Source organism: Heterodontus francisci, chromosome 35, assembly GCF_036365525.1.
Source record: "Heterodontus francisci isolate sHetFra1 chromosome 35, sHetFra1.hap1, whole genome shotgun sequence".
Taxonomy (NCBI): Eukaryota; Metazoa; Chordata; class Chondrichthyes; order Heterodontiformes; family Heterodontidae; genus Heterodontus; species Heterodontus francisci.
In genome coordinates, this window is record NC_090405.1 from 51,870,181 (window position 1) to 51,992,076 (window position 121,896).

Genomic DNA, 121,896 nt, shown 5'->3' on the forward strand with positions numbered 1-121,896 from the left:
CCTGGGAGCGATAGATAGGAGGAGAGGGGGAGTTTAGTCCGTACCTAACTGTGTTACACAGGAATTGGAAATGCTTGATGCTGACATGGGCTGCCTGAAGTGAAAAGAATTTCAATCGGTAGCACTAGCACTCACCTGGATGAGCACAATAATTTTTTGTTTTAAATCAGGTTAATGTATTGAGACCCAAGTTAAGCAAAAATAGTAAAAGTGCAGTAATGCAGCAGTAGAGGTTTAAAACATTAATTTACTGATTGTCCCACTCTTGGGTGTCCCTGATGGTTTGTATTAATGTGTCAAGCCCCACTTGTGTGGCTTAATACAATACAAGGGTGAAATTCAGTCTGTCCTTTTGAATGAAAGTTAATGCTGTTCCCTTTGCCTCAATAATGCTGCACTCCTTCAACCAGGCATTGGCAGCAGGAGTTCTGAATCAAAAAATCTGCAGTCTCTGTCTTGTGTTGTGTTGCAGCTTCGCTCTGAAGAGCTGGCAAATTATACAGGAAAATAAATTTTAAAAACTGCAAACATCTGGAGATTGAAAAAAGGATGGTCAGAGTGCTACTTATAAAAGGATACAGATTTTAAAATATATTCAGTACTGATCAAATGACACTCTTCCCTTGCTGAATGTGTTACTTTATTTTAGTACTCGCTGTGTTGAGGATTGTTGCTGCTCAGGAATTGAACACTTTTCCACTTCAAGTACCCTGTGCCTGCAACAAGTACTCGCAGGTTAACTTTCACCAAATTCATATTATACAGGCTATCTAATTTCATACCTTCACCAGTGACAAGTGCCTCTGAACCACAGTGGTTCCTGCACCTCCAAATGGGAAGCCTGATGCTTATAAATTTGGGACGGAGACCTTCAATGTCAACAACAAAACCCTATTTGCATGACCTTAAATGATTAAAGTCAACCCTAACCTACAATATACAGCAGGTAACCTCTGATACCATTATATCGGGGGTAACATCACTGATGCATAGCCCATATCATTACACCCCATGAGCTATACTCACAGATCAAGGCGAAATAACTGTCAAAACCTATCACTTTCGTTATGACCCGGTCAGAAAGGTATCCAGGGATCCCTCTCCACCTTCACCTGGTCCAACCATAACAGGGTTTAATTTTAAACACACTATGTTTTTAGCTCCCCCTTGCTGAATCCTTGTTAACCGCTTTCCAATTATAAGGCAAAGAAACCAGCACTAACAGGTTTTCTTAGGTTTAAAGAAAAGTTGAAATTTATTAAACTTAAACTCTAATTCAGTTAACGCCTACGGATGCACAACGCACCCACCCGCGTATCAGCATACGTGATACATGCACATAGAAACAGAAAGTGAATAAAAATAAAGTGGAAAAGTTTGAGGCACTATCCAAAGAGTTTTTTTTTTAATGGTTCTTTGAGCTCACTGTAGCGTCCTTAATCTTGCTTTTCGTAGGGGCCTATTCTTCTTCTTAAACCTTGTTCACTTGAGGAGACTTTCCTCTCTTGGGGTTCATGTGTGTTCAGTGGATTCAGAGGCTTGTGAGAAGGAGATGGGAGCAGACAGGAGAAATCTTGTCAGTCTGGGAGCAAACAGTCTTTCTGAGTTCAAACTCTCTCTGGCTAGTTCAAAAAACCCTGGTACAGCCAGTTAGTCATGTGACCAGCTGGTCCAACCAGTCCTGGCCCCTGTGGCTTGCATCACCCCAGCAGGCCCTGGAATGCACTTCCCCACCCCACAATTGTCCAGTGATCAACATCCATTGTGGGTTGAATGTGTCAGGGAATGGTTCTTTGTCTACACAAGCACCAACTGTTAGCATGCAAATGTTTTTTCCAGCCACGGCTGATCTGTTCTACCATTGACCAGAAACTGAACTAGAATAGCCATATAAATACCGTGGCTACAAGAGCAGATCAGAGGCTAGGAATCCTGATGCAAGTAACTCACCTCCTGACTCCCCAAAGCCTGACCACCATCTACAAGGCACAAGTCAGGAGTGTGATGGAATACTCTCCACTTGCCTGGATGGGTGCAGCTCCAACAACACTCAAGAAGCTCGACACCATCCAGTTCAAAGCAGCCCGCTTGATTGGCACCCCATCCACAAACATTCACTCCCTCCACCACCAACACACAGTGGCAGCAGTGTGTACCATCTACAAGATGCACTGCAGCAATGCCCCAAGGCTCTGTAGACAGCACCTTCCAAACCCACGACCTCTGCCAACTAGAAGGACAAGGGCAGCAAATACATGGGAACACCACCACCTGCAAGTTCCCCTCCAAGTCACACACCATCCTGACTTGGAACTATATTGCCGTTCCTTCACTGTCGCTGGGTCAAAATCCTGGAACTCCCTTCCTAACAGCACCGTGGGTGTACCTACCCCACATGGACTGCAGCGGTTCAAGAAAGCAGCTCACCACCACCTTCTCAAGGGCAATTAGGGATGGGCAATAAATGCTGGCATAGCCAGAGCCACCCACATCCCAGGAATGAATTTTTAAAAAGATAGCAACAGTTCAAAATCACTGTGATTATGACAAAACCAATGTGCCTCATCCTAGGCTGGTGTGGACCTGCATGACACTTTTAAGAGGTTGTAATGAATAAAATAGAATTCTAGTTAAGCAATCATTTCTTGAGTCCAGTCACTGAGAATATTTCTTTCAAAATTAGCCCCTCGCAAAGAAAAATCAATCCACAGCAATTTTGAATCTTAGGTACTCACTGCATGAACTAGAAGACTCATTTCCCAATGAAGTTTCCATCAATCTGTTTCACCTCCTTATTTTTGGCATCCATTTAGGCCCCGGTTAGAAACGCCCCTAACAACCTCCCGGCCAACCTAACCTGATACCGGAAGTAGCCTCTGATTGACATCTTAACCTGATAGCGACCGGTTCGCGCGGTCCGGGGGGCGGGGCCGTGACGTCAAATGCCAATCAGAGACGGTGACCACCTGCAGGGACATGGATAAACAGCGCCAGCTGAACGCATGGTGGCATGGAGCCGTAACTACACAGACAAACCTGGCAACACCCAGACTCCCAACTGCACCCATAAACCTGGCAACACCCAGAGTTTCAATTGCACCCACAAACCTGGCAACACTCAGGGATCCAACGGCACCCACAAATCTGTCAACACCCAGACTGCCAACTGCACCCACAAACCTGGCCACACCCAGACTGCCAACTGCACCCACAAACCTGGCCACACCCAGACTCCCAACTGCACCCACAAACCTGGCACCCCCAGACTCCCAACTGCACCCACAAGCCTGGCAACACCCAGAGATCCAACTGCACCCATAAACCTGGCAACATCCAGAGTTTCAACTGCACCAATAAACCTGGCAACACCCAGAGTCCCAACTGCACCCACAAACCTGGCAACACCCAGACTCCCAACTGCACCCATAAACCTGGCAACACCCAGACTCCCAACTGCACCCATAAACCTGCCAACATCCAGAGATCCAACTGCACCCATAAACCTGGCAACACCCAGAGTCCCAACTGCACCCACAAACCTGGCAACACCCAGACTCCCAACTGCCCCCACAAAGCTGGCACCACCCAGAGTTTCAACTGCACCAATAAACCTGGCAACACCCAGAGTTTCAACTGCACCAATAAACCTGGCAACACCCAGAGTCCCAACTGCACCCACAAACCTGGCAACACCCAGACTCCCAACTGCACCCATAAACCTGGCAACACCCAGACTCCCAACTGCACCCATAAACCTGCCAACACCCAGAGATCCAACTGCACCCATAAACCTGGCAACACCCAGAGTCCCAACTGCACCCACAAACCTGGCAACACCCAGAGTCCCAACTGCCGCCACAAACCTGGCAACACCCAGACTCCCAACTGCACCCATAAACCTGGCAACACCCAGACTCCCAACTGCCCCCACAAAGCTGGCACCACCCAGAGTTTCAACTGCACCAATAAACCTGGCAACACCCAGAGTTTCAACTGCACCAATAAACCTGGCAACACCCAGAGTCCCAACTGCACCCACAAACCTGGCAACACCCAGACTTCCAACTGCACCCATAAACCTGGCAACACCCAGACTCCCAACTGCACCCATAAACCTGCCAACACCCAGAGATCCAACTGCACCCATAACCCTGGCAACACCCAGACTCCCAACTGCACCCACAAACCTGGCAACACCCAGACTCCCAACTACCCCCACAAAGCTGGCACCACCCAGAGTTTCAACTGTACCAATAAACCTGGCAACACCCAGAGTTTCAACTGCACCCACAAACCTGGCAACACCCAGACTCCCAACTGCACCCATAAACCTGGCAACACCCAGACTCCCAACTGCACCCATAAACCTGCCAACACCCAGAGATCCAACTGCACCCACAAACCTGGCAACACCCAGACTCCCAACTGCATCCACAAACCTGGCAACACCCACAGTTTCAATTGCAACCTCAAACCTAACAACACTCAAAGTCCCAAATGCACCTACAAACTTGGCAATGTCCATAAGTACTTGCCTTTCTATAGCACCCTTCATATCTCAAACTGCTTCACAACCAATGAATTACTTTTGAAATGTATTGAATATTATTTTATAGGCAAACACGGCAGCCAACTTGTGTGTAACAAGGTTCGATAAATAACAAATGAGTTACTGATCAGATAATCTGTTTCTGATGGTGATGGTGAAGGGTGGAATGTTAAATGGAACGCCTGAACTTCTTCCAATATTGCCACATGATCTTCAACATCTGCCTGAACTTGCACAAAGGACCTCAGTTTGATATCTCACATGATAGAGGGTGCCTCTGACAATGGAACACTCCTTCAGAACTGCACTGAAATGTCAGCCTAGATTATCTACTCAATTCAAAAATGGGGCTTGAACTCACTATCTCCGAGTGTGGTGTGAGAAGGCTGCCATTGTACCAAATTGGCAGAATGACGGAAAAGCAGTTTTAGCTGTGGAAACTCTAAAATCAAAGGAGACAGTGTGGATTTTCCAATTCGCTACCTCAGTGGCATTATGTGGATTGGGAATTCAGGTGAGAAGTTTTAAGCCCATTTCATGCCTGACACAGTCAAAGAGCAATCTTCTATCGGCAGGAATTTCTGCACAACAAAGTTTTCACACGCAATGTGCAAGATCCTCACGAAAGGCCCCAAAATATGCCAATGAATTCAAATGACCTGAAGGCAGTATTTCCTGAGCTTCTTGCTAGGAATGCACTGTGTAATAATGAAGCCCATATTAAACTAGTACAGGTGACAAGGTCCTCTGCAATCTTTAGAGGCTTGTGATCGTGAGGAATGTTGGTGTATTTTTTTGAGTTGCCATTTTGTTTTTTGTATTTGTGCTTTCTGAGGTTTTTTTTTACATTGGACTTTTGCCTCAGTGTTTGAAATGTTCTGTTGCTTTTGTTTTTCCCCATAGTGATACTTCTGCTGGTGCTATGAAGGTAAACAGTCTTGAGAATTTCTATCACTGGAACATGCCATGCCACCTGATGAAGGTAAATACCAAATCAGTCAATCTGCAGAACCCAGTGCATACTGGGATCATTACAGGCAGAGACAGCAGAATTTATAATGGAGAACAGGAAAATGGCGAAGAAACTAAACAATATCTTTGTGTCTGTCTTCACGGAGGAAGATACAGAAAATCTCCTAGAAATACTACGGAACCAAGGGACTTGTGAAAATGAGGAACTGAAATAAATTAGTATTAATAAAAAGGTAGTACTCGGAAAATTAACTGGATCGTTGGTTGATAAATCCCCCAGACCAGATGAGCTACATCCCAGAGTGTTGAAGGAAGTGGCTATAGAGATAATGGATGCATTGGTGGTTATCTTTCAAAATTCTATAGATTCTGGAAAGGTTCCTGCAGACTGGAAAGTAGCAAATGTAACCCCGCTATTTAAGAAAGGAGGGAGAGAGAAAACGGAGAACTACAGACCTGTTAGTTTGGTGTCAGTCATAGGGAAAATGTTAGAATCTATCATAAAGGATGTGATAACTAGATACTTAGAAAATAATGATATGATTGGGCAGAGTCAACATGGATTAACGAAAGAGAAATCATGCTTGACAAACCTGTTGGAGTTTTTTTGAGATGTTATTTGTAGCATAGGTAAAGGAGAACCAGTAGATGTGATGTATCTGGATTTTCAGAAGGCTTTTGATAAGGTCCCATACAGGAGGTTAGTAAACAAGATGAGAGCACATGGGATTGGGAGTAATATACTACAATGGATTGAGAATTGGTTAACAGCAGAAAACAGAGAGCAGGAATAAATGAGTCATTCTCAGGATTGCAGGCTGTTACTAGTGGGGTACCGCAAGGATCAGTGCTTGGGCCACAGCTGTTCACAATCAATATAAATGATTTGGATATGGGGACCCAATATAATATTTCCAAATTTGCCGATGACACAATACTAGGTGGGAATGTAAGTTGTGAGGAGGATGCAAGGAGGTTTCAAGAGGACTTGGACAAGTTAAGTGAATGGGCAAGAATATGGCAGATGGAATATAATGTGAATAAATGTGAAGTAATCCACTTTGGTAGGAAAAAAATAGAAAGACAGAGTATTTCTTAAATGGTAAAAGGTTGGTAAGTGTTGATGTCCAAAGGAACCTGGGTGTCCTTGTTCATGAATCACTAAAAGCTAGCATGCAGGTGTAGCAAGCAATTGGGAAGGCAAATGCTTTGTTTACCTTCATCACAAGGGGTTTTGAATACAGGAGTAAAGAAGTCTTGCTGCAATTGTATACAGCCTTGGTGAGACCACACTTGGAGAATTGTGCAGAGTTTTGGTCATCTCATCTAAGGAAGGATATGCTTGCCATAGAGGGAGTGCAATGGAGGTTCACCAGACTAATCCTTGGGATGGTGGGATTGTCTTATGGGAGACATTGAGGAAACTTGGTCTGTATTCTCTAGAGTTTCGAAGAATGAGAGGTGATCTCATTGAAACTTACAAAATTCTTACAGGGTGTGACAGGGTGGATGTAGATGAGAAGTTTCCTCTGGCTGGTGAGTCTAGAACCAGGGGACAGAGTCTCAGAATAAGGGGCAGGCCATTTAAGACTGAGATGAAGAATTTCTTTACTCAGAGGGTGGTGAATCTGTGGAATTCTCTGTCCCAGAAGGCTGTGGAAGCTCAATCATTGAGCATGTTCAAGACAGAAATCGATAAATATCTGGATATTAATGACATCAGAGGATATGAGGATAGCAGGGGAAAGTGGCTTGGAGCCGTAACTACACCTAACAGATCCTGTTATAATTATTGAACAGGCAAGGTTACAGTACAGCACAATGATATATTAGTCAGTGGTGTGGAGCAGGTGATTGTTAATAGTTATTGCAGCAGTTTGTAAAAAGACATTACAATGATTCTGTGAAATAGCAAGCCAATGAATCTGTGGGTAAAAGTATTGTCAGTTTTGTACTGAACCAACAGGCCAGAAAAATCTCAAGTTTAGAACCGCAGCGTTTTATAGCATAGAACAAGGCCATTCGGCCCACTGCACCTGTGCCAACTCTAGAAAAGATCTGCCCTCTTGGTCCCATTTCCCTTTCCTCTTCTCATTCTTATTTCTTTCCGTACGTTTATCAAATTCTCTTTTAAAACTTGTTATGGATTCCCTTTCAGCTCGTGCATTCCTTGTCCAAAGAACCCACTGCATAAAGAAACTTTTCTTAACCCCTTCCTTCCTTTGGTGATCATCTTAAATTTATGCTGTCCAGTTACCGAGACCATCCCCACTCCTCTCCCTCAAAGTTCACGGAAGTGAAGTGGTCACATCAGGGAGAGAGCTTTACTCATTGGAATTTTGGATGGAAAGGGCACCTGATCTTCCGACATTGAATTTACCGAGTTGCTGATGCTCACTGTCTAGACTCTCACATAAGATATCGCTCCTTGGGCAAAGTAACGTGGGCTGTTTCATCGTGACTCCACCTCCCTCTATTTTTCAGCTGGTAAGAGAGGAGGATCAATTTCCATCTTCCAGCCCACTGCAGGCTGATAATAAATTGTGCAGTCTATGCTGGACTTAAACTGCCTTTGGGCAAGATGGAAGGGTTTCACATGAACCATGAAATATCTCACCTTGGAAAGTCAAATGTGTGTTAAGTGATCTTTGGCACAGTGGTAACATGATTCTCCTTATTGTCAGCTTTTTTCTTATTCATTTGTGGGATGTGGCTAGGCCAGCAGTTATTGCCGATCCCTAATTGAATGAGTTGCTTACTCAGCCATTTCAGAGGGCATTTAAGAGTCAACCAGATTGCTGTGGGTCTGGAGTCATGTGTCGGTCAGACTAGGCAAGGAAGGCAGATTTCCTTCCCTAAAGGACAGATGTTCGAATAAAGGGTCAAAGACCTGAAACGTTAACACTGTTTCTCTCTCCACAGATGCTGCCTGACCTGCTGAGTATTTCCAGCACTTTCTTTAATTAAGCTTTTGGTCATCTTTCCTGATTTCTACTTCTATGGCTCGGTGTCAAAAAATCTTTTTATTGCAATTGCTTTTGTTAAGCATCTTGAGATGTTTTACTATGTTAAATGTGCTATATAAATGTAAGTTATTGTTGATGATTGTGCACTCACAATACTCATCTATCAGTAACATAAGAATAAAGAACAAGACCAAGGTCACTCAGTTCAGAAAGGTTCATTCCTCTAACCCTTAGCTCACCAGCCTAACATCCAACTTCATTTTGAAAGTGCCTAATATCTTAATCTCTACTCCCTTCTCTGATAGATCAATTCAACCTTTACTCACTCTGAGTGAAGAAGTTGTTCATAACATCTGTTTTGATTTAGTTTTCACCAATTAAAGTTCATGTCCTCTGTTTCTGCTGACTGACTGACAAAATTAGAATCTGTATTTGCCTTATTCAATATCTTTCTTTGTCCTCCTTGTCTCGAGACTGGCTGTTAAACCAGAATTGAGGATTAGATCAGTATTACTGACCTATTTGAATATTTTAATTACTTATCTGCAGCTGCACAGGGGTTCCTGCTTGCTTTTGATCCTGCCCCAAGAAAACCCAGAAGAGGGCAGGATAGTTGGGATCTTAATCCAACCTCACTTTTAGGGGATATAACACCCACCAAAATCACCATCCCTTTGCTGGGAAAATTCCCCCCAGTGTTTCTGTCACCATGCTTCCAACTATGATTTAAGTGCAGCACCCAGAGTTGCGGAGACATACGGAACTGACAATTGTGGATTTGTTCTCAAACTTACCAGGTGCGTTAAGTTAGCTGGGAATTGAGATATAGCCTCAATCTTCCTGAGCTAGAAATGTTTAAAGAAAAGTTCCTAAATTGTGATCTTTGTGTCTGTGACACCTGGTGAATGAAGCATTTATGGGTTTCACTGTGTAGCACGTAGTCAGTTACAAAGGTCAGTATATTAGGGCTGTATTTCCATGGTACGGTCCAAACAAACAGCAGTCATACCTTCCACAGATAACAAGATAACAAGGAAACTGTTTAGACTTTGATAAAGGCTGATTAAACTGGACAAGCAGCTTCACATTTAAAGGTATCATTCAGCTGCCTGATATCGCCACTGGAGAAATGGCTGACTGATCTCACCAAGGGGGTGGTTTAAGTGTGTAATTGTGCTCAGTGGGCCTACTGAGAGAGAAAATAGTTGGGCTTGGGTTCCCGCACCTGATATCTGCCTAGGGCGGTGCCCAACTGGGAATGCTGTGTGAGGAAAGTATTGAACTTGCCTTTGAAGCCCTCGCCTTGAATTCCCCACTGACATTCAGGGCCTATTTCAAACTCAGCTGCCCATCAGGAAACTGATGGCATCAGGTGCAATGCTGGTTTGACACTTCACTCAATATTACTCCCCATTGAAATCAACAAAGACCAATACTGAGCGGGGTGTAAAACCAACATTTCAACCGATCCCATGGGATTCCCGCCCGTTGAGTGATACATTAATATTACCCCCTCAATCTCGAGTCTCACATTTGATGAGTGCCCACTAGCACAAGATATTGAAGCAGCAGCCAGTATGTGTGGAACTGTACTCCAGCAAGAATCAGTACCTTCAGGAGAAAGAGGGAGGAAGCTGTATGGGAAAAGGCCAAATTTTTGTCAAGAGTAGAAATTGTGAACATCGCCAAAGGATTAAACATTATTGAAACAACATTTTGTTGTTAATCCTGGCCTTTTCAGGAGATCACAAAATAATATTGGATGAGGAAGGCCATTCGGCCCATCTTAGTTTATCTATCCAGAAAGATCCCAGTTTTCGGTGGGGGCTGAGTAGTGTCAGGACGGGGTAATGGAGTATTCTCCCACTTGTTATATCCACTATCACCATGCAAATACTCCTGAGCCAGGTACTTGAAGTGAAAGACAATCGAGGAGCTCGGATTTGCTTCATTTTAGCTCGGAGTTCACTACTTATCTCCTGAGCTAACACTGGGATCGATGGCTATATGTCACCATTGTTTTCAGCTTACTAACAAAGTGGCACACCATCATAGTTTGGAAATCTGATAAAACTTAAAGGCTTCATTGTCAGGTCACTCTCAGTCAAATACCACACTTCATTCACAGCCCCTCTCCTGAGCGTGATCCTACTCAAGCACTGTTCCTCCATCACATTGAAGGTCTCGACTCTATTGCAGATGAACTATTTCCTGCTGTAGTGCCCTCAGTATGTCCCGTGCTTCCTATGCCCTCGATATTTCTGGCCTGCATTCTCCTCCTCCTGATGATGCACTGAGAGCTATGTGTTGACAGTCGCCTGCCCCGTCTGTGGGACAGAAAACTTCACTCCATTCTTCACTTCTGTCACTGCTCCAGTGATACCTTGAAATCAGAGTCTTCCTTCAGATCCTTAGCTCTTGACCTGGAGTTAATCTCCTTCTCAGTTATCATCCAGGCTGCATATTTCTGCACAAGTCTTTTTCATGATGCACAGTTAATAAGGCATTAACTAGTGGAATTGTATTTCTGGTCATTTGTATATATAAATGATTTGGAGGAAAATGTAGCTGGTCTGATTAGTAAGTTTGCGGACGACACAAAGGTTGATGGAGTTGTGGATAGTGATGAGGATTGTCAGAGGATACACCAGGATATAGATCGGTTGGAGACTTGGGTGGAGAAATGGCAGATGGAGTTTTATCCGGACAAATGTGAGGTAATGCATTTTGGAAGGTCTAATGCAGGTGGGAGGTATACAGTAAATGGCAGAACCCTTAGGAATATTGACAGGCAGAGAGATCTGGGCGTACAGGCCCACAGATCACTGAAAGTGGCAACGCAGGTGGATAAGGTAGTCAAGAAGGCATACGGCATGCTTGCCTTCATCGGTCGGGGCATAGAGTATAAAAATTGGCAAGTCATGCTGCAGCTGTACAGAACTTTAGTTAGGACACACTTGGAATATTGCGTGCAATTCTGGTCGTCACACTACTGGAAGGATGTGGAGGCTTTGGAGAGGGTACAGAGGAGGTTTACCAGGATGTTGCCTGGTTTGGAGGGTATTAGCTATGAGGAGAGGTTGGAAAATCTTGGATTGTTTTCACTGGAACGACGGAGGTGGAGGGGCGACATGATAGAGGTTTACAAAGTTATGAGTGGCATGGACAGAGTGGATAGTCAGAAGCTTTTTCCCAGGGTGGAAGAGTCAGTTACTAGGGGACATAGGTTTAAGGTGCGAGGGGCAAAGTTTAGAGGGGATGTGCGAGGCAAGTTCTTTACACAGAGGGTGGTGAGTGCCTGGAACTTGCTGCCGGGGGAGGTGGTGGAAGCAGGTACGATAGCGACATTTAAGAGGCATCTTGACAAATACATGAATAGGATGGGAATAGAGGGATACGGACCCCGGAGGTGCAGAAGGTTTTAGTTTAGGCAGGCATCAAGATCGGCGCAGGCTTGGAGGGTCAAATGGCCTGTTCCTGTGTTGTACTGTTCTTTGTTTGTCGTTTTTTTTCAGTTTCGTAAAGTCAATTGTGGATTGGAGGAATCCTTGGAAAAGTGCAAGTCCTGGTTGACTAGTCCTTTCACTGGCAATGTTACACCGTTGATGCTATTCCACTTTGTTGCTAAAATTAGCAAACAAATGACAATGAGGTCCTTTGGCTATATCATAAAAAAAGTAATCTGAGGTACTTTAGAGTGTCAGTAATAGCAAGGGCATTCAGAAAATCAAACTTTCAATTCAGTACAACAAACTAACATGGGATGGCTGACGTGATTGTAAGCAGCTTCAGATGTACAATGGTCACGACTTGTGTTACAAAGTTTGTAACACATGAGACAATTTGATAGGAAAATTGTAACAATCTTTGAAGTGAAAATATTCATTTCTAGTCCTCAAGACAAATAGGTTAATTATGGCTGCACAGTGTGTCATTCCATATTGTTGTTGAAATAAAAGAACTTTTCTCTGATCTCCCACACTTTCCAAACAAAGCAAATTGCTGGAGATGATTTGGGATTTGATGCAGTCGGAATCAATGAGAGAGTGAGATTTAAGAATATGGATAACTAACAAACACTTAAGCCAGACCTACAAAAGTAGACACGGTCATAATGAAATGGATTATTACGATTTCTGAATGGATGAAAAACTTGTCAGTGTCAAAGCACAGATAATATTTAAAGAGTGTAACTACTTATATACAGCTTCACCTGCCTTGCAAACAAACTCTGAAGCCACACCTGACCTGAATAGAAGGAAACTTTTCAACTTTGAAGAAAACTGTTCTAAACCTAGTGAGGAATTTCACCTTTTAAAGGCGCAAAGCAATGCCCTGGTGTTTTCTATGGATGCATGCAATGCTAGGTGTGGTGCTGAGGCATACAGATCAAAGGGGCTCTGGGTTCAATTTCTGACCTTTTTTGAGTTAGCCAATCCTACCTGTAAAGGTGATTCAGGGATTACAATTGAGCTCTGTATTCCTGAACACATGAGAAAGAAAGACAGCATCTTACAGCATAAAAGGAGGCTTTTCAGTCCATCGTGAAGCAATGTGATTTAAAATACAATTTAAAAATATTTTTTTAGCATATTAGCAAAACTTTAGATAGTCTAAAAACAGAGTTAACTAAATGGAATCCAAAAGGGGACACCTGTTAAATTGATTTTGAAGTTTATGCTACGCAGATTTATTTGGCTCTTTCCCTATAGCCCTGCAATTCTTTTCCTTTCCAAATATTTATCCAATTCCCTTTTGAAAGTTACTACTGAATCTGCTTCCACTGCCCTTTCAGGCAGCGCATTCCAGATCACAACAACTCAGTGTGTAAGGGAAGAGCAGAAGAGAACATTAGGTGAAAAAGGGTGCGAATCTTTGTCAAAGGTAAAAATTATGACCATTAGCAATGAAATAAACTTATGCAATTTCAAACAAATTTAAAGCTTTTTTTTAATGCAACACTTTTGCTATGTCCTATTTTTGGGAAGAAGGGAAGTGCAGGATGTTACTGCTAAAAAATGAAACATTTTGCCATTTCTTATTCCCAGTATCTCCATGAAGAACTCCCAGGTCAACCTTTTGAACTGGCAAAAATCCATTCTCTCTGAGGTTCACATAAAGCCTTCATTGTATCAGCTTGGTGAACTGGTCTGTTCCAAGAGAATATGTGCAAATACCTGGACTGAGGGGAGCTTATGGCAAACACAAACTGAAAGTTCAGGTGAGCAATATAATTTAAAATTCAATTTAAAAGTTTTTTAAACAATCTAGCAAAACTAGTCTAAGCACAGTGTTAACTAAACAGAATGCAAAAAGGGACATCTGTTAAATTGATTTTGAAGTCTATGCTATGCTGACTCATCTATAATTGAAAACAGTTTTAAAATATTTAGCTGCCAAGCAGAATAGTGAATGAGACAAAGGATTCAAGCTGGGGAGTTTGGCATCTGGACTTTCCATGAGTAGGTTTGGAAGGGCTATTGTTACAATTTCCTCATTGGAAAAAAAATTCAAACTTCCCTACAGCCACAAAGAACAGACCAGTGAGAAATGGCTGGTTCCTTCAACTGGTAGGAGACATTGATGAAAAATAAGTAAAGTCATAACTGGAGTGATCCACTGTTATAAAAACAGATCTGGTTACCTTTCCAAACATGGCAATGTAGGTCATCCCATCTCCAATCAGATTGCAGCAAAGTATTAGGAACACCTCTGCCTGCTTCCCTTTCTCTCCGTTCTCTCCACACTCCAGCTCAGCAGTTGAGACTCAACACCTCTGACGGTGAGAGATATCTTAGTTTAATAGATCACTCCTTTTAACTTACAATACCCTCTTTATGAGGATCCTTAGTTTATTGTGTGTTGTGTTCTTACTGAAGCAGCTTCAGTTTAATATTTATTTAATAGTCATTATATCGCTTTTATCTGTCTTGTAATTAAGCTTCCTGGTTTGCTATATTACTTTTACATTGCTAATTAAACACAATTGCACGTGATCTCCAAGCCTCAAGGAAAAGAGAAAAGTATATTATATCCATGTTTGATTCTTACTTCATATAAGTTGGTTGTAAAATATTTTAAAACTTTTCTTAATTACAGATGCATCTGTGAAGCATAAACTTCAAAATCAATTTAAAAGATATTCACTTTTGGATTCATTTAGTTAACCCTATGCTTCGACTATCTAAATTTTTGTTAATTTGTTTTAAAAAATACTGTTTTAATTACATTTTAAACCACATTCTCCTTGGCTTAAAGGATTGAAAAACTGAAAATATTTTTCCTGTGACTGTAGTTGGCCTAAATCCAGAAGGACTTTGCGCAATTGCCACTCCCTTTGATTGTACTTTTCAAATTGTGTTATACCCTGGTGACTCAGAGCGTGCAATTCTGTCATTGACTTTTATTTTTTTACGATAACTTTTTATGTAGTTATTCTCTATACAAAGCCCCTGAAGGTGCCCTCAACTGGAGTAGATCACAGTATTTTGGACTCAGCATTGTTAAGTCTTGTGTTACAACCGAGGAGGGAGGAGTGCACTGTTTATTCCAGTTGCCCTTCTCCACAGGTCACAACATATCTTTAAATTTTCCCACTTACTGATACAATCATATTCTCTATTTTTCCCAGAATAAAACATACCAACCAGGTTTCTTTAATGAACAACAAAATTGTCAGTTAATTATAAAACAAGTCTTAACCCGTAATGAAGTAAAGCATAAACACACAGATTGAAATATCAAAGTTCCCTTTTTACCTTAGCCCCTCACACACACACACACATGCACACACATACACCAGTTAATTGGAAAAATAAAAGGGATGTTTGTTTAGAGCTCTGTTACAGACCAAAACAAACTTGAGCTGAAAACTTGTTCATTCTTGAAGAAAACAGCAGATGAGATATATTGGGTTCTAAAACTGGCATATAGTCTGGCCTCCAAGTACATGTAGATGGGTCACTGGGATCTTTTAGAACAGTTCTTTTCAGGTGGCATTGAGAATTGTTTAGCAGGCTTTTCTTCAAAGACAAGAGACAAGTTGATTTAACACAGTGGACTTCTGAGGGACTTTTAGAGAAGTGCTGGAAAGCTGAGCTGGGTTGTGGTCTTCTTTCTTTCCTTTGGAATTCTCTTCTCTCCTTGGAAGTTCTCTTCATTTTTCTGCAGGCTTATTAAAGAGATGGAACAGACTGGGCTGAGCTGGGGTTCTGTCCTTCAATTTAAAAACAAAACTCCAACCCCTGTTCAACAGTTCATTCCCAACTTCAAACAATTCAAAAGTGAAGCCAGAACCAGAAAGTCCACCTTCATACCTGTTATTTCTCTGAACGTATCTTCTCTAATTACAGGGGTGTAGTTCCACCTTTAATGAGTCATGTGACAACCAGTAAAGTGTGTTGTCAAACAAGTCCTTTCAGCATTCTCCTGATGAGCTTCTTGAAAAAAGTGTGACCTAACATGTCTTCAGTTTGACTATGAATTCTCAAAGAAATATTTTTAACAAAATCAGAAGTACTCTCGTAACACTTGTCGACTAAACATAAAACAGCAAAGGTTTATGATACTGATCAAGTGACTGTTGCTGGAATGTGGACATATAGAGCCCTACGGCTGGATTTTCAGCCCCAGCTGGACTGAAAAATAGCCTCGTTAGCTGGTGTGCTGGTTCCCCAGCTCCATCCTGCCTCCGGACCAGCAGGGCTACAAGGTCACACACAGCAGATAGTCGATCAGACTCATTAACAGCCTAATTAAGGGAAATTAAAGGAGACTGACTAGAATTTTGTAATCGGCCTCCAGGTTCCTGCATCTACAGGGGCAGTTAAGCTGCCCGGAAGCGGGCACCCGGCAGAAGGCTGGAGGAGCTGGGGGCCAGCGCTCCAGGCAGGCCTAGAGGCCCACCCTGTCTGCCTGGGTGTAAGAGCAGCTACAGGCCGTCCCAGTAGAGGGGCTCCACCCCAGAGGTGACCTGGCTGCTGAATCTATTTTTTATTTACAGATTGAAAAAGTTGGAGAGAGGATGCCCCATGTCGAAGCACTCTCTCTCTTACTTAGTTTTCATTATAGCCTGCTTCTCCTCTCAAGCTGAAACGCCATTGATTTGCCCTTCAGCTTCGAGAGCCTGCCAACTGCTCTTAATTGGCTGGAGAACCTATCTGCAGACCAATCTCGGGAGTGCCGATGTGGAAATCCCAATGAGTGCATGTTTCGACCTGGGGGTGGGTTCAGAACCTGAAAACAGACCTAACCTGTTTCCTGCCCCCACAGTGCAATTCCAGCCCATAAAATCACACAGCACAGAAGGAGTCCCACTCCCTCGCTCTTTTACCATAGCTCTGCGAATGTTTCCTTTTTAAGTATTTATCTAATTCACTTTAGAAAGTTTTTATTAAATCTGCTTCCACCACCTATTCAGGCAGCACATTCCAGATCACAACAATTCCCTGTGTAAGGGAAGGGCAGGATAGGATCTTTTACACTCATCTGAGAGGACACAGTTTAACATCTTATCTGAAAGACAGTACTGCACTCCCAGCTGACACTGGGAGCGTCAGCTTGCACTTTGTGCTCAAGTCTCTGGAATTTGACTTGAACCCACAATCTTCTGACTCAGATAGAAGAGTACAAGGCATTGAGCCACAGCTGGGACGAGTTGGAGTTGGGACGGGGGAAATGCAAATGAGAATACCCTGTGATCAATTTATTGAGTGTATTTATTAACCCTACCTCTTGAAACTATAAACAGGCTTTGAAATTTTATTTATCATTTTTAAATTCTAATGTGGCAATTTTTACTTGCAATTCGGTGTCTAGTTATTAATAAAGATTAAGGATGTGACTAGCAAAATAAACAGGATAACTATTCATCAAAAATGAACAAACACTGCTTTAAATGTTGCAAAAATTCTTAAACAAATGCATTTAATTTAGGCTTGCACTCTCTAAGTGTCATTGAGGAATTCAACTGGGAATATTTATGTAAGAGATTATTGTTTTTAGAAATGAACCAACGGCACAGTGGCGCAGTGGTTAGCACCGCAGCCTCACAGCTCCAGCGACCCGGGTTCAATTCTGGGTACTGCCTGTGTGGAGTTTGCAAGTTCTCCCTGTGTCTGCGTGGGTTTCCTCCGGGTGCTCCGGTTTCCTCCCACATGCCAAAGACTTGCAGGTTGATAGGTAAATTGGCCATTATAAATTGCCCCTAGTACAGGTAGATGGTAGGGAAATATAGGGACAGGTGGGGATGTGGTAGGAATATGGGATTAGTGTAGGATTAGTATAAATGGGTGGTTGATGGTCGGCACAGACTTGGTGGGCCAAAGGGCCTGTTTCAGTGCTGTATCTCTAAACTAAACAAAAAAACTAAACTAAACTCTTCAGTAATAATATTATCACCTATGAGTAGTATTAATTGCTACAATTAGAGTGTTAAAGCCTTGCATTGCTTCACTAGATACTATGTTTATGTCGACATTCCTTTTTGATTTGAATGGAAGAAGCATTATGGAAAAGCTGAGCTCCTGTGTGTGTCCATTTTATCTACTCTTTACATTTTTGCTGGGATATTGGTTTAGCTGGTTAAGGATATTTATTCTGGCTTCCTCTACTGACAGCTATGCATTAGAAGTTATCCAAATAAAGACACCATTATCATATGAATATAACAATTTTTAAGAACAACATAAGGTCATTTAGTCCAACAAACCTAACCCCACCTTCCTAATTTTTCGTCATATCCCCTAATCCAATAATTCAGGAAAAAAATTAACAGTCACTTGGGCAAATGTGGATTAATTAAGAAAAGCCAGCATGGATTTGTTAAAGGCAAATCGTATTTAACTAACTTGCTTGAGTTTTTTGATGAGGTATCAGAGAGGGTTGATGAGGGTAATGCAATTGATGTGGTGTACATGGACTTCCAAAAGGCATTTGATTAAAGTGCCACATAACAGGCTTGACAGCAAAGTTAGAGCCCATGGAATAAAAGGGACTGTAGCAGCAAGGATATGAAATTGGCTGAGTGACAGGAAACAGAGAGTGGTGGTGAACAGCTGTTTTTCAGACAGGAGGAAGGTATATGGAGGAATTCCCCGGATTTGGTGTTAGGAGCCCTGCTTTTCTTGAGGTGGTGGTGTAGTGGTAATGTCACTGGACTGGTATCCCAGAGGCCCAGGCTAATGCTCTGGGGACGTGGGTTTGAATCCCACCACGGCAGATGGTGAAATTTGAATTCAATTAATAAATCTGGAATTAAAAAGCTAGTCTAGTGTGACCAGGAAACCATTGTCGATTGTTGTAAAAAAAACTAATCTAGTTCACTAATGTCCTTTAGGGAAGGAAATCTGCCGTTCTTACCTGGTCTGGCCTAAATGTGACTCCAGATCTACAGCAATGTGGTTGACTCTTAAAATGCCCTCTGAAATGGCCACTCAGTTCAAGGGCAATTAGGGATGGGCAATAAATGCCGACCTAACCAGCGACGCCCACATCCCATGAACGAATTTTTAAAAATGACCTGACTTGGGTGCTCAGGATACAATTTTAAAATTCGTGGATGACAGAAAACTTGGAAGTACAGTGAACTGTGAGAAAGATAGTGATTAATTTCAAAAGGACATAGACAGACTGCTGTAAAGTGCAGACAGATACCGAGGGCTCAGCAGAAAGCTTACAGGAATATAAAAAGCATCTCCTTCCAGGCTGTAAATTTCTATGATTCTGTCAAGAGAAAGGAAAAATCTAAAGTAGAACTTCGAAATTGGAAAAGGGCTAACTTCAGTGGGATGAGAGGGGATCTAGCCAGGATAAAATGGAATCAAAGACTGACAGGCAAAACTGTATCAGAAAATCGGGTGATCTTTAAGGAAGAGACATTTCAGGTGCATTTCAACAAGAGGGAAAAGTAGGGGAACCAAAGCTGGGCACCTTTGTTGATGAGGGAGATAGAGAATATGATGAAACAAAAAGAAAGAGGGTGTATGATGCACGTTAGGAGAATTCTTCAATTGAGAACCAAGCCAATTACAATATGTTGAGAGGGGAAGTGAAGAGGAAAATAAGGCTGGCAAAGAGACAATAGGAGAAGAGAATGGCAGTTAACATAAAAGGGAACCCAAAAATCTTCTACCAGCATGTAAATAGTAAGTGGGTAGTAAGAGGCAGGATGCAATCTATTAGGGACAAAGAGGGTGATATATGCTTAGAGGCGCAGGGCAAGACTAGAATATTTAATGAGTACTTTGTATTAGTGTTTACTAAGGAATAGGATGCTAACAAAATATCGGTAGAAGAGGAGATGGTAGAGGTAATGGACAGGGTGAAAATTGATAGGCAGAATATACTGGAAAGGCTGGCAATGCTCAGAGTGGATAGTCACCTGGTCCAAATGGTTTGCATCCAGGTTTGCTAAGGGAAGTGGGAGTGGAGAGAGTGGAAGGGATTGGCATAATCTTCCAATCTTCTCTAGATAGGGGGGAGATGCCAAAGGATTGGAGAGTGGCAAATGTGACACCCTTATTCAAGAAAGGGTGTAAGGACATTCCTTGTAACTACCAGATGGTCAGTTTAACACTAGTGGTGGGTAAGATTGTAGAAACAATAATCAGGGAAAAGATGAACAAGCACTGGAGAGATTTGAGTTAGTTAAGAAAAGCCAGCACAGATTTGTAAAAGGCAGATCATGTTTGACTAAGCTAATTGAATTTTTTGATGAAGTAACAGAGAATGCACATGAAAGGAATGCAGTGAATGTTCTCGATATGAATTTTAAGAGAGCTCTTGAGAAAGTATTAGACAAATGTATGGTCAGCAAAAGTGAGGCTCATGGATTGGGGGGGGTGGTCAGTGTCAGTTTGGATTAAAAATTTGGCTTAAAGACGGAAAACAGCAATTAGTGGTAAATGGTTGTTTTTAAGACTGGAGGATGGTAGACAGTGGTGTTACCCAAGGTTCAATGCTAGGACCACTGCTTTTTTGATATCTATATAAAAATCTTGAATGTTGGAATACAGAGTAGAATTTCAAAATTTACCGATGATACCCAGCTTGCAGATGCAGCAAACAGTGAGGATGGTACCAATCAGGACATAGGCTGGCAGAATGGGCAGACAAGTGACAGATGGAATTTAATACAGAGAAATGTGAGTTGATGCATTTTTGGCCGAAGTGATAGGGAGAGGCAATCTCTACTTAATGGCACAGTTCTAAAGAGTCTGCAGGGACAGAGGGACCTCGGGTTCATGTGCATAGATCTTTGAAGGTGGCAGGACATATTAAGAGAGTAGTTAGCAATGCATATGGGATCTTGGGTTTCATAAATAGAGGTATTGAGTGCAAAAGCAGGGAAGATACGCTGAACCTTATAAAGCTCTGGTTAGGCCCCAGCTAGAGTATTGCGTCCAGTTCTCATCACCACACTTGAGAAAAGATGTGAAGGTCCTTGAGAGGATGCAGAGGAGATTTACCAGAATAATTCCATGGATGAGGATATTTAGCTACAAGGTTAGGTTGGAGAAGTTGGGGGCTGTTCTCCTTGAGGAAAGGAGGTTGAGGGGAGATTTGATAGAGGTGTACAAGATTATGACAGGGTTAGATAAGACAGACAAAGAAAAGCTGTTTCCATTAGCTGATGGTACTAGGATTATGGGACACAGATTGAAGGTTTGGACACGAGATGCAGGGGGATATGAGGAAGAACTTTTTTTTACGCAGAGAGTTATAATGACCTGGAACTCACTACCTATGAGGAATAATTCAATAATTCCAAAAAGAAATTGATTGGACACTTGAGGGAAATAAACTTGCAGGGCTACGGGGATAGAGCAGGGGAATGGAACTGACTGGATGCTCTGCAGAGTGCTGGCATGGACTTGATGGGCTGAATGGCCTCCTTCTGTGCCGTAATCATTCTATGACTCTCTAATGCCCACTGGTCACATGCTGCGTCCTTACCTTTCCAATATCACCCTTGATGCCCAGGTAACCTCTTTTTATTTCTGTTCCATATTTCTCATTTGCTGCTTTTGTCTTGTCTTAATTTTATAGGCCTGGGTTTGCTAAGGGTTACTGTTAGTGCCATTGCTTTGTTGATTAATTAGTCCTAGATCAGAATACAAAGAGCCATTGGTTTCAGTGCATTGTATCCTACTGCTCTAGTTTCTTGCCTATCTCCCCTCATGCTCTCTCCAAGCTTATCTTGTTCATGAGACCCTCCTCCTGCTCCCCTGTCCCTATTTCCACTAAACTGCTGACTGCCCAACTTCATTTCTGGCTCCCATGTTAACTAATATTATTAACAGTTCTCTCTCCTCATGTACTGTCCTCCTTTACTTTAACTGTGCCGTTGTCTCACTGTCCTCAAAAAATCAACCCTTGACCCCTCCATCCTTGCAAACTACCACCTCTCCCCTTCCTCTTCCAAGTCCTTGAATATGTCATCACTTCCCAAATCCATTCACATCTTACCCGAAACTCCATGTTGGACCCTCCTATCAGGTTTCCTCCCCTGCCACAATACCAAAAACAATTCTTACCAAAGTCACAAATGACATCCTATGTAACTATGACAAAGGTAAATTATCCCTCCTTGTCCTTCCTAATATATCTTCAGTCTTTGACATGGTCGACCACACCATCCGCCTCCAATGCCTTTCCACTGTCGTCCGACTTGGTGGAACTACATTCCCCTGATTCCATTCTTATCTATCTAATTGTAGACAGACAATCATCTGCAATGGCTTATTTTCCATCCCCACACCATTAACACTGGTGTCCCCCAGGGATCTATCCTTCGGCCCTGCCTATTTCTCATTTACATGCTGCCACTCGGTGACATCAGTTTCCACCTGTACGCTGATGACACCCAGCTCTGCTTCACCACCACCTCTCTTGAACCCTCAACTATCTCTAAATTGTCAGACTACTTGTCCAACATCCAGTACAGGATGATCAGAAATTGTCTACAATTAAATATTGGGAAGACAGAAGCCATTGCCTTTGGTCCCCGTCACAAACTCTATTCCCGACCTACTGACTCCATCCCTCTCCCTAGCAATTATCTGAGGCTGAACCAGACAGTTTATCAACTTAGTGTTACATTTGGCCTTGAGATGAGCTTCCAACCACACATCTTCACCATCACTAAGACTGCCTCCACCTCCATAACATCACTCGACTCCGCCTCTGCCTCAGTTCATTTGCTGTGAAGGCTTCATCCTTTCCTTTGTTCCCTCTAAACTTGACTATTCCCACACACTCCTGGCTGGTCTCCAGTGTTCTACCTTCTGTAAACTTGATGTCATCCAAAACTCTGCTGCCCATGTCTTAACTCATACCAAGTCTTGTTAACCCATCACCGCAACGCTCACTGACCTACATTATCTCCTGGATAAGCAACGTCTTGATTTTAAAATTCTCATCTTTGTTTTCACATCACTCCATGGCCTCACCCCTCTCTATCTATGTAATCTCCAGCCCCACTACCCTCTGAGGTATCTACGCTCATCTAATTCTGGCATCTCGGGCATCCCTGATTTTAATCACTCCACTATTGGTTACTGCGCCTTCAGTTGCCTGGGCCCTGGCTCTGGAATTCCCTCCATAAGTCTCTCCGCCTTTCTACTTCTCCTTCTTCCTTTAAGACACTCCTTAAAACCTACCTCTTTGACCAAGCTTTTGGCTATCTTCCCTAATATTGCCTTACGTGGCTCAGTGTCTAATGTTGCTTTATAATGCTCCTATGAAGTACCTTGGGCCACTTTCTTATATTAAATACATTATATAAATAAAGGTTCAAGTTATATTTGACTGCAGGGTATGTCAGTATATGGTGGTTGAATAGTGGGAGTACTTGTAAGGTATTCGGGTGAAGAAAGATGTATGGTGTAGAATTGATGAATTGCATTGTCATTATTTGGAAGAAGGGATTATTGGACATTTAGCAGGGAAAAGCTTGCAGTTGTGGTTTATAATATTTGGATGGGAGACTATTGGGTGCTGTAATAAGACGGGACAGGAGAAATGGAGAAATAGTGGGTCATTGGACAGCTTGGGTGAATGAAGTTCTAACAAGTTGTAGTATTAAATGGAGTAAGTATTACAGTCTGTGTGGAGAATCCCTCTATCTTGTATTGTGTTTGGTTTGAGGGATTTCTATGTTGGTGTTCAGCTGAAGAAAGGTCCATGTTGTGTAATTGTGGGGTGGAGGGAGACCTGCATATATAGCTAGGTGTTTCGAGTCATAGAATTATATAGCATGTACAGCACAGAAACAGGTCGTTCAGCCCAACTGCTATATGCCGGTGTTTATGCTCCACATGAGCCTCCTCCACCCTTTTCCATCTAATCAGCACATCCTCCTATTTGTTTCTCCCTCATGTTTTTATCCAGCTTCTTCTTAACTTTATCTTCTTCAATCATGGGATGTGGGCATTGCTGGCTAAGCCAGCATTTATTGCCCATCCCTAAATGCCCTTGAGAAGGTGGTGGTGAGCTGCCTTCTTGAACCGCTGCAGTCCATGTGAGGTAGGTACACCCACAGTGCTGTTAGGATGTGTAACTGAAGCTATACTATTTGCCTCAACTACTCCATAGGATAGTGAGTTCCACATTCTCAACACTTTCTGAGTGAAGAAGATTCTCCTTACCTGGTCTGGCCTACATGTGACTCCAGACCCACAGCAATGTGGTTGCCTCTTACATGCCCTCTGAAATGGCCTCGCGAGCCACTCAGTTCCAGGGCAATTCGGAATAGGCAATAAATGCTGGCCTAGCCAGTGACGCCCACTTCCCACAAACCCAAATGAAAAAAAACTGAACAAAATTTGGAGAGAAGGGATAATTGCGTATTGTAGGACATTCAGAAAGAGAGGAAGTGCTGGTAAATGATGTGATTTGTTAGGGGAAAATCACTATTGTATATTTGTTTTAAATAGCTGGTGAGATTCGTGTATGTTGAAGGACATTTGGAGATAAGGCCCATGTTGTGCAGGGAATTGAAAGGCGGCAGTACCACTGCAGTCAGAAGGAAAGCCTGCTGGTGAGGTGCTACATTTTGGAATTGAGGGTGTCCGATGTATTATCCTGGAATTAAGTGGCAAATATGCTAACACATCCCATGGTGACTGTGAGGGAGGCCTGGGGATTGAATGCAGAGTGTGGTGTGCGGGGAGCTGTTTTGATGCAGCTACTTCTGCGGTTTGTTGCGTTGCATTTAGTGGAGATTATTACTGGCGATTGAAGGAGTTGTTTGGAGGAAGCACCGTCTCTGTTTACATGCTGTTGAGCGGATATGAGCCGTGTTAGTGTTGGGATTATTTGATTTGGGGCACCAAGAATGTATGTGTGTGTTTTGGGATGGAGAAAGATCTCCGCAGGACTGGGAATGTTCCTGGGCGTTCCTGACACTCTCAGCATTATTGAACAAAACTGACGAAGCATCAATCGTTAACTCGACTATTCTGCCCACTGGCATCTACCCACCCGCGTGCTGTCCCCAGCATCTCCTGCCTTGGTCCCAGAGATTGGGGGGGGGGGGGGGCATTGGGAGCTGTCCATCCACAGTGGTGCTGAAACTGGGGCTGCAGTCTGTGTGCTGAGTCCCTGCTCACCGTCACCCTCAGTAAGCTGTTAAAACCATTAAACTCCCACCGCACAAACCAGATTTGGAATGTGTTTCCAACAATATCTAGAGGGCAAACAATGCACTGTGTTCTACATTAAAATTAAAAGATTGGGAGTTTGCAAATAACATCCCACTGCCAATAGCTTGTTACATCATATATATGTGGAAGTCTGTGAATGAATTGATTGCTGGAGGTGAATCAGAGCATAAATAATCAAAGAGGGGCAGAGTGCATAGTGTCATGAAAGGATAAAGTGAGGTTAGAGACATTAGTTGAAAAATGTGTAGGGAAAATGAGCTCAGGACATAAAAACATCAAATGAGATGGACAAATAAAGATTTCCTGGATATAGTTGTCTGATATATAAAAGTGTTTGTCGAGGGGAATTCCTGCCATCCAGTGTCTCAGTGCTGCCTGCTTTGGGTTGGTGAGTGCCTCAGGAATGCGCTCACTGCGGCATTTTCAGTGCGCACGTTGCTGTAATCGGCCTGCCGCTCACTCCAGCTTCGTCTGGATTCATATCACGTCCCATCCTCCTGCCCTCAAACCTCTCGCTGCCGTTCTTCTCGCAGGTTCCTGGGGCTCGCTCTGAAAATGGCCAGTGCTTTCTCTCGGGTCTTGACCAACAGGAGGACCAGCGGCATCCTCACACTGGTGGGAGCCGGCTCTCTGGCTGCGGGGTTCCTGCTCACCAGGCATTATGTGAAAGCAGGGAGTGAAAAGAGGAAACTGTTCCCCGCCAGGTAAGAACCAAATAAAACTACTGTATTATCGCCAAGAACTGGGGAAGGGAGGAGGGGCGAGAGGGAATTAGAGAATAAGCAGCCCAGATTTGCAATGGAATGAATAAATTGATAAATTCAGAAAATCTCAACAAGTTGTTGGTAAAATAACTGGGCGGTTGACTTTTGATAATTGGACAGGGGTTAACTGGGTTGTGCTGCTTGTCTGCTTTATAACATTGAAGCCTGTCTTCTTGCTAAATCCTCTATTTCAGTTAAACGGGTGACCCCCAAGGTCAACCAAATACTGCACCGAACCCAGTCTGTGCTGCACAACCCTCCCCCGCTAATTACCTCAGGACTGCAGGCCCTCTGTAAAGATTCAACTCCTGAAAACATCCAGAGTCTTCATCTAACTTCATAAACGTGAACTTTATGACCTGTCCATCTGGATTAGTAAATGAAGGTTGGGTGGCAGATGGACACATCCATGTTTAACACATCTCCAAACGGTATCAAAGAATTGTGTCAGAATGTTGATTAAAACACATTCAAACATTAATCCCATCTCCAAACAGAAAAGTTGTTAACATTTGCCACTGAGGCCTTTTGAATAAAAGCTTTAAAAAATATTTCCCTGTGTGGATTTATCCCACTGAATTTTCCTTGATTCGCTGTATGCCGATTTGCTCCCAAATGCGCTGTCTGGAAATTTCATTATTTGTAGAGCTAAGATACAGCCTGGGAGTCGAATAGAACCAGAAACTAACTGTGGGTAACATCAACTCACCAATCCAAGGTGCTGTGATCATTAAATACTAAAGAAGCAACAATAATGAAAAGGAGAGCTGGAATTTTATTTTTAGAACGCTGGAAAAGTGAAGAATACCTCACATCATGTTACAATATTGAGTGTCAGAAAGAACAAGAGACAGAAACATTAGTGAGTTGGAACGCGAGTGGTGGTTATTAACATCCTGGCCATCTGTTTCCTTATAAAACAACCGGTGTTAAATCTGACATCTGCATTAACCAGCATTAACCTGGTATTAAACTCCATAATCCGGAGTAAATCTTGGGCCAGGTTAATGGCTATAACTGTCAATCAGATGCAGAAAATGGACATGTTGAGATATTGTCTTTGGGTTTATTTAGAGTAAGGTATTATTCACTATGGGGAAAATGACAGTCAGTCCATTGAGATCTAATATTACTTGGTACTTTTAATTTATCATTTCAAAATGTTCCCACCACCAATAGTACACCTGTCTCTCACCCCAATGATAACACAGATCATAATGCTTTCTCCAAACACAGTCTATGATTTGCAGAACATGGTCTATTATTGCTTTGCAGGGTGTTTTTCACAATTTAAGTGAAAACTGAGACATTTTACAGCTTCATCGCTACATGTTACTGAAACCTAAGTTGGACCTCCTGTTCAGTTTTAGAACCTATTATATCAGATGACATGAAAATTTCATTTGAACAATGTATCTGATCAATAATTTGTATTGGTGGTTGCCTTCAAAATGTATTTGTAATTTTGCATCAATCTGCATCTTAGTCATTCATACAACTGCCCAGAAGCTACAGTCAATAATTGACAGTAAACTTTGACATGGTGAAATTCATTATAAGGAGGTTTCTGCATGTAAGTTATATGTGGGTAGGAGTATGATGCTCGTTAGTTAATGAGATCGGCAGGTAGTCATCCAGAGATATATAGTATATATACTGCAAAGTATACTTCAGTCTGCACCAGATGAATTGATAAGATTCACAGTTCAGGCCTTCACGGAAGGAGAAAACAGGAAAAGTTGAGGTAAAATTGGAAGCATTGGAGTCAGGTGACACCAAGCTTGGATTTTACAAAGAATAGGGGAAGGTGGAAGGAAGTGGGGAGTCCCACAGTATGTGGCCCTGCAAAGAATGAGTTGGAATAGGAGATGATGAGGTGAGTTTTGATTTCGATACAGGGAGATACAGAAAAGATATAAAAGTCTACAAGATGCTATATTTAGCTCTTGGCATGAACAAGAGAGTAAAGTCCAGAGCAATAATCATAGCAGGACAGATAAAATGGAGATGAGAAAGATTGCAACAGAGACTTTGAAGACTAGAGGTAAGAGAATGATCTCCTGTCACATGATAAACCTTTTCTTGTCTCTAGTCCAAGATTTGAAATCCCATATTGAGGCATTTGGAGGGAATTCCAAATTATGAGAAGAGCAGCAGAGTTGTTTTTTTTTTAGTAGGGTTAAGAGGTGCTGGTAAGAAACAAAGTATTTGGTTAAAAAAAAGGAAACTGAACTTCTTTGAGTCAGCTTTAGTGATAGAGGAGATATAGAGGGTTGTATCTGAGATCGAAGGAAATGTGAGGTCAAGAATATAAATTCATTTAAAGTTGGAACCATCAAAGATAAGAGGAGACTATCAGGTGTTGGTTGGATTTATACAAGCACTGGAGAGATTGTATCTTTGAAGAAATAAAAGAAACAAGATCAGCATTGCCTTATTAAAATTGCACAGAAAAGATGAAGAGTTAATGATTCAGGCATTGCACTTGTGAAAGAAATGACGGTCATGTGTACTGATGTCATACAATACGGAGGAAGTGGCTGGATGAAAGAGAGTTACACAGAATGTAGAGCACAGAAACAAGTCATTCGGCCCAACACCCTCTGCAGCACGTGAGCCTCCTCCCACTCTACTTACTCCAGCTCACCCTGTCAATGTAGCCTTCTGTTCCTTTCTCCCTTTTGTACTTGAGGAAGAAAGAAAGTTGGATGATGAGTGGACATCCTATAGGCAGCTGATGTGAGTTTGAGGCTTGTAGCTACATATGTCACATGACAAAAGCCGAAATTTGGAACTTTATAAAAGAAAGGACTTGCATTTGCATAGAACCTTTCACAACCCCAGAATGTCCAAAAGTGCATCACAGCCAACGAAGGGCAGTCACTAATGTAATGTAGGGAAATGTGGCAACCAATTTGCACACAACAAGCTCCCACAAACAGCAATGAGATAATGGCAAGATAATCTGTTTTTAAGTGATGCTAATTGAGGGATAAACATTGGCCAGGACACTGGGAAGAATTCCTCTGCTCTTCTTCGAAATAGTGCCATGGAACCTTTTACATCAACTTCAGAGGGCAGATGAGGCTTCAGTTTAATGCCTTATTCAAAAGATGGTGCCTCTAACAGTGTAGCACTCTTTCAGTACTGCTCTGGCAGTGTCAGCCTAGATTATGTGCTCAAGTCTCTGGAGTAAGGCTTGAATTCACAACTCTCTGACTCAGGTGAGAGTGCTACCCATAAACCTAATATCTACCTGCTGCTATACAGGAGAAAGCTAAGATTCAGGTCAGTGACATTAGCTGCAAGCAGTGGGCAGTCCTCTGGGATAAAACTGCTTTGAATTTTGAATTTAGAGATCGAGCACACTGGAAGTTAATTAATCACAGAAAGAAATATTTCAGATCATGAAGAATAACATTGCCGATCCTATGGTATTTTGGTGGTTGTAAAAAGCTCTGTCACCCCTTCACCATTGACTTAAAAATTAATTTGGTGTAATGAAATAAACAAACCTACTCTCTCCAAGCTAAGTTACAGATGTACATTTTTTTTAGAAATTATATAAATAAAAGGGTGGCATAGTGGTTAGCACTGCAGCCTCACAGCTCCAGCAACCTGGGTTCAGTTCTGGGTACTGCCTGTGCAGAGTTTGCAAGTTCTCCCTGTGACCGTGTGGGTTTCCGCCGGGTGCTCCGGTTTCCTCCCACAGCCAAAGACTTGTAGGTTGTTAGGTAAATTGGCCATTGTAAATTGCCCCTAGTGTGGGTAGGTGGTAGGAGAATGGTGGGGATGTGGTAGGGAATATGGGATTAATGTAGGATTAGTATAAATGGGCGGTTGATGGTCGGCACAGACTCGGTGGGCTGAAGGGCCTGTTTCAGTGCTGTATCTCTCTATGACTCTAAAAACACCACCTGCACCATTAATACAACTGTTGATATCATCAAAGTTTAGGTGCAGTACTTGCATTAATAGAGGTACTTCTAGTATATGCAAACTACAGCCTTCCTGCTGTCTACTTGAACCATAACCACTCACAGTCTGATTGCACTATCTGCACAGGCTCCCTATTTCATCTGTCCTCTCCCACTGTCTTCCAAGGGGAATTTTACCCTGGGGTCCTGCTCTTGTTTGCCATCCAGTGACTGGACACTCAATCTGTATGTCTCTGTGAGACGAGGATGGGACTGAGCTCAGGTGTCACATCTGAGATGTATTTTCATCTGAACACATATCAAACTCAGGCAAATTCAGTGAGACATTTGCCCAACAATGTCACTAGATGCAAGTATGGGTCAAGGATCATTTTATTACCCAGTCGGGTCAATTATCCAATCCATCCTTAGTCTAGTAAGGCTCCACATCATCCTTTCAGATACTACTTGAAATCTACCTCCTTGACCAAGTTTTTTCATCACCCTTCCTAGTGTCTCCTTATTTGGCTCTATTTCATTTCTTGTTCTGATTATGTTTCTGTGAAGCTCCCTTTTTATTACATTAAAGGTGCTACAGAAACGGTCGTATCTTCATTCTGCTTTATATTCTCAGTGCGGACTATCCTGACCTTCGAAAACACAACAACTGCATGTCAATTTGCCTGACCCCTGGTATATATGCCAAACTTCGGGATAGGACTACGTCCAGTGGCTGGACACTGGATCAATGTATCCAGACCGGAGTGGACAATCCTGGACACCCTTTCATCAAGATTGTAGGCATGGTGGCAGGGGATGAAGAATCCTATGAGGTAAGAATAACTGTGCAGTGAATATGGATACAGATGAAACACAGACTCAGTTAAAGCACAACAAAATCAGTTTGAGTTATGATCTAATGCAGGGCAGCATGCATGAGTATCAGTGGAGTACTGGCATTATTTAATCTAGAATCTGCAGGCTCTTAAAACCCAGGCTTGTTGTCAGCCAACCACCACTGTTGCACTTACCTTGACTTCTCTCCTACTCTTTCTGACCTTAGCGCTGCCCTGAACTATGGCTTCCAACCTTTCACCTGGGTTGCTAAAGGAATATACAAACATCCAAAATTGACAGCTGGTCCATCAAACCTGCCCGACACCATAATGGCCAGAATACAGGTCATTTATTTTCTTCTAAGAGTCATTCAGTGGGAAAATGATGGAAAAGAAAAGAGCTCATAGCCAATCTGCATCACATTCCATTGGAAAAGATGATCCAGTCCCAATGGATGGGTGACGGCTGCGGGGTGGTGGGGGGGGGGGGGGGGGGTCACGTGATGCAACAGGTTCCAGAAGTAAAAGGGAATGAATCACCATTTGAAACATCTGAATGTTAAAGGACGTGAAGTCTGAGCAGGAGGACGAGATTGGACCAGGTGGATCTTGTGCAGAAAAGCACCAGCACAGATTTGATGGACTGAATGGCCTATCTCTGTCCTGTAACATTCGGCACAGGGGTCCAGTGTGAAATGACACAGAGTAAACTCCAACTCAACCTCTAGTGAACATTGGTACACAGCATAAAACCTGCAGCGAATTTGGCCTTAGGTTGGTGTTCTCAGTCAGGAAGTCTGACAGATGAATGGGGTCGGGGACACTTACCTGAGCAATATTCATCAGGACAGTGTTAAAGAACTTTACTCTGTATCTGACCCATGCTGTACCTGCTCTGGGAGTGTTTGACAGGATAGTGTAGAGGGAGCTTTACTCTGTATCTAACCCCGTTTTTTTTTTCTTCTTTTTTTTTGTGTAGAGGGTGCTTTACTCTGTATCTAACCCCCGTGCTGTACCTGTCCTGGGAGTGCTTGATGGGATAGTGTAGAGGGAGCTTTACTCTGTGTCTAACCCCCGTGCTGTACCTGTCCTGGGAGTGCTTGATGGGATAGTGTAGAGGGAGCTTTACTCTGTGTCTAACCCCCGTGCTGTACCTGTCCTGGGAGTGCTTGATGGGATAGTGTAGAGGGAGCTTTACTCTGTGTCTCACCCATGCTTTATCTAGCTTGGAAACACTGGGTTGTCGAACTTTTCCATTCCTTTGTACCTTGCCTTGATGAGCACAGAAACCAAAAGCCTTATGACTCTGGTCAGTAATTTTCTTTTAAGAACAATCAGAAATTTCTGCAGCTGTTAAGAAGGAGCCGTTTCATTTACACTCCCTCTGAAAACTGCAGTTGATGTGTTGACTTGTGACAGTTTATAATGTGGTGTGACTGTATGTTGCTCTATTTATTGTGCTGAGTTCACCACATTGCTTCACACTACCTTCATAGAACACTTCCTAATGATGTCTCCTCCAATGATGCAGATCTTTGCTGACATATTTGACCCTGTGATTATGGAAAGGCACAATGGATATGACCCGAACACCATGAAACATCCCACGGATTTGGACGCTAGCAAAGTGAGTAGGAAACGTATGTTATTCTCAAAGCCTAAAAGCAAACTGGTGAGCAACAACTTGCACTTAATATCGGACCTTTAATGTGGAAAACTATTCCAAGGCGCTTCCTAAAGATGTAAGGAGAAAATGGCCTCTGAGCCAAAAAAGATGTTAGGAAGGGTGACCTAAAACTTTCCAAAAGAGATGGGTTTTAACAACAACTTGCATTTATATAGCTCTGACGATGTGATGGGGTGGAGGGGGACGGTGGTGAAGGCACAGCTATCTGTCATGGGGTGAAGGGAGGAGGAAGTACAAGAGCCCAGATTCAGAGCATTTTTGGAACACTGCAAGTTACAGAGATCAGGAGGCTGAGGTTACCAAGGGCTTCAAAAACTAGGACGAGAATTTTAAATTTGAGACATTGGGGAACTGGTTTCAGGTTCCTGTGTTTCTGCAGGTTAGGCATCAGGCCAATGTGAAGCTGCGTGAGTATTCATACATTTCAGGGGATATTTCAGAATACACAGAATAGTTACATTTCAACGAGAAAGAAAAATTCCAAGGGTGGGACCCGCCATCCGTGGTTAACTCAAAACAGTCAAAGATAGTATCAAACTGAAAGAAAAAGCCTATAATTGCATAAAGGTGGGAGGCAGGTCAGAAGATTGGACAGAATATAAAAAACAGCAAAGAATGACTAAAAGATTGAGTATGAGAAAAAGCTAGCTAGAAAATTTAAAGACAGATAGTAAGAGTTTCCATAGATATTTTAAAAAGAAGTGTTAACAAAGTGAGCGTTGGCCCGATAGAAAGTGAGTCTGGGGAATTAATAATGGATAATAAGGAGATGGCAGATGAATTGAACAGATATTTTGCATCGTTCTTCACTATTGAGGATACAAGTAACATCCCAGTATTAGCTGTAAATCAGGAAATGGAAGGAAGGGAGGAACTCAAGAAAATTACAATCACCATGGAAGTGGTACTGAACGAACTGTTGGAGCTGCGGGCTGACAAGTCCCCGAGTCCTGATGGACTTCATCCTAGGGTCTGAAAAGAAGTGGCTAGTGAAATAGGTGATGCGTTAGTTTTAATTTTCCAAAATTCCCTAGATTCAGAGAAGGTTCCATTAGATTGGAAAATAATGAATGTAACTCCTTTATTCAAAAAGGGAGGGAGACAGAAAGCAGGAAACTACAGGCCAGTTAGCTTAACATCTGTCTTAGGGAAAATGTTAGAAGCTATTATTCAAGATATTGTAGCAGGGCATTTAGAAAAATTCAAGGTAATTAGGCAGAGTCAACATGGTTTCATGAAAGGGAAATCATGTTTAACCAATTATTGGAGTTCTTTGAGGGAGTTACATGTACTGTGGATAAAGGGGAACTGGTGGATCGATTGTACTTAGATTTCTAGAAGGCATTTGATAAAGTGCCACATCAAAGGTTATAGCAGAAAATAAAAGCTCCTGATGTAGGGGGTAACATATTGGCATGGATAGAAGATTGGCGAGCTAACAGGAAACAGAGAGTAGGCATAAATGGGTCATTTTCTGGTTGGCAAGATGTAACGAGTGGTGTGCCACAGGGATCAGTGCTGGGGCCTTAACATCTTACAATTTATATGAATGACTTGGATGAAGGGACTGAAGGTATGGTTGCTAAATTTGCCGATGACACAAAGATAGGTATGAAAGTAACTTGTGAAGAGGACATAAGGAGGCTACAAAGGGATATAGATAGGTTAAGTGAGTGGGCAAAGACCTAGCAAATGGAGTATAATGTGGGAAAGTGGGAAATTTATGAGTTTATGATGATCCCAGGCCAGCGCTGTGAGGGACACTGCTACCACAAACTGACTCAGCCAAGCACAAACTTTGAATTAGTTCGCTGTTTTTGTTCTTTTTTCAGATTAGGAATGCACAGTTTGATGAAAATTATGTCCTTTCCTCACGTGTGAGGACCGGTCGCAGTATCCGAGGACTCAGTATGCCTCCCGCCTGCACTCGAGCTGAGAGGAGAGAGGTGGAGAGGGTGACTGTCGAGGCATTGGCTGGATTAAAGGGAGACCTAGCTGGAACATACTACAGTCTGACCAGCATGACCGACAAGCAACAGCAGCAACTCATTGACGTATGACATTGAAACAATTAACCTTAGTTATAGGGGACTGGTTGGTGCAGTGCATTGGACACTAGCATCGAACACGGGAATCAAATTTAGTCCAGATTCTGAAATGAAAGTAAGAATTCAATTTTGAAAGACTCAACCAAGTTCCTAATGGGCAGGGAGCCACAACATCACACTGTCCTTCATTCCATGGTCATTGATAACGATATTCAGAGGGCACAGGTTGCCATCTTTTGTGATGGGGGTTGTGGGAAGGGGGAGGGGGTTCTCATCTCAGTTTGAGATTGAGGCACATTGTTGGCCAGAGGGAGCTTTACTCTGTATCTAACTCCGTGCTGTACCTGTCCTGGGAGTGTTTGATGGTGACAGTGTAGAGGAAGCTTTACTCTGTATCTAACTCCGTACTGTCCCTGTTCTGGGAGTGTTTGATGAGGACAGTGTAGAGGGAGCTTTACTCTATATCTGACCCCTGTTTTTTTTTTCTTTTTTTTCTTTTAGGGAACGTTACTCTGTATCTAACCCCGTTTTTTTTTCCCTGTATCTAACCCCCGTTTTTTTTTTCTTTTAGGGAACGTTACTCTGTATCTAACCCCCGTTTTTTTTTCTTTTCTTTTTTTTTTCTCTGTATCTAACCCCCGTTTTTTTTTTCTTTTCTTTTTTTTTTGAGGGAGCTTTACTCTATATCTAACCCCTGTGCTGTACCTGTCCTGGGAGTGTTTGATGGGGACAGTGTAGAGGGAGCTTTACTCTGTATCTAACTCCGTGCTGTACCTGTCCTGGGAGTGTTTGATGGGGACGGTGTAGAGGGAGCTTTACTCTGCATCTAACTCCATGGTGTACCTGCCCTGGGAGTGTTAGATGGGGACGGTGTAGAGGGAGCTTTACTCTGCATCTAACTCCGTGGTGTACCTGTCCTGGGAGTATTTGATGGGGACGGTGTAGAGGGAGTTTTACTCTGCATCTAACTCCGTGATGTACCTGTCCTGGGAGTGTTTGATGGGGACAGTGTAGAGGGAGCATTATTCTGTATCTAACTCCGTGGTATACCTGTCCTGAGAGTGTTTGATGGGGACAGTGTAGTGGGAGCATTACTCTGTATCTAACTCCGTGCTGTACCTGTCCTGAGAGTGTTTGATAGGGACAGTGTAGAGGGAGCTTTACTCTGCATCTAACTCCGTGGTGTACCTGTCCTGGGTGTGTTTGATGGGGACAGCATGGAGGGAGCTTTGCTCTGTATCTAACTCCGTGGTGTACCTGTCCTGGGAGTGTTTGATGGGGACAGCATGGAGGGAGCTTTGCTCTGTATCTAACTCCGTGGTGTACCTGTCCTGGGAGTGTTTGACGGGTCAGTGCAAATTCTGCACCCTCTTTCTGACTCACAGGCGAGGGATGATATTTATTGCTGCCTGGGAGTAGCTTTGTTTTGAGTATTACTTGGTCCTGTGAGTAAACAGGTTTAATAAATATAACCGTTTCTTTCCATAGGATCATTTCTTGTTCGATAAACCGGTGTCACCTTTGTTGACATCCTCAGGGATGGCCAGAGATTGGCCTGATGCCCGGGGCATTTGGTGAGTTCCTCAGTATAACTATCCCGCCTTCAAATTCCACTCATGCTCAAAAGGGCTGCACTGGGCCTCCAGAAATTTCATCCATTCGGGGGTGATGTCAGGAAGCATTTCTTCAGACAAAGGGTGGTGGAAATCTGGAATACTTGCCCCAAAAAACTGTTGAAGCTGGAGGTCAATTGAACATTTCGAAACTGACAGTGATAGATTTTTGTTAGGCAAGGTATTAAGGATTACAGAACTAAAGCAGGTAGATGGAGGTAGAAGGGTCTGGGAGTTGGGAGACTGGGACGCAAGCAGAGGTTGGAAGAATAGAGTGGATGTAGGGCTCAGTATTTCCTGCCTTGCTGGGAGCAACAGCTGCAATAGGTTTCCCTCTTCTCCCTGCCTCCGGTTTCCCCTCTCCCTCCCCCAGATTCCCCTATTCACCAGCTCACAGGAGACCTCCTGGTTCTTAACTTTAGTGTGAAAGCACGAGCAGAAATACTCAAGGACACTGCTTTTTTTGCTATATATAAATGACTTGGATCTTGGAATACAGAGTGGAATCTCAACATTTGCTAATGACACCAAACGTGAAGGAGTGGCAAATAGTGAAGATGATATGAACTGCCTGCAACAGGACATAGCTAGGCTAGCAGAATGGGCAGACAAGTGGCAGATGGAACTTAATACTGACGAGTGTGAGGGGGATTATATGGGTGGGTAGAGTCAGTGATAGGGGAGAGTGGACATGGGCTGTGGGAGAGGATTAAATGGGTCACCACACTTTAGGAAGGACGTGAGGGTCCTTGAGAGGGTGCAGAGGAGATTTAGCAGAATGATTCCAGGGATGGGGGATTTTAGTTAAAAGGTTAGGTTGGAAAAGCTGGGTTTGTTCTCCTTAGAACAAAGGAGATTGAGGAGAGATTTAATCGAAATGTACAAGATTATGACAAGCTTAGATAAATTAGCCAAGGAGAAGCTGTTCCCATTAACAAATGGTACAAGGACTAGGGGACACAGATTGAAGGTTTTGGGCAAAAGATGCAGGGGGAATATGAGGAAGAACTTTTTTACACAGCGAGTGGTAATGAGCTGGAACTCACTGCCCACATGGGTGGAGGAAGTGGAGACGATCAATGACATCAAGACCAATTGGATGGCCACTTGAAGGAAATAGGCTTACAGGGCTATGCGGATTGAGCAGGGGAGTGGGGCTGACTGAATAGCTCCGTGGAGAGCTGGCATGGACTCGATGGGCCGAATGGCCCTCCTTCCAATGCTGTAAATGACTATGACAAAGGGATCCAACTTTTATAAGGTAAATGCAACATTTGTAGAAGTCACATGATTATATGTTCATTTGATCAGATGCCGTGTGTTACATGGCCACATGTCATGTGGTTTGAACATTATGTGATCAAACCCCCTAGAATACCGACAACCAGAGTGGCCAACCTTATCTACATTAGTACCGATGTGTACGTCAGCACAGAATCACACTCAAAATTTTAATTTGGAAGTGTGTTACAGGTCAAAACTGTGAGTGGGCGATGATCCGACTGAATATTTGTGTTTTAAATCTCAAGTCAGAGCCCTGAATCTGACTTTATTCATTTGCATAATCGCTTGTTCCAGTTTCCATAGTTACAGGGTATCGTTTCCTGGCAACATAACAACAGACTGCAGAACTATGCAGGGCAAGCCTGGGCTGCTGGAGTATTATTCCCCAAGCCAGCCATTCTCTAAGTGGATTAGCGGGCATTCAGTATCAGGCTGGTTCAATTTATCTTTATATTAAAGAAGCAAAGCTACAGGATACACACAAACCCAAAGCCAAAAATCATGTTTCAAACAATAGAAAATGTAGGAAACATACAGCAAGTCAGAGAAAATCTGCAAGAGAAATCAGGCTGCCTTTAATGGTGACTTAAGAAGTCAACAATTTAACAAACAATTTGGCAATGAGCCTCAGAAGGAGTTATTAGGGCAGATGGCCAAAAGCTTGGTCAAAATGTAGGTAGGGAATGTCTCAAGGGAGGTTAAAAGGAGAGGTAGAGAGGTGGAGAGGTTTAGGGAGAGAATTGCAGAACTTAGGGCCCAGGCAGCTAAAGGCACGGCCGCCAAAGGTGGAGTGATTAAAATTGGGGATGTTAAACGGACCAAATTAGATATGTGCAGGGATCTCGGAGAGTTGTAAGACTGGAGGGGATTACATAGATAGGGAGAGCAAGGCCATGGAGGGATTTGATAACAAGGATGAGAATTTTAAATCAAGCAATTCCTCAACCGGTAGCCAATGTAGGTCAGCGAGCACAGGGGTGATGGGTGCGAGTTAAGACACAGGCAGCAGAGTTTTGGATGAGCTCAAATTTATGGAGGGTAGAATATGGGAGGACGACAAAAAGTGCATTGAAATAGCCGCATTTGGAAGTAATAAAGTCATGACTGAGGGTTTCAGCAGCAGATGAGCTGAGACAGGGGTACCATCAAGGAAGGCCCTAATAATCCCTCACCCCACCATTCCCCTGCCCTCCCCCTCCAATCCCACACTGCATCCATTTGTTTTTTTTAAATAATTACAGGATTTTCATCATCTTCAATCTATCTAGGAGTTTCTTCCATGTACAGGTTAGTGTGTGTGCAGAATTGTTAATTGCATAGTAAATGAATATTGTGTTCAGGTGGGGGAGCAAACTGAAACAATGATTGTTGTGTTAGGAGGTGTATGTTTGTAATCTGTGCCTCTAAATAAAAGCTGATAAAGTGTTTAGAGATTAGGCTCCAGTTCTATCCTTCAATGTCTGACCATCTGGACTAAAACAAAAAATTAAGAAGGTTTTTAAAAGGAGGAGAGAGAGGTGGAAAGAATTCCAGAGCTTGGGGCCCAAGTGACTGAAGTCAGCATCTGCAATAGTGAAGGGGGGAAAATGGACAAAGTCAGAGTCAGAGGAACAAAGATTTTGGGGTTGCAGGAGATTACAGTAAATACACGGATGATAAATCTAAATCTGGTCATCTGGAAGTAATGTAGGTCAGCAGGGATAAGATGGTGCAATAGGTGATTAAGGTGAGTGTTTCTGGGTATAAATACACCTAAAGTACAGCCTATTTTTGTTTAACTACTTAAACTGCTGTGTTCCCACCTGCTCTACAGGCACAATAACGAGAAGACTTTCTTAATCTGGGTCAATGAGGAGGATCACACTCGAATCATCTCCATGGAGAAAGGAGGCAACATGAAGAGGGTGTTTGAGAAATTCTGTCGGGGCCTCAAAGAGGTAAACTGTTCCAAGCAACAACCAGTCCATCAGCATCCCCTCTCCACTCTCATAGTATCTTACAGCACAGGAGGAGGCCATTGTTCCTGTGCTGGCTCTTTGAAACAGCTATCCCATTGGTCCCACTACCCACCACTCTCTCCCCGTAGCCCTGCAAATCTTCCCCCATCAAGCATGTATCCAATTTTGATAAATAGGGAGAAACTGTTTCCACTGGTAACCAGAGGGCACAGATTTAAGATAATTGACAGAGAGAAGAGGAGCAGAATAGTTTATTACACAGGGAGTTGTTGTGATCTGGAATGTGCTCCCTCAAAGGGCAGTGGAAGCAGATTCAATAGTAACTTTCAAAAGGGGAATTTACAGGGCTATCGGGAAAGAGCAGGAGAGGTGGGAATAATTGGATAGGTCATCCAAGAGCTGGTACAGGCAGGATATGTGCTCTGTGATTCTATTTAACTTGTTTTGGGAAGTAACATTCCCAGGACTGAAAAGTTCCCTCTGGATAGCTTGCCTCCTCTTCACTTTCAGAAGCTGCCTTTTATTTCCGTCACTTCCTCTTCAAATTTCAGATTCCCCTGTTCCCCCACCTCCCCACTCCCGCCTTTGATCAGAATTGTTCAGCTTTCCAGTCATTCCTGGTGTTTGTACATTTCGTTGTTGAACAGGCCGTGGTGTGGGGAAACACTAAAGACTGCAATGCATTTCACTTTCCACACCCTCCCTTGAATTTAAATGCAGTTAAACTATTGCATCAAAGGCAGCTCTGTGGGATTTGCACCGTTGAACAGAACTCTATTCACCAGAGTCCCCTCCTACACAAACACTTACAGTGACGCCTGCCATTAATCTTGGCCTTTAGCAATATTGACTTTTCCATCACCTGGTTTTGTAAAGACTGAGACAAAAGCAAGAAGCATTAGACACGGCATTGTGTTTTGGGAATTTCTAAGCCAGTAAACGGCATGTATCCCAGTCCCCAATAGATTTTTGTCATCAACTCATCCTGCCTCCCTGCTAGCAAGAGGATGACAAACATCATTCGGAGTAATTGCTCCTTCACTTTACTACCCCACATATTGAAGGTGATGACTCATACTGGGGTATTGTTCCACAGGTACCGGACATCCCTGTGCTCCCTTACAAAGTGACAATTCATTCATGCCTTTCTTACCTCCATACTCGACTATTCCAACACTGCTCTCCCATCTTCCACCCTCCGTAAACTTGAACTCATCCAAAACTCCCCTGCCGATGTCCTTACTCACACCAGGTTCCAATCACCCATCACACCTGTGCTTGCTGACTGACACTGGCTCCCAGTCCGTAACGCCTACATTTTAAAATTTTCATTTTGGTTTCAAATCCCTCCACAGCCTCTCGCCTCCGTACCTCTGCAATCTCCTCCAGCCCTACAACCCTCCGAGATCTCTGCACTCTTCCAATTGTGGCCTCTTGCACATCCCCAATTTTAATTGCTCCACCACTGATGGCCCTACCTTCAGCCATCTAGGCCTTAAACTCTGGATTTCCCTCCCTAAACCTCTCTGCCACTCTACTTCTCTCTCTTCCTTTAACATCCTCCTTAAAACATTCCTCTTTGACCAAACTTTTGGTCACCTGTCCAAACATCTCCTTGTATGGCTCAGTGTCTAATTTTCTCTGATTATTATGCAGTGAAGCAATCTGTGACATTTTATATCAAAGGTACTAAATAAATGTAAGTTATTGTTAAGCATAAAGGTACTATATAAATGCAGGTTGTTGTTATGTGGTGTCACTGGTATATGGGTCATCCATTGGCCTAAAGGTTTTGCTCTCGGGAGGAGATCCCAACAATTGGAGTGACATAAGGCGAGGAACCTATCCCATTCAATAAGCCCACCAACCTTTAGCAAATGAATGGAATCTTTATCCTTTCGGTAGAAGTCTTGTACTAATACAGCATCTTATCACATCTCTCAGAACTATCTCAAAGAGCTTCACATAGAATGAATTACTTTGAAGCTGTTGCTATCCAAGCAAACATAACAATCTTTCTACAAACCCCTAAACAGCCATGAGGTGACTAACCAGCCAGTGGGTTGGCTTTAAAGAGAAATGTTGACCGGGACACGAGGAGAATTCCTTGCTCATCTCCCAACAGTGCCATGGGATCTTTAACATCCATCTAAATGACAAAAGGAGAATATCTGACAATTCACTCCCTCAGTATTGCACTGGACTGTCAAGCCCCTTACTGTGGGATTCAGAGGTGAGGATGTTACTGACTGAGCGAAGTTGAAACCTTACTCTTGACTTTCTAGGAACCATTACTACATTTTACGAGAGCTCAACTTCTTTGCCCAGAGAGTGGTGAGAATGTAGAACATTCACTACCACATGGAGTAGTTTAAGCAAACGGCCTAGATACATTTAAGAGGAAGCTAGATAAACACATGAAAGAGAAAGGAATAGAAAGATATGTTGATGGGTTGGGATGAAGTAGGGTGGGAGGAAGCTGGTATGGACAATAAATGCCAGCATGGACCCATTGGGCTGAATGGCCTGTTTCTGTGTTGCACATTTAATGTAATTCTATCATTGTCCATTTATTTTTGACAACTTTGGGAAAGCTAGTTACACACGCTGAGTTTTGATATAAACAATGATTCTTTTAGGTTGAGAAACTGATTGCTGAGAAAGGCTGGGAGTTTATGTGGAACGAGAGACTTGGCTACATCCTGACCTGCCCATCAAACCTGGGCACTGGACTCCGAGCTGGGGTACACATCAAACTACCCATGCTCAGCAAGGTACCATTTCAATCATATTTACCAGCTGTGTTTCACATCGTGTGATGGACTAGAATGGATAACAACACTTGCACAGTGCATGATACTGAAATGATTCTTTAAAGGCACCAGAAAGTTCTAAAACATTGGAAATACTCAGAATATCACTGAAGGGAAATGAAACCATTCAGCTAGTTTTTCTCCTATAGATAGTGAGAGAACTCAGTGACAAATTAGAGGGCAGCATTTGCACAAGCAGTTCATGCCCACAAGAAACTAAACTGAGGCTGGTGGAACCCATTGTGCAAAATGGAACAGGATGGAACAGAAATCGACTTGAAAAGTCCACAGAATGGCTGGTGTAGGAAACAGAAATTGCCATGTTGGCACTGTAGGAGAGGTTAGGACTGGGGCTCAATGATGGGGTCAGTGTAGAGGGAGTTTTACACTGTAACTAACCCCGTGCGATACCTGTCCTGGGAGTATTTGATGGGGACAGTGTAGAGGGAGCTTTACTCTGTATCTAACCCATTTTTTTCTTTTTCGTTTCTTTCTTTTTTGTGAAAGATTCTATATAAATGCAAGTTCTTTCTTGCAGAACTGGGTAAGAAAGAGCATGAGTGGGAGTGGGTCTACAGCTGTGCACCATCAGGTGGGATTTGCACAGATGTGGGAGAATCATAAATTTGGATGAGACGGCATGTCTTGCGCACTATTCCTTCTGCTGAAGGTTTCCTGGTCAGCAGTACCTGCGCATACTGCCCGATGTGGGTGCATTAAGGGCCCCAGAATGTGTGCAGCCATATTTAGATGAATAACTAACACAATTTTCCGGTCTTTGCACTGAAACTGCACGTTCTTCCTGCAAGGCACATTTTGAATGCACACAACTGAAGCTGCATGTATGATGGAATTGTCGCAGGGAAACAGACTTTGTGCATACTCTTGTACTAATATTTACAATAGTTTTTCTAACACTGTTCCAGATTTTGTCAATATTGTCAAATTTGAGAATAATTTTTGGGGGTAGTAAATAGTTACTCATGAGAGTGGGTTTCTTGTTAAACATTCCCCCCTAGCCCTCCCATCAAAAGGAGCGGTGTAGGGGCAGCTTTACTTGGTGTCTAACTGATGCTGTCCCTGTCCTGGGAGTGTTTGATGGGGGACAGTGTAGAGGGAGCTTTACTCTGTATCTAACACTGTTTTTTTTTCTTTCCTTCTTTCACGGGTGAAGAGGATGTGGGGTGGGGCAGACTCCAGTTCACTGACCATTCCAGCATTAGAATCAATGTCTGACAACGGGAATCACAAATTTTAATGAATTTTTAAAACATCTTTTTCCCAAATTCCTCATTGAGGAAATATATTACTCAACGTGGTAGAGTCCCATACAGAGACAGTGTAGAGGGAGCTTTACTCTGTATCTAACCGTTTTTTTTTCTTTTTCTTTTTTTTGTTTGATGGGGACAGTGTAGAGGGAGCTTTACACTGTATCTAATCCGGGCTGTACCTGCCCTGGGAGTTCTTGAAATGGGAGTCTTTCTTTCCCAGTAGCAGAGGCTCTTGCTGTTATGAACACAAAATCAACAAAGAAAAAAAATTCTCAAAATCTAGGAGGATTTTAAGGTCCCTGCAGGCTACATATCTTTCGTAACACCCTTGGTTTTCTGCTAAGCCAATTAACAACAATCAGGAGATAAGAACCAGCTGTGCCCCAAAGTAAAGTGAGTTTAGTTGGAACAAAAAGGAGAATAATCATCTCTGTGCAGTTCCCAATTGACAGCAGAGCCTTAACTAAAATCATCTGAGCTCTGGCACAGCATAGCTCACTCGTGCCATCGTGTCCTTGTGTGAATGATCTATGTTGGTACTGAAACTAGACAGGATATGATGTTTACATTTGGTTGGAAGAGTCTATATGCTTTCCGATTGGTCATGAAATGCCAGGGTGAGCATGGTTGTGTTGAGATGGTGAGTGTGTCTGGGCGGGGAGGTTGGAGGCACGAGGCCATGTGATAAATCTCCAGGAATATGCCCAAGCAGAATTGGCAACCCTACCTTCAAATGGCTGATTTCTCAGCACTAACTGCTCAAAGAGTAGGAAAGACATCTTGCATTTGTGAGTTGAGTGTTGAACGTAAACTGTTCTACAATGACCTCATTCTCTATTCCTAAATGCCTTTAATCGCCAATATGAAGGAGCCCATTCCGACTCCTACCCTTCATCTCTTACCCAAAAAGTGGGAAACACGTATTGTTTGGAGTTTAACAGACAGCCTTTTGTTAGATGGGAACTACTAGTCGTGTAAATTCTATTTCTGATTCAGGATCCTCGCTTCTCAAAAATCCTGGAGAACCTGCGTTTGCAGAAACGTGGGACCGGGGGAGTGGACACTGCAGCTGTTGGCAGTGTGTTCGACATCTCCAATCTGGACCGGCTGGGGAAATCTGAGGTCAGTCACCATGGTTACCCACTTACATGTGTGACAGGGAGGGCGGAGGGGTGAGGTAGCGGGCGGGGATGGGAGAGAGGACAGGGAGGGCATTCTTTAGGGAAAGGGAAGGAACAAGGGGAGAGTTCATGGGAGGGGATTGGGAGGAGGACGTAATTCTTTAGGGGAGGGGAGGGGAGTGGAGGAGGGGATGGGGGGAGTATAGGGAGAGGGGAATCAGACGAGGGAGACATTTGGGGGAAGGGATTCCTTGGGGAGGTGGGGGGCAGCCGATAGGGAGGGGTTTCTTTGGGGGAGGGGAGTGGGAGTGACAGGGGGATACAGAAGGTTTTCATTGGGGAGGGGGATGATCATGGAGTGGATGTGGGGGGCAGAGGAGAAGGGGGGCTGAGGGGGCAGAGAAAAGGGGAGAGGGAGAGGGAGGGTGAGGGAACTGAGGGGGCAGAGGACGAGGGGAGACGAAGGAGAGTGGAGGCCGATGGGGCAGAGGGAGGAGGTGAGACAGAGGGGCAGGGGGATGTGGAGAGTTTTCTTTGGGGGGGAGAAGAGGATAGTGGAGGTGATGGGAGCAGGGGGAGGAAGGGAGAGAGGGGAGAGCGAGAGGAAGGGGAGGGAGGGGCGGGTAGGAGAGGAGAGGGGGGAGACCGAGGGGGAGGGGGAGTAAGAATGGCAGGGGGATGCGGAGGGTTTTCTTTCCAGCCAAACAAACGAACAATCCCTCCAATTCCCCCTTGTAGATATCTAAACCTGAATGTCCTGTCCTGTTCCCTTCTGCAGGTGGAGCTGGTTCAGTTGGTAGTTGATGGAGTCAATTATTTAATCGAGTGTGAGAAGAAACTCCAGAGAGGGCAGGATATCAAAATCCCGCCCCCACTGACCCAGGGCCGACGCTAATCCCTCTGTAATCAAACTGTCAGCATTGTGATTTATGTGCTGCTAAACGTGTTGAGTCCGGCCGCAATCACACTTTGGAAATCATCACTTCTCCAAACCAGATAAATAAACTTCCTGACCATCTAAACTAACCAAATGCTGGCCGCTCATAATCTCTTTGTTGTTAACCTTACCACATGACTTGTACTAAGATCTGGTAGCTGCATGAGGACCTTTTCCCCTTCACCCGGGTCTTGTCACTGCATGAGGGAATCAGACACAGACCCACGTCCCGTCACCGTGTGGGGGAATCACAGAAACAGACCCACATCCCATCACCATGTGGGGGAATCACAGACACAGACCCATGTCCCATCACCATGTGGGGGAATCACAGACACAGACCCACGTCCCATCACCATGTGGGGGAATCACAGACACAGACCCATGTCCCATCACCATGTGGGGGAATCACAGATACAGACCCACGTCCCATCACCGCGTGGGGGAATCACAGACACAGACCCACGTCCCATCACCATGTGGGAGAATCACAGACACAGCCTCACGTCCCATCACCGCGTGGGGGAATCACAGACACAGACCCACGTCCCATCACCACGTGGGGGAATCACAGACACAGACCCACGTCCCATCACCACGTGGGAGAATCACAGACACAGCCTCACGTCCCATCACCGCGTGGGGGAATCACAGACACAGACCCACGTCCCATCACCATGTGGGGGAATCACAGACACAGCCTCACGTCCCATCACCGCATGGGGGAATCACAGACACAGACCCACGTCCCATCTCCTCGTTTGCTCTTGACAAGGGAATAAATAGTCTCCAGGCCACTGTCTAGTGACTATGCTCACACAAGTGTGCCTCTGGATATCAGAGATGAAATGACTCGCCATGATCTGGCAGCTTACCAACACTCAGCATCAAGACTCATCGAGTCACCTGAACACCAACCCCGGGAGACTGAATGTTTCCGAGGAAGAGGCAGTGCCTTCGGGAGAAAATCAGACGCAGAAAAACACGTGAATCGTACATTGTAATCCCCGCGGTCTGATATTCAGAATACCTGAAAATAGCACAGACAAAGAGGAAAAGCATCAGGCACCCTCAACTAAAGTTATAAAGTAAGACGGGTGAACAGGTTTACAATATATTTAACAACAAAATCCTGGCTTCAAAATCCGAGTCCAAGGAATGATTTAATTCATTTCTCATCAGTTATGGAGCCTGAGCTCTTGGCTCCAGTTTAAAGTAACACTGGGACCTGGGCCTCCATAACCCACATTCCCAACAATCCACAAGAATTTTAATGATGTCGGTAAATCAGTTGGAATCAAAGTTTAATTTGAATCAACCAGCTATAAGACAATGAGCATTTTCAACTGACGTTTCACAGGCTGTGGGGAGGATGAGTGTTTCTCATCCAGATGGTCTGTCCCTGCTAAATTTTTATATCATCTATCTTTGATATTTGGCGTCTGGTCTGGGAGACCGGGAGGAGTCAGGGTTTAGGACCCATGTGACCACCAGGCTTTGCGCTGCCAACATTTTTCTTTCAGGAATATTAAATTTTTAAAACAAAAGATGTTTGACTGAACTGTTTACGCTGGAAACTGGATCATATAAATAAAGGGGCCAAGCAGAAGCTGAAAACTCATTGTGTCAGACTATGTATAGGGGACACTGGACGATCCCTCACTTCCCATTAGGGACCCTCGATGATCATCACGTTTTGTTGTATTTGCACGTGTGGATGATCTCCTACTGCCTGAAAAATAAAACTACCAGTGATTGATTCAATTTCGGAAAACCAAGATTCGGTGCTCGCTGACCATTGCCGGGGGTCGCTGACCATTGTTGGGGGTCTCTGACCATTCCTGGGGGTCATTGTCCATTCCTGGGGGTTGCTGACCATTCCTGGGAGTCACAGTCTATTCCCGGGAGTCACCATCCATTGCTGAGATCACTGACCGTTCGCAGAGTAGGTCTGTTACTGCTCTCCGTTCCACGTGGCTGCATGGCTGGACTGTCCCTGACCAGGACCAGCTCTCCGCTGGAAGGAAGCTGACCGTGGTCGTATCAAAGGGTTTCTGTAAAGTGAGGAATCCCCAGGGAATGCTGGCGAACCTGACCTCTGGAGCTCTGTAGTCAAGAGACAAGAAATAATCTGCATCAGCTCCTGCTGTCTGATAACTTACCGTCTTGTGTATGTAGATTGTAGCTAGTAAACGCTGTTAAACCCAATGTGTGAGCCCAATTCCAGTCACTTATGTGTTGCAATGTGTTACAAGTCACATGGAAAATAAAAGTTGTGTCTCTCTTCCCCTAACTATCTCTCCATTTCTCTCCCAATCTCCAAGTCTTTCTGCGGTACTCTTCCTCTCTCTTTACCCCTCACTGTTTGTATGCCTCTTCCACTTTCTCTCATTGCCTTGACATATGGCTGTTACACAGGGGGAGTCAGTGGTGTAGTGGTAATGTTACTGAAATAGTAATCAGAGGCCCAGGCTAATGCCCTGGGGACATGGGTTTGAATCCCACCACAGCAGCTGGTGGAATTTAAATTCAATTAATTAATAAAATTCTGGAATTGAAAGCTGGTCTCAGTAATTATGCCATGAAACTAACATCGATTGTCATAAAAACCCATCTGGTTCACAAATGTCCTTTGGGGAAGGAAATCTGCCGTCCTTACCTGGTCTGGCCGACATGTGACTCCAGACACACAGCAATGTGGTTGACGCTTAACTGCCCTCTGAAATGGCCTAGCAAGCTTAGTTCTCAAGGGCAATTAGGGATGGGCAACAAATGCTGGCCTTGCCAGCGATGCCCACATCCCATGAAAGAAAAAAATCTCCCTCTCATTGTCCCCTCTCTCACTCTTGTACCCTTCTCTTCCTCACTGCATCGTGCAATCCCTCTCCCATTATTATCTCTACTTTTGGTTTGTCTTTTTTCCTTACTCTTTCTAACAGTTTACCCTTTCCTATTCTTCTGTCTCTAAGTTCCAAGTCTTTAGTTATCACATACATGTTCCTGGACAGATTTACGTGCTTTAAGGGATAGGGCAACTGGAAGACGAAAGGTACAATGGCCCCGAGAGAGAGCTGAGCAGGGAGTATGAATTCAGGTCATTGTAGGTGCTTGAGAATAACATATAATCCTGTCCTCTCATGGAGGTGTTGATTCCCTGTTGAGGTCCAGTTTCACTTTTACTGGGCACTCTGTGATATCTTGGGGTCAAGCCACTGCGTGCCGGCTATCAACTGTGCGCAGGGTGGAGGGGGAAAAGAATCAGAGGAACCTGACCCTATCTTTACCCAACATCACACACAGGTTCGTCCCCTTGAAGAGCAGTGGGAGGATTCACAAGCCAATTTACAGTCTGACAGGTCGTGACGGGAATGCTTCCCCACGTCTGTGGCTACCAGCTAGCGGGGGTGGCTAGTCCTATACAGGGGGTGAATTTTATGGTTATACAGACCTAATGGACATAAGACTCCCACGGAATTTCAACCTAGAAATCCGAGCCAGAGTTCCAGTCTCCGCTGGAAGGGACTGTCTGGATTGGAGTTCAAACCCTGCACCTTGGGAATGCTACCAGTAAACCAAGGGCTCACTTGTCCCACAGCTAATTGTTTACCCATGTCCCTCTATAATCCCATGGGTTTCTATTTTCAGAATGAGTTTATGTGGTGCTTTGTCAAGTGTAAGTTGCTTTTTTAATAACTGTCAGAAACTTTATCTAAAGATTCCTCCGCCCCCCTGCACTGAAAATTAAACAGGGGGGAGGGTAACTGTACCTGGAATGATGGAGAAAGGAGCCAAGCCATTTCCATCAGCAGTTCGGCTCTTGCTCTTGTTTGTGCCGCCGTTATGGGCAACGGCAGCTGGTGCTGGGACCTCCTCTGTAGCTTGCTGGGCCGAGACTCCAAACCAAAGGTGCAAGTACTCTTTGAAACTGCGTCTGAACTGCCGATTCAGGAGGGCGTACAGAACTGGATTCAGGGCACAATTCACAAAGGTGAGCCAAGTCGATAGGAAGTCCAACATCTGGGGAACCTTGCTGTCTGACAGAGAGCCACGATGAAAGTTCAAAATGAAGTACGGCATCCAGGTCACCAGGCAAGTTGTTATCATCGCAACAATGGTCTTTGCTGTTTTAGACTCCATTGCTAGGTCGGATCTGCTGCTTGTGTTTAGGTTAAAGGTTGAGTTGGAAGATATGAAGCTGGTCCACTTTCTTGGAAGGCTTGCCTGCAATAGTCTGAAGGATTTCACTTCTGTAAGGATCGAGCTGCCTTCCTGCCCAGGAGATAAGTTACGGCTGAAATGATTGGCTTTGTACTTCAAGTGGTCACAGGTGGCTCGGAATATTAAGTAATAGGAGACAGTGACTGTTACCAAACATGTCACATAGACCCAAAAGAAAAGGTAGATTCCGTAAGCCAGACTGGAGCCTCCATCGGACCAGCTGTAATCACACAAACACCTTGTACGAGAGAACTTGTAAAGGCCAAGACCAAAAAGTGGTGGGATTCCACAGAGCAGCCCACTCCACCACAAGAACATAATCATCTTCTTAGCTTTCGCCTTTGTTATGGTGAGTATAAACGGTCTTGTGATAACGTAATACCTGTCCACCGCAATCCCAGCCACTGACAGGATGGAGACGTTCCTCAGGGAGAAGGTTAGGAAGCCTGAGATTTGGCAAAAGGTCCCACCCAAGGGCCAACTCTGGGCAATGGTTGCTATGACAATGACAGGTAGGCCTAAAAGTGCAATCAGAAAGTCAGCCAGAGCCAAGGACACCACAAACATATTGGTGACGTTTCTCAGAGGTCGACATTTGTAGACTAATATCAGGACTAGCATGTTCAATGGAAGACCAAAGATTAAAATGAGTAGATATAGAATTGTCTGGGTGGTGGTCTCTGCCAACAATGAATGTGGCTGTTCACTGCTATTGGATCCCAACGCCGCTGGGACCAGGGTCTGAAGATTGCTCATCTTTAATGTAACTGTGGAAGTATCAACTTCACTAGTTCAGTCAACTGTCTGGTGACCAGCAGCTCTCCAAGCACAAGCCTTATCACCAGCTTCTCTTGTAGGGAAATAACTGCCGGGTAATTCAGTTGCGTTTAACCTCCTCAGTGTGGCTGACTGATTAACTCTTGCAAATTATTAGATGGAAAGCAAAAACTACGAATGTGTACTCTAGGACAGAGAAAAAAAAACGACTGCCACAAAACTTCACCCAGTGAATAAGTTGGTTCTCAAAGCCCTGTGATTGTGAACTAAGTGCTCGCATCCTCGCACCGCCTTCCAGGCCAGTCTCCCAGTTCTTGGCTTCAGGTTGTCCCATTAATACCATGGCTTAATCTTCACTTGTATCAGCAGTCAATGGCCAGTTCAGTGAGAGAGTTAGCTCTGATTGGCCTGAAAAGATACAAAGAAACACAGGTAGTTTAATGTTACAGCACCTTTGTCCTATATTCTGTTTAGAATGAAGAAACTTGGGGTTATTTTTATTTTGTAACCAATTATAGGGAGGCAGGATTAAGTAATTGGTAAAAGCCTTAGATCTGATTTTGTGAATATATACATTATGGTAATATAAAACTACCAAAATGATGGGCAGGAAATAACCAGCTGGTCCGTCAAGACTAACCCACACACTATGATAGCTGGAGCCATGACAATCCCATCCTCTCCCTCCTTCCCTCTTCCTGTCACCAACCTCCCCACCCCCCTCCCCCAGACTGTCCTCCCTGCAGAAGCCAGCTCCTGGGAGAGGCAAACAAAAGAGAAATGAAAACCAGTGCCAATAAGGAGAGAAAAATGTTCAGTAAAATTCCTTTCCTCCTCCTTCAGTCCTGGAGATCACATGGACTGAACTGCAATAAGAACATCTTTCCCCAGAGGAGGTAACTACCCACTGTGCTAATGAGCCACCCACAGGCCAAAAGATTCACTTTCAGGTCTGTGCTGAGTTGGCCGTAAGCCTGGGCAGCAGTCGGATGTGCTACACATGCCCTCAGTGCCCCTGAGCTGGAGAGGGAGGGTGACCCACACTGGGTTGCTGCTCCTTACTGCTATTCTGTCAGCCCCAGTTGGGCAAAGCCTGGTTCAAATGTGACTGCGCTGAATGCTCGAACCAGATCTCTTATGAAAGCAGCCCTGTGGTATCTGGCAGCGATGGTCCTGGGATACAAAAGGGAAAGTCAGATGATGCCCACAACCTGACACACATTCTAAAAACCCACAGAATCAAGGGCTGGACAACTCAAAGTTCTCCCTATGAGGGAGAAAGATGCAAATTGGTCATCTAATATGTGATCCTTCTCTCCTCCTTGGCCTTCAACTCCTCTCTCTCCCGTGCACAGTCTTTCTTTCTCTATTCTCTTGATGTTAATCCTAAACATCCCTCTCTTGTCCAAACCCCCTGCTTTCTTTTCTCTTCCTCCTCCCTCAATTCTTCAGTGTTGAATTCTCTTCCTCTAGCTCATTCCTTCCAGCAACTCAAACTTTGGAAACCTTTACCTCACCTTGTCTTCCCTTTAATCCCAGAACCTAGAGTCTTTTCAGACAAATTTGATGTTGCCAAACCATCAGATTTACTCAGTCTTCTCTCTTACTTTGTGTCCACGGCTGTGAATTTTGGCCCTTGACTCAAGTTTCTCAATGAGGAGAAACAGACAATTGCTGTTTGGGGAAGAATTCAAGGAGATAATAGCAGTGAAGCTTCCCCGTTACAGAATATTTCCAGCACAGGCTGCTCCACCTCAACACCCAACAGAAAGGAACTATCCAAGATGTCAAAGCCCCAGTAATTCATGCATTATTCAACATGCACTCTCAGCTTCACATTCACACATTGCTCAGTAAAATTGTGTGTCAACTTGCTCAAGTGTAGGTTTCAACAGTGTCAGTGAGTCGCAACTAAACCTTTCAGATAACTTCAACATAAAGATATTTACTGCCCCCCAACCCCCACTTTGACATTTGTTGCTCATCATTTTGCAATTGTTTTGTCTCAAAATAAGATATGCTTACATTTGATAAGCCCCCACCCTTACCCCCACTCTGCCCTGAGATTTTCTGTGTTTAATTGCAGACTCTGAAGAAGCAAATAAAATACCTGAATCATCTAACTGGGGTGTTGAATAGCCTCCAAACTAGATCACCATGGTAACCAACATCTACCTCAATTTTCCAGTAAAATAATCAGGGGATCAGGGGGAAAAAATCTAATGGGCGGCACAGTGGCGCAGTGGTTAGCACCGCAGCCTCACAGCTCCAGCGACCTGGGTTCAATTCTGGGTACTGCCTGTGTGGAGTTTGCAAGTTCTCCCTGTGTCTGCGTGGGTTTCCTCCGGGTGCTCCGGTTTCCTCCCACACGCCAAAGACTTGCAGGTTGATAGGTAAATTGACCATTATAAATTGCCCCTAGTATAGGTAGGTGGCAGGGAAATATAGGGACAGGTGGGGATGTGGTAGGAACATGGAATTAGTGAAGAAGTAGTATAAATGGGTGGTTGATGGTCGGCACAGACTCGGTGGGCCGAAGGGCCTGTTTCAGTGCTGTATCTCTAAACTAAACTAAAAAATCAACAGGCACTTGGAGAGGTTTGAGCTAATGAAGGAGAGCCAGCACAGATTTGTAAAAGGCAGATCGTGCTCAACTAATCTAATTGAATTTCTTGATGAAGTAACAGAGAAGGTTGATAAAGGGAAAGCAATGGATGTTGTCTATATGGATTTTAAGAAAGTGTTTGACATAGTACCACATATAAAAGGCTGGTTAACAAAATTGAGGCTCATGGAATAGGAGAGTCAGTGTCAGCTTGGATAAAAAATTGGATTAAGGATAGAAAACAACGAGTCATAGTAAATTATTGTTTTTCAGATCGGAGGATGGTAGACAGTGGTGTTACATACGAACATATGAATTAGGAGCAGGAGTAGGCCCAAGGGTCAGTGCTAGGATTACTCCTTTTTTGATATATATATATATATATATATATATAAATGATTTGGAATTTGCACATGATATCAAACTTGGAGTTATAGCAAACAGTGAGGATGATACCAATTGACTGCAACAGGACATAGACAGGCTAACAGAATGCACAAACAAGTGACAGATGGAATTTAATACAGACTAATGTAAGTTGACTAATTTTGGCAGACTGGATAGGGAGAAGTAATATACACTTAAAGGCACAGTTCTAAAGAGCGTGCAAAGACAGAGGGACTTGGGGTGGGAGGGAATATTGAGAGAGTAGTTAACAAAGCATATGGGATCTTGGGCTTTATAAATAGAGGTATTGAGTACAAAAGCAGGGAAGTTATGCTGAACATTTATAAAGTCCTGGTTAAGCCATAACTAGAGTATTGTGACCAGTTCTGGTCACCACATTTTAGGAAGGAGGTGAGGATCCTTGAGACGATGCAGAGGCGATTTACCAGAATGGTTCCAGGGATGGGGGATTTTAGCTACAAGGTTAGGTTGGAGAAGCTGGGCTTGTTCTCCTTGGTACAAAGGAGATTGAGGGGAGATTTAATAGAGGTGTACAAGATTGTATTAAGATAGACAAAAATCGTAAATGGACCAGGGGACAGATTCAAGCTAAAATAAAAGCAAGATATTGCAGATGCTGGAAATCTGAAATAAAAACAAAAAGTGCTGGAAATACTCAGCAGGTCTGGCAGTATCTGTGGAGAGAAAAACAGAGTTAACGCTTCAGGGTTTAAGCTTTTGGGAAAGAGATGCAGAGGGGAATGTGAGGACGAACGTTTTTACATAGCAAGTGCTAATGACCTGGAACTCTCTGTCTATGATGGTGCTGCAAGTGTAGACGATCAATGATTTCAAAAGTAAATTGGATGGGCACTTACAGGAAATAAAATAACAGGGCTACAGGGATTGAGTGGGAGAATGATTTGTTCTACAGAGATCTGGCATGGACTCGATAGGCCGAATGGCCTCCTTCTGTGCATAATGACTTTATGACTCTATGAAGTACCTCGTTTGGGGGTCTTATCTGACTTGTTTCTTGCAAAGCGATGTGAAGAGAAGTTATTTTTAAATCCCCTCATTTTTAATCCTTGAATTAGGTTAAAAAAAATCTGATGGGAAAAACTAAATTATTGTAGCCATTTAAGGTGACCAACCATCAGATTACCACAATTGGAAGATTGAGCTCCAGGACACAGCTGTGAGCAACCCAGCAGAAAAACCACTAAACAATATTGTTTTTAATTTTTCTTTGAACTCTTTATTAATTATAAAGACAACGGGCATGGGAAAACTGTTTGACTGAGTGAAGATTCATCCAATTGGGTAACGAGATTCTGCTCACTTTCAAAATGGAGGTGGGAATGTGGGGTACCATGAGGATAAACATGTCGAGTGACCAATGGCAGGAATGTGGGGGCGGGCAGTTGTGATGAAACTTCCTGGAATACATCCAACCAGAGTTGACAACCCTAGCGCCCTTTTGAAACTTACTTTGACCACAACAGCTAACCAGAGGTTTATTGATTAGGCTGTGTCCCTTAAACATGATTGCACGCATGTTTCCCTTTTGTTTGGAAGTAAAATCAGAGAAACTTACAGCCTAGAGGAAGGCCATTCGGCCCTTTGTGCCTGAGTTGGCTCTTTGAAAGAGCAGTTGTGCTTCATCCCACATCCCCACTTTTTGTCTGCAGCCCTGTAAATTCCTTACCTTTAAGTCCAAGTCCCTTTTCAAATTGAATCCATTGAACAGGTTCAACAGAGGTGGGACTGGTGATGAGTGGATGTAAACACTGTGTGTATCAGCTGGGCTCAGTTTTCGTGAGGTTTTTTTTTAAGGTGGGACGTGTTAGAGCCAAATGCCAGGCTCATGTTCCAGACTGACCTTCCAATGCACAAAGTGGGTGCTCAGAATTGTCAGATGTGTCACTCTTCTGGTGAGACATTAAACTATGGTCCCATCTGATGATTCAAGTAGTTAGTAACAGATCCTGTGACATGACTCTCAGATGATTAGGGAATTTCCCTGATGTCCTGATCTTCAGGCAACAACACGAACTAGATTAACTGGTCATTCACCTCATAAGAAAAACTTTCACATCCAAAGCACCTCAGAACATCCCAAAGCACTTTCCAGCCAATGAAGTATTTTGAAATGTTGTCGCTGTTGCAATGTAGGAAAAATGGCAGCCAATTTGTGCAGAATAAACTCCCATATACAGCAATGTGATAATGAACAAATCATTTAGTTTTTGAAGGGCTGGAAGGCTAGGAACAGATGAAGCACTTGAGGAATATAAAATCAGTAGGAAGGAACTTAAGCAAGGAGTTAGGAGGGCAAAAAGGGGTCATGAAAAGTCATTGGCAAACAGGATTAAGGAAAATCCCAAGGCGTTTTATACATATATAAAGAGCGAGAGGGTAACTAGGGAAAGGGCTGGCCCATTCAAGGACAGAGATGGGAACCTATGTGTGGAGCCAGAGGAAATGGGCGAGGTACTAAATGAGTACTTTGCATCTTTCTTCTTTGGCCTCCTTATCTCGAGAGACAATGGGTAAGCGCCTGGAGGTGGTCAGTGGTTTGTGAAGCAGCGCCTGGAGTGGCTATAAAGGCCAATTCTAGAGTGACAGGCTCTTCCACGGGTGCTGCAGAGAAATTTGTTTGTCGGGGCTGTTACACAATTGGCTCTCCCCTTGCGCCTCTGTCTTTTTTCCTGCCAACTACTAAGTCTCTTCGACTCGCCACACTTTAGCCCCGTCTTTATGGCTGCCCGCCAGCTCTGGCGAACGCTGGCAACTGACTCCCACGACTTGTGATCAATGTCACAGGATTTCATGTCGCGTTTGCAGACATCTTTAAAGCGGAGACATGGACGGCCGGTGGGTCTGATACCAGTGGCGAGCTCGCTGTACAATGTGTCTTTGGGGATCCTGCCATCTTCCATGCGGCTCACATGGCCAAGCCATCTCAAGCGCCGCTGACTCAGTAGTGTGTATAAGCTGGGGATGTTGGCCGCCTCAAGGACTTCTGTGTTGGAGATACGGTCCTGCCACCTGATGCCAAGTATTCTCCGGAGGCAGCGAAGATGGAATGAATTGAGACGTCGCTCTTGGCTGACATACGTTGTCCAGGCCTCGCTGCCATAGAGCAAGGTACTGTGGACACAGGCCTGATACACTCGGACTTTTGTGTTCCGTGTCAGTGCGCCATTTTCCCACACTCTCTTGGCCAGTCTGGACATAGCAGTGGAAGCCTTTCCCATGCGCTTGTTGATTTCTGCATCTGGAGACAGGTTACTGGTGATAGTTGAGTCTAGGTAGGTGAACTCTTGAACCACTTACAGAGCGTGGTCGCCAATATTGATGGATGGAGCATTTCTGATGTCCTGCCCCATGATGTTCGTTTTCTTGAGGCTGATGGTTAGGCCAAATTCATTGCAGGCAGCCTCAAACCTGTCGATGAGACTCTGCAGGCACTCTTCAGTGTGAGATGTTAAAGCAGCATCGTCAGCAAAGAGGAGTTCCCTGATGAGGACTTTCCGTACTTTGGACTTCGCTCTTAGACGGGCAAGGTTGAACAACCTGCCCCCTGATCTTGTGTGGAGGAAAATTCCTTCTTCCGGAGGACTTGAACGCATGTGAGTGCAGCAGAGAGAAGAAAATCCCAAAAAGTGTGGGTGCGAGAACACAGCCCTGTTTCACGCCACTCAGGACAGGAAAGGGCTCTGATGAGGAGCCACCATGTTGAATTGTGCCTTTCATATAGTCATGGAATGAGGTGACGATACTTAGTAGCTTTGGTGGGCATCCAATCTTTTCTAGTAGTCTGAAGAGACCACGTCTGCTGACGAGGTCAAAGGCTTTGGTGAGATCAATGAAAGCAATGTAGAGGGGCATCTGTTGTTCGCGGCATTTCTCCTGTATCTGACGAAAGGAGAACAGCATGTCAACGGTCGATCTCTCTGCACGAAAGCCACACTGTGCCTCAGGGTAGATGTGCTTGGCCAGCTTCTGGAGCCTGTTTAGAGCGACTCGAGCGAAGACTTTCCCCGCTATGCTGAGCAGGGAGATTCCACGGTAGTTGTTGCAGTCACCGCGGTCACCTTTGTTTTTATAGAGGGTAATGATATTGGCATCGCGCATGTCCTGAGGTACTGCTCCCTCGTCCCAGCACAGGCATAGCAGTTCATGGATTGCTGAGAGTATAGCAGGCTTGGCACTCTTGATTATTTCATGGGTAATGCTGTCCTTCCCAGGGGCTTTTCCGCTGGCTAGAGAATCAATGGCATCACTGAGTTCCGATTTGGTTGGCTGTATGTCCAGCTCATCCATGAATGGTAGAGGCTGGGCTGCATTGAGGGCAGTCTCAGTGACAACATTCTCCCTGGAGTACAGTTCTAGGTAGTGCTCAACCCAGTGGTCCATTTGCTTGCATTGCTCAGTGATTATGTCCCCTGATTTAGATTTGAGGGGGGCGATCTTCTTGATGGTTGGCCCAAAAGCTCTCTTAATGCCATCATACATTCCTCTGATGTTTCCGGTGTCTGAGGCCAGCTGAATATGACTGCATAGGTGTTGCCAGTAGTCGTTTGCGCAGTGCTTCTGGCTGCTTTAAGTGCTGCGGATGTTAACTCGCTGGGGGCTTTCTTGTAGTTCAACAGTGCAATGCGCTTAGCGGCTATGACAGGTTCCAGCTCTTCATTATGAGATTGAAACCAGTCTGCATTTCTCTGCGCAATTTTGCCGTAGGTGGTCAAAGCTGACTCATAGATGGCGTCTCTGATGTGGGCCCACTTAGTCTCAGCATCCCCTGTGGGAGTGTTTTGAAGGGCTGTTACAAGTGAATTTAGAAATTTTTGTAACAGCTGTGGGTAAGAAATTCTGCTCGTGTTGATGCGCGGGTGGCCCTTCTGCTTGGAATGATGCAACTTCTTTGGTCTGAGTCTAACCTTGCTGCACACCAGGGAGTGGTCGGTGTCGCAGTCCGCACTGTGGAAGCTGCATGTGATTTGAACACTGTTTAAGGCGGCTCGCTTGTGACGATGAGGTCCAGCTGGTGCCAACGACGTGATCTTGGGTGCCTCCATGAAACCTGATGACAGGGTTTAGTGTGAAAGAATGAGTTGGTGATGCAGAGGTTATGATAGGTACACAACTCAAGCAGTCTCTGCCCGTTCTCATTCATCCTTCCAACGCCATAGCACCCAAGGCAGGAGGGCCATGAGTCATGGTCGGCCACAACCCTGGCATTAAAGTCCCCCAGCAGGAACAGGTGTTCGGTGTTGGGGATGCTGCTAATAATGTTATGGAGTTCCTCGTAGAACTGATCTTTAGCTTCAGGTGGGGAGCAGAGTGTTGGAGCATAGATGCTGAGTAGGTGTACTGGACCAGAGGTGGTGAGCAGTCGGATGGACAGTATGCATTCCGAGCCATTTGAGGGAGGCTCTATCATGCTGAGCAAGGAGTTTCTGATGGTGAAGCCCACTCCATGCTGTCTTGGTTCTTCAGGATCCCTGCCCTGCTTGAAGAAGGTGTAGTCTTGCTCTGCTGGAGATCCACTCGCAGGGAGGCGTGTCTCCTGAAGTGCTGCAATGTCTACATTGAGTCTACTGAGCTCGTTGTTAATGATGGCGGTCTTCCAAGAATCGTTGATTTGTGTAAGGTCTTCCGACAGGCCAGGACACATAGTTCTGACTTTCCAGCTTGCAAAGCGAAGGGCTGGTACCTTCTTTCCTTTTTTCGTGTTGTTTGGTGCGGTGTATCAGTCCACCTTTCGGGCAATGACCCTGAGCTCCAAGCACCCATTGAAGCAGGTAGACTGTGGCGGGACAGAACCTTATTGACCGGGGGCTGCCCGGTTTGAGGCGGGCGGTAGCTGTCCAGTGAGGTGCGATGACCTCTCCCACCGACAAAGGCAACCCGTGGCGCCCAGTTTCTACGCCAATTTATCTGGACTTATAACCCGTAACTGCTGCCTTCCGTGTTGTGTCAGTCGCTGTGAGGCAACTATGGAGTGACCTCTCCATGGCGCATGCCTGGGCAAGTTTATGGAGGTTGAGAGTTGCCCAGTCGTCAAAACCCCCCTCTCGGCCTTCCTGGTGGGGTCCAAAGGAGTGCAGAGCATGACGTTTGGCACCGGTATGGCTGCAGGAACTGCCGGAAACATGCCAAAGGTGACACATGACCGCCTACGGGGTTCCGCTCCGGATTATCTGTTAGGGTTTAGTCCGTTAGCCTTGGTCTCTCCCGAGATGGGTTGTTAGGGCCCCTACACAGGTGTAGGATGATGCCGGTGGGAGGAGGGGATGCGAGGGGGAGGGGTGGAGGGAGGGGGGTGCGAGGGGTAGCTGGGAAGGGGGCTGTAAGGGGGTGGGGGGGGTGCAGGGGAAGGGATTGTGAGGGGGTGAGCTGAGAGGGTGCAGGGGAGCAGGGAAGGGGACGGGGGGGGTGGGGCGGTGGAAGTGGGGGAAGGGGGAGGGGAAGGGGCGGGAAAGCGGGTGCAGGTCATAAGCCATTTCCTCAGTGCCCACCATTGACGTCCAGAAAGCTCATCCACGTCCTTCGGGAGGTGAAGCATCTTTTGGCAGGCTTACAAAGGTGATTATATTCGTTAAGGGTTTTTTGATGTGGTTTATATAAAGGCATACAGCATTTGCATCAGTATTCACCAAAGAGAAGGACTTGGTGGATGATCAGCCTAGGGAAGGGAGTGCAGATAGTCTCAGTCATCTCATTATCAAAAAGGAGGAGGTGTTGGGTGTCTTGCAAAGCATTAAGGTAGATAAGTCCCCAGGGCCTGATGGGATCGACCCTAGAATACTGAGGGAGGCAAGGGAAGAAATTGCTAGGGCCTTGACAGAAATCTTTGCATCCTCATTGGCTCTAGGTGAGGTCCCAGAGGACTGGAGAATAGCCAATGTTGTGCCTTTGTTTAAGAAGGGTGGCAAGGATAATCCAGGAAATTATAGGCCAGTGAGCCTTACGTCAGTGGTAGAGAAACTATTAGAGAGGATTATTCGGGACAGGATTTACTCCCATTTGGAAACAAACGAACTTATTAGCGAGACACAGCATGGTTTTGTGAAGGGGAGGTCGTGTCTTACTAATTTGATTGAGTTTTTTGAGGAAGTGACGAAGATGATTGATGAAGGAAGGGCAATGGATGTTATCTATATGGACTTTAGTAAAGCCTTTGACAAGGTCCCGCATGGCAGACTGGTACAAAAGATGAAGTCACATGGGATCAGAGGTGAGCTGGCAAGATGGATACAGAACTGGCTCAGTCATAGAAGACAGAGGGTAGCAGTGGAAGGGTGCTTTTCTGAATGGAGGGATGTGACTAGTAGTGTTCCGCATGGATTAGTGCTTTGCTGTTTGTAGTATATATAAATGATTTGGAGGAAAATGTAGCTGGTCTGATTAGTAAGTTTGCGGACGACACAAAGGTTGGTGGAGTTGCGGATAATGATGAGGATTGTCAGAGGATACAGCAGGATATAGATCGGTTGGAGACTTGGGCGGAGAAATGGCAGATGGAGTTTAATCCGGACAAATGTGAGGTAATGCATTTTGGAAGGTCTAATGCAGGTGGGAGGTATACAGTAAATGGCAGAACCCTTAGGAATATTGGCAGGCAGAGAGATCTGGGCGTACAGGTTCACAGGTCACTGAAAGTGGCAACGCAGGTGGATAAGGTAGTCAAGAAGGCATACGGCATGCTTGCCTTCATCGGTCGGGGCATAGAGTATAAAAATTGGCAAGTCATGCTGCAGCTGTACAGAACCTTAGTTCGGCCACACTTGGAATATTGCGTGCAATTCTGGTCGCCACACTACCAGAAGGACGTGGAGGCTTTGGAGAGGGTACAGAAGAGGTTTACCAGGATGTTGCCTGGTCTGGAGGGCATTAGCTATGAGGAGAGGTTGGAAAAACTCGGATTGTTTTCACTGGAACGACGGAGGTGGAGGGGTGACACGATAGAGGTTTACAAAGTTATGAGCGGCATGGACAGAGTGGATAGTCAGAAGCTTTTTCCCAGGGTGGAAGAGTCAGTTACTAGGGGACATAGGTTTAAGGTGAGAGGGGCAAAGTTTAGAGGGGATGTACGAGGCAAGTTCTTTACACAGAGGGTGGTGAGTGCCTGGAACTTGTTGCCGGGGGAGGTGGTGGAAGCAGGTACGATAGCGACGTTTAAGAGGCATCTTGACAAATATATGAATAGGAAGGGAATAGAGGGATACGGGCCCCGGAAGTGCAGAAGGTTTTAGTTTAGGCAGGCATTAAGATCGGCGCAGGCTTGGAGGGCCAAATGGCCTGTTCCTGTGCTGTACTGTTCTTTGTTCTTTGATGTTAACTGAGGGATAAATATTGGCCAGGACAACAGGGATAACGCCCCTGCTCTTCTTTGAAATAGTGGCCATGGATCTTTTACATCTGCCCGAGGGGGCAATCAGGGCCTGGGTTTAATGTCTCATCTGAAAGACGGCACCTCCGGCAGCGCAGCAATCTAGAATTAAACCAGCCAAATCCACATAGTCTACCAGCACAGATCAACTTCCCATTCCCCATCCAGCCAGAATGAAGCAGTTTATTAGGGCATTGGCCCACAGAGCTAGCTGGAGCCTGATAATCAATGTCTCCAGAGCAATAATGAACCAGGCAGGCTGGTCAATGATCAGCATTGCCCTGGAGCACTGCCAGCCTACTGGGCCTAGATATCGGATTACTGAATCTGGCACAAAATGCCAACTCGGTCCCATTCTGCTATCATCAATCTGGGCATGTTGGAGTCACTGCAACCCCACAGAGACCCCACAATGTACTGGGTTAGCAATAATTGAAGATAATTGAGTTCAAAGGAAAGACGAGAGGAAATTAATTAATCCTATTCCACAAACCCATGATGCTTTACATCAAGGCACTGGTTATACAACACAAATCTAGTCTCTTAAAATAAGTGGGACAGTTACCCTTAAACATTATGAATTCATAACAATTAGAAATTTCATCGAACCCGTTTCTTTGTTCAAAATGACCAGAGGAAATCTATTGTTTACTTACTTAAACAGATTGTTGATCCAACACAAGGCAGATTCCCGCAAAGTAACAGCTGAATTCCTGATTTTAAACATTTCTTTTTTAAATTCAATAAAAGATATCACTTCAACAATTAAATTAATTTGTGTTCTTACCAACTCTCATCGTCAACCCCACTTGACAGCAAATGGAATCTCTCACCATTAAGACAAACATGCATTTAACCATCAATTGGTTTGATCAGGATCTCTGCTCCATTGCTTTGGGTCCCCACGTTTACCCATGAGCCGCTTTCTCTCAGGCCATGTCACCTCGTATCTATGGAGTTTTTCCTCAAAGAAAGAACATTCTGTTAAAGGTATTGGCGGCTGTTTCAGTGTTCAGAGTCAAATTCCTCAGCTGCTGGTAAAGGAAGTGGAGTGTTTCCTGTCTCCGTCCCACTTATCCTTTATCAAACCAACCCAGTTGCTTTGGACAATCCCACTTCACTCTCAGCATTTTGCAAGACCAAAGACAGCTTAATACAAAAAGGGAGAAGAGGGAGAGACAGAAACAGACTGACAGACAGAGAGGAGGTACAGAGAAAAGTAGAGACAGAAAATATAAAACAGAAAACAAAAGAGACAAATGGACAGAGACAGAGAAAATAGAGAAACATACAAAGAGAAAGAGAGAGGCAAAGAGAGAAGCAGACAGAGAGAGAGAGGTGGGGGAAAGAGAAGCAGGGAAAGATAGAGAAACACTGAACAGAGGGGAAACAGAGAAATCCTGAAAAAGTAACACACACCAATGCAGACAGAATGATAGAACAAGCCAGACAAACACACTAATTTAGCAAATGAAACAGGTTAAGGAGCCAATGAAATGATCTTAGAGCCAGTGCACAGGTTATGGAGTCAGTGAAAGGGTTAAGTTATCAGGGAACAGTTTCCTGATTACAATATTGGTTTGCACTGAAGTCTAGTCTATGAGACAGTTCCACTGTTTGTTGGTATGAATACATTTGTTCTGTTAGAAACACTCAAAACTCCAAAGGAAGTGTGTAGCCATCAGCTCAGCAACAGTGATTGACAGCTGGAAAGCTTCAAAGTAAACCTGACCAGCAACTTCTCACAATTCTCTTTTCCTGTAACTATAAGGAAGGAGTTCAAAATATCAGTCTGGGTTCTCATTCCTGATTACTAACAAGTGATTGCTGCTGGATAAGGTAGAGGATGGGATTCAGCCCAGCTGTTATACCCCATGGTTAAATAGCCTGACAACCCTTACTATCCAAGGGGTTGAAAGAGGTTCTGTCAGTGCATCTGTGTGGCTGTCTGTCTGTGTGTATAAGCCTGTATATCTGAATTTGTACATGTATCTGTATGTGTATGTGTGCATTTAAGTGTGTGTCTGTCTGTGTGAGTCTATGTCTGTCTGTCCACATGTCTGTGTTTGTGCGGGTGTATTTCTCTCGGTTGTTCGGTCTATGTGTCTGTCCCTTTGCATGTCTCTGTCTCTCTGTGTCGGATTGTCTTTCTGTCTCTGCCTCTATATGTATGTGTGTGTCTTTGTATCGTTGTCTCTCCTGTATCTCTGTGTGTGGGTCTGTATATGAGTATGCAACTGTGTGTGTTTCTGAGTGTGTTTAATCTGTCTCTCTGCAAGTATCTCTGTCTCTGTGTGCCTGTGTGTATGTCTGTCTACATGTGTCTGTGTTCATACACTCCAACCTGCTCAGTTGTTTACTAGCCCTGAGACTCTCCCTTGTAATTTTCACATTTATTCTGCTGTGTGTGACTGGCTCTGCCCTCCTCTCAGCAGTGCCGTTGTTTGTTTGGTTCCTGTGGGACTCCAGGGACATCTACCAGTGCTTTCTCGAAACAGCCCAGCCCACTCCTGCTCAACCTTTCATTTATTTTAATCCTTGGTTTCTCTCTTCTGACTCCTCCCCCATACACTGGCTTATACTGGGCACCCAGAAAATGGGGGGTGGGGGTTAGGTCCATTTGTTCTCAGTTCCATTGGGTTTTATTCCTGACTGCTGAAGCTGCTGACTCGTTCTGGGCCCCAGCAACACCTCTCTCAAACCACCAATTTTTTTTTTTAGGTGCAAACCAGGCCATGAGGATCAGCAGGGTATTCGGTTCTGGCAGGCATCACAGCCTGGGCAGATCCTGTTGTCACCGGATATCCATTTGACCACCCTTTCCAAGATGGGGCACAGTATAGCAATCAGAAGGAGAATCCCTGGCAGGTGCCTCCTTTTCCCAAGATCAGGCAGTGAGTGACAGCAGACTAGGGATTGAACACGGAATATTCCTGTTCTTTAGCACCTTAGAGAGTTCCTTTCTATCCACTGAGTGAAGAATTTTAAAAGTTTCATTCTTGTGTTGAAATCCCTTCATGGTGTCTCCCCCCTCCCTATCTCTGTAACCTCCTCCACCCCTACAATCATCCGACACATATGTGCTCCTCTAAATTTGGCCTCTGAGCATCCCCAATTTTAATCGCTCCACTATTTGTGGCCGAACCTTCAGCTGCCTGAGCCCTTCCTCCACCTCTCTGCCTTGCTACCTCTCCCTCCTCCTTTAAAACGCTCCTTAAAAGCAACTTCTTTGACCAAGTTTTTGGCCACCTGTCCTGTTATTGCCTTAACGTGGCTTGGTGTCAAATTCTGTCCGATTTACATTCCTGCGAAGCCTTGGGACATTTTACTACATTAAAGCTGGATATAAAAATGCAAGTTGTTGTTACTTCCCAGCCCAGTGCCATTGATCAACAATTAAAATGTGCCTGAACTCTGAACGTTTGTTACACAGAAGACAAGGTCATCAGCCGTGAGCGAGAACAATAATTTCAAAGCAACAAAAAATTCACCAAATGTTGAGAATTAAAAGTACAAACAGAATTCCTCTGGAAAAACAGCACATTCCAGCAGTATCTGAAGAGAAAAGGCAGGTTAATGACTTGGACACCGGCCCCTTCAGTCTTCTTGAAGAACACCTATAAAAATTTACATTTCCTTAGCCTCAGATCATTCTGAAATATAAGCAAAGGCAAATAAATACATGGCAAAGGCTATGGGCCCCGACAACATCCTGGCTGTGGTACTGAAGACTTGTGTTCCGGAACTAGCTGCACACCTAGTCAAACTGTTCCAGTGCAGCTACAACACTGGCATCTACCCAACAATGTGGAAAATTGCCCAGGTATGTCCTGTCCCCAAAAAGCAGGACAAGTCCAATCCAGCCAATTACTGCCCATCAGTTTACTCTCAATCAGCAGTAAAGTGATGTAAGGGGTCATTGACAGTGCTATCAAGCAGCACTTGCTCAGCAATAACTTGCTCACTGACACTCAGCTTGGGTTCCGCTCGGGTCACTCCAGACCAAATATGGACAAAAGAACTGAACTCCAGAGGTGAGGTGAGAGTGACTGCCCTTGGCATCAAGGATGCATTTTACTGAGCTTGGCATCAAGGAGATTTTCCAGCTGGAGAGCATTAACATAAAAAAGCCTTAAAAAAAGTTAGTCAAGAAAAGTAAGAGCTGTGTTTTTATTGTGGGGATAAAAGGCTAAACATTATGCTACACTTTACAAATGATTATTTTAACAATAAACATCATTCTCTAATTTTGAGCAGTTATCACCTTTGATTCAAGGAACAGGTTTTATTGGTTGTGATCAATATTGTTTCTAATTTAGCTGAGACGATAAATTATTCTGAATATGCAATTAGAAGCTTTTTTTTGAGAATCAATAGCCAAAAGAATTGTCTCAATTCTACGCATCTTAAGTTAAAGTTTGTTTTAAAGATGACTTTACTGACAAGATTTAGGGCGGCACAGTGGTTTGCACCGCAGCCTCACAGCTCCAGCGACCCGGGTTCGATTCTGGGTACTGCCTGTGCAGAGTTTGCAAGTTCTCCCTGTGACCGTGTGGGTTTCTGCCGGGTGCTCCGGTTTCCTCCCACAGCCAAAGACTTGCAGGTTGATAGGCCAATTGTAAATTGCCCTTAGTGTAGGTAGGTGGTAAGAGAATTGTGGGGATGTGGTGTGGGATTAATGCAGGATTAGTAGTTACTAGGGGACATAGGTTTAAGGTGTGAGGGGCAAGGTTTAGAGGGGATGTGCGAGGCAAGTTCTTTACACAGAGGGTGGTGAGTGCCTGGAACTTACTGCCAGGGGAGGTGATGGAAGCAGGTACGATAGTGACATTTAAGAGGCATCTTGACAAATACATGAATAGGATGGGAATAGAGGGATACGGACCCCGGAAGTGCAGAAGGTTTTAGTTTAGACAGGCATCAAGATCCGCGCAGGCTTGGAGGGCCGAATGGCCTGTTCCTGTGCTGTACTGTTCTTTGTAGTATAAATGGGTGGGTGATGGTCAGCACAGACTCAGTGGGCTGAAGGGCCTGTTTCAGTGCTGTATCTATCTATGACTCTAATTATTGTCAAAAAATGCAATAATTCAGAGTTAGGTCTATTTTAATTTCGATTTTTCTTCTAGTGATACATAAATTTGACACATATTTTATTATTATATGCAAATTATGCATTCTACCAGAAACACTTGCCAATTTTCCATGCATTTGCTTTCGAAATGCCGAAATTTCATCCTGTGGCTCCCGATAGTTTTTTTTATTTTAGGCAATTTTTGTTAAAAAGGCTTTTTAGGTCAAAAAAGATTGCAGACCCCTGTCCTGGGACCAACCATCTTGAGATGCTTCATCAATGATCTTCCCTCCAACATAAGGTGATGATCGTTGCAGTAATTAGCACCTCAAATACTGAAGCAGTCTGTCTCCACATGCAGCAAGACATGGACAACATTCAGGCTTGTGCTGATATGTCGCAATTAAGATTCGCACCCTACAAGTGCCAAGCCATCTCCAACAAGAGAGAATCCAACCACTTCCCCTTGACGTTCAACGGCATTACATTTGCTGAATTCCCCACCATCAATATCCTGGAGTTTACCATTGACAAGAAATTTAATTGGAACAGCAGTATAAGTGGTGTGGCTACAAGAGCAGGTCAAAGGCTGGGAGAGTCTCCTGACTCCCCAAAGCCTGTCCACCTCCAACAAGACACAAATCAGGAATACTCTCCACTTGCCTAGATGGGTGCGGCTCCAATAACACACAAGAAGTTCGACACCATCCAGGACAAAGCAGCCCAGTTGATTGTTTTAGGTGATGGATGGAGTGCCATTTACTCCCTTCACAACCAACGCACAGTGGCAGCAGTGTGTACCATCTACAAGACGCACTACAGCAACTCACCAAGGCTCCTTTGACACCACCTTCCAAACCCGCAACCTAAACCACCTAGAAAGACAAGGGCAGCAGATGCATGGGAACACCACCACCTGCAAGTTCCCCTCCAAGCCACACACCATCCTGACTTGGAACTATCTCACCGTTCCTTCACTGTCGCTGGGTCAAAATCATGGAACTCCCTTCCTAACAGCACTGTGGGTGCACCTACCTCACATGGACTGCAGCGGTTCAAGAAGGCAGCTCACCACCGCCTTCTCAAGGGCAATTAGGGATGGGCAATAAATGCTGGCTTAGCCAGTGACACCCACATCCTGTGAACAAAAAAAGTCAACTACCAAAACTCTTTTTCAGCACAAGTTTTATTTATTTTTAAATATAAATAAAATATCAGAATCCAAAGCTGGCATCAATGCACCTTGAGGGGCTTCAGGTCTAGATCTCCACAAGATTATAAGTAACAGATAGACACAGGAACAGGGCAGCAGGTTTGATTGAAGCGGACAGGGCTGCAGGGTTCTTTCCTGTAAGTTTAAAGAGAGGTAATATTTAGTTCTAAATTCAGCTACTTTGCTCTCTGTCCTCTCCTGAAGATACTGGCTCAGAAATTGCCTCAGTTGAGATGAGGAGAAATTTCTTCACTCACTCAGAGGGTTGTGACTCTGTAGAAATCTCTACTCCAGAGAGCTGTGGATGTCCAGTCGTTGAGTATATTCAAGACTGAGATCGATAGATTTTTGGACACAAAGGGAATCAAGAGATATGGGATAAGCAAGAGAGTGGAGTTGGTGTACAAGATTATCCACAACCTTATTGATTGGTGGAGCAGGTTTGAGGGGCCGAAGGGCCTACTCCAGCTCCTATTTCCTATGTTCTTATTACCTCACCCGAGTGACCGTTCCTCAGGTGCAAGTCTGGACAGTGAAGGTCACCAGCTTGTTCAGAGGTTGTGGGTTCAAGCCTCACTCCAGACATTCATGAACATAATCCAGGCTGACACTCCAGTGCAGTACTGAGGGAGTGCTGCACTGTTGGAGGTGCCGTCTTTTGGATGAGACATTAACCTGAGGCCTCTCAAGTGAACGTAAAATATCCATATTTCAAAGAGGAGCAGGGAAGTTCTCCCTGGTGTCCTGGCTTATATTTATCCCTCAACCAACATCCCTACGTCAGATGATCTGGTCATTTATCACATTGCTGTTTGTGGGAGTTTGCTGTGTGCAAATTAGCTGCTGTCTTTCCTACATTACAACAGCAGCTGCACTTCAAAAGTAATCCATTGATCGTGAGGTACTTTGGGATGTCCTGAAGTGGTGAAAGGCACTACAGAAATGCAAGTTTTCCTTTATATTCAACTGTGGAGGGCATCACATCAGAGACTGATCTGATTCACATGCGTGAATATGCCACCAGGCGTCACTGGGCAGCGATCAGGAATAAGAATTCCAGCTGGTCCCTCCCCCTCACAATCCCAGCCTCACTGAGTCAAATTGTGCTGACCGAAGAAGGCCTCAGGCTTTAGTTCTGACGTTTGCTTTGACGCTGCTGTTAATTCAACAAACCTCTCAATGATCCGGAGACAAAGAACCAAAGTGCCAGAAAGATGGACTTCATTGCTTTGCAGCACAGCTCAGAGTTCAGACCTTCTCAAATAGCCCACATATAAACATGGACCAATGGTAAAGCTCGTACCTGATCAGAAATTGATTATAAATACAGTGAGGCTCCAGTAACAGTGCTTCCAACTCTCAGATTCCACTCAATCTGGAAACTTAGACAGCACTTTCCAAACCCGTGACCTCTACCAACTAGAAGGACAAGGGCAGCAGATGCATGGGAACACCACCCTCCAAGTCACACATCATCCTGACTTGGAACTATATCGCCGTTCCTTCACTGTCACTGTGTCAGAATCCTGGAACTCCCTTCCTAACAGCACTGTGGGTGTACCTACCCCACATGGACTGCAGCGGTTCAAGAAGGCGGCTCACCACCACCTTCTCAAGGGCAATTACGGATGGGCAATAAATACTGGCCTTTGCCAGCGATGCCCATATCCTGAGAATGAATTTTAAAAATGTACACTGACAAGGATTGTCCAAGCCAGCCAAACCCTGGCAAATGTTATATCACATGTACCTCTCTGCTCCTGCTGAATCTCCCCATCGTACTGTGCAGTGCTGACAGCTCGCCTCTGCTCTGGGCTCAGCTTCTCGTACTGTCCAGTGGTTACAGCTGAGGCCTGGGCACTGGTGAATGAGGACAGCTGATTGAGGCTGAACACAACCTGCCAGGGAGGAGACAAGTGTACACTATTAGGGAGCAAAGCTCAAATGCTGCACTCTTGCAACTGAGAAACCGCTCTTGTGCATTTGTTGTCAGACTGGAAGGGGGTAGATACTGGGTGATTGGGGCAATTGTCAGCTCAGAATTGGAATCATAGAATGATACAGCACAGAAAGAGGCCATTCAACCCATCATGTCCATGCCAGCTCTTTGAAAGTGCTATCCAATAAGCCCCACTCCCTCCTGCAAATTTTTTCCCTTCGAGTATGTATCTAATGTCCGTTTGAGAGTCGCTATTGAATCTTCTTCCACCGCACCTTCAGGCAACGCATTCCAGATCACAACAACTCACTGCGTAAAAACAATTCCCCTCGTCTTCCCTCTCGTTCTTTTGCAAATTACCTAGGAAGGGATCGGCTATTTCGGACTGAGATGAGGAGAAATTTCTTCACTCAGAGGGTTGTGAGTCTTTTGAATTCTCTGCCCCAGAGAGCTGTGCCGCCCAGTTGTTGAGTATATTCAAGACAGAGATTAATAGATTTTTTTTGGGGGGGTGGGGGGGTGGGTGCAGTAAGGGAATCAAGAGATGTGGTGATAGGGAGGGAAACATCAGGCAGAAAATCAGTCTTGACCTTATGGAATGGCAGAGTAGGTCTGAGGACCCTGGTGCCTCCCCCTCCTATCATTTCATGTCTCCTTCCGTTCAACCAACATCAGTTGATCTGGTCATTGTCACATTGCTGATTGTGGGATCTTGCTGTGCACAAATTGGCTGCTGTGTTTCCTGCATTACAACAGTGACCACACTTCAAAAGTACTTCACTGTAAAGAGCTTTGTGATGCTCTGTGATCATGAAAAGCATTGTATAATTGCAAGACTTTCTTTCCCCTTTTTTAACCCAATTCTGTTTCCAACGAAAATACAAGTTTACCATCCGAAGACTTACTGCAAACTTGCCCGGCACAATGAGAGAGATGGCCAAAGGTATAAGCCCTTCGATCTGTTGCTCCACCAATGATGACAGTGCGATGTCGGGTAACCCAGCTGTGAAGGAAAGTAAGCCAATGAGCTGACTCTGCTCAGGAAGCAATGACCTCTGACACTAACCATCATCCAACACACAGCCAGTGAGCTGGCCCGATGACAATGAACATAATACGTCAGATTAGCTGCTCATCTATTCCATTGTTGCTTGTGGGAGCTTGCTGTGCACAAACCGATTGCCACATAACAACAGTGACTTCAAAGTAACTCATGGGCTGTGAAGCACTTTGGGATATCCTGAGGATTTGCAAGGAATGCAAGATCCTTTCTTTCCTTTCTCAAATCTTTTGAATTAGACGCTTGCCATGGAGGATTTGCAAGACTGACAGGACTCGAGTATGATTCAGCACAGAGTGACATGCTGATGGTCACTCCATAATGTGAGTTATCATCAGTCTAACTAGCTGCTGATTGATACTTGATTGTTCCCGCATCTGGGGAGATTATTAATAGAAACTTGTTCTATCTGGAGCTGGAAGGCTGTAACTGTAAACTGGCTTCTGCAGTCTTAAGGAGGCCATTATGTTTGACATATTTTTATAAAAGAAAGTTTTTAAGCTAGAGAGAAAACCCATAAACTCTGGGCAGAAATACCCTATTTTTATCACAGACTTACTGCCTCACCTTTCCAGTCTATCAATCATGTCCCCATTACAGCCTCCACTGAGCTGGTCTTAAATCACCTCTACCTGGTAACCTGGAGCACATCCTGTGTGTAAAGAAATACTTCCTATTGTCTGTCCCATATCTGCCCTACGGTCCTGGGGTATCTGAAAGTATTGTTGGAGTCCACATTCCCCATCCCATTAAGTTCCTCATACAAACCTATGTGACCCTGCTGGGACACCTCTCTGAGACTGACGACCTGTGTATCTTATCCTGTCGCTCCTCAGACCATCTGTTTTACAGCAACAGGGAACTAAACCTCCATGTTCATCTCTGTTTCACCTCCAGGACCTGGCTGGTTTCCAGTGACCAGAACTGCCCAGGGCCCTTCAGAAACTCAGGACAAGAGGTTTTGATAGAGTAGATGGGGAGAAACTGTTTCCACTGCTGGGGAGGGGTGAGATTTAAGATAATTGGCAAAAGAACCAGAGGGGGGGTTGAGGGGAAATTTGTTTTAGGCAGTCAGTTGTTATGCTCTGGAATGCGCTGCCAGAAAGGGAGGTGGAAGTAGATTCAATAATATCTTTCAAAAGGGAATTGGATAAATATTTGAAATGGAAAAAAATTGAAGGGTTATCGGGAAAGAACAAATACTGCCCACCCCTCCTCCAATTCGCTCCCAAAACTGCCTCTTTGGCAGGTTTTATCCCTCTACATTGTCCCCATCAAACACACCCAGGACAGGTACAGCACAGATCAGATACAGGGTAGCCCACGGAGTATTTCCAAACACATGTTTGTATTCGTCAATCTCTGCTCAGAGAATGATGTGTCAATGATTTTGTGTGAAGACACAAAATGAACATGTCAACAGTACAGGGCAATCTACCACGTGCTGGTCATGGGGTTCGTGATTCCAATACCAACAGGAATAAGAAGCCAATCCCTTTACCTGCAATCGAACCAATTTCAGTGAAGATTTCGGCTCCCCACTTGCTGACTGTTCCGAAGGCCTGTGAATGAGTGGTCAGCCTGGCTAGAGCCTCCATCTGGCCTTCAGTGCATCTCAGCTTCAAATGACCAATGAACAACACCGCCTTACTGGGAAGAAAGGAAGCAGCATGTGTGGCCAAGTCAGTTACAGCTTCATCTGTTACAGTGAATTGAAAAATAACACCTCACTGACATCAAACTTTATTCACTTTATCTTGTACTGAAATTTATGCTGTTTTAGGTGAGGGTCATGAACAATGGAAAATCTTGGCTTTCTGGACAGCTGTCAGTATCAAACACTCCCAAGGCAGGTACAGCACTGGGATTGGCTGCTGCCTGATTGGGACACCTGAGTGCATCAACGAGGTGCAGCTGACAGTGCTGCAGTCAGTTGCAGGAGGTGCTTCTGGAGAGAGAGAGAGAGAGAGAGAGAGAGAGAGAGTGAGTGGGGGGGAGAGGGGGAGAGGGGGAGGAGCTGCAACACTTTTGGACAACATTTGCTGCAGAGGAGGAAAAGATTTTGGAGAAATAAGGCTGTATTTCGAGGTGGGTGGTCGAGCACCAGATCTTTGATTTGGACTGTTGCACGAGGTGGCAGAGGCTGGAACGACAAGGGGTGGGGGCTGTACAATTCTACAGGGAGCTGTGCAATTGCATTGAAAACACAAGGAAGCTCCCTCTCCAGCCCAATTGCCCAGCCTGGGTCAGCTGAAGCTGCCTGGCTAAAGAGACAGAAGGATATAGCTAGTGCCTACACAGCTTTCGGCTGACCCAGGTGAAGACCCCTTCTGCAACCAGACCAGGAGTGTTACTCAGGACTGTTTAGAGTGCTCTGTGTACCACCCTTAAAGCAAAAGTCATCGCTTACAGCCTGTCTTTCCCCTTTCCTATATATCCGCAGCCTCTCCCCGAACCTACTATTTGTTTACGTTATCTCTTGCGAACTTTGTTTGTTGTTTTATTTGAAAGCCTACAACTTGGGGTGGGTTTGGCTCTTGAACCCATGGCAAGCCCATCATCACCGGTGGCAGGGCCCTCTCATAAATATGCAGATGCAGCCTCTGTGGCCGCCCATGTGGTCCGTCACTTTTTAAATTAGTAATGTCTGGCCTTGGGGTAAAGAGCTATCCCCACCCCAACATGTCTATAAGAGGCTTGTGTAAAGGCAATGGCCGAGGTTATCGGCCCCTCGGCCATTGTGGCAGCCTCAAAGATGTACGGGAAGGCTGTGTTCTTCCTGAAGGAGTGGGTGGTGTCTCTGGCCCTGAGTAAGGGGCTCACTGTGGGGGAACCTTCCTGCCAGTGCACCCTCTGGGGGCCACCGCACAGCGCATAATGTTGTCAAACATCCCGCCCTTCATTCCCAGTGAGCTCCTCCTACCCCACCTGCAGCATCTGGGGGAGGTGAGGTCAGGGATGACCCCAGTCCCGCTCAGTCTTCTACTCCTTCCGCAGCCAACTATTTATGCAGCCGGCGCGGGAGGAGGTCTTGGAGGGCCAATTTAATGTTGAGTTCCATGGGTGGCCTACTGTGTCTTCTGGACCTCGGACAGGGCATGGTGCTATGCCTGCTAGGGAGTGGGGAACGTTTGTAAGAACTGCCCCAACCTCCCGGCTGCCAGCTCCACCTTGGCGACCCTGTGTGGCGTCAGTGCACCTCCTCCCACTCCCCCTACACCTCCAACAGACACCGCTCAGTTAGTTCCGGAGGCTGTGGTTTTCACGGCCTCCGGTGGGGAGAGGGGTGCCTGTCCGAGTGGAAGGAAGATGCAGAGAAAAGGTAAACACCGAGAGGCGCATCCCCTGGACACCGTGGCACAACCTGAGCCTGAGCTCAGCCAAAGGCCTAATCCCGGTGAACCCACTTGCCCCAGGACTGGGCTCAGGGCCAGGGTAACCAAGCAAAAGGAGGATGTGGAGGCGGAGTCTCTGTGTCATGGAGGTCTCTGAGCCTCCACACCCTAGTGGGAAAAAGAGGAGAAGGCACCCCTCAATGGAGGTAACACAGGGCCCTGAGGTGCAGGGCCCATCCGTTGGACCCTGTAGAGATACCTGTACGTCGAGCGTCCTCCCAGTTGGTGTGCACTGATGATGTATTTATTCCGCCAAGGGCACTGCCTCCAAGACAACACGCAGCTCCCAGCGGAGAAGCTTAGCCATGCCAGGATCTATTCAGTCTGGAACATGGTTGCCTCCAGTCAGGGCGCTCCCTCGGCTAGCTCCAGGAATGGACTGATAGGTGGAGGAGTAGTTGCAGCCCTCGGGACACCCCTCACTGCAGGTGACGAGGGGGCCCCGGAAGTACAGAGCACTCCCTGCCGAGCTGACCCCCACTCAGCCGGAACTGCTCATTGGATCTACGCCCCGAAACCCTCCTCGGGAGCCAGTCCCGCACAACCTGAGCCACCTGTCACGGCACGGAGGAGTTTCCTGTACGGGCTGCTCCTGCACACTCTCCACTTCCTCGCCCTTGTCTGCCACCCGGACATGCCATGGCGGTTTGTGTTGTCATCTGGCGGTGAGTGGAAACCCAGGTGGAGGTCTCTCTCTACGCGGGAGTCCTCCCCCTTTACATCGGGGACCTGGGGTGGAGGATGCTGCACAAGGCATTCCTGTGCAATCGACTTTTAAGTTGGTTCACGGACCCCAAGGCCACTGATAATTTCTAATGTATACATGGAATGTGCGAGGTTGCAGCCCCTCTTTGAGTATTTGAAGGGGCTGCTCCTCATGTTTTGGCTGCACTTCAGTCCCACGCTCCTGGTCTTTGGGCACCCGGTGCAGAGGGGAGTGGGCCGGGAGGAGGATCTCATCGCCGGTCTGCTCCTGGACCTGGCCAAAGTGGTAGTTCACAGGTCCAGGCTGTGGGCCATGGGGGGGGGTCCATCCACCCTCATTGCCTGCTCCGCTTCCGAGGTTGCGTTCGCGCCCGGGTGTCCCTGGAGAAGAAGCACGCAGTGTCCGCCGGTATGCTTGCGGCCTTCCGTGTCCGGTCGGCACCACAGGGACTGGAGTGCATAATCGGTGCCGAGAATGGCATTTTTATTTGAGTTTTGTTTTATTTATTTGATTTCAATAAAGTTATTTTATAAAACGTATATAAGGGGGGCCTGAGGAATAAAGGCCCCCCCCACCCCCGACAAATAGTATGTAAAAGGGGCCTGGGGTATAAAAGTTTCCTAAAAAGAAAACTGGTTAGATACAGAGTAAAGCTCCCTCTACACCGTCCCATCAAACATTTTTACAGCAGGACAGTATATTCTAGTCCCAATGTATCTGATGCCCAAATCGGTGCCCCTACTGCAGCAGGGATTTGCCACAGTGACCAGTTTGTGTTGAATTAGAAACTGTGAGCCTCTGACCACTGGGTTCAATGTGGGAAATGTCTGGTCGAGGTGCTACAGCCACATGGAGGTAGGGGCTGGGGGGCGGGGTGGGGGGTTGCTCGAAGTACAACTGGCCCCACTCCCAACCACAACCACAGTGCCCACCCCTCCCCCACCCTGTGCCAGTTTGAGATGTACAAGTGGATAACCTGTTAACTCCTCATGGTCTAGACTCACGCCTGAGTGGGCATTAGGGTGAGAAACTATGTCTGGGGGGGGGGTGTGGGGGTGGGGGGGGGGTGCTGCTAGTACGTGTGGAGCTTCACCTAGGAAGATAACAGTACTTTCAGGACAGAAAGGGGTCAGGGAAGGAAGATTGAAAATAATAAAAACACTTCCATCCACCAGGAAGGTTGAAGGTAAAATAATGTACCAGAACGTCAAGTATCTACATTCATACCACCGAGTTTGTTTTGATGGACGCCCCTTCCCTGTTACTGACCTAAATTCCTCTGGTTTGATCTTCTCTATTTCTGTGACTGACATTCCACAGATAAAGTGTCCCAGGGCTGTCAGTGTAGTGGCCTCTAGCCCTGACACTGGCCGCCCGCTCCGTCTCAGGAAGCTACCAAGTCCCGCCTTCCTCTACAAGACACAAGAAGGTGCAATGAACAGAATGAACACTTAGCCCATTGAGGACAGGGAAGAAAGGAGTGGAGTTTTGGTTTTTTGGCATGGCGGATGCCTTTGGAGATTCCTTTTAACCCAGAGAGTTTCTGGTTCAAATCATCCAATCGCCAGCAAACTTTAGTATAATCCCCATCAACTACAAACTTACCTGAAGTAGGTTCCGGTTGCTACACAGTATTGGGCCGGCACAGTGGTTAGCACCGCAGCCTCACAGCTCCAGTGACCCGGGTTCAATTCTGGGTACTGCCTGTGCGGAGTTTGCAAGTTCTCCCTGTGACCGTGTGGGTTTCCTCCGGGTGCTCCGGTTTCCTCCCACAGCCAAAGACTTGCAGGTTGATAGGTAAATTGGCCATTATAAATTGCCCCTAGTATAGGTAGGTGGTAGGGAAATATAGGGACAGGTGGGGATGTGGTAGGAATATGGGATTAGTGTAGGATTAGGAGGCCCATCACCAAGTGATCTTCCTGATGGTGGGATAGGCTGATGACAGCCTTCCTGCCAGAGGCCAATTAAGGGCCTCTTCCCGCCAGCACTGGGATCTTGCCAGCAGCAGGGGGTGCCTGCACGACACAGGGAGAATGTCTAGTAACACGAGGCACCCTCCCTACAGACTTGGGAGGTCCCTCCTCCATGGGCAATCTGTGACCCACGGACACTCCAGTATAGTGAGGGAGTGCTGCACTGTTGAAAGTGCCATCTTTTGAATGAGATGTTAAACTGGAGACTCGTCTGTCCTCCCACAAGGATGTAAACAAAAATCCCAGGGCACTGTTTTGAAAAAGAGCAGGGGTGTTCCCCCAGTGTCCTGGCTAATATTTATCCTTCAACCAATCTCACTAAAACTAATTATCTGGTCAGAATCACATTGCTGTCTTTGGGATCTTGCTCTGTACAAATTGGCTGCCATGTTCCCCACATTATAACAGTGACTACGCTTCAACAATACTTGATTGGATGTAAAGCTGGGGTGAAAGGTAGGGTTCAAGTGCTTTCTTTCTATAACTGGAAGGCAGCAGGATCCTGTGAATGACTGGATCACATCCAATTCCTTTTCCTGGCCCTAAACCAACAGAAAGGATTTGCATCTACACAACAGCTTATCACCTCTCAGAAATGTCTCTCAGCATTTCAAATACGATTAATTAGCTTTGAAATTTAACATCTGTTATGCAGACAAATGCACCAGCCATTTTACACACAGCAAGGTCCCACATTCAGCAATGAGATGAATGGCCAATTATTTTGTTATTTGTGGTGCTGGTGTGAGGAGGCCATGTTGGCCTGAACTCCAGACGTATTCCCCAGTCTGTGGTTAACATCCCACCTGGTTCACTAAGGCCCTCCAGGGAAGGAAATCTGCCATCCTTACCTGATCTAATCTGCATGGCCTCCAGACCCACAGCAAGGTGGCTGACGCTTAACTGCCCTCTGAAACGGCCGAGCAAGCCATTCAGTTGTCAAGAGCAATTAGGGGTGGGCAACAAATGCTGGCCTTTCAAATACGATTAATTAGCTTTGACTGGATCACATCCAATTCCTTTTCCTGGCCCTGGCCCAACAGAAAGTGATGCCCTCTTTGGTCAAATAGCCAGCTGAAATCTCCAGGAGCAAGGATTAGGAAAAAGGCTGGGGGATAATTAGAGAGGTAGGGGGAGAAGGGGAGTGAAGAGAAGGCCAACCATTACCTGTTTCTTATTCCATTCGCCAATTTGCCCCAGGAAGGATAGAATCCCCAAGTCTGACAGATCCAGGTCCTGAAGGTCTCGGTCACTTAGCTGGGTAGCCGCTCGGCCCAGCTGTAGGACCTGCCACGGTTTCATAGATTTTACAGAGCCGTACAACTGGGAACAGAGAAAGGAGGCAATTTAGCTTTAGAGTTCTTGACAGCACCGTCCAAACCTGCGACTTCAACCACCTAGAAGAACAAGGACAGCGGATACATGGGAACAGCAGTGTAGTTTTAGTCTCCTTACTTAAGAAAGGATATAATTGCATTGGAAGCAGTTCAGAGAAGGTTCACTTGACTGATTCCTGAGATGAAGGGGTTGTTTTATGAGGAACGGTTGGACAGGTTGGGTCTGTATTCATTGGAGTTTAGAAGGATGAGGGGTGATCTTATTGAAACATGCAAGATCCTGAGGGGACTTGACAGGGTGGATGTTGAAAGGATGGTTCCCCTTGTGGGAGAGACTAAAATTAGGCGGCACAGTTTAAAAATAAGGGGTCTCCCATTTAGGACTGAAATGAAGAGAAATTTTTTCCTTTGAAGATCGTGAGACTGTGGAACACTCTTCCCTGGAGTCAGGGTCATTGAATGTTTTTAAGAGGTAGACAGATTCTTGACAAACAAGGGAGTCAAAGGGTATCGGGGGTAGGCAGGAAAGTGGAGTTGTCTCCACAAACAGATCACCCATAATCTTATAGACTGGCAGAGCAAGCTTGAGGGGCCGAATGGCCTACTCCTGCTCTTTTTTCGTATGTACCACCACTTGCAATTCCCCTCCAAGTCACACACCATCCTGACTTGGGAATATGTTGGCTGGTACGTCATCGTCACTGGGTCAAAATCCGGAAACTGACTTGCTTCTGGAACTGTGTATAACATAGGAACAGGAGTAGACCATTCAGCTCCTTGAGCCTACCCTGCCATATAATTAGATCACGGCTGAACAGCATCTTAATACGGTCTACTAGAATTGGTTGCACATCCATTAATACCCCAGCTTCAACAGTTTTTTGGGGGAGAAGGTTCCAGATTTCCACTCCCCTTTGTGTGAAGAACTGCTCCCTGACATCACTCCTGAACGGTCTGGCTTTAATTTTAAGATTGTGCCCCTTTGTTGTAGATTCCCCATTAGAGGAACTAGTTTCTTTCTATCTGTCCTATCAACTCCTTCAACAACTTAAAATACCTCCGTTAGATCACCCCTTAACCTACTATTTTCAAGAGAATACAAGGGAATAGTCTATGCTTCCAGTCCTCATAATTTAACCCTTCATCCTCCTGAATCTGCACTGCACCCCCTCCAAGGCCAATATATCTTTCCGGTGGTGCAGAAGCGAACACAGCTACTCCAGATGGAGCCTGACCAGATCTCTGTACAGCTGGAGCATCACTTCCACTGTGTTCTGCACCCACAGTTGCTAGTGTTGGCTGATTGAAAGCAGCAGCTGCCTGGCTGGTCCAGAGTCAAGACTGCAGTTAACGGAGCTGCTCTCAGGCTGCGAACACTGGCCACCCTCACTGTTACTTCGCTCACTGGCTATCTTTTGTTTGATCTCTGCTTCACTGTTATTTTGCATTCTTGCTGTACTTTAAATCCATTAGGCCCCAGGTGATGAAGGCTGATAATGTGATGTTTATTAAAAAAAAAACATTCAGTATTTTAGGAATATATACTGTTAGATATAAAACGGGGCAGCAGGTTGAAAAAAACAGCCTTTTCTCCCCTTTAACACACCTCGATGTGGCAGTTCAAATAGCCAAACATTTGTCTCATAAGCAGAACCACCCCTTCAAGAAGAGAACCGTCTCTGTGAAGAATCACTGTCGCCACTTTATCACCAGTAATCACAACATAATTGAATCAAATTGGACTTCCTGTCATTTGGAAAAGTCAATATTTGTGCTTTGGTTTCAAGAAATTGGACAAACTGCACGAACAGTAAAACCTCACTAACTCAGCCACATCTCCGACCCTCCATTGATCACCCATCAATGATTTGTTATTTAGGCTCTGGGATCTGCAGGAGTTGACTGGGAGTTGGGAAATTTGCCATGATCTCATTGAATGATGGAGCAAGTGCAAGGGCCGTATGTCCTACCTCTGCTCCTATTTTCCACTGGTCCTCCACTAGCCATTTCCCCCCACTGCTCGATTTGACCCTGGCTCTGTAATCTTCAGATCTTTATTACAATCTCCACTCACGCTGCCCCACATCTGTGTGCTCTGAAACTCTCTCCCTCCAACAATAACTTCGATGTCTAATCTGTTGGTACATTCAGGCATTTTTTTTTTTAAACTCACGTGCTTGGCTTTTGTGAGCAGGATTTTCAGATGCTCCACAGACAGATCCTGGTCACTGGTGAGAATTTCGACACAGTCCGCAAATTCATTGTCGGCCATGCCAGCGAGTTGGCTGCTGCTCCAGGCCGTGGGAAACATCGCTTTGATGTCAATGCAATTTGGGATGCCCTCTGTAAGGGGAGCACAGGAAATATCATATTGTCTATGTTTTCCCTTCATTTATCACGATTTCTTAGACAGCACCATCCAAACCTCCACCACCTAGAAGGACAAGGGCAGCAGACACATGGGAACACCACCACCTGCAAGTTCCCCTCCAAGTCACACACCATCCTGACTTGGAACTATATTGCCGTTCCTTCACTGTCGCTGGGTCAAATTCCTGGAACTCCCTTCCTAACAGCACTGTGGGTGTACCTACCCCACATGGACTGCACTGGTTCAAGAAGGCAGCTCACCACCACCTTCTCAAGGGCAATTAGGGATGGGCAATAAATGCTGGGCTGGCCAGTGATGCCCACATCCCTGAGAATGAAAAAGGAAATTTGAAATACAATTTTATTAATCTTTCTTTCTTTTACTTCCTCCCCTCCTGAAGTATAATTGGAGGTCTCATGCGAAGACAGCATCCATTATGTCACTCAGTCTCCAGTCACTCTCCTGAGTAACCTTCACAGTGACTGCTGGCAGGCTTTTCAGCATTGTGGGGAATACGAGGTGACCCCAGTCCTGTTTTAACTCCACGCTCACACACGTTTCCATCAGGAATCACGGGAAACAATTCCAACAAAATGGCCAGGGCAATTTTCCCCCTTTCTCCAATTCAGCGATACGGAGTCTCTGCTAATTCTAGGTTTCAAGGAGGTAGAGACACTGTGCCCTTTCCAGGGTTTTGGAGTACAGACAGTGTGCCAATTCCAGTGTTTTGGGGTACAGGGACTACAACAACTCCAGTGTTTTGGGGTACAGGGACTACAACAACTCCAGTGTTTTGGGGTACAGGGACTACAACAACTCCAGTGTTTTGGGGTACAGGGACAGTGCCAATTCCAGTGTTTTGGGGTACAGGGATTACACCAACTCCAGTGTTTTGGGGTACAGGGACAGTGCCAATTCCAGTGTTTTGGGGTACAGGGACTACAACAATTCCAGTGTTTTGGGGTACAGGGACTACAACAACTCCAGTGTTTTGGGGTACAGGGACAGTGCCAATTCCAGTGTTTTGGGGTACAGGGATTACAACAACTCCAGTGTTTTGGGGTACAGGGATTACACCAACTCCAGTGTTTTGGGGTACAGGGACAGTGCCAATTCCAGTGTTTTGGGGTACAGGGACTACAACAATTCCAGTGTTTTGGGGTACAGGGACTACAACAACTCCAGTGTTTTGGGGTACAGGGACTACAACAACTCCAGTGTTTTGGGGTACAGGGACAGTGCCAATTCCAGTGTTTTGGGGTACAGGGACTACACCAACTCCAGTGTTTTGGGGTACAGGGACAGTGCCAATTCCAGTGTTTTGGGGTACAGGGCCTACAACAATTCCAGTGTTTTGGGGTACATGGACTACAACAATTCCAGTGTTTTGGGGTACAGGGACTACAACAACTCCAGTGTTTTGGGGTACAGGGACTACAACAACTCCAGTGTTTTGGGGTACAGGGACTACAACAATTCCAGTGTTTTGGGGTACAGGGACTACAACAACTCCAGTGTTTTGGGGTACAGGGACTACAACAACTCCAGTGTTTTGGGGTACAGGGACTACAACAACTCCAGTGTTTTGGGGTACAGGGACAGTGCCAATTCCAGTGTTTTGGGGTACAGGGACTACACCAACTCCAGTGTTTTGGGGTACAGGGACAGTGCCAATTCCAGTGTTTTGGGGTACAGGGCCTACAACAATTCCAGTGTTTTGGGGTACAGGGACTACAACAACTCCAGTGTTTTGGGGTACAGGGACAGTGCCAATTCCAGTGTTTTGGGGTACAGGGACTACAACAATTCCAGTGGTTTGGGGTACAGGGACTACAACAACTCCAGTGTTTTGGGGTACAGGGACAGTGCCAATTCCAGTGTTTTGGGGTACAGGGACTACACCAACTCCAGTGTTTTGGGGTACAGGGACAGTGCCAATTCCAGTATTTTCGGGTACAGGGACTACAACAATTCCAGTGTTTTGGGGTACAGGGACAGTGCCAATTCCAGTATTTTCGGGTACAGGGACTACAACAATTCCAGTGTTTTGGGGTACAGGGACAGTGCCAATTCCAGTGTTTTGGGGTACAGGGACTACACCAATTCCAGTGTTTTGGGGTACAGGGACAGTGCCAATTCCAGTATTTTCGGGTACAGGGACTACACCAATTCCAGTGTTTTGGGGTACAGGGACTACACCAATTCCAGTGTTTTGGGGTACAGGGACAGTGCCAATTCCAGTGTTTTGGGGTACAGGGACTACACCAATTCCAGTGTTTTGGGGTACAGAGACTGTGTCAATTCCATTTTCTGGGGGTACAGGGACAGTGCCAATTCCAGTGTTTTGGGGTACAGGGACTACAACAACTCCAGTGTTTTGGGGTACAGGGACAGTGCCAATTCCAGTATTTTCGGGTACAGGGACTACAACAATTCCAGTGTTTTGGGGTACAGGGACCGTGCCAATTCCAGTGTTTTGGGGTACAGGGACTACACCAATTCCAGTGTTTTGGGGTACAGGGACAGTGCCAATTCCAGTATTTTCGGGTACAGGGACTACACCAATTCCAGTGTTTTGGGGTACAGGGACTACACCAATTCCAGTGTTTTGGGGTACAGGGACAGTGCCAATTCCAGTGTTTTGGGGTACAGGGACTACACCAATTCCAGTGTTTTGGGGTACAGGGACAGTGCCAATTCCAGTGTTTTGGGGTACAGGGACTACACCAATTCCAGTGTTTTGGGGTACAGGGACTACACCAATTCCAGTGTTTTGGGGTGCAGGGACTACACCAACTCCAGTGTTTTGGGGTACAGAGACTGTGTCAATTCCATTTTCTGGGGGTACAGGGACAGTGCCAATTCCAGTGTTTTGGGGTACAGGGACTACAACAACTCCAGTGTTTTGGGGTACAGGGACAGTGCCAATTCCAGTGTTTTGGGGTACAGGGACTACAACAACTCCAGTGTTTTGGGGTACAGGGACAGTGCCAATTCCAGTGTTTTGGGGTACAGGGACTACACCAATTCCAGTGTTTTGGGGTACAGGGACAGTGCCAATTCCAGTATTTTCGGGTACAGGGACTACACCAATTCCAGTGTTTTGGGGTACAGGGACTACACCAATTCCAGTGTTTTGGGGTACAGGGACAGTGCCAATTCCAGTGTTTTGGGGTACAGGGACTACACCAATTCCAGTGTTTTGGGGTACAGGGACAGTGCCAATTCCAGTGTTTTGGGGTACAGGGACTACACCAATTCCAGTGTTTTGGGGTACAGGGACAGTGCCAATTCCAGTGTTTTGGGGTACAGGGACTACACCAATTCCAGTGTTTTGGGGTACAGGGACAGTGCCAATTCCAGTGTTTTGGGGTACAGAGACTGTGTCAATTCCATTTTCTGGGGGTACAGGGACAGTGCCAATTCCAGTGTTTTGGGGTACAGGGACTACAACAGCTCCAGTGTTTTGGGGTACAGGGACAGTGCCAATTCCAGTATTTTGGGGTACAGAGACTGTGTCAATTCCATTTTCTGGGGGTACAGGGACAGTGCCAATTCCAGTGTTTTGGGGTACAGGGACTGTGCCCATTTCAGGTTACCAGGTGTTTGCTGACCTCTTCGCTTCTTCATGATGATCTTGATTGATGTCATCGCCAAGCTTAGCTTCTTGCTCAGGAGGATGGTCTGTGCAGAGCGGCTCTGCTGCTTTCGACAGATCCTGCCCACGTCACTCAGTCCCCATTGTCCCTCACTGCGGAGAACCATCTCCACCAGTCCTGGGGTCAGCACTTCCTGTTGGGAAGAGGAGAAAAATGTCAGGGATACCTGCACAAACCTCGAGTTTAAGAAAGAACTTGCATTTCTAAAGCACCTTGTACAACCTCTGGACATCCCAAAGCGCTTTAAGACAACGAAATACTTTTGAAATGTAGTCACCATTGTAATGTAGGAAATACAACAGCCAGTTTGTGCACAGCAAGATCCCACAAACCACAATAGAATAATGACCAGATAATGTGTTTTTAGCAGCATTGATTGAGGGATAAATTGGTCAGCGAACTGGGGAGAACAGCCCTGATCTTTTTCAAAGGAGTGCCATGGAATCTTTTACACTTTGCAGGAGCAATTATCAAACAAAATTGGACATTGAACCACATATGGAGACGATAGAACAGGTGACCAAAAGCTTGATCAAAGAGGTTAGTTTTAGAAGTGTCTTAATGAAGGAGAGAGAGGCGGAAAGATTTAGGGATGGAATTCCAGAGCTTAGGACCCAGGTAGCTGAAGGCATAGCCACCAATGGTGGAGCGATTAAATTCAGGAATGGACAAGAGGCTAGAATTGGAGGGCTGCAGAAATATTGGAGGGTTGAGGGCTTGGGGAGGTTACAGAGATAAGGACAGGGTGAGGCCACAGAGAGATTTAAAGAGAAGGATGAGAACTTTTAAAAATTGATATGTTGCAGACTGGGAGCCATTCCCAGGATGTGGGTGTCGTTGGCTAGGCCAGCATTTATTGCCCATCCCTAGTTGTCCCTTGAGAAGGTGGTGGTGAGCTGCCTTCTTGAACCGCTACAGTCCGTGTGGGGTAGGTACACCCACAGTGCTGTTAAGAAAGTAGTTTCAAGATTTTGACCCAGCGACAGTGAAGGAACGGTGATATAGTTCCAGGTCAGGATGGTGTGTGACTTGGAGGGGAACTTGCAGGTGGTGGTGTTCCCATGCATTTGCTGCCCTTGTCCTTCGAGGTGGAAGGGGTCACAGGTTTGAAAGGTGCTATCAAGAGAGGCTTGGTGCATTGATGCAGTGCATCTTGTAGATGGTACACACTGCTGCCACCGTGCGTCAGTGGTGGAGGGAGTGAAAGTTTAAGGTAGTGAATGGGGTAGCTAAATAAATTTACTGAATGAGTTGAAGAACCGCTCAAAACAAAAAACAACTATTCTCCTTCTTGAATTTCCCATAGGCCCAGTCTCAGAGATCTCTACCTTTGATAGCTTGTGAATGTCTTCAGGTGAGAGGATGAAGACAAGTCTGTCCACATATTCTATCTGCTGCAGAGTCCACGCTGAAGCATCCCTGCAGACAAAATAGAATCATTCAGATTTCATTAAGTGTGTTCAAATCCGCCATAACCTCGCCCCCTCACTATTTTAGTAACCTCTTCCAGCCCAACAACTCTCCAAGATATTTGTACTCCTCCGATTCCGGACTCTTGTACATCCCCAGTTTTCATCACTCCACTATTTGCAGCTATGCCCTCAGCCACCTGTGCCCTAATCCCTGGAATTCCTTCCCTAAATCTCTCTGTTTTACTCCCTCCTCCTTTAAGTTGTTGATTAAAACCTACCTTGTTGACCAAGCCTTTGATCCCCTATCCTAATATCTGCTTATGTGGCTTGGTATCAGATTTTGTTTGTTGTTCTCCTGTGAAGCACATTGGGATGCTTCACTGTGTTAATGGTGCTATATAAATGCAGGGTATTGTAGTATCAGCCTCATCAATGAACTTGAAATCAAGGATTGAGTGACTGCAATCTATGATCCAATCTTCGGGCGTTCCAGATCTCCTTTATTCTCCCTCCTCCTCTCCTAAACTGTGATTTGTGCTGGGGTACAGTTTTATGGGCATCAGGCGATGCAGGCTGTTCGACTGTGAAAGGATCATAGATCAAACCCACTCAACAGCTTCCAGTAGGTGTCACTGAATAATCCTGATCGATGGTTTTAGTAATTAGGCACTTTTCCAGTTCTTTTTTTTTTACCTACCCCAGCACATCACTTTGGGTCAACATCCAACCAAATGAGTTCTTATTTTCCTCAGGGATACAGTAACCCTTGAGCTCATCGAGCCGCAGCAGCAGATCCGGTTGGTTTATTTGCTTGACCATCCCTTCATCTATAAAGGCAATGAGTGGTCCCAGATTGTCCAGAGCCTCTCCTGAAATGTCATCCTTCGGACCAATCCCCTGTCAATAAGCAGGGAGACATTTTCATCAATGGGTTCAGATACACAGCGGCATGAATTGTGATAAGGAGAGTTATCCCACTCCTCCCACAGCCCATGTACACTCTCCCCTATCACTGACTCTACCCACCCATTTAATCACCCTCCCACAGCCCATGTACACTCTCCCCTATCACTGACCCTACCCACCCATTTAATCCCCTCCCACAGCCCATGTACACTCTCCCCTATCACTGACTCTACCCACCCATTTAATCCCCTCCCACAGCCCATGTACACTCTCCCCTATCACTGACTCTACCCACCCATTTAATCCCCTCCCACAGCCCATGTACACTCTCCCCTATCACTGACTCTACCCACCCATTTAATCACCCACAGCCCATGTACACTCTCCCCTATCACTGACCCTACCCACCCATTTAATCCCCTTCCACAGCCCATGTACACTCTCCCCTATCACTGACTCTACCCACCCATTTAATCCCCTTCCACAGCCCATGTACACTCTCCCCTATCACTGACTCTACCCACCCATTTAATCCCCTCCCACAGCCCATGTACACTCTCCCCTATCACTGACTCTACCCACCCATTTAATACCCTCCCACAGCCCATGTACACTCTCCCCTATCACTGACTCTACCCACCCATTTATTCTTCACCCACACTGTCTCCCTGATGACGGACTTGACCCACACACTGAATTCACTGAATTGAGGGAAGGTTCTGTATAAATATTCCATAATCTGCAAACGAAATCAAGCAAACCCCAGAATATCCATCCATCTTCACAACTCCAATGTTCAAACCCTAGTTCACTGACCTCTTCAGACAACATCCAACATCCATTCCATCTTAAATAGTAGAGGAACCATCGAAGCCTGTGAAGTATTTGATCATCTCTTCTACCCATCCCTTCAACCTCCAATCCAAATGTCTGTCCAGCTCTCTTCTGAAGGTGTTAGGAGTCTAAACATTAATCATTTTTCTCAAGCACTCAGTGGGGAATGTAGTTGCTTCCAATCCGGTGTCTGTATTTCAGATTGTTAACTATAAACCCATACTCTCGAGCTCGGCGTTCACAGTGATAAAGAAGCATTGCTGTTTCACACGCATGATAACACTGGACTAGAAGTCAATCACTCCAAGTGTTTGCACCCATCCTTCCTCAGTGGTCATTCTCTGGCCTACATTCACCAGCTGGGCCATTGATGAAGAATGGTCACTGAGTGCGATACAAAAGGGCAATTGGCACCTGTGGAAATGATGGGATGTTACAGCACCTCAGGAGAGCATTCGTCCATTCGCCTGTGCTGGCTGTTTGAAAGAGCTATCCAGTGGACTCCAGCAAGAATCGGTGCCTTCAGAGAGGGTGAGGAAGGAGAATGAAGAGGGGAAAAGGGTCAAAAACTATCAGGAAATTAAATTATGACAGAAACTTACCAGGAGCTGGAGCGCCTTTTCTGCCAAGAAGCTGCGTTTATGGGGGAGAAGGGTTAACAGGCGCGTGGTGTGTCTTGTCATGTGATCTAGGATGGCTCGCAGTGAGTCGTTAGAAAGACTGTTCAAGATTTTCAAGCTGAAATCAGAGAGAGAGATAACATCAGCTGGAGGATGGAATCTGTACGTGGCTAAGTCAGCACTCCTGGATAGTACACTCCAGGTGGGCAACAATTGCAAACTGCTGCTCACTTTCAAGCTTGAGGTCAAGTTTTAACAGCACTTTCCATCCACAATATTTACTGGCATCTGTGGCTCAGTTGGTAGAACACTTTCCTCCAACTCAGAAGGTTGTGGGTTCAAGACCCACTCCAGATTCTTAAGCACAAAATCCAGGCTGGTGCACCCAGTGCAAAACTGAGGAGTGCTGCTTTGTTGAAGGTGCTGTCTTTCAGTTGAAATGTTGAATTGAGGCCCCTGTCCGCTCTCTCAGGTGGGTGTGAAAGTGTCTATATCAAAGAAGAGCAGGGGAGTTCTCCCTGGTCAATATTTATCCCTCAACCAACATCACAAAAATAGATTACCTGGTCATAATCACATTGCTGTTTGTGGGATCTTGCTGTGTACAAATTTGCTGCCATATTTCCTACATTACAACGGTGAATGCACTTCATTGGCTGTAAAGTGATTTGGAATGTCCTGGGATGATAAAAAAACACTATAGAAATACAAAGCTGTCTTCTTACACCCAACAACTTCAACTGCCTTTCCTTTTCCAGACGGTCAAAGGCTTGCATTTCATTTCTGTTCTTTCCAGTTATTTGTACTTTCACTTGTCAAATGTTTGTACCGTCTGTTTTCACGAAGAAAGTTCCAGAAAGTGCTTGCCCCCAAGCTTATTCCCGCGCTGAGGGATGAAGTCTTAGTAAGGAACAGATTCCCTGACTCAGGAGGGAGTCAGAGGCTCTGTGTTCCCCACGCCCCTAAACATCATCACCACCCCCTGCAAGGGAGTAGGGGGCGAATGAGGCAGAGGAGAATTGGAGACGGAAAGTCTGAATTTATACTATTAAATCAGCAACTAGTACCCAACCTCTACCTTGAGACTTTATACCATGCTCTGCTAAGGCTCCTAATTCACCCTTCACCAAATGAACTGTAAACATGATTTCTGCTTCATCACAAACTGTGGGGGTGAATTGTATTAAACAGCATAAGGAATACAAAGAAGGAGGTCAGAAGGAATTTATTCTCTGGCACTCAAGGGTTGCTAGAATGTAGAACACTTTATTACAAGAGACTATTGATGTTGATTCAAACACACTTGACAGGGAGTTAGATCAGCCTCATATGAAGGAGGAAAGATTAAAGGATGCAGTGGGGAGCTCTGTTGTGGAGCCAGTGTCAGTGTGGATGCGAAAGATTATTAGGACGGAAATAAAAATGTGGAGAGATGTAAAGGGTGTTGGGAGGTGAGGATAAAATACACAGACACTCACGGTAAATCAGCCACAACCTCCGGTCCCATTAGGAGGATATTGTTTCGCAATAACCCTGGTCTGCGGCCAAGCTCCCTGACAATGCATTTTCGCTAGAAAGATAAAACATGCAGATTGGTTAAACATGGACACAACAAGGAAAGAGGGATTGTCGGAAATCCAGAGCTACCATCAGCTGGGAAGCAGGCAGGGACCAGCAGACTTCACTGGGATCTGCACCAAAATGCCGAGTTGCCCCATTGTGAGGCGCTTCAGGACAAAAAATGTCGCTGATTCTTTACATCTCAGACTGCAGTTTTATTTTATTTTTACTCGACCAGGCTGAGAGGCAGCCCTAAATGTGGAGCACACTTTTTGGTATTTGCACACGTCTGTGTGACTTGGAATGTCAGTCATGGTTCAATGGGTCGTGCTTTTGTCGTTCAGCCAGAAGGTTGAGAGTTTAAGTCCGCCTGTACAGTCTTGAGCACGTAATCCAGGCTGATGGTACAGAGGGAGTGCTGCACTGTCTCAGGTGCTGTCTTTCAGACGAGATGTTAAACCTTTTGAAAGTTACTATTGAATCTGCTTCCACTGCCCTTTCAGGCAGCGCATTCCAGATCACAACAACTCACTTTGTAAAATAAAAATTCTCATCATCTCCCTTTTTTTTGGCAATTATCTTAAATCTGTGTCCTCTGGTTACCGATACTCATGCCAGTGGAAACAGTTTCTCCCGATTAACTCTATTAAAACCCTTATATAATTTTATTTACACATAAATAACTTTGAACACTTCTATTAAATCTCCGCTTAACCTTCTCTGTCCCAAGAAGAACAATCATGGCTTCTCCAGTCTCTCCACCAGAAGAAAAGCCCTTTTCCAAACTTGCAGGCCCCGTGAAATCGAAACATGACAAGCCAAGTGAGTAAACACACACAGTTGACTGGACTTTGATGGTCTGGTTTTAACAACTAAAAATGTCCCAAAGACTAAAGTTTGGACACATCCTGATCTTTAGTTCAGTATCCTATTGGGTGGTCTAATTACTCACTGAATCAATGGGGAGAGCTCATTTTCTATATGACGGGCAATAAAGCGATTGGATAGCAACAGTGCGGTGTGAAGTGGAGGTTTTAATTGTACCAGAGATTGCCTGATTCCACCATGTAGCTCACTGAGGAAACGGACCAGCTGCAGAAATTCAGAATCGGTAGTTTGCTGCTGGAGAGTTGCACAGTCTGCACCCCGGGCCACGTTTCCCAAAGATCTGAGAACAAGAAAATAAAAAGCATTAAATTCGAGCCCCGATTAACAACGCTCAGCAGCACAGAGCACTCACAGCAGACAGAAGCTTGCTCCCTGTCCAAATGAGAGCAGGTGCCTCAGTGGGTAGGACTCTCACCTCTGAGTCAGCAGATTGTGGGTTCGAGTCCCAGTCTGTGCTGACAGTACTGAGGGAGTGCTGCACTGGCAGGGCGTGATGTTAAAACTCAAGTGAATGTAAGAGACCCCCAGCACTGTTGGAGCAAAGTGCACCGTCTCCCACCAAGCAGCCCTGATTGTATTATATGACAGGGAAAGTCCAAAGGAAATGACCAAACATTCACAGTCAGTTCTACTCACAGAAAGGAATGCTCTGTTATATTTGAAACTTCTTGAATCTTCTTAAAAATAAACTGCGCCTGGAATAAAGAAAGATACCACAGCTGTTTACCCTGAATGGCAACAAACAGGAAACAATCCATTGGCCCACCCAGTCAATCCCATATAATCATGGGTCACAATACCTTCCCACCCAAAAATCGTGGGATCTCACGGGACAGGTAAAAAAAAAAAATGGAAAAACCCCAGTCAATCATGCAATTGAAATTAGACCAGGAGACTGCTCTGGCCCTGCTTAGTTCCACGGTAACAACCATGTTTAAGAGACTAATGATGGGATAACTCTCCCAATGACCCAGTTGGTAAATTCACCATCCTGTTTAGTTGTGAAAAGAGAATTGCTGGGGGGGGGGGAACAAAATCGAGGAAAAGATCAGAAAGGAAAAAAAAAGGTTCAAATACAGACATGAAAAGGTACATAATTGTCATATCTCCTTTGCTGTCACACGGTGCTGAATGAAGAACATTACAGGAAGAATCCCCTGCATTAGGTAGTAGAATGAGGAAAGTGTACAGAAGCTTCCAGACTCACTCACCTGCTGTAGTGACAATGTCCAGTCCCTAAAGAGGCTACGGTTTCTCAGAAAAGAGTCAGAATCAAACATGAGGTCTTTCAGCGGAACAAATGGAACCAGGCAGTCAAACCGGGCAAGCTGTCTCCCTTCGTCCCTTCCCACAGTCTGCAAAAAAAAAAACAGCCAACATTTTAGTTAAAGCAGCAGCCAGGTTTGCTGCTGCTGCTGTTAATACGATGGACAAAAGCTTGGTGTGAGGTATTTGTGAGCCATGTAGTTTAGTTTAGAAACAGGCCCTTCGGCCCACCGAGTCTGTGCCGACCATCAACCACCCATTTATACTAATACTACACTAATCCCATATTCCTACCACATCCCCACCTGTCCCTATGTATTTCCCTACCACCTACCTACACTAGGGGCAATTGCTAATGGCCAATTTACCTATCAACCTGCAAGTCTCTGGCATGTGGGAGGAAACCGGAGCACCCGGAGGAAACCCACACAAACACAGGGAGAACTTGCAAACTCCACACAGGCAGTACCCAGAATTGAACCCGGGTCGCTGGAGCTGTGAGGCTGCAGTGCTAACCACTGCGCCACTGTGCCATGTGGTATCCACCCCTCCTTCCCTCTCCCCTCATCTCCTTCTCCATGTACCTCTCTTGCTCTCTTCACAGTCTGCCTAGCTGTGTTTTCTCATGCTGGGAAGTCAGAGATAGCTATGGAGGCAAGGCTAACCCAACATTCATAGGTAGATTGAAAGCCCTCTATTAAATTTATAGGACGTACTATCTTAATGTATTTTACTATGCCAATTAATGCTAATATGACATGAAACATTGCACAGTTAAATTTTGCCATTGTTTATTTTGGCATAGAGTCATAGAGTTATACAGCACAGAAACAGGCCCTTCAGCCCATCGTGTCCATGCCGGCCATCAAGGACCTACCTATTCTAATCCCATTTTCCAGCACTTGGCCCGTAGCCTTGTATGCTATGGTGTTTCAAGTGCTCATCTAAATACTTCTTAAATGTTGTGAGGGTTCCTGCCTCTACCACCCATTCAGGCAGTGTGTTCCAGATTCCAACCACCCTCTGGGTGAAAAATCTTTTCCTCAAATCCACTCTAAACCTCCTGCCCCTTATCTTAAATCTATGCCCCCTGGTTATTGACCCCTCCGCTAAGGGAAAAAGTTTCTTCCTATCTACCCTATCAATGCCCCTCATAATTTTGTATACCTCAATCATGTTCCCCCTCAGCCTTCTCTGCTCCAAGGAAAACAACCCTAGCCTTTTCAGTCTCTCTTCATAGCTGAAATGCTCCAGCCCAGGTAACATCCTGGTGAATCTCCTCTGCACCCTCTCCAGTGAAATCACATCCTTCCTATAGTGTGGTACCCAGAACTGTACACAGTACTCCAGCTGTGGCCTAACTAGCGTTTTATACAGCTCCATCATAACCTCCCTGTTCTTATATTCTATGCCTCGGCTAATAAAGGCAAGTATCCCATAAGCCTTCCTAACCACCTTATCTCCCTGTGCTGCTGCCTTCAGTGATCTATGGACAAGTACACCAAGGTCCCTCTGACCCTCTGTATTTCCTAGCATCCTACAACCCATTGTACATTCCCTTGCCTTGTTAGTCCTCCCAAAATGCATTACCTCACACTTCTCAGGATTAAATTCCATTTACCACTGCTCTGCCCATCTTACCAGCCCATCTATATCGTCCTGTAATCTAAGGCTTTCCTCCTCACTATTTACGACACCACCAATTTTCGTGTCATCTGCGAACTTACTGATCATACCTCCTATATTCAGGTCTAAATCATTAATGTACACTACAAACAGCAAGGGTCCCAGCACCGATCCCTGCGGCACACCACTGTTCACGATCGCAAAAACAAGCCAAACACCCCCTGCCTCCCGCCACTAAGCCAATTTTGGATCCAATTTGCCAAATTGCCCTGGATCCCATGGGCTCTTACCTTATTAACCAATCTCCCATGCGGGACCTTAGCAAAAGCCTTACTGAAGACCATGTAGACTACATCAACTGCTTTACCCTCATCTACACATCTAGCCACCGCCTCGAAAAATTCAATCAAATTAGTTAGACACGATCTCCCCCCTGACAAAGCCAGAACACTGTACATTATGTGAGGAACTTTCTAATTCTACAATCGGAATTGAATAAAGTGATGTAGTACAAGTGAATTTTACTGTGGTGCTCAGGAATGTATCTGCTTATTCTGTTGCTGGTTAACGGAAATTCTATTGCAAGTGATCTAGGGTCAGAGGGAACATAGGAACAGGAGTAGGCCATTCAGCCCATCGAGACTGCTCCATCATTCAATTAGATCATGGCTGATCAATGCCACTTTCCCGCTCTATTTCCATATCCCTTGATGTCATTGGTATCCAGATAGCTATATATTTCTGTCTTGAACATGCTCAATGATTGAGCTTCCACAGCCTTCTGGGGTAGAGAATTCCAAAGATTCACCACCCTCTGAGTAAAGAAATTCTTCCTCATCTGAGTTTTAAATAGCCTACCCCTTATTCTGAGACTCTGTCCCCTGATTCTAGACTCACCAGCCAGGGGAACATTCTATCTACATCCACCTTGTCACACCCTGTAAGAATTTTCTAAGTTTCAATAAGATCACCTCTCATTCTTTCTTTGAAACTCTAGAGAATGCAGGACCAGTTTCCTCAGTCTCTCCTCATAAGACAGTCTCGCCATCCCAGGGATTAGGGAGTGGAGGATGAGCAGTGATCCAGTCAAAGGGAGTGATGCAGAGTTGAAGGTCTGATGCAATGAGTTGGGACACACAGTGGGAGATGTTGTATCTGACAATGTAGAGACTGTATCAGTAATGGCCCATAGCGCCACGGGTTTAAAATGGTCAATAGGTGGAAGAGAGGTAATGCTCCAGGCCTTTACACTCTGCTCTCTCACTTTGACCAGCGCAGTGGTTAGCACCGCAGCCTCACAGCTCCAGCGACCCAGGTTCAATTCTGGGTACTGCCTGTGTGGAGTTTGCAAGTTCTCCCTGTGTCTGCGTGGGTTTTCTCCGGGTGCTCCGGTTTCCTCCCACAGCCAAAAGACTTGCAGGTTGATAGGTAAATTGGCCATTATAAATTGCCCCTAGTATAGGTAGGTGGTAGGGGAATATAGGGGACAGGTGGGGATGTGGTAGGAATATGGAATTAGTGTAGGATTAGTATAAATGGGTGGTTGATGGTCGGCACAGACTCGGTGGGCCGAAGGGCCTGTTTCAGTGCTGTATCTCTAAACTAAAACTAAACAAACAGAGAGAGAAATCACACTTGTGCTGGGTCCTACCCGGAGAGCTTCCAGTGCTACAGCCTTCTGGGTTGTGGTTAGCTGAGACAAGAATGGGGTGAAACATGGACATGCACTGGCTAGAACTGAGGCAGGAACACTTCTCAACACCGAGGGACTGAAGCCAGGTAGAAGATGACCAAGACGACAAATTAGATCCACAGTTATCTAGAAATATTCAACAAGATGCAAATATTATTGAAATAATCATTAATATATTGGAAGTATTTAGCTTATACCCACTACCCATCATTGTGCTTCAGTCAAGTTGTGATGATTTTTCCATTTAAATTCCTATGTTCACATATATAAAACAGGAATTCCAATGTAAACTAAGTATTTCCAGCCTTCAGCCTGTGATGACACAGTAATACCTCTGTTTCACACCTCCTACACACTCAGCTCTACAGTAGAGATTCTCTGTTTGTCTTCTTCCGAAATTGCTTTTAGTTTTCATACTTAACTAGAAATAACATAAAATCAAAATATTTCAGAAAAATTCAGACAGATTGTACGACCCTAAATGGAGATTGAAATACCTCTACGAGACCTGATTCAGTTATCTGTGAATGTTTAATGGGGACAGTGTAGAGGGAGCTTTACTCTGTATCTAACCCCTTTTTTTTTCTTGGGACAGTGTAGAGGGAGCTTTACTCTGTATCTAACCCCCGTGCTGTACCTGTCCTGGGAGTGTTTGATGGGGACAGTGTGGAGGGAGCTTTACTCTGTATCTAACCCCCGAGCTGTACCTGTCCTGGGAGTGTTTGATGGGGACAGTGTAGAGGGAGCTTTACTCTGTATCTAACCCCTTTTTTTTCTTGGGACAGTGTAGAGGGAGCTTTACTCTGTATCTAACCCCTTTTTTTTCTTGGGACAGTGTAGAGGGAGCTTTACTCTGTATCTAACCCCGTTGCTGTCCCTGTCCTGGGAGTGTTTGATGGGACAGTGATACAGATACTTACATTAGTATCCTGGATAATCTCAGTCACAAGTTGATGAACCTTTAAAAGGTTTGCAAAAAAAAATTAAGGATTGTGTTAGTAAACCAACCATTTCTACTTTACATTTTTCCCTCATGTTTAACTGTGTACCTTCTCGCCCTCCCTCTCCTCCCCTGAAGGTGGCGCCTTTACCCAGTACGATTCCACCATCACTGCAGCCCCTCACCCAGGTGACCATTGCTCATGGGTCAGGCTGGATTGTAATTGTTGCCAACCTATTTCACCACTTGATCAGCGTTACATCTGGGCACAAGCTCATCTTTCTCCTCATGCCCACAAACACACTTTGCAGCAGAATCATGGCGATCTGGAGCAGGGACTCAGCACAAACTGGGGAGTAACCTTCCAGTCTTTATGGATAAGCATGCCAGAATGCAGTATCCTCGACCACAGCTCCATTGGGAGGGCTCTGTCCACAAGTGTCATCTGCAGCTGAGTGGGTAACACTCTCACCTCTAAGTCAGCAGATTGTGGGTTCACGCCTCACTCCAGACACTCAGCCACATAATCCAGGTTGGCACTCAGTGCCATCTTTTGGATGAGACATTAAACTAAGGCTCCGTCTGCCCTCTGAGATGCCAGGGCACTATTTCAAACAATAACAGGGAGTTCTTCCCCAGTGTCCTGGCCGATATTTATTCCTCAACCAACATCACCAAAATGTTTATGGGATCTTGCTGTGCACAGATATGCTACAGTGTTTCCTTCATTACAACAGTGACTACGCTTCAAGAAGTACTTCATCAGCTGTAAATAATTCCTCCCTCCCTCCATCCCCTGACCCCTTTCCAAGTCCTGCCATCTTCCTCTGATGTGTACACAGCCTGCACCCTATAAAGCAAAGAAACCTACCTGTGCAGCAGAAAATGGCACCGAGTTAAACCTGGAAGTAACCATTAACCTTTGATGAGCTGACAGGTTTTGCAGAAAGTTTACACCAAGCACTGGCAGGAGTCTGCCAAGGGCCTCCAGATTCTGGTACGTCAAGGCAGTCACATTCTGTCTCCTGAGGTGAGTCGCCAGGAGATGTGTCACCTAATCATAAAATATGGAGAACAGTGTGATAAACAGCCATTCAGCCCATCAGTCCCACTCCATGCAGAATCTGACACTATCATGGACTTCCCCATCACACTATCAGCTCATCTCCTACTCTAATTGGACAATGAGTGCAGAGAGCACAAGACCCAACTTATCACTTTTAGGCAGTGCCTTTATTAATATGAAGGACATACAAGTGGTTTTAACACCTTTTCACCTCCCAGGTCTGGATTTGAATTCTCTGCTCGACAATTCTTGAGGGTTTGCACAATGTAAACAGTTTGTGTCACAAGGAGGTTGTGCGAGCAACCAGTGTAGGAATTGGAGAGGGACCAGTGACATCATGCAAAGAACTCCTGAGAAGGGCATAGGAGGCCATTCAACCCTTCGAGCCTGTACTGTCATTCAATTAGGTCATGACTGATCTGTACCATAACTCCATCTAACTGCCCTGGTTCCCTTAATATACCTGCTTAACAAAAAAAATCTGTGTTTTGAAATTTTCACTTGATCCCCAGCCTCTACAGCTTTATGGAGGAGAGAGTTCCAGATTTTCACGATCCTTTGTGTGAAGAACTGCTTCCTGAAATCCTGGCTCTAATTTTAAGGTTCTGCCCTTTTGTTCTGGACTCCCCGCAACAGGAGAAATAGTTTCTCTCGAGGTTGTTTTTGAAGCAAAGAGGGATGAGAAGGGACTTAACCCTGACTATAAACCATGCGATACTTGACCTTTCAGTGGCGTGTTTTGATACTGACCTCAAAGTGTTTTTAAAACTTACAAACATGTGATAGTGACGGACAGGAAGAGACCACCAAGGCTGACCCACCTGTGATGGTCGGAGCATCCTGACCAGACACTTCCTACCCTTGTCCCCCCCCTACACCACCACACCCCCCACACCACAGCCATGTAATCTCCAGGGAGGGGTAAGAAAACAGAGAAAAAAGCAGGGCCAATAAGGGAAAAACGTTTGGGAAAATTCTTCTCCAACCCGCTCAGGTGACTGAAACCAGTCCAGGAGATCATAGGGACCAAGCATTATCTACAAAGACACTTCTCTTCTATATGATGTATTCTGTTGCAGACAGGAACAAAGCCATTGCAATCAATAGGATTACTGGGAAACTCACCCCTCCATTGGTATCAATCGTCCCATCATTCATGCAACCCAAAAGAGCTGAGGAGACCACATCAGAGTGAGACGGGACCGCGAGCAGACGCTGAAGGTCCTCTTGGCTTGCAAAACAGATTAGTTGACCGAATCTGGAAAAGGTGTGGAAATTGGGAAAAGAGTGACCTTTCCAGCTCGGTTTTCAGGTTTTCCCTTCTTCTCGAGACGCTTCCTGCTGAGGTACAGGCAGTGGAGGCCCCTCCGTCACTCGCAGGACGGCAGAAGGATTTTGTGACCGTGGATCAGGAATTGGCAGCCGGAGCTCACCCTGTCAACAAACCAGAGCAGCCACTGCGTCTGCTACCGGAAGACATTCAGAAGACGAATGTCACAAGGAGGGATGTAGAGGCTGGAGGAGGTTACTGAGATAGGGAGGGATGTAGAGGCTGGAGGAGGTTACTGAGATAGGGAGGGATGTAGAGGCTGGAGGAGGTTACTGAGATAGGGAGGGATGTAGAGGCTGGAGGAGGTTACTGAGATAGGGAGGGATGTAGAGGCTGGAGGAGGTTACTGAGATAGGGAGGGATGTAGAGGCTGGAGGAGGTTACTGAGATAGGGAGGGATGTAGAGGCTGGAGGAGGTTACTGAGATAGGGAGGGATGTAGAGGCTGGATGAGGTTACTGAGATAGAGAGGGATGTAGTGGCTGGAGGAGGTTACTGAGATAGGGAGGGATGTAGAGGCTGGAGGAGGTTACTGAGATAGAGAGGGATGTAGAGGCTGGAGGAGGTTACTGAGATAGGGAGGGATGTAGAGGCTGGAGGAGGTTACTGAGATAGGGAGGGATGTAGAGGCTGGATGAGGTTACTGAGATAGAGAGGGATGTAGTGGCTGGAGGAGGTTACTGAGATAGGGAGGGATGTAGAGGCTGGAGGAGGTTACTGAGATAGAGAGGGATGTAGAGGCTGGAGGAGGTTACTGAGATAGGGAGGGATGTAGTGGCTGGAGGAGGTTACTGAGATAGAGAGGGATGTAGTGGCTGGAGGAGGTTACTGAGATAGGGAGGGATGTAGTGGCTGGAGGAGGTTACTGAGATAGAGAGGGATGTAGTGGCTGGAGGAGGTTACTGAGATAGGGAGGGATGTAGTGGCTGGAGGAGGTTACTGAGATAGGGAGGGATGTAGAGGCTGGAGGAGGTTACTGAGATAGAGAGGGATGTAGAGGCTGGAGGAGGTTACTGAGATAGGGAGGGATGTAGTGGCTGGAGGAGGTTACTGAGATAGGGAGGGATGTAGTGGCTGGAGGAGGTTACTGAGGTAGGGAGGGATGTAGGGAGGAGGTTACTGAGATAGAGAGGGATGTAGTGGCTGGAGGAGGTTACTGAGATAGGGAGGGATGTAGAGGCTGGAGGAGGTCACTGAGATAGGGAGGGATGTAGAGGCTGTAGGAGGTTACTGAGATAGGGAGGGATGTAGGGACAGGAGGAGGTTAATGAGATAGGGTGGGATGTAGGGACAGGAGGAAGTTACTGAGATAGGGAGGGATGTAGGGACAGGAGGAGGTTACTGAGATAGGGAAGGATGTAGGGACAGGAGGAGGTTACTGAGATAGGGAGGGATGTAGAGGCTGGAGGAGGCTACATAGATAGGGAGGATTGTAGGGACTGGATGAGGTTACTGAGATAGGGAGGGTTGTAGGGACTGGAGGAGGTTACAGAGATAGGGAGGGTTGTAGGGATAGGAGGAGGTTACAGAGATAGGGAGGGATGTAGAGGCTGGAGGAAGTTACTGAGATAGGGAGGGATGTAGGGACAGGAGGAGGGTACAGAGATAGGGAGGGATGTAGAGGCTGGAGGAAGTTACTGAGATAGGGAGGGATGTAGGGACAGGAGGAGGTTACAGAGATAGGGAGGGATGTAGAGGCTGGAGGAGGCTACAGAGATAGGGAGGGTTGTAGGGACTGGATGAGGTTACTGAGATAGGGAGGGCTGTAGGGACTGGAGGAGGTTACAGAGATAGGGAGGGATGTAGGGACTGGAGGAGGTTACAGAGATAGGGAGGGTTGTAGGGACTGGAGGAGGTTACAGAGATAGGGAGGGTTGTAGGGACTGGAGGAGGTTACAGAGATAGGGAGGGTTGTAGGGGCTGGAGGAGGTTACAGAGATAGGGAGGGTTTTAGAGGCTGGAGGAGGTTACAGAGATAGGGAGGGTTGTAGGGGCTGGAGGAGGTTACTGAGATAGGGAGGGATGTAGGGACAGGAGGAGGTTACTGAGATAGAGAGGGATGTAGGGGCTGGAGGAGGTTACTGAGATAGGGAGGGATGTAGGGACAGGAGGAGGTTACTGAGATAGAGAGGGATGTAGTGGCTGGAGGAGGTTACTGAGATAGGGAGGGATGTAGAGGCTGGAGGAGGTTGCTGAGATAGGGAGGGATGTAGAGGCTGGAGGAGGTTACTGAAATAGGGAGGGATGTAGAGGTTGGAGGAGGTTACTGAGATAGGGTGGGATGTAGGGACAGGAGGAGGTTACTGAGATAGGGAGGGATGTGGGGACAGGAGGAAGTTACTGAGATAGGGAGGGATGTAGGGACAGGAGGAGGTTACTGAGATAGGGAGGGTTGTAGGGACAGGAGGAGGTTACAGAGATAGGGAGGGATGTAGAGGCTGGAGGAAGTTACTGAGATAGGGAGGGATGTAGGGACAGGAGGAGGGTACAGAGATAGGGAGGGATGTAGGGACAGGAGGAGGTTACAGAGATAGGGAGGGATGTAGAGGCTGGAGGAAGTTACTGAGATAGGGAGGGATGTAGGGACAGGAGGAGGTTACAGAGATAGGGAGGGATGTAGAGGCTGGAGGAGGCTACAGAGATAGGGAGGGTTGTCGGGACTGGATGAGGTTACTGAGATAGGGAGGGCTGTAGGGGCTGGAGGAGGTTACAGAGATAGGGAGGGATGTAGAGGCTGGAGGAAGTTACTGAGATAGGGAGGGATGTAGGGACAGGAGGAGGTTACAGAGATAGGGAGGGATGTAGAGGCTGGAGGAGGCTACAGAGATAGGGAGGGCTGTAGAGACTGGAGGAGGTTACAGAGATCGGGAGGGATGTAGGGACTGGAGGAGGTTACAGATAGGGAGGGTTGTAGGGACTGGAGGAGGTTACAGAGATAGGGAGGGTTGTAGGGACTGGAGGAGGTTACAGAGATAGGGAGTGATGTAGAGGCTGGAGGAGGTTACAGAGATAGGGAGGGTTGTAGGGGCTGGAGGAGGTTACAGAGATAGGGAGGGTTGTAGAGGCTGGAGGAGGTTACAGAGATAGGGAGGGATGTAGAGGCTGGAGGAGGTTACAGAGATAGGGAGGGTTGTAGGGGCTGGAGGAGGTTACAGAGATAGGGAGGGATGTAGAAGCTGGAGGAGGTTACAGAGATAGGGAGGGATGTAGAGGCTGGAGGAGGTTACAGAGATAGGGAGGGATGTAGAGGCTGGAGGAGGTTACAGAGATAGGGAGGGTTGTAGGGGCTGGAGGAGGTTACAGAGATAGGGAAAGATGTAGAGGCTGGAGGAGGTTACAGAGATAGGGAGGGATGTAGGGACAGGAGGAGGTTACAGAGATAGGGAGGGATGTAGAGGCTGGAGGAGGTTACAGAGATAGGGAGGGATGTAGGGACAGGAGGAGGTTAAAGAGATTGGGAGGACTGTAGAGGCTGGAGGAGGTTACAACGATAGGGAGGACTGTAGAGGCTGGAGGAGGTTACAGAGATTGGGAGGACTGTAGAGGCTGGAGGAGGTTACTGAGATAGGGAGGACTGTAGTGGCTGGAGGAGGTTACAGAGATTGAGAGAGGTGAGGGTCATGCAGGCGTTTGACAATGAGGATGAGAATTTGAAAATCGAGGTGTTGCCTGACTGGAAACCATGGTTGTTCAGTGAGCCCTGAGGATGATGGGTTAACAAGAGTGGGATTTGGGTGACTGGGTTTTAAATCAGCTCAGCTTAACAGAGGCTGCAAAGTGGGAAGCTCACCAGGAGAGGATTGGAATAGTCTAGAATACAGATACCAGAGGCATGACAGGGTTGAACTGAGTGGTGATGCCCACCACTGTTAAATAGTCTATTGATCCTCAACTGTTCTTGCTCATGCATAAAGAACTTGGGAAGAGTTGAGTAGCATAGTGGGTGGAACTGTACCCGATCATGGGTCAGGGTCCTAGGGAGAGAACGAGAGGGGCGTAAAAGAACTAAGAAAATTGTGGCTATTGATGTCAACGAGAGTTTAGAGGAAGGTCGAATCCCAGCTAAATGATAATTGCCGTACTGACATTCCCGCCGCCCCAGGAACCATTACCTTCTGATCTCACCCATGGTCAGTCTGCTGCTGGAATTCAGGATGGTCCGGATCATGTGCCTGCCCCGAGATGGATCCAAACTGCTGTTTACAAACAGATCGATCACTGAAATCAGCTGGAATTGAAAAGAGGAATTGTAGTGGAAATGTTGAACTCAATAGATTTGTCTCTTCCCCCTGTTCCTCTTCTCACGAAGACGATGACATTGCTGGGATGTTGTGTTGGCAACTGCCTCAGCTAAATGGCGTTTTCTGAGATGCGAGCTCAGCCAGTGAACGTCAACAAGCTGCTTGACTATAGAGGGCATCACACCTGACTCCAATATCTACTGATGCACACTTTCCAGCAGGGGTTACAATCAGGGTACCCACCAGCAATGGGAACCTGGGAGGGGAAGGAGGTGGGGCGGGGAGGGGGAAAAGAGGGGAAGTGGGGTGCGACAATAGGCCACCATTTGGGGGTGAGTTCCCACTCCTGGTTGCCATCCAGTGAATATGTCGCTGAGGATGGGCTGCACCCCAAGGCCGAATAGCTTGCTGACAGTTGCTGCCTCGACTTGCACACGGAGAAATGTTACTTGGGTGAGGAGGACAGTCGGCATTGCGGAATTTCGGGAATGGAAAGGGAAAAGCATCCACGGTCCCGGGGAGCAAGGCCCTGGCGAGTCCTCCTTCAGGTAGAGACAGGTCAGTCAGCGCCCGAGAGAGAAAGGTCAGGGATGATGCGCGGTGCCCTTCATCACCCCCCCATCCCCACCTCACCTGCTCGGCAGTCAGCTGCTGAAAATGACAAATCGGTAAATATGGCAGCAACGGCTGCACGGATTTCAGGAAGTACGGAGGCCAGGACTCCACATCCCCAAAGGTGTTGCCGTTGATAAGTCTCCTGGCAAATGCTTTCTTCTGGCTGGGCTTCATGTTGGAGCTGTGGTCCCTGATAGCCTCCAAACTGCAAGGGACAGAGTAGCAGTCAGTGTGCAGTGGGTTGAGTCGGTGGGTTGGGTCGGTGGGTTGAGACGGTGGGTTGAGTCGGTGGGATGGGTCGGTGGGATGGGTCGGTGGGATGGGTCGGGTCGGTGGGTCGAGTCGGTGGGATGGGTCGGTGGGATGGGTCGGTGGGATGGGTCGGTGGGTCGGGTCGGTGGGTCGGGTCGGTGGGATGGGTCGGTGGGTCGAGTCGGTGGGTCGAGTCGGTGGGATGAGTCGGTGGGTTGGGTTGGGGGGTGGAGGGGGGGGGAGATTTTTGGCTGTAATAACTCAATGCAGAGAAGATTTACCTTGCTGATTGATATCCGCAACTTTCATTCCCTTCATGCTGGGGTAGTTTCTCAGGAGACCGAGTCCTTCTTACCCAGGCACCATGCTCCATGGTGGGTTATTCAACTATGGAAGGCTTCGGTGGCTACTCTTGTCATGTGTCGTCCACAACCACACCTTCCAGCAGGAGGCGCTGGATGGCAGTCTGGAGCACAAACCTCAGCCCATCTTTCCCCCAACTCAAACCCAGTGAGGGAGCCCTGACCAATATCATTGGGCTGACCACTAGTTTGGAATCTGCCACATGATATCACTGAGCTGGCACAGGCACAATGGGGTGAATGGCCTCCTTCTGTGTGGTACTGTTATGATTCTACGATGCACCTCAAGTGCCGTAATCTGCAGGGTTACGGACCAAGTGCTGGAGGGTGGGATGAGAATAGGTGGATCGTTTATCGGCCGGCACAGACACAATGGGCCAAATGGCCTCTTTCTGTGCCTTAAGCTTTCTATGATTCTACGATAATCGATAACCAGGCTCCCACATGAACAATGGTCACCTGGGTCTATAGGGCAGTTACCAACAGAGAGCGGACAGGGCAAGGATTCCCAAACGTTACCCTGACCTACCCACACGCTCCAATTTCGGCAGAGAACCCCCACTCACCTCCTCCCCACTTGAGTCCATAGTAGGGGACTGAGAGAGAGAGAGAGCAAGAGCGAGCAAGAGAGACAGAGAGAGAGAGAGCGAGAGAAAGAGAGTGAGAGTGAGAGTGAGAGTGAGAGTGAGAGCGAGAGCGAGAGCGAGAGCAAGAGAGCGAGAGAAAGAGAGCGAGAGAAAGAGAGCGAGAGAAAGAGAGCGAGAGAAAGAGAGCGAGAGAGAGAGTGTGAGAGAGAGCCAGAGTGCGAGAGAGAGAGAGAGTGCGAGAGAGAGAGAGAGTGCGAGAGAGAGAGAGAGTGCGAGAGAGAGAGTGCGAGAGAGAGCGAGAGCGAGAAAGAGAGCAAGAGAGAGAGAGCGACAGCGAGCGAGAGAGACAGTGAGCGAGAGAGCGAGCGAGCGAGAGAACGCGAGAGAGAGAGCGCGAGAGAGAGAGCGCGAGAGAGAGAGCGCGAGAGAGCGCGAGAGAGGGAGAGAGAGGGAGAGAGAGACAGAGAGAGAGAGAGAGACAGAGAGAGAGAGACAGAGAGAGAGACAGAGAGACAGCGAGAGAGAGAGAGACAGAGAGAGAGAAAAGAGAGAGCGAGAGCGAGATCGAGAGCGAGCAAGAGAGAGGAGTCATTGTGGGGAGAGGGGCTCAGGTGGGAGAGGGGCACCTCATGTGGGCCAGGCCCCGAGTGCACTGGAGCATGGCCCATGGACTATGGATGAAATTGTGTGAGGGCTCATTGCTCAAGGCACTCTGTCCTACAAGAAAGAAAAGGCTCGCATTTCTATAGCGCCTTTACCAGCTTAGGGGATGTCCAAAATCATTTCACAGCCAATGAAGTACTTTTTGAAGTGTAGTCACTGTTGTAAGCTAAGCAACGCCAATTTGCACACAGCAAGATCCCACAAACAGCAACAAGATAATGATTTAGTTCCATTGGTTGATGAATTAATATCGGACAGGACACTGAGAAGGACCCCCATTCTTCGAAATAGTGATAACAGATATTTTATATCAACCCGAGAGAGCAGATGGGGCCTCGATTTAACATCTCATCTCAAAGTTGGCACCTCCGATAGTGCGGCACTCCCTCAGTACTGACCCTCCGACAGTGCGGCACTCCCTCAGTACTGACCCTCCGACAGTGCAGCACTCCCGCAGTACTGACCCTCCGACAGTGCGGCGCTCCCTCAGTACTGACCCTCCGACAGTGCAGCACTCCCGCAGTACTGACCCTCCGACAGTGCGGCGCTCCCTCAGTACTGACCCTCCGACAGTGCAGCACTCCCGCAGTACTGACCCTCTGACAGTGCAGCACTCCCTCAGTACTGACCCTCCGATAGTGCAGCACTCCCTCAGTACTGACCCTCTGACAGTGCAGCACTCCCTCAGTACTGACCCTCCGATAGTGCAGCACTCCCTCAGTACTGACCCTCCGACAGTGCAGCACTCCCTCAGCACTGACCCTCCGACAGTGCAGCACTCCCTCAGCACTGACCCTCCGACAGTGCAGCACTCCCTCAGTACTGACCCTCTGACAGTGCAGCGCTCCCTCAGCTCTGGGAGTTTCTGTCTGAATTCTATGCTCACGTCTCTGGATTGGGAATTTGAAGCCACAAGCTTCTGACTGTGATGAGAGACTGCTACCCACTGAGTCACGAGTGACACCTTGTGACGCTGAGACAATGACCGGCCTGGTTCCCAGCCAGCACAGGAGGAGCTGAAAGTGTTCAGTCAATTAAAGTAAACAAACAGAGCATGGATTTGTCACACCTTTTGCTGATGAACTCACACGCTGTCATTCAGAAGGAGCGAGACGGGAAAACTCAGGATGTCAGATACAGTCATGAAGGGAATGAACTGTGACAGGTCCACGAAGAGGTCAGGGGTCACTCGGGGAAACTTGTGCAAAAAGGCAGCTGTGAGGGTCTCGAGGGCAGGTTCATCTCTCTGGGAAACCTGAAAAGGAAGAAGGTTAAAAACTCTTCATATAACATCTAGAAAATTTGACTGAGGGTCACACCGCATACAGAGAAAATTGCCTCTCAGTCAAACATTCAGGTTAGTAGCTAGGGCATTACAAGTATGTTTTACTCCAGGGAATGAGAATGCGCTTGAGATCATGCTTCTGTTATTTGTGCAGTGGCCTCTGCTATTCGACCTTAGGGACTGTCACAGTGCAGCCCGATTCTGTGCTCAGCTGGAATTCACATATGCTTGTTTCCCAGCAGAGATTCCTGCCTTAGCCAATCTGCTGCTGAAACCCTCATCCACACTTTCATTAAGACTCGACTGTTTTAGTGCTCTCCGAGTCGGCTTCCCATCTTCCACCCTTTGTAAACTTCAAACCATCCAAATTTCTGCCTCCAGTGTCCTATCATGTTCATTCAATCACCACCCTACCCGCACCCCCGCTCCCCCACTCCGTGCTCACTGACCAACACTGGCTCCCAGTCTGGCCACACCTCCAGATTAACATTCTCATCCTTGTTTTCAACTCCCTCCATGTCCTCTCCCCTCCCTATCTCTGTAATCTCCTCCAGCCCCACAAGCCTTCGAGATATCTGCTCTCCTCTAATTCTGGCCTCTTGAGCATCCCCGGTTTTAATCTTTAATTGGTGGTCATCTGTCCTAATATCTCCTTTTATGGCTCGGTGTCAAATCTGTTTGATTACGCTCCTGTGAAACGCCTAAGCACATTTTATTACGTTAAAAGGTGCTATATAAACACAAATTGTTGTTGTTGCGAGAGAGAGACGCGAAGAGGTTTCGGGAGGGAACTCCAGAGTTTAGGGCCCAGGCAGCTGACGGCACAGCCGCCAATGGTGGAGCGATTAAAGTCAGGGATGTGCAAGAGGCCGGAATTGGAGGAGTACGGAGATCTCGGAGGGTTGTAGGGCTGGAGGAGGTGACAGAGATAGGGAGGGGCGAGGCCTTGGAGGCAGTTGAGGCAAGGATGAGCATTTTAAAAACGAGGTTCTGCCAGTGTAGGTCAGCGAGCAGCGCGTTATTCCAAATAATTTGTGTGTGTGCGCCCATGCCAGCTGATTGACTGCTGCCCCACTCTGTGCCCACCTGGAGCTGATGCCACGTCCTGTGCATGTGAGAGAGCAGTTTCTTAACCGTGTCACTTTCAGCCGACATAAGGAGCTTCAGCAAATTCTCCTGAGGCATCTGCAGATATTCCTGGGAACAAAAAAAGGGAACACCTGGAGACGGGATTATTATTGTAACTGGATTCCTAACCATTTCCATCCTCACTCTTCATTCCCATACTCTACACTGCAGGGCTTTTAGGACTGGCCAGAGGTTGCCCATGCTCCACCTCCGCTTCACCTGTGTCAATGGTGACTTAGTGGGCCGCACTCACACAGATGGTTGTGGGTTCAAATCCCACTCCAGAGGCTTGGGAGCCTAGGCCGACACTCCCAGTGCAGTACTGAGGGAGTGCTACACCTTCAGCAGTGCTGACTCTTAGATGCGACATTAAACAGAGGCCCCTGTCTCTCCTCTCAGGTGGATGTAAAAGATCCCATGGCACTACTTCAAAGAGTCATTTATGGCATAGAAGGAGCCCATTGAGTCTGTGCCAGCTTTCCACAGAGCAGTCCGGTCACTCCTGCTCATTCCAATTTGCTTTTGAAACTATTGATTAGCTCTGCTTCCACCACCCTCGTGGGCAGCGAGTTCCAGGTTCGCCCCCATGTCCTGATCAATATTTATTCCTCAACCAACATCACTGAAACTGATTATCTGATCAGTATCACATTGCTGTTCGTGGGATCTTGCTGTGCGCAAATTGGTTGTCACGTTTCCTACATGACAACAGCGACCACACTTCAAAAGTATTTAATTGGCAGTAAAGCACTTTGGGATGCCCTGGGGTTGTGAAAGGTGCTATACAAACGCAAGTGTCTCTTTCTTTGTGAATCTCAGGTGGCTTGTTGTGCAATGTGTCCCTCAGCCCCCAGTCAAAGCCATTGGTCTGAGGATTAAATAGCCCGGTTATGGTGGGGGAGGGGCATTGTAATTGGGGTCAAGGGAGAGGGGGATATAAAATCCAGGCTTGCCCCATTCCTGAGCAACAGCCAGTGCTCTGCCGCTGGAATGTGCCTGTGCATCAGGATGGTAACAGGCTTTCAACTGTGATGACCTCTGTTGTTGAATAGCCTGAAGTCACTCTCTCCCTCACACACACACACACACATATAGCATGTGCGCCTTAGCCTAACCAGAATTGGCGTCGTCAGGAGGGGATGGTGGAAACTGGGAGACGGAAAGAAACCAGACTGTGATTTATCCCACAACATCTTTAATACTTTAACAGGAATTCGTTCAATAATTTAAGACTCCCTTGAATGATTAAAGTGGCTGTATTAAAGGTTCCTCACATCAAACTAAGCATTGCTGTGCATGCTAGTAGTTTACTGATAAGCTGCACTTTTTTTCCACCGACTTTTGTGTGAATTTTGTGATCATCTGAGAGAGAGAGAGAGAGAGAGCAGCTTAGAGATGATTTTACTCAGAAAGTGAGTTTTAGGGATCTTATTGAGCAATCTTATTCGACTACCTCACTGAGTGTTTGAGTCTAAGAAGCTCTTATTAGGTGAATGGTCCGAGGGAACTTGTTAGCCATTGAAAGGACAGATGACAGTCTATATGCCATTGACACAGGAGATGAAAAGAAGGATCTGCTCCATATTAAAGGAAATTCGAGGCCTCAGAGGACTGACCAACGGCTACAGTCTACAATGATCGAGGTGAATAGTAGAGAGGCATTTAAGGGGCAGATAGATAAACACATGAGGGAGGAAGGGATAGAAGAACCTCCAATTCAGCCACCCAGATATCAGCTTGGTTTAGTGAGCAGCTCTGTCGTCGCTAAGTCAGAAGATTATGAGTTCAATCCCTTCTAAAATTTAAGCTAACACTTTCAGTGCAGTACTGAGGGAGTGCTGCACTGACAGAGGTGCCGTCTTTCGGATGAGACGATAAACGGAGGCTCCGTCTGGCCTCTCAGGTGGGTGTAAAAGATTCCATGACCACTATTTCAGGAGTTCTCCCCGGTGTCCTGGCCCATATTTATCCCTCAATCAACATCACAAAAAAACAGATTATTTCCCTGACTGATGTCTGCGTCAACAAACTAGCTGCCAAGTTTGTCTACACTTCAATATCCATTTGCTGCAAAGCGCTTTGGGATATCGTGAGGATGTGAAAGACGCTATAGAAATGCAAATTGTTTCTTTCAGTTACCTGAAAAAGGACTTTCAGAGCTGGTGAATCATCTTCACTCTGTAACATATCCCACAGGACCGGCTGTGGGGATAAAATAGACAAAATTATGTCAATATTTGCCTAATAGAGACTGGAAACCTTAATCAGAAATTACATTTTCTCCCTTTAGGTTTTTCCTCCTTCTGAAGGCACGGATGCATTCCGGGATACAGTTCCTTGTGTACAAGTAGTCCTCTGGCACCTCATTCTTTAGGTGTGAGACGAGATAGTGAACATTGCTGGACTATTTGGCTGCAAGAGGCATCACCGCTGCACCTATACAAGTGACACCTGCGACAAAGTGCATATACGCAAACGTCAGATGCAAAAAGGATTGTGATATCCACCCCCCGGTCGAATTTCATGCCACTACATGCTACCTATGCTCACACATAAAAGATTAACGCTTGGGAAAGGTACTGGAGGGATGGTTTGCTCCCCGGACCCCAGCGTGAATCAGTGCCTTTGGAAGGAACAGGATGTTAGTGACCATGCAAGGTGTGCGGTCGAATAAAATGTTACCATCGTTGTGCATATTCATCTTTCAGATGAAACGTTAAATCATGGTGCCTGTCTGCCCTCTCGGGAGAACATAAAAGATTTTAGGGTACTATTTCGAAGAGGAACGGGGGAATTCTCCCCGATGTCCTGGACCAATGTTCATCCTTCAGTCAACATCACAAAAACTAATTATCTGCTCATTATCGCATTGCTGTTTGTGGGATCTTGCTGTGCACAAATTGGCTGCCACGTTTCCCACATGACAACAGTGACCCCACTGCATTGTCTGTAAAGTCCGGAGATTGTGAAAGGTGCTATACAAATGCAAGTGTCTCTTTCTTCTTCTTCAGAAAATGATCTAATATTTTGTGCTAAACTCCATCACCCTGCAGCTAATCTAAATTCAGACAGGTTATTCTATGAAGTGATCACACACTCCCTGGGGTATTGTTAGTCATGCCTGCTGTGAAGCATACCCAGCTGTTGAGGAGACACATTCATTGTCCAGCTTACGGAGCAAAGTTATTGAAAGTTAGTGAAATATTACCATCTGCTTCAAGCTTCAGTTGTCTTTCTTAAAATCTTCACAAACATTTTGTTTTAAATTTACGGAATGGGTGCCTGATTTGCTGTTACTGTCAGCATCATCACAAGCTGATGATAGACCTGGGGGAGTGACGTATAATCTTCAAGTTCTTTCCCATTAATTCCTGTATGTCTCAACATGCTGCTAACAACCAATCTTGAGGTTATAAATTAGGATTTCACAGAATTTTACAACACGGGAGGCGGCCATTCGGCCCACTGTGCCTGTGCTGGCTCTTTGAAAGAGCTATCCAATTAGTCCCATTACCCCGTTCCCTCCCCATAGCTCTGCAAATGTTTCCCCAGCAAGTATTTATCCAATTCCTTTACATATGTTACTACTGACTCTGATTTCAACACCCTTTCAGGCAGATCATTCCAGATCACAACTTACTGAGTAAAAGAAAATCCTCTTCATTTCCCCTTCTGCTCCTTTTCTCAATTATGTTAAACCTGCGTTCTCCAGTTACCAACCCTCCTGCCAGTGGAAACAGTTTCACCTTATTTACCCCTCAGAATATGAAACCTCCCCTTAACCTTCACTGCTTTACAGAGAACGATCCCAGCTTCTCTAATCTCTCCATATAACTGAAGTCCCTGGTCCCGTTCTGGTAAATCTCCTCGGCACCCTATCCAAGGCCTCGAAATCCTTCCTAAAGTGTGGTGACCAGACTTGGACTCAGTACTCCAGTTAAGGCCGAACCACTTTTGGAAGATATTTATCAGCCAATGAGGGAACTGCGTCGTAAAATTCAAGCCGGACAAATCAGGATTAAGGGTGAAAATCGGATTGAATACCTGAGGCCTGGATGGCCAGGAGTCAAGGAGCTTTGCTCCAATGGTACTTTTCTGAAGAATCTGACTGGAAGCATTGTTAATAATTGGTTGTTAAATATCTTCCAAAAGTGGTTAGGCCTCAGCTGAGAATATTGTGTTCATTTCTGGGTCACCGCACTTTAGGAATGATGTCAAGACCTTGGAGAGGGTACAGAGGAGATTTTATTTTATTCATTCATGGGATGTTGGCATCACCGGGTATGCCAGCATTTATTGCCCATCCCTAATTGCCCTCGAGAAGGTGGTGGTGAGCTGCCCTCTTGAACCGCTGCAGTCCATGTGAGGTAGGTACACCCACAGTGCTGTTAGGAAGGGAGTTCCAGGATTTTGACCCAGCGACAGTGAAGGAACGGCGATATAGTTCCAAGTCAGGATGGTGCGTGACTTGGAGGGGAACTTGCAGGTGGTGGTGTTCCCATGCATCTGCTGTCCTTCCATCACTTTACTGATGATTGAGAGTAGGCTGATGGGTCGGTAATTGGCCGGGTTGGATTTGTCCTGCTTTTTGTGTACAGGACACACCTGGGCAATTTTCCACATTGCAGGGTAGATGCCAGTGTTGTAGCTGTACTGGAACAGCTTGGCTAGGGGCGCGGCAAGTTCTAGAGCACAGGTCTTCAGTACTATTGCCGGAATATTGTCAGGACCCATAGTCTTTGCAGTATCCAGTGCCTTCAGTCGTTTCTTGATATCACGCGGAGTGAATCGAATTGGCTGAAGTCTGGCATCTGTGATGCTGGGGACTTCAGGAGGAGGCAGAGATGGATCATCAACTCGGCACTTCTGGCTGAAGATTGTTGCAAATGCTTCTGCCTTATCTTTCGCACTGATGTGCTGGGCTCCCCCATCATTGAGGATGGGGATATTTGTGGAGCCACCTCCTCCAGTTAGTTGTTTAATTGTCCACCACCATTCACAGCTGGATGTGGCAGGACTGCAGAGCTTAGATCTGATCCGTTGGTTATGGGATCGCTTAGCTCTGTCTATTGCATGCTGCTTATGCAGTTTGACATGCAAGTAGTCCTGGGTTGTAGCTTCACCAGGTTGACACCTCATTTTGAGGTATGCCTGGTGCTGCTCCTGGCATGCCCTCCTGCACTCTTCATTGAACCAGGGTTGATCCCCTGGATTGATGGTAATGGTAGAGTGGGGGATATGCCGGGCCATGAGGTTACAGATTGTGGTTGAGTACAATTCTGCTGCTGCTGATGGCCCACAGCGCCTCATGGATGCCCAGTTTTGCATTGCTAGATCTGTTCGAAATCTATCCCATTTAGCACGGTGGTAGTGCCACACAACACGATGAACGGTATCCTCAATGTGAAGGCGGGACTTCGTCTCCACAAGGACTGTGTGGTGGTCACTCCTACCAATACTGTCATGGACAGAAGCATCTGCGGCAGGCAGATTGGTGAGGACAAGGTCAAGTATCTTTTTCCCTCGTATTGGTTCCTCCACCACCTGCCGCAGACCCAGTCTAGCAGCTATGTCCTTTAGGACTTGGCCAGCTCGGTCAGTCGTGGTGCTACCGAGGCACTCATGGTGATGGACATTGAAGTCCCCCACCCAGAGTACATTTTGTGCCCTTGCCACCTTCAGTGCTTCCTCCAAGTGGTGTTCAACATGGAGAAGTACTGACTCATCAGCTGAGGGAGAGCGGTAGGTGGTAATCAGCAGGAGGTTACCAGAATGTTACCAAGGACGTGGGACTTCAGTTTTGTGCAGAGATTCGAGAGGCTGGAATTGTTCTCTTACAGCAGAGAAAGATAAGGGGAGGTTTATTCAAGGTAGCACTCACATGGTAGGTTGGAAACACTTGATCTACCTATTGCTTACACTGAAGCAGTTGAGAAGGTCATTTTTAAGAGCTCCATTTGTCTCCTCCTTCAAGTAGCTGTCAATAGTTTGTAAAATACTGATGGAAGCATTGGGATTAAATGCTGCCCAGAATGAAGCATTGTCCGATAAACTGGAGAGAAGAATGGCTTCGCTCAAAAGCTCTTGGAACTCCTCCTCACTGCGCTCGAGGCTAGACAAATCCAGGATGTGATCGAAGACTCGGAGAATATGGTTGGCGTTAGAAATCCAACTGAAGGCCTGATCATCGCACTGGTGAAAACGGTCAAGGAGATCCATCAGGAAAGCAGTTGGATTTTTACAAAGTTGAGTTGTGTTGAAACTCCAAGCTATTGGAAGCCTGTCAAGCAACTGTCGGACAAAACACTCCTCGTCTTGTGGTGCACTGGAGGCTGTGCAGTAATTTACAATCCAAGGGTGTGTTTGTGAAATTAAATAATAAAGAGTAGCATTTTGGCAAATGATCTCCTTTAACCCCTCACTGTCCCGATCTTTGCAGCTCTCTAGAAGGCTGCCATTGATGAACATTTTGTAGGACCATGTTTTGTAATCGCATATTAATGGATGGTTCCCAACAATTAAAGAATTCAGCTCCTTTTTCACCTGATCAAGGAGACCGCAAAAACGGATTAACCAGGACAAAGTCATGTTATCAACTTTTAGAGATGTCCCATTAGAGCAAATATTGTGAATGTGGGCTGTGCTATTCGCAAAGATGCACTCCTGCAAATCTTTGATGGTGACACTTGGAACCTCAAACAATCGATGACACTTGCTGGTTGAAACGTGCAGCCCCTCTAAGCTACCGATGGTGTGTGTGCAGAGAAGACTACTCCAGCCACTACTTCCAGTCAGATTCTGCAGAAAAGTACCATCGGAGCAAAGCTCCTTGATGTATTCAACACCAAGATGAAGGATACATTCTTGAACCTCATCCATTTCAATATTCGAACCCTGAAATATTCGGTCACATTTGCTATTGACAAGATTTGCCTCTTTTGAGTTCGTAGATAACCATGAACAGACTCCGTTAATCCAAGGCTCAAACACACTGAGATTATTCAGTAACCTCATTTGAGAACAAAAATGGTTGATGTAATCAGTACCATTCTTATCACCCTCAATCATTTCCATTTTCAATCCATTTAGTTGACTGCAAAGATTAATGATAAGCCTCCTGTTTCCATCCACACTCTTCAGGAAGGTTTCATTGGAGCAAAGTTTGCGGATATAATCTATACTATTGGCCAGAACACACCTCTGGATATCTTCTGGACCTACGCTTGCAATCGTGGACAATCTGTCGCAATTATTGGCGAAGGTGCCAACTTTCCTTGACCCGCTCTGCAGCCTGGCACAGAGCTGGAGCATCCAAGGTTGGTTGAAGTCTTTCTGACTCAACAGGGAGATGTTACTGCAGACAGTGGAGTTGAATTCTGAGGTGTAAAACTGCTTACAGACTTGAACCCAGTAGTGATCCTCCTCAATTGCAGAAAAGTACCAGGCAGCATCTGAGCAGGCGGCTCGGAGATCTGGGGGTGTCTGGGTCTTGGCTGTGGTCTGATTGAAGAGGTTGCAGTAGAGATAGACAGTGAAATTGGAAATCCCTGGAATTCTGGGTGTGGAATCATTGCAAACAGCCTCCAGAATGCCAGCAGAGGGAAAGTCATTCTCATCTTTAACATCCTCATCAGCTCTCTTGGAGACTTTATGGGAATTTCTCTGCATAGCTCGGACTTTGTCACCTGACCGGCTACAGGATAAAAAAGGTGTTTCTGTCAAAAATCCTTGTGAGCTGAAGCCCAGTATTGGAGTGTTCCACGAGATGTTGTTCCTGATCCCCCTAGATTTGAAATATAAAACAAGCAGAGAGACAGATCGTAAGATTCTGAATGGAAACAGACTGGGGCATCTTTGCAATGGGTTCCTCTGCAGGTCAATGTGAATAATTTGCATATGCAAATGACATGCACAAGATGCAAATACAAGAATACAATGGAGTCGAGAACAAGGGAGAAATGGGACATTTTTTTCTGCTGTTCATAAATGAAAAAAAGCAAATGTTAATGAAAGAAGAATTTTAAAAATTCTTTCATGGGATGTGGGCATCGCTGGCAAGGTCAGCATTTGTTGCCCATCCCTAGTTGCCCTTGACAACTGAATGGCGTGCTAGACCATTTCAGAGGGCAGTTAAGAGTCAACCACATTGCTGAGAGCCTGGAGTCACATGTAGGCCAGACCAGGTAAGGACAGCAGATTTCCTTCCCTAAAGGACATTAGTAAATCAGGTGGGTTTTTACAAAGATTGATGTTAGTTTCATGGCATCATAACTGAGACTAGCTTTCAATTCCAGATTTTTATGAATTGAATTTGAATTCCACCAACTGCTGTGGTGGGATTTGAACCCATGTCCCCAGAGCATTAGCCTGTGCCTCTGGATTACCAGTCCAGTCACATTACCACCACACCACCATCTCCCCCAAAAATATATCTTTGAAAACACTAACAAACATAATGGTGTTTACTAACTCCAACCTTAAAATATCCACCTCAAAAAAACTCCAAGATCTTAACACACAAGCAACCCAAAAAACCCTAAACTGGTATGAGGTGGGTAGTTATGTTCTGTTCATTGAGCCTGCTTATTTATTCTGAACAGTCTTTCCTTGCCTCTCAAAGCGTGACAATAGTTCCAGTCCCAAACACGAAAGAGTAATGTTTGACACAACTACTTAGTTATGCGGAGCTCACCTTTTGGGAAACATCCCAAGGTGTTTCACTGCAGGAATTGGCACATGCCAAGCAGCAGGTAGGCGATAGGATCGGGAAGATGCCTGAAGGAACTGCCAAAGAAGGTACGTTTCAAGGAGGCTTTTGAAGGTGGTGAGGGGTTAGAGAGAGAATGCCACACTATGAGGGCATAAAGTGTGAAGTTTCTGTCACTGATAATGGATCGGAGAGAAGCGAGTAGAGTCTTGCGGCCTATCAGAAAGGTCCATTTGCTCCAGCCAGGCCTGGATTTAGGCTCTGGCCCTGGAGTGAAATCCCTTTTTTATGTTGCGTTTTACATTTCTAGTTTCTCATTTTAGTGGATCTCATGTTTCTGTCTTCAAAGCTACTGTGGAATATCAGGATGGAGGGTGTGTTAGTAGTTTTACTGGAGGGGCTGAGTTGACAGACAAGTCAAGTTTGTGTTTTTTTTTAAAAAGCCGAACAGCAGAAGTAAACTTACCACAACAGCAGTTGTCTGAGATCTCCTGTAAGAAAGGAGAGAGATTTAAAGCTTTGGTCAAACTGGTTTTTCCATATCATGAAATACAGTGGTTAGGCCACGTGAAAAAAAAAAGACTTGCATTTCACAACCACCGGATGTCTCAAAGCGCTTTACAGCCAATGAAGTACTTTTGAAATGTAGTCACTGTTATAATGTGGGAAACGTGGCAACCAATTTGCACACAGCAAGATCCCACAAACAGTAACGTGATAATGAGCAGACAATCTGTTTCTGTGATGTTGATTCAGGGATAAATATTGACCAGGACACCAGGGAGAACTCCCCTACTCTTCAAAATAGCACCAAGGGTCCTTTTACACCCACCCGAGCAAGCAGATGGGGCCACAGTTTAACGTCTCAACTGAAAGACAGCACCTCGAGCAGTGCAGCACTCACTCAGTACTGCACTGGAGCGTCATCCTTGATTTTGGTGCTCAACCCCTGGAGTGGAACATGAACCCAGAACTTTGTGATTCAGAGGTGACAGTGCTCCCCTCTGGAGCCACAGCTCGTGCGTGCAGATATAGGAAGAGTGTCAGAGCCAAGGAAAGATTACAGCAAAGATACACTAGAATGAAACGGAGAATGAGAGATTATAGTTAGGAAACACGGATCAAAAAATTGAGGCCTTTATTTAAAAAAAAAGAAAAGATTAAGGCGGGATCTAATTGAGGTTGTTAAAGATCTGAGAGGCTGAACAGTAATAAATTATGTCTACTATTTGGTCAGTCATTACCAAGACGGCACAAATTTAGGATGGTCAGAAATTTGAACTCATAATCCAGGCTCTCAGTGCACTACTGAGAGAGTGCTGCAAAGTCAAACGATTTGGAAAAATTAGACAAAATATTTTCAAAAGGAGGTTATTAGAACAGAGAAAGTTTTACCACAAGGGACTATGGAGGCAGAGACTGTCATTACAAAGGGAATTGGATGAAGAACAGAAAAAGATTTGGTGAAAGATTAGCAAAGTATGAATAGAGCGGATGGTCTGTGCTGTAATTTCTATTATTCTATGACAAGATAACCTCTGGTGAAACACCACTTACCTACAGAACATTTGCCATCATGATCTGATTGAGGAATTCCAACAACTGACGAAACTTCCTTTAACAAAGAGCCTGTCATTCGTGACACTTTCCTCTTGAAGTTCCTATAGACGGATGTCCCGACCTTTCGTAAAATATTCTGTTTAAGTTCTTCCAGGCCACCCCATAAGGCTTCCTCACCCCATGTGCTTTGGGATCGATTAGCTGAAAGCACCCCTTCTGACCCACTCCTCCTGCCACTGGGCTTTGAAAGAATCTGAAGCAGACTCTGCACAGTGTTGACACTGTTCTCTGAGTTTAAGCTTTGCGGGTTAGGATTCCCATTGCTCCCAGACTCTGGAGGCCTAGTCCACGGTCGGAATCTTTCATTTCTAGGAGGTGGACCGTAGGACTGAAAACTGACCACTGACTTCCAGTTTGTCTGGTCAAACAACTTGCCTAGACTTTCAAGCCAATCCACATTGATGCCACAATCACTCTGCGTTGTTAGTGAACAGATTAACTCCTGAATACTAGCACTGGCTTGTCCAAAAGACCCACTTAATAATGTTTGGGAAATCGTCTCAATCAGACCAACAATGACCTCCCAGTTCTGCTTTTGGAAAAACCAACTGAACAGCTGATGCTCAGTGACAAAGTCCAAGGTACTTTGTAGGAGTTCCATCAGACTGTCCAGGTTCCTGCTGGCCCGCAAAGATACGAACAGGTTCTTTAATTCCAGGGTGGCCCTGGGTGGGGAGCTGACTTCCACTCTTCCGGAGTCAAGAACATTCAACGTGACACCTTCATCTGCTGGATCTTGGAGATCGTTGTTTTGTAAATATAATGAGATGTTGTACAGAAATGCAGACAGTCTCTTACTGTCTAGTGTACGTTTGGTAAGAAAAGACGGCAGATTTTTCTGCGGTAAAGCGCTCAAAGTTCTGAGTCCCTCCATCAGACTGGAGATGACAGAATGGATGCTTTGGGAACCTTTGATATCCGATTTTGCAAGGACAGGGACCAGTTCCTTTTTTCCTTCTGTATTTCCTCCTCCCAATAAGCTTGCAACATCTTTTAACACCTCCATGTACAGGTTACTCTTGTTACCTGTAAGATTAAAGTTCAACATTCAGCACCAAGCACTTAGTGAGCGACTAGCGTGGGCATTGCCATCCAAAAACCTCAGCACTGCTTTCAACTTTCATTTGTCCAGCCCATCCTTAATTTGATAAAGAACCCCTTCGTTCAAAGAACATGCAATACTCTACATTATTATTACATTTTCCCATCCCAATTTTACCCCTAACACCTCCCCTTTCCCAATTCTAGCTTGGTTAGAGTTGTACAAACACTGGCCATCTTACTCTCCTTACAAATCTGAACAATAATCGTCAATGGGAAATTTGACCTTGGGAGGCATCACAGCCCAGCCTGATCCTGTTTCGCCCATCATCCATGTATCACACTGCTTGGAAAAGATCCCACAACACTATTTCGAAGAAAGGTAGGGGAATTCCCTCTGATGTCTTGGCCAATATTTATTCCTCGACTGAAGACCTGTGCTCTAGAACTTGCAGCACCCCTAGCCAAGCTGTTCCAGTACAGCTACAACACTGGCATCTACCCGGCAATGTGGAAAATTGCCCAGGTATGTCCTGCACACAAAAAACAGGACAAGTCCAACCCAGCCAATTACCGCCCCCTCAGTCTACTCTCAATCATCAGTAAAGTGATGGAAGGTGTCATCAACAGTGCCATCAAGCAGCACTTAGCAATAACCTGCTCAGTGATGCTCAGTTTGGGTTCCGCCAGGGCCACTCAGCTCCTGACCTCAATACAGCCTTGGTTCAAACATGGACAAAAAAGCTGAACTCAAGAGGTTAGGTAAGAGTGACTGCCCTTGACATCAAGGCAGCATTTGACTGAGTGTGGCATCAAGGAGCCCTAGCAAAACTGAGGTCAATGGGAATCAGGGGGAAAACCCTCCGCTGGCTGGAGTCATACCTAGTGCAAAGGAAGATGGTTGTGGTTGTTGGAGGTCAATCATCTGAGCTCCAGGACATCACTGCAGGAGTTCCTCAGGGTAGTGTCCTAGACCCAACCATCTTCAGCTGCTTGCTTCAATCATAAGGTCAGAAGTGGGGATGTTCACTGATGATTGCACAATATTCAGCACCATTTACGACTCCTCAGATACTGAAGTAGTCCGTGTAGAAACGCAGCAAGACCTGGACAATATCCAGGCTTGGGCTGATAAGTGGCAAGTAACTTTCGCGCCACACAAGTGCCAGGCAATGACCATCTCCAACAAGAGAGAATCTAACCATCTCCCCTTGACGTTCAATGACATTACCATCGCTGAATCCCCCACTATCAACATCCTAGGGGCTACCATTGACCAGAAACTGAACTGGAATAGCCATATAAATACCGTGGCTACAAGAGCAGGTCAGAGGCTAGGAATCCTGCGGTGAGTAACTCACCTCCAGACTCCCCAAAGTCTGTCCACCATCTACAAGGCACAAATCAGGAGTGTGATGGAATACTCACCACTTGCCTGGATGGGTGCAGCTCCAACAACACTCAAGAAGCTCGACACCATCCAGGACAAAGCAGCCCGCTTGATTGGCAACCCCATCCACAAACATTCACTCCCTCCAACACCGACGCACAGTGGCAGCAGTGTGTTCCATCTACAAGATACACTGCAGCAATGCACCAAGGCTCCTTAGACAGCATCTTCCAAATCCGCGACCTCAACCAACTAGAAGGACAAGGGCAGCAGATGCATGGGAACATCACCACTTGCAAGTTCCCCTCCAGGCCACACACCATCCTGACTTGGAACTATATCACCGTTCCTTCACTGTCGCTGGGTCAAAATCCTGGAACTCCCTTCCTAACAGCACTGTGGGTGTACCTACCCCACATGGACTGCAGCGGTTCAAGTCGGCAGCTCACCACCACCTTCTCAAAGGCAATTAAGGATGGGCAATAAATGCTGGCCTGGCCAGCGACACCCACATTCCATGAATGAATAAAAAAAACTGACATCACTAAAACAGCGATTATCACATTACTGGCTGTGGGAGCTTGCTGTGCGCAAATTGACTGTCACGTTTCTTACATTACAACAGTGACTACACTCCAAAAATACTTCATTGGTTTTAAAGCACTCTGGGATGTCCAGAGCTGGTGAAAGGCACTATAGAAATGCAAGCTCTGTCTTTCTTTTCACTGAAGTCAGTAGTTTTTTTAATATATATATTCATTTCATGGGATGTGGGGCCAGCATTTATTGCCCATCCCTAATTGCCCTTGAGAAGGTGGTGGTGAGCTGCCTTCTTGAACTGCTGCAGTCCATGTGGGGTAGGTAGACCCACAGTGCTGTTAGGAAGGGAGTTCCAGGATTTTGACCCAGCGACAGTGAAGGAACGGCGATATAGTTCCAAGTCAGGATGGTGTGAGACTTGGAGGGGAATTTGCAGGTGGTGGTGTTCCCATGTAACTGCTGCCTTTGTCCTTCTAGTTGGTAGAGGTCGTGGGTTTGGAATGTGCTGCCTGAGTAGCCTTGGTGCGTTGCTGCAGTGCATCTTGTAGATGGTACACACTGCTGCTACTGTGCACCGGTGGTGGAGGGAGTGAATGTTTGTAGATGGGGTGCCAATCAAGCGGGCTGCTTGATCATGGATGGTGTCGAGCTTCTTGAGTGTTGCTGGAGCTGCACCCATCCAGGCAAGTGGAGAGTATTCCATCACACTCCTGACTTGTGCCTTGTAGATGGTGGACAGGCTTTGAGGAGTCAGGAGGTAAGTTACTCGTCGCAGGATTCCTAGCCTCTGACCTGCTCTTGTAGCCACGG

At 45.8% G+C, this 121,896-nt stretch overlaps 3 protein-coding genes across 5 annotated transcripts; 1 reads left to right on the plus strand and 2 right to left on the minus strand.

The window, feature by feature from the left end:
• Positions 1-14,225: 14,225 nt before the first annotated feature.
• LOC137350693 (creatine kinase U-type, mitochondrial-like) lies at positions 14,226-47,548 on the plus strand. 2 transcript variants are annotated; one of them, XM_068015572.1, is made up of 10 exons: positions 14,226-14,269; positions 25,685-25,855; positions 30,467-30,665; positions 32,200-32,295; positions 34,188-34,409; positions 35,892-35,977; positions 39,114-39,237; positions 41,898-42,032; positions 44,339-44,464; positions 45,242-47,548. In XM_068015572.1, the coding sequence occupies exons 2-10, from the start codon at positions 25,707-25,709 to the stop codon at positions 45,356-45,358; spliced, it is 1,254 nt and encodes a 417-aa protein (XP_067871673.1). In that variant the 5' UTR covers positions 14,226-14,269; positions 25,685-25,706; the 3' UTR covers positions 45,359-47,548. The 2 variants fall into 2 exon arrangements, with proteins under 2 accessions (XP_067871673.1, XP_067871674.1); XM_068015573.1 differs by lacking the exon at positions 14,226-14,269 and having other exon boundaries at positions 25,596-25,855; positions 45,242-47,547.
• LOC137350692 (probable G-protein coupled receptor No18) lies at positions 46,502-62,843 on the minus strand. 2 transcript variants are annotated; one of them, XM_068015570.1, is made up of 3 exons: positions 62,576-62,843; positions 49,168-50,803; positions 46,502-47,506 (listed from the first exon to the last, which is right to left on the minus strand). In XM_068015570.1, the coding sequence occupies exons 2-3, from the start codon at positions 50,372-50,374 to the stop codon at positions 47,355-47,357; spliced, it is 1,359 nt and encodes a 452-aa protein (XP_067871671.1). In that variant the 5' UTR covers positions 50,375-50,803; positions 62,576-62,843; the 3' UTR covers positions 46,502-47,354. The 2 variants fall into 2 exon arrangements, with proteins under 2 accessions (XP_067871671.1, XP_067871672.1); XM_068015571.1 differs by having other exon boundaries at positions 62,622-62,642.
• LOC137350546 (stereocilin) lies at positions 51,460-118,989 on the minus strand. Its single transcript, XM_068015204.1, has 32 exons — positions 118,053-118,989; positions 116,962-116,986; positions 113,708-115,571; positions 109,928-109,990; positions 107,736-107,857; positions 106,464-106,655; positions 103,530-103,716; positions 102,768-102,883; positions 102,446-102,629; positions 98,660-98,760; positions 98,452-98,584; positions 97,132-97,314; positions 96,241-96,279; positions 95,279-95,446; positions 91,947-92,090; positions 91,372-91,430; positions 90,892-91,015; positions 89,766-89,857; positions 88,270-88,405; positions 86,625-86,824; positions 85,844-85,934; positions 84,471-84,648; positions 80,659-80,828; positions 79,569-79,805; positions 78,316-78,471; positions 76,442-76,584; positions 72,573-72,721; positions 70,917-71,014; positions 69,823-69,970; positions 54,394-54,474; positions 52,003-52,069; positions 51,460-51,568 (listed from the first exon to the last, which is right to left on the minus strand). Exons 1-32 carry the CDS (start codon positions 118,987-118,989, stop codon positions 51,460-51,462), a joined length of 6,696 nt encoding a protein of 2,231 aa, XP_067871305.1.
• Between the last annotated feature and the right edge of the window lie 2,907 nt (positions 118,990-121,896).

Coding starts and splice junctions, on each gene's coding strand:
- LOC137350692 (XM_068015570.1), bottom strand. CDS start 50,374: ATGAGCAATCTTCAGACCCTGGTCCCAGCGGCGTTGGGATCCAATAGC. Junction 47,507..49,167: donor TCCTTTCTCCATCATTCCAG/GTACAGTTACCC, acceptor TCTTGACTACAG/AGCTCCAGAGGTCAGGTTCG.
- LOC137350693 (XM_068015572.1), top strand. CDS start 25,707: ATGGCCAGTGCTTTCTCTCGGGTCTTGACCAACAGGAGGACCAGCGGC. Junction 35,978..39,113: donor CCTGATGCCCGGGGCATTTG/GTGAGTTCCTCA, acceptor CCTGCTCTACAG/GCACAATAACGAGAAGACTT. Junction 42,033..44,338: donor AACTACCCATGCTCAGCAAG/GTACCATTTCAA, acceptor TTTCTGATTCAG/GATCCTCGCTTCTCAAAAAT.
- LOC137350546 (XM_068015204.1), bottom strand. CDS start 118,989: ATGGAGGGACTCAGAACTTTGAGCGCTTTACCGCAGAAAAATCTGCCG. Junction 95,447..96,240: donor AGATTATCCAGGATACTAAT/GTAAGTATCTGT, acceptor GAATATTTCTAG/ATAACTGTGGATCTAATTTG. Junction 84,649..85,843: donor ACATTCACAAGCTATCAAAG/GTAGAGATCTCT, acceptor TCTTCCCAACAG/GAAGTGCTGACCCCAGGACT.